A 144179-nucleotide genomic window follows, 5' to 3' on the forward strand; every position below is an offset into this window, starting at 1 on the left:
TATGTAAACCAATCCCCTTGAATGTGTAATACATTTAACATAAGGAGAGATTCAGCAAAACTGTGTCATTGGCAGGATAAGGGATCTCCATGTAGTAACCTGTTCTGCATAGCCATCTATGACTCCTGCTCTAATTGAATTTTTCCAGAATGCCTAAAGCAAGATGAAAGTAGAAAATGAGCTGGTAATGGACAAGCATTTTTAAAATAAGTCCATTAATGTAGCTTATTTGGGTACTTAATAATTGTTATAAATCACATTTTCCTGAGAACAGAAATACTTGTACAATGTCAAAGATATAGCTACACAGGTTTTTGTTGCAGCATGGCTTGCAATAGTGAAAAATTGGAAACAACTTAAATCTTCATTAATAAGGGAAAGGCTAAATAAACTATAACATACTGTTTCTATTACCAGAAAATATTGTCTTGAAATGTCCAAAACCATTTAATGAATGAAGTTGAAAATTACATGTAGTAAAATTCCATTTTAAAAAATTGTATATGTATGTGTACATGTGCATGATTCCATGCATAAACACAAGGTTTCTGGAAGTACACATACCAACTCTTAAAAAATAGTTACATCTGCAAAATGGAATAATATGTGTATGAGGAGGGACTTTTTACTTTCTGCATCTCTATTTTCTGTATATTTGGGTTTTTATAAGAAGTATTTCTTTTTTTTTCTAGCACCCATAACTTTTACGTTTTCTTAAATATAAAAGTTATGTCTTATGTTTCAAACTTCTAATGCCATCCACACAAGAACAACCATTTTTGGGGGGGGCGCCCCCAATCTCCCTTCTATAAAAACTTCCTCCAGTTTCCATACCCATAACTCATTTCCTTGCCCCTTTCTGTTATTTTCTTTATGGATCGAGCCTAATAAGTACTGACAGCCTTGTTAAGTATTATTTCCAAATTTTGTAAAAGGCTATTTTGTCAAGAAAATGTAGAATATACTAACAGCATCAAGCATAGACTACTCATTTAATAACTTGTTTTTTTTTCTCTAATCATTTATTCCGTCACTACTTCCAGAGAGGACTTGAATTGGTTTATAACAAAAACAAATTTAGATAGGTAGGTAAGTAGAGACAGACAGACAGATAGATAGATAGATAGATAGATAGATAGATAGATAGATAGATAATCTCATAGGAGAAATAAAACTGAGTACTTTGAAACTGATCACAGGAAGTTCTCTGTTGGTCTGATGAACAGAAACACATGTGATGAAATCACAATGAGGTAAAATAGAAAATGAAAATCAGGACCAAAGAAAGAGGAATAAAAATATGCTGGACATCATTCAATAACTATTTGCTGATGGTAATTATAGGGATGGAAAACCCATCAGGCCTATGGAGCTAAAATTAATCAGCAAGTATTCACAGACTGCCTCCTGCTTCTATTACTGGTTCTGGCTTCCTGCCTGCCCAGTGCCAAGGCTGGAGACATTTGCATGACATGCAGTTTGTCAAGACAGAAAGAGCAAAATAGGCATAGGCTCAGAGTGACCATCTACAGCCCATCATGTTGCTGGAATCATAGTCAAGCAAGACAAATTTCTTTTTAGTAAGACTATAAAACTAGATTAAAAGTTGTAGACATCATTACATCACCTTAAAAGAACCCAATTAAGTGGAAGTACTATTTCTGCAAAGCAATAGTCAATTCATTTGTGTAACATTTGAAATTTCAAAGTACAAACCCATATTCAATTACTATTAAAGTCAGGAAGTGAAACCAATAGGATTTATAACAACTATACTTAATTTTCAGAGTTCTTTCCATTGCTGAAAAACATTTTGGGTTATAACTAATTCCCTTAAAATGTAAAATATAAGGTTTATGTCATTTTTAACATTTTAATAAATAGCAATTCTCTCTCTCTCTCTGACATACTCTTTGGTGTCAGTAGTAGGCACCTGACCCAGGCTTTGCCAAACAAGAATACAGTTCTTATATTCTTTGCTTTTGCTTGTAGTTATTGGGTCAGGGATGAGCATGTGACCCAACTATGTTAATGAAGTCTATTCAAGGAACAGCTACTAATTGTTATTAGTAAAAGAGATTATTTATATTTAAAAAAAAAGATTATTAGAAAAGAGCCAGGAGGACTGCAAGTTTAAAGCCAGCCTCAGCAATTTACTGAGCTCTTAAGCAACTGAGTGAGACCCTGTCTCAAAATAAATAAATAAACAAGGCTGGGGATGTGGCTCAGTGGTTAAGTACCCCTGGGTTCAATCCCTGGTACTATATATATTAGAAAAGAACTCTTTCCACTGAAGTTGCTAAACTGGTAAGATGTTTTAAATCCAGGTGCTATAGTCTATCAGGTAGAGATAGCCTTCCCAGTAATAAAGCTAAAATAGAAAATAAATCTAAGAGCCAAATTCAAACCCTTTTGCCATCATTTGAGCCCCTGGATCCAGCCATACCTGAAATTAAACTTCCCCTAAACTTTTAAGTGAACCAGTAAACACTATTTTTGTTTTAAGAGTTGGATATCTTTTAATTGCATCCCCACCAAAAAAAAAGTCCCAGTATAATACTAATGACAAATTCCATTATGAATGCTTCTCCATGAGAAAACAGCCAAATAACTTGAAGAAGATCCTTGATAATTCAAATCAGTCCTGCTCACCTCCATGTGCACAGGACCTCATACCCCTAAATACTCATGTGACTTCTTGGTGCATACATAGTGCCCTGTGCTCCTATGACCAGATTTCTACAAGTCTTAATTGTTAGATAATTGTTACTTTCTTTGTCTTCATTTCCTCCAGGATAGGGATTGCATCATAATAATTTTTAAATTTAATATGTGTTTACTTATAGTTTTTAGTTTTATTTTGTTCTTAATCGACACATAACAATTGAACTCAAAATCATTTTTGTATCCCTACTGCATTTCATTTGTGCCTAATATATAATAGTTGTTATTTTGTTGAAAGAATTATATTTCGTTAAAGGAATGAATGAATTTGAGAGAAAATTAGTTGGAAAAAATCCTTTTCTTCTATTTTTATTTGTTTGTTTATTTATTTTTGGTGGTGCAGGGACTTGAACCCAAGGCCTTGCACATGCTAGGTAAGTGCTGTACTACTGAGCTACATCTCCTTTTCCTTTATTAATAAAGATTCCATGATTCACTGAAACCACCCACAAAAATACCTAATTATCAGAAGACCAAAGTGGATGTAGCTCAGTGGCAGAGTGCTTTCCTGGAAGACTAATATAAACCTAAACGAGGTATCCAAATGTAATCCTCCAAGTGTCAGTCCTCAGTAGTTGTGTGACCAAGTATTTTTCCTTTCTCTGGTCATTAAGGTTAATAGGGTGATTCCCTCTTTTGCAAAACATTTACTAATTTTTAATTCCATAAAATTTAATAGATTCTCTTGCAAAATGTTAAAACCAAAACACAGTTTGTAAGTTATAATGGAAAAGCAGGGAGAGCCATGGTAGCCAGAAGTATGCTGATAACTATGAGGCAATACAATAGGGTGGCTATGGTAGGGTCCTTTGTATGGCATAGCAAAGACCAGAATAAGGTAGTGAGAAGAAATAAAAGACAGCACTCACTGTGTAACATAGGGTGATAAAGGGTTTCACAAGTTTGTCCTCCTTCCACCTTTAAAAATGCCTTACCTGTCCGACCATAGCTTCCCACCTCCATGGCCCTTGCCCAGTACAAATCTACATTTCTTTCCCTGGACTGATGTGCCTGCCTCTTACCACTGTCCTGGCTTCCTCCCTTATCCCCTGCAACCATACTCCACATCACAGGCAGAGGGATCTTTTCAAACAGTAAATCATGTTATGTCCAGTAGTGTGAGGTAAATGTTTACAACTTCCTAAGGGGAGGGAGTATGTATCTATGATAAATTTTACTGATATAATGCATGTATGGCACACAATTTACAAAACAAAATATAAACACTCTTTAATAATGACTTCTATATGGCCAACTGATTTTCACACACAGTTTCAGTGATTTTTGCCTAACACTTGTATTCATAGCCAACCTATAGTTGCAATTCAACTATGTTTGGCAAAGTTCATCTACAAATAAATATTTGACTAATGTTCAGCAAAGAAGCCGCTCATGCTACTGAAATTCCAACACTAATTTTGGTTGATATTTTTATAGTAATGAGAAGCACTGGGTTGAAACTAAACTTGTTCATCAATGACATGAGTAACTCACTGAATCAGATAATAGTGTTCGAGTAGTGAAAAAAAATTTCTTAATTTTTTTCGTGTTATTCACAAATGAACACACTTTTAACTTTAATCTTCACATAAAAATTTTTCCCAAACCCTTAAGTCTAAACAATCAACAAAACAAATTGAGCTCTGATTTATGGTGTTTTCCGATTTCTACAGTGTAAATACTTCATTTGATTTCAGACTAACAAAATAACATTTCAGAATACAGATTTGGGAAGAGATATGTTGTATTCCACCACTATAGATGATGTCAATTATATGTAATAGACATAACAGCAAAAATAACATTAAAATGTAGTAAGATAAAATTAGAAAGTAAACTTTTTTAATATTTATTTTTTAGTTGTAGTTGGACACAACACCTTTATTTCACTTGTTTGTTTTTGTATGCAGTGCTGAGGATCGAACCCAGGGTCTCGCATGTGCAAGGTGAGCACTCTACCACTGAGCCACAACCCCAGCCCTGGAAGTAAACTTTTTGAGTATTTGTTATTTTCATTGTTAAAATACTTAGCTGTAATTTTATAAATAATTTAGTTTTTAGTAATGACATGATTGACAACTGAGTTACAAAATCCCTGAAAATTTAACAATCAATTCTTGGGAGCTGGTCCAGCTGGCTTAGCACACAGTTGAATTGCCACTCCTTGGCCTAAAGTTCTAGATTACCATTGCACTAGGTTTCTGGGAAATGAGTGAAGAGAGGTAAAAATAATTTTCACTTTTGCTGTGGTGAACTGATGATGCAAAAATGTATTTTCCAAACAAAGCTTGGTGTTTAAAAACTCCTTTTCGGGTTACAGAAGACATCAAAGAGGAAATTAAAAAATTCTTAGAGGTAAACGAAAACTCAGAAACAACATATCGAAATCTTTGGGACACTATGAAAGCAGTACTAAGAGGAAAATTCATTTCATGGAGTTCATTCCTTAAAAGAAGTAAAAGCCAACAAATAAATGACCTCATACTACACCTCAAAGCCTTAGAAAAAGAAGAACAAATCAGCAGCAAATACAGTAGAAGGCAAGAAATAATTAAAATTAGAGCAGAAATCAATGAAATCGAAACAAAAGAAACAATCGAAAAAATTGACAAAACTAAAAGTTGGTTCTTTGAAAAATTAAATAAGATTGATAGACCACTAGCCACACTAACAAAGAGAAGAAGAGAGAGAACCCAAATTACTAGCTTACGGGATGAAAAAGGCAACATCACAACAGACAATTCAGAAATACAGACGATAATTAGAAATTATTTTGAAACCCTATACTCTAATAAAATAGAAGATAGTGAAGGCATAGATAAATTCCTTGAGACATATGAACTACCCAGATTGAATCAGGAAGATATAAACAACCTAAACAGATCAATATCAAGGGAGGAAATAGAAGAAGCCATCAAAAGACTACCAACCAAGAAAAGCCCAGGACCAGATGGATATACAGCAGAGTTTTACAAAACATTTAAAGAGGAACTAATACCAATACTCCATAATCTATTTCAGGAGATAGAAAAAGAGGGAGAACTCCCAAATTCATTCTATGAGGCCAATATCACCCTGATTCCCAAACCAGAGAAGGACACCTCAAAGAAAGAAAACTACAGACCAATATCCCTAATGAATTTAGATGCAAAAATCCTCAATAAAATTCTGGCAAATCGTATACAAAAACATATAAAAAAGATTGTGCACCATGATCAAGTAGGATTCATCCCTGGGATGCAAGGCTGGTTCAATATACGGAAATCAATAAACGTTATTCACCACATCAATAGACTTAAAGATAAGAACCATATGATCATCTCAGTGGACGCAGAAAAAGCATTCGACAAAGTACAGCATCCCTTTATGTTCAAAACATTAGAAAAACTAGGGATAACAGGAACTTACCTCAAAATTATAAAAGCTATATATGCTAAGCCTCAGGCTAGCATCATTCTAAATGGAAAAAAACTGAAGGCATTCCCTCTAAAATCTGGAACAAGACAGGGATGCCCTCTCTCACCACTTCTATTCAATATAGTTCTCGAAACACTGGCCAGAGCAATTAGACAGACGAAAGAAATTAAAGGCATAAAAATAGGAAAAGAAGAACTTAAATTATCACTGTTTGCGGATGATATGATCCTATACCTAGAAGACACAAAAGGGTCTACAAAGAAACTACTAGAGCTAATAAATGAATTCAGCAAAGTGGCTGGATATAAAATCAACACGCATAAATCAAAGGCATTCCTGTATATCAGCGACAAATCTTCCGAACTGGAAATGAGGAAATCTACCCCATTCACAATATCCTCAAAAAAAATAAAATACTTGGGAATCAACCTAACAAAAGAGGTGAAAGATTTATACAATGAAAACTACAGAACCCTAAAGAGAGAAATAGAAGAAGATCTCAGAAGATGGAAAAACATACCCTGTTCATGGATAGGCAGAACTAACATCATCAAAATGGCAATATTACCAAAAGTTCTCTATAGGTTCAATGCAATGCCAATCAAAATCCCAACGGCATTTCTTGTAGAAATAGATAAAGCAATCATGAAATTCATATGGAAAAATAAAAGACCCAGAATAGCAAAAGCAATTCTAAGCAGGAAGTGTGAATCAGGAGGTGTAGCGATACCAGATTTCAAACTGTACTACAAAGCAATAGTAACAAAAACAGCATGGTACTGGTACCAAAACAGGCGGGTGGACCAATGGTATAGAATAGAGGACACAGAAACCAATCCACAAAATTACAACTATCTTATATTCGATAAAGGGGCTAAAAGCATGCAATGGAGGAAGGATAGCATCTTCAACAAATGGTGCTGGGAAAACTGGAAATCCATATGCAATAAAATGAAACTGAATCCCCTCCTCTCGCCATGCACAAAAGTTAACTCAAAATGGATCAAGGACCTTGATATCAAATCAGAGACTATGCGTCTGATAGATGAAAAGGTTGGCTCCGATCTACATATTGTGGGGTCGGGCTCCAAATTCCTTAATAGGACACCCATAGCACAAGAGTTAAAAACAAGAATCAACAAATGGGACTTACTTAAACTAAAAAGTTTTTTCTCAGCAAGAGAAACAATAAGAGAGGTAAATAGGGAGCCTACATCATGGGAACAAATTTTTACTCCTCACACTTCAGATAGAGCCCTAATATCCAGAGTATACAAAGAACTCAAAAAATTAAACAATAAGAAAACAAATAACCCAATCAACAAATGGGCCAAAGACCTGAACAGACACTTCTCAGAGGAGGACATACAATCAATCAACAAGTACATGAAAAAATGCTCACCATCTCTAGCAGTCAGAGAAATGCAAATCAAAACCACCCTAAGATACCATCTCACTCCAGTAAGATTGGCAGCCATTATGAAGTCGAACAATAACAAGTGCTGGCGAGGATGTGGGGAAAAGGGTACTCTTGTACATTGCTGGTGGGACTGCAAAATGGTGAGGCCAATATGGAAAGCAGTATGGAGATTCCTGGGAAAGCTGGGAATGGAACCACCATTTGACCCAGCTATTGCCCTTCTCGGACTATTCCCTGAAGACCTCAAAAGAGCGTACTACAGGGATACTGCCACATCAATGTTCATAGCAGCACAATTCACAATAGCTAGACTGTGGAACCAACCCCGATGCCCCTCAATAGATGAATGGATAAAAAAAATGTGGCATTTATACACAATGGAGTACTGCGCAGCACTAAAAAAATGACAAAATCATGGAATTTGCAGGGAAATGGATGGCACTAGAGCAGATTATGCTAAGTGAAGCTAGCCAATCCCTAAAAAACAAATGCCAAATGTCTTCTTTGATATAATGAGAGCAACCAAGAACAGAGCAGGGAGGAAGAGCAGGAGGAAAAGATTAACATTAAGCAGAGTAAGTGGGAGGGAAAGGGAGAGAAAAGGGAAATTGCTTGGAAATGAAAGGAGACCCTCATTGTTATGCAAAATTACATATAAGAGTTTGTGAGGGGAATGGGAAAAAAATAAGAAGAGAAATGAATTACAGTAGATGGGGTAGAGAGAGAAGATGGGAGGGGAGGGGAGGGGGGATAGTAGAGGATAGGAAAGGTAGCAGAATACAACAGTTACTATTATGGTATTATGTAAAAATGTGGATGTGTAACCGATGTGATTCTGAAATCTTTGTAATGTTTTGAATAAAAAAAAAAATTAAAAAAAAAATTAAAAAAAAAAAACTCCTTTTCAATAGCTCTTCCCATTTGAAACTTATGTATTTTCCACTTGGCAGAAGAGGATTTCAAATCCAAGTCTTACACTGAAAATAAAACAAGAAACTAGAGAAAATTTAATGAGAGAATTTAATGACTAATATTAATACCAAAATTTTTTAAATTTGTTAACAAATGTCCTTTGTAGCATTTTAGGGTGTGTTATGAAGTACTTATAGAGTCTAATTCTAACTTATTTTAAAACAAACAAAAACCTGCATAACCTTAAAATTAAGGTGCAAGAACCAAAATGGAAACATAAGCTCTCAAAAATGAACTGAGAGATTCCACCTAGAAATGGGGCAGATTGAAATACTCTCTACCAAAGGAACATGGGACAAAAAAGATTAAATCAGAAAAGGAAGAAAGCTAATGACATAATAGCGAGCCACAAATGCCACAAATGAAAAACAATGTACGTAATACTTGTTACAATTATTCAGTGTGCTTATTCTATGATTAAAAACATTAAGTTACTGTTTATGGCAACATTTAGCTATCTGCCTATCCTCATTCCTGAATGAGTACACCTGCTGATATTTACCTCCTCCTTGAACTCAGGTCTGTGAGTTCTGCCAGCATGAAGAAGATACACTTGACCAAAGCAGCAGAGAGCACTGTGTGTATGTGAGCACACACACTGTGATATTTTAGAATTGCTCGTAAGGAAATCGTTGAAAACATCATGAGCAGCAGCAAAACACCAGAGACCCCGGTAATAATTTAGCATTTCACAGGTCATGTGGGAATGTGAATTCCAACTACAAAGCGAAATACCTAAATAAAATTTATTAGAATAAGAACTTTCCTGGTGTGAACTGTTTATAACAGGCATTTCTGTGGTGAAATGCAAATGCTGAAGCAGAGATTGGGCATTCAAACTCAGCCAGGTTTCCTTGAACCTCTTGCCTATGAAGTTAAATATGAACTATCTCCCAAAGATAAGATATTATTTTAAAGAGGCATCTAGTAGCTATGATGGCTACAAAAATAAATTTTAAAAAATATGTTCTGACAATCAGCAAAAGCTGTGTTAGCTCACTGTTAAATTAACATATTCAAAATAATACACAAAAATTTATTTGATTTCAATTTACATTTAACATCAGAGATTGAAGGAGGATAGAAAAAAATGTAAAAAAAAAAAAAAGGAAACAATAGCCATGACAAAGAATAACAGACTATATGAGGAAAAGTCAAAAAGATGTGTCTTATGTAAGAGAAATATAGATTATAAACAACAGACGAGAGGTAGTGTCTTATGCCATGCCTTCTTGAACAGGATCTTTCTTAGCTAACACTAGACATTTCATCTGAACAAATGCAAGCTCTCAGTCTCCCTGGAACACACACATCCGTATTGCTGTTTATACCATTTGTACTTGTTATTGTAATTAATTTCATTCAATATTAAGGATGAAACATGAGTATGAAAAAAATGAGTTTGTTCTACAAAATCTAAATGGAAAGATGCCATATAAACAATTGCAATCAAGCATATTGGATGTATGACAATTTTAAAATATCATAGTGAAGGCAAGAGAGGAATCATAAACATTTAGAAATCTGCACTTATTTTGTAAATACTTTTAATTTCTTGTTCCACTTTAAAAAACAATTGTACTGCAGATTAATAATAGCTAATAATGTCTAAATACTCATTATGTACCAAGGTATATCAAAATTGTTTAATTATTATAACTTAAGTTAGTACTATTTCATTCCTATTTTACAGATAATGCCAACTGAGGCACAGAGTTATGGAGCCTGCCTAAGTTTATATTTCTCATAGTGGTAGAGATTGGATTTTGCCCAGATGCTCTGGCTTTTAACTATTTGATGCTCTACCCGATGAGCTGCAGGTAAAGTTTTTATATGAAACAAGACATAGCACTCCAGTCAGTGAATGCATAAAAGCTTTAAACCTTAATTAAAAGATTAATAAACAGCTAGGTATGGTGGTGCATATCTGTAATTCGAGCAACTGGGGAAGCTGAGGTAGGAGGATCCTAAGTTCAAGGACAGTCTGAACAACTTGGTGAGACCCTATATCAAAATAAAAAATGACCAGGGATGTAGCTGCTCAGTCGTAAAGCAACCCTAAGTTCAATCCCCAAATATATATATATATATATATATATATATATATATATATATATACATACATACATACATATATATATATATACACACACACATATATACATATATACACACACACACACACACACTCACACATACATACATACAACTCCTGCCAGCAAAAGTGGGCAGCAGTGTGGGTGTGGGTATGGGGGGGTAATCAATATTTTATTTATAAAATATTGATATCAATATTATATATATATATATATATATATATATAATATTGATGAGAGAGAGAGAGAAAAAGAATATCAATGTTCGAGGATAGATTTTAGGTTTCAAATGTTGAAAGCTTGCAAGTTTTATTTCATTTTTTTATGATTCCCTTGCTTCATATAACTTTTAAATTTAAACAACAGTTCAATAACATCACCTAGAAGATTTTACATTCTACAAAAGGACAGATGAAAGATGATGGCCTTAAAGAGTGGGAGTTGGGACCTGTATATCACTGGAATGAGGAGCTATTGTATGTACTGGAGCAGGAGTACAACATAAGGACATACAACAATGAGTCTAATCTAGTTTATTTATTTATTTTTTAAGGGAGGAGTGCTCAGGTTTTTAAACTTACTACAGTAAAAATCAGGATTTTGAGTAATACCTGTACATTTCTCATTAACTCATTCAGCCACTGCAACAACCTGAAGTGATACTATGCCCAGTTGTCTAGTCAATTTGATGATATTATTATTTGCTGAGAGCCTATTATGTATGGGGGCTCTGATCCAGAAGGAGGACATAAAGCAATGAAGAAGCATCTCAGATCAGAACCTGGCCTTCATGAAGTTTGAATACAGCAGCTTCATTCTTATCTTTGCCTCTGAAACAATTAAATACATGTCCCCTCAGTTGGGGATTCATCCTTTTTACCTGGTAGTAATGATATGTTCCAGGATTACAGATTTGTAAATAAGGATACAAGATATTGTACATAAAAAAACATTTGATAAGTGCCTGGCAGACAGTAAATGCTCAACAGAAGCTAAGTATTGTTAAAATTGTGTTATTACAATACTAAATTTCATCTTCTTTCAGGTACATTGAACTTCATCACAAATTAAATTCCACAAACACATTTTAAATCTATCATGGGATTGATATACTGCCTCACAAAAACTATGAGATAGTGAGGAAAACCTCTTTAATATTTTCTAATTCAACTCTCAACACTCAGTGACACTGAGCAAGCATCAACTTCTTTAAATAAGCCACAGACTCAGCTTCCTCATATGAAATATCAAATAGGGCTGGGGGTATAGATCAGTGGTGAAGTGCTGATCTTGCATGCAGGAGGTCCTGGGTTTGATTCCCAGAACCACCAAAAATAATAATAATACCCATTTCATTCAACTCCTGCCAGCAAAAGTGGGCAGCAGTGTGGGTGTGGGTATGGGGGGTTATCAATAAATATTAGGTGTAGATATAACTATTATTACTCTGAAAAATATACAGGCTAAAATTTATGCATGCTTTCACTGGAACTGGTGGTGTACACTTGTCATCCCAGTGATTAGGGAAGCTGAGGCAGGAGTATCACAAATTTGAGGGAGGCCATCCTCAGCAACTTATAGAGACCCTATTTTGAAATACAAAGAACTATGGATATGGCTTAGTGGTTAAGTGCCTCTGGGTTGAATTCCTGGTATCAAAAAAATTTTTTTTAAATTATAAAGTTTATGCATACTTTCAAATGATGTGAAAGATTAAAAATGAGATTTTTACTGTCAAATTCAAAATTAGGCATATTTAGACCACTGAAGAGAAAAAGTAGAAAAAAAATCATATTTCTGCTCAAGTAAAAGTGTTTGCAATGGCAATTTTTTATTTCAACTATATTTTTCCACATTAATATCTGCTAGATTTGCAGAAAAAGTGAAATGAGAAAATGTTAACTGGGAAGTTTTGTAAAATTATGAATTATTTAAAAGCAGAAAGTAACTAGCATACAATTTAAATGTATGAGAAATGGAGTGAATTCTTTCATAGAGCAGAGATTTAGCTATGAAATAGGTTTATGATATAGGGGAAAGTGTTCTATCTGAAAACCTTGGTTCCCTGGATAAACATACACATATATGTACATATCTATGTACTTAAGTGTATGCATACAAGCATAATTCCTAATTATTTAAAGGAAACGTACAGGCTAATCATATTAGCACACGTTAACTTACTTTAGTAATGTTACAGGACTGGAACCTTCTGGGAAATCAAAGCACTGCAAAGACTACCCTTCAAACTACAATTCTTGTGATCAAGTTGAAAAGATTTCAGGTATCACTCAATCACTCAGATTAACAAGCAATGGGTTTATTAGAAGGGATGGTAAAGGGGAAAAGGGAACTCTCTCAAGAGAGAAAGTGGATCCTCTCCTAAAGAACATGCTTCTCTAGCACTCCAGTTTTATTGGGGATCCCAGAGGGTTCCAAAGAGTCTTGCTCTGGTTCACTTCTCTCGACTTTTGATTGACAGCAGGATAACAGATATCCAAGTCCCCACTGCCATGACAACTTTAGGGCACTTTGGCCCATGCTGATGTGTTCTAATTGGATGCTTAATCACAAATTCTTAAGGTTAGGATGAATTAGCCTTATCTTCCTGAGTTCTGATATCTGCTGAGAAAGGGTCATAAAAGTCTTCCCCTTCAGGGAAACTTGTGTTCCGCTTACCACATTATTTCCGGCCTGTGTTTCTCTTGTAGATAACAGGTGGTTTGCTGTGGAATGTGACATATCCTGTCCACTTAAGCCAGACAGGGTTTCAGGTAAATTGCTTCTTTGAAAAACAATCATGTGGGAGTCAGCACAGTGGGCCCAGCTTATAGAATTATTTCCTTAACCTAGTGTACCCACCACTCACATCTGTCTATCCCCTATTAGAAACATGTATAAATTATTGTAGGATTGGGTTGAGTTTTTCCTCATTAAAAAAACTATTGGTAGTTTGAGGACCAAAGCCATGAAAGAGAACTGATTCTTGTCCTCACAACTCAGGAGATGAAAAAACTGGCAAGTAGGCAAAGAAGAGTTATCTAAATAAATACTTATTTGTCCACTATATGCATCCAAGGCAAGGGCCTCCTTCCAGTTGACATGCACTTTATGAGGATAGCAATCTCTCTCCAAGATGTTAAAGTGGTGTTTGTCAACACTGAGTTGGATTATCATTCTTCATAAAAATTCTTCTGGATGAGGGTTTTGCGTGGGCACAGGTTTTGGTTCTCTTTTCTTTCCTGAGGCAGGCGCCTTTTCCTTTGCAAAGATGGCTGCCCCTGGATGTTTGCCCCATAGATCGCCTCCGGACAAGGGGCCTGCTTAAATCCGAGGTATTTCTTACATAGCACACAACACACAGGACAGCATTTACCCTTTAGAAACAAGGAAAGGCGACTTAGGATAGCCCTGAGGTAGAACCTTTGCCAAGATGGTGGCCGCGGGATGGGCTGGCGTCACCGCTCTTTACCAAGATGGCGGCGGGCGGCTTCCGGCATGCGCTTCCTTAATCGCCTCCAAGATGTCAGAGCAGAAGCGGACGCCGTCAGAGTCGGAACTCGGCCAGAAAGAGTGGCTCTGGCCGCGGCCAGGGAAGGGGATAGGTGGAGCTACGGCAGCCCCCGCTCTTGTCAGGAGCTGCCAAGCGCTGTCACCTGTGGGGGTGCAAAAGTTACCTCCCTATACCCTCAAGCAACACCGCACAACCTTACCCGAGTCAAAAAAAAAAAATCATAATGTGTGCCACATAAGGTAGGAGGGTGGGTCCCGGCATCGCCCAAGCCTTCCAGACACTGCGAGTTGGGCAGGGGGCTGGGGCGGGGGCTTTACGATCTAACACCTTCGCCCTACGCCCCTCTTTCCACGGGGATGGGACACGTGTTTCCCTCGGTCTGAGGGGGAGGGTGTAACGGGAACAACTGGAGGGAGTTTAATGCTGACATTTTAAATCTGCGTGTGTTTTGTTTTGTTTGGAGGGGCAGGGGTCCCACGAATGCGAAAGAGTGAGCGACGCGTTGAGGGCATCAAATGTCGAGATTGGGGGGGGGGGGGAGGGGCCTCCGCCGGGAACTTGGACCTGAGCCCTGGAGGGGGGTGGAAGGAGAGGTCAGGAGTTTGGGCTGGGTGGAGGACGTACTTCTCCAGCAACTTACTATTTCTTTTGCAACTTGCTTTTAAACCTGCCACCCCCTGCTTTCCTTAATCATAATTTTAAAAGTGCAAAGAAATTCAGCTCGCCGGAGGTTTTGCATTTGGCGTGCAACTTCCTTCGAGTGTGAGCGCACTGGAGGGAGGGAGGGGTGGGGGTTGAACTTGGCAGGCGGCGCCTTCTTCTGCCGCCGCCGCCGCCTTCTTACAGACTCGGGGAAGAGGGTGGGGGACGGACGGGGCGCGGGGGAGGGTGGGTTCTGCTTTGCAACTTCTCTCCGGGTGCGGGAGCGCGGCGGCTGCGGACCGGGCCGCCCAGACGATGCGGGGGTGGGGGACCTGCCGGCACGCGACTCCCGCCGGGTCCAGAGTACGTAAGCGCAGACCCCCTCCTCTGCTCTTCTCTACATTAAGCCTCCCCAGAGGGCGTGTCGGGCAATCCGGCCCGGAGCGCGGCCGAATCGCCTCTGCACGGTTTCCGTGCAACCCTGTACCCCCTTTGGAAGTGACATACTTCGCGCAACTCGGCCGAGGGGCGGCGGTGCGCACCAACCCCGCGGCTCTGCCGCGGGCCGCGCCCCGGCGCCCCTATCCCGCCCGCTGTCACCCGCAGGGGCGCTGGTGGCGCTTGCAGCGGAGGAACAGGGCGAGCTCCCCAGTGGGTCCCGAGCCATGGAGTTGGGCGGGGGCGGGAGGGTGGCAGCGAGAAGAGTAACTAGAGAAACTCGGCTTCTCTCCTAAGCTTGCCCTGGGAGACCAGGTCGGCCCCCGCCGCCTCACTTTCTTTTGCCTTGGGTGGGGGAGGAGAAACCGCGCTCTGGGGCGGTAGACCTTCAAGGGGCCAAAGCCGGGGGCCGCCAGCGTGCAGGCGCCGTCGGGCCGCGGTGGCAGGGGCCGCGCGGAGGGCGTGGGGGCCAGGACTGCGGGCGCCCCTGCAGTTGCCGAGCGTCGCCAACAGGTTGCACCGTTCCCCGCGGCCGCCGCGCGGCCCCTCGGGCGGGGAGCGGCCGGGGGTGGAGTGGGAGCGCGTGTGTGTGCGAGTGTGTGCGCGCCGTGGCGCCGCCTCCGCCCGCCCCCCGCTCGGTCCCGCTCGCTTGCAGCGGCCGAGCGCCCTTTCGCGTGTCCGCGCTCCCTCCCTCTCCTCCATTTTGCGAGCTTTGAATCTGTGACTGGAGCCCGAGTCACCGCCCGCCCGTCGGGGACGCATTCTAGTGGGTGGAAGGAGACTCCGCAGCTGGAGCGACGGGGTGCCGGACAGAGGACGCGCGCGCCAGAGCCGGGAGCGAGCTGGGGGCAGGCTTGTCAGCCGGGAAATGGGAGACTTTCTGAAATAGGGGCTCTCCCCTCCCCCTATGGAGAAGGGGGCGGCTGTTTACTTCCTTTTTTAAGAAAAAAAAATTCCCTTCTGCTCCTCCCGCTTTCACACGCGAAGTTGTTTATCTCGGCTGCGGTGGGAGCCGAGGACAGTGGCGGGTGAGCGGCGCCTCTGCCAGAGGTAAGAGGCGGGCGGGGTGGGGGCTGGGGCGGGTGCGGGCGCTTGCTCCCCCGAGGTGTAGCCCGGGGCCGGAGGCCGACCCGGGGGCCGCCGGGGCAACCTGCAAACTTTTATTAGCCTCGGGGAGTGGGGGTGGGGGCTGGCGAGGCCCGGTGTCGGTGACGAAAGGGCACCGCGCGGGTGACAGCGCTGGCCTCTTCCTCTCTCTCCACCGCCTGTCCCTGGCCCGGCAGAGAGGGAAGAACCTGAGCTCCGACTTGAGAGGAACCTCGTCCAGCAGCCCGGGTTTTAAATCCTATCCTCCGCAGGTCCCCCTTTCTTTTCCCTCCAAGGGGTCCGCCCGGACTCCCGTTTCCACGGGGAAGCCGCGTCTGGATTGTACTAGCCCAAATATTTCCTCTCCACCCTGGTGCTCCGGAGCACGCCCCGGGTATCTGTCGAGGCTCCGGCGCGCCTCGTTTCTGGCGGGCTTGCGGGGTGTGTGAGAGTGTACACACTGGGGGCTGACAGCCTGCAACTTGGAGACTTCGGCCAGGGCCGGCGTTATCTGGCAGAAGTGGGCGTGTCGGAGAGGGAACTCAACAGGTCTGGACACACGTCTCTTAACCTCGCACCACCCCATCCCCCAAAGGACTTGTTTTTTAGCTTTTGGCATCATTTTCGAGCCCACTTTTCCAGGTGGCCCCTAACTGTAAGCGTTTTCTTGGAGATTTCTGACAAGTGCTAGTTTGACGTTTAGGGTTGCGGACTGGAAAACTGTATCCCTGTAAGACCACTTAAGACCCCTTGGTATGGTTCATTAGGGACGATTAATGTGACAGGGTCATTTGCAGTTTAAACTGGGGGGTAATGTCGCTTGAGGGAAGCATTTCGTTTTATGAAGTATTGCTATGGTTTTGGGTTTGAAGGCAGCTGTCAAAAAAAGCAGCATGGAAATTCATTAGGTTCCATTTGATACCTTGTGTTTAGTGATCCTTATCAGATAAAACAAGAAGGGGAGGCAAGCTACGCAATTTACCTTGAAGATTTTTGTGATGGCAGGTCCCCACCCCTCTCTTCGTCATGCTCCCCTTTTCAGAGAGAGCCAGTGACGTTTAGGCTTCTTAGCGCCTTCATAAAAGAAAAGTTTCCTTTGATTGGACAGGATTTTACAATAATGTCCAAAATGTGCTTATCAAAGTCTTTGCCCCCTTTTAGAACATTTGAATTATATTTACTTGTAATAACAATCTAACCCGTCGAGAATAAGCTCAGACTTGGAATAGGTGAAAGTTTAGAATGCAGAGAAAATTATTTTGAGCATTTTATTGAATGCTATTTTACTTGGATTTATGTGAATGTAATTTTAGTTATGGGTTTTTCTGTTTTTCAGTACTTTGATAATTCGAAAGGAAAAATCTTAAAGATATAATAATATTTCATACTGAGGGTTTTAAGCAGTTTTTAAAAACGTACCTTAACTATTAGTCTAAATTAATGTAGATATTACTAGGAAGTATGATAAGGGTCAGACAGCTCTATTTGTCACATTTAAATAAGGTAAAATTGTAGTGAGAAGCTGAAATGTAAATTTTAGTTGCCCATATACATTTAAGTCATATATCTAAAATCTGGAAAAACTAAAATATGATTTGGAGATACGCAATATTAGACCAGGCACATCTGGTCAGAAATTTGGGTTAAAAATAGGAGCCTTTTCCCAACCTGTTAGAAGAGAGCAATTCAGTCTTGTTTATTTCTCAAATAAAACATGATGAACCAGTAGGTTATAATAAAAGTTTTGGATTGTGAGTAGTTGGTAGGAGATGAACTTGGGAATAATATAGGAATAGAGAATTCTAGTGTAGTATTTATCGGATGTTATATATATATATATTATATATATATATATATATATATATATAGAGAGAGAGAGAGAGAGAGAGAGAGACTCTCAGAAAAGCAAACAGCCTTGATTGAAAAGAGGTAGGAATTTTAATGATCATACTTTTTTTGAAATTAAATACTTTGACATCAACTTGAACCTTTAGAATAATCAGATGTAATGAATTATAATATCTGTGATTAACAAAGCTACACGTTCTTCAGTGAGTGGTAGGATGAATAGCCAAGCTTAATTTGATACAATTTTGTCCTCAGCTGTGCAAATGAATGGCATTGTACTTTAAAAAGTGGCACACTGAATGGGAGCAGGGGATATGGCTTTTTATTCTGAAACACATGAAACTACTCTGATAACAAAGAATTTGATCAGTTAACTAAAAGCTTCATTTATCAGGCGGTCTCTTACTAATCGAATCACAGAAAGAATGTAACTTTACAGCTTGTTATGTTTTCCATCTTTTTTTTTTTTTTTTTTTTTTGTAGCTGATATTCGCCGATGGACTCCAAAGAATCATTAACACCCCCTAACAGAGAAGAAGTCCCCAGCAGTGTACTTGGTTCTGAGAGGGGAAATGTGATGGACTTCTATAAAACGGTAAGGGGAGGAGCTACTGTGAAGGTTTCTGCATCTTTGACTTCACTGGCTGCAGCTTCTCAGTCAGACTCCAAGCAGCAAAGACTTTTGGTTGATTTTTCAAAAGGCTCTGTAAGCCATGCCCAACAGCCAGATCTGTCCAAAGCAGTTTCACTCTCAATGGGACTGTACATGGGAGAGACAGAAACAAAAGTGATGGGAAATGACCTGGGATTCCCACAGCAGGGCCAAATCAGCCTTTCCTCAGGGGAAACAGATTTTCGGCTTCTGGAAGAAAGTATCGCAAACCTCAATAGGTCGACTAGTGTTCCAGAGAACACCAAGAGTTCAGCATCTGCTGCTGTGTCTGCTGCCCCCACAGAGAAGGAGTTTCCTAAAACTCACTCTGATGTGTCTTCAGAACAGCAAAATCTAAAGGGCCAGACTGGTACCAACGGAGGCAATGTGAAGCTGTATACCACAGACCAAAGCACTTTTGACATTTTACAGGATTTGGAGTTTTCTTCTGGGTCCCCAAGTAAAGAGATGAATGAGAGTCCTTGGAGATCAGACCTGTTGATAGATGAAAATTGTTTGCTTTCTCCTTTGGCAGAAGAGGATGATCCATTCCCTTTAGAAGGAAACTCAAATGAAGACTGCAAGCCTCTCATTTTACCGGACACTAAACCTAAAATTAAGGATAATGGAGATCTGATCTTATCAGGCCCCAACAGTGCACCACTGCCCCAAGTGAAAACAGAAAAAGAAGATTTCATTGAACTCTGTACCCCTGGGGTAATTAAGCAAGAGAAACTGGGCCCAGTTTACTGTCAGGCAAGCTTTTCTGGGGCAAATATAATTGGTAATAAAATGTCTGCCATTTCTGTTCATGGTGTGAGTACCTCTGGAGGACAGATGTACCACTATGACATGAATACAGCGTCCCTTTCTCAACAACAGGATCAGAAGCCTATTTTTAATGTCATTCCACCAATTCCTGTTGGTTCAGAAAATTGGAATAGATGCCAAGGATCTGGAGATGATAACCTGACTTCCTTGGGGAGTATGAACTTCCCTAGTCGTTCAGTTTTTTCTAATGGATATTCAAGGTAAGATTACTGTTTTGTTGGTTTTTTTTTGTTTGTGTGTTTTGTTTTTGTTGTTTTGTTTTACTGGATTTTTGTGGGGATTGAACTCAGCGCCTTTGCATGGTAGGAAAGTGCTCTATCACTGAGCTACATTCCCAGCCAGATTAACACTTTTCTATTTTCTAAGAATGGTATGTTTAAGAGAAGTTGTTAGACTTAAAAAAATCACTTGTTGGTTATATGTTCTCCAGAAATTCATGTTTTTGCCTATGAATAAGTGATCTTTTGAAAATAGGCATGGTATACAGCCTAAGTAATTCAGACATAAACATTTTAGGTTTTTTATTAAATAGTGATACTCAGTGTCACATGGGCGAGTATTGAAAATTTTAAAATAATATTGCTCAGTAACAAGTATCTTCAGTAAAAATTCAAGGGGGTGTGACGTCTGGTAATATAATTATTGTGCATGTTGATTCAGCTGTTTTAGAATATGCTCTTAAAATACCGTTAATACTTACATAATCAAAAGTTGTGCTGCTATATTTGTACTTTTGTGAAGTATTTTGAGATTAAAGGGTTAAAATTAGTACTAAAAATGAGTCTTGTTCTTCAAACTGAACCTTTCTGTTGAAGAATGAGAATTTGAAATTGTTAAAGCAATGCATTTATACAGTGTGCCAGACCATAGTATTTTTTAGATATGGGTCTTGTTCATAGGGTTCCTGACCTAAAGTAGACAAGTTGTTTCTGCTGATAAATTTAAGAAAGGAATTGGTTGCAGCATGCAAAACAAATTTTTATTTTTAAATATCCCTTCAAGTTCTCAAGCAGATAACTGATAGCTAGGAACTGAAACTTAACAATTTTGGCTATCATTTGATTTCTCTTTTTTTCTTAGTCACTTTTAAGTACACAGATTTACCTTAAAAAGGTCCATCAAAATGGAATTACTGAAAAAAGTTCTAAATTTAAATGTATGTGTAGGTAAAGTTCTCTATCCTGTACCCCATCCTCAAGTCACATAAATACTAGATTGTATTTCCATTCTAGGTGTGAAGGAAAATGTAGATTGTAGTGACAAGATTGATCACATTTTTTTAAGACAGTAGACTTTAAAAATTTATAATCATTTCAAGTATTTTCTTAAATGTGATGTTTATTGTTCTGATTAACTAGTCATTGAGGATTTTAAAAGTCTTAAAAATTCTTTTGCTGAGAAAGTTATCCTTGCATTGAGAAACAAAGAGTACTTCTTTTTCTCTTTATGTAGGAAGCTTTTCTTATTAGGGAAAAAATTTAGATTTCAGCTGTTCTATTTTCCTTAAAGGCTTAGGAGTTTCTTTCTTTCTTTCTTCTTTTGAATCAAGAGGAGAAAAACCACTTTGCTTCTGTATCTTAACTCAAACTACTACCTAGTAATCCATTATTCAATAGTTATCTTTTGTTAAGATGAACACTACTTCACCTTTTTAATTGTTGTCTTTATAACTTGAAAGTTTTCAATGTTTCTAGTAAGATTTGATTCTTGCATATACTTTTGCTTCAAATATTAAGACATGCTGTTTAAAACTTCAATCTCAAATTTTTGAAAGTGAATTTTATGTGCCTGATTTTCTTAGAAGAGTAAGCACAGCTAATTTGACTAAGCTATCTGTAGGAAGCTATTAAATAGATTTATAAAACATGTAATTATACAAAGAAAAATAATACATTTAGGAAATTCTTAGTCCTGATAATCATCATAGAATTGTTTTCATTTTCTTCCTATAAGGGCAGGGGGAACCACATGGAACAAAACTTAAATTTCCATTCACTGAAATTTCATTATGCCTTATACAATCTGGGATATGCGGAATAATTGTTAGCTGAACATAGGTTACCCTTAAATCATTAAAAATAATTTTGATACTTTAACGTTTATAGTACTTAGTGACATATAAAGTGTCTCCACATTTTTTTAATTTGAGCCTCAATAATAACACTAGAGAGGTAGGCAGGGCTACGACGATGTGGCAGTTTATAAGTTCTTTAATACCTGGTGAAATTATCATTTTTATGCTGATGTGTTATTTGGAATTATAATCACTAGTCTATGTCCTAACAAAAAGACAAAAACCTTTAATACCGGATTAACTGGTAATGCTAGAAAATTAATACTTTATAACATTAATTTAGCACTGGGAATTTAGGATTACTCAGAACAAAGCTTCACCCAAGTAAATTGAAACAGTGTTTCTTTTTCTAACCATCATTGAATTAGTCTATTGTTTCTGAACAACAGCCATGATATAACTCAAATTGCCTGTTTTCTCTATATATTACATGTCTCTAGCCAAACATTAGCTATGACCAGTAACCCTGAGTGGTCAGCAACTAAATCAACATGTTGAAGCCACAACTTGATGGAAAACTGACATTCTGACTTTAGATACAATAATATTAAATACTGTTGATAATTTCACTTGCATTCTTTCTAGTTTTTAAAAAAGAAAACATTATAATTTGACTTCTTTAACTGCTACCTAAATTGCTTTTCTTCAGAATGTTAACAAATGCCTTACATTCTGTTTGGGGGAGAAGGCAAATCCTTCAGGTATGTCAGTGCATGGTAACATGTAGTTAGCATATTAAATAAAATTACAAATATCGTGATTGAGCATAGAAAAACATTTTCTTTTTAAGGTTAAGATTCATTGGTAATAACATTAGAGAAATGTTAACTGATGATTAGATTCATTCTTAAGTAAAAGGAGTTAGCCCTTCTAATGTGATATGCTTTTTTTTTTTAAAAAAAAAAAGCATAAACATACAATGATGAAGGCACATTTCTGAATAGTATTTTTTTCAACATTTTTTTTTTTACCTCAGCATTAATGGTGAAATTGCTAGAATAAAAGCAGAGAAATAAGTTGCTTTAGGAATGATAGCTTTTATATTGGGGTGATGTTGAAATGTTAGACCATTTCTTGAAGAGTGGGATTTTTAGAGAGAGAGAGTGATGCAGGATGAACTTGTAGATTCAGTTTTAGTCTAGGGCTCTGAAGATTGGCACTTAATGAAGCTACTAAAATTTATATAAATTGGAATTCTCTCATTAATCATATCAGTCTAATTTTATAAAAGTAATTAAATTGAAGACCTATACAAACACAGGATGAGTGAGGCAAATCCTGTCCCATTCTCATTTTTCTTATTAACGTCAATCAAAGGTTTTATGAAAAAGGGAGGACTATAATTCAACTTTCCAAAGGTTGTGAAAAATGGATGTTTCAATGTCTTTTATTTGCTTAGTGTTTTTGATATTCATTCATATAAAGTACTTTCTAAAAGTAATCTGGTTTAGGGTGCTTACTTATTTTTATTGTTAGCTTTATGGTAGCTTTTTTTTCTTTGTAAAAAATCTGTACCTTGTCATGGCTGTATAATTGATTTTAAAACACATTATGTATTCAGGTATGTCAGTTAATTGTGGAATGGCCAATACAGAAACATGTAATGAGCAATTATTTAGATTTTATTGAAATCACTTCTTGTGATGTTTCTCTGGTTATTCTCTGTATATTTTTATAAGAACATTAATTTGTATTTCTAATGCTGTCTTGTTACAGAAATTTTAGTTTGGTTACTTTCAGTATATTATTAAATGTTTATAAGTTTTGTGATATTTTGACATACACCTTGCATAAATGTAGAGTAAATGCAAATTGTATTAAAGTAAAATTTACATGTGATTAAAGATCACTTTATGGGCTTTTGATATTTTAGTGAAGGACAGAAGGACAGATTAGAGAAAAATGGTTTATTTTAGCATGAGTACCTAATATATGAAAGAATATCTGCATTAATTTGTTATAGTTATATATGTCTTAGTCCACTCTGACCTGGAGGTGATTGAAATATCCTGGATGTGTTATGAAATCTTAATTTTTATTACATTTAGAATAGGTCTGGGTCATGGTTTTTTAAAAACTTATTTTCTTCAGTGATTACACCTAGTTTTTAATTGGTAGTGAGTTCTTATGTTGTACTGTGAGTGATTTAAGTAGACAAAATAGGCTTTTATTGAATACTATTACTTCTGAAGCTATCTTGGTAATATTTTCATCAAAAATAATTGTGTAACGCAGTTACTATTTACCAAATTAATGGGCACTTGGTTCCATATTTCTGTGTCATGCAAAATATATATTGGTGAATCCTGGTGCACAAAGAGTTTTCAAGAAATATTTTGTTGAATTAAGCTAAAACTGAAAATCAACTATTTATTGACCTCTACAAAAGGGTTTAAAAACCCATATGTTATTTCTTCAGCTTCAGAAAACCAACTGAGGAGAATTTTGATATTTTTAAAAGGATTCATTAAGTGTTCCCTTCCCTTTGAATGGTGTGTTATCACCTGTGCCTAACTAAATTAGGATGCAACTTGTAATGTTGATAGTTTTTTCATTTTACATATTTTAATTGATAACATCTCAAAATTAGTTGTAGACAGGTAGTTTCAACCTTTTCCCCCTCCCCCAGTAGGGAAGGGGCAAAGGAGGAGAAGCAACAGAGGCATGGAATAGTGGAAATAAGTTAAGAAATATCAAGAACAGTTCTGAAAACCACCAATTTGGATATACTGTTATGAATTTAGAGGTTTAAGAACAGTGATTTGGGGCAGGTGCAGTGGCGCATGCCTGTAATCCTAGTGGCTTGGGAAGCTGAGGCACAGGATCACAAGTTCAAAGCCAGCCTCAGCAATTTAGCAAGACCCTATCTCAAAATAAAAAAATAAAAGGCTGGGGATGTGGCTCAGGGGTTGAGAGCCCCTGGGTTCAATCTCTGGTTATCTCCTCTATCCCCCTGCCTGCAAAAAAAAAAAAAAAAAAGAGAGAGAGAAATAAGAATAATTTGGGGCTGTGCTTGTAACGGGAATGTAACAACTAGAATTACAATTATTTCTTTTATAAAGTGGAAATGTAAAGCTAATTGTGGCAATATAGCCCTTGTTGTTTATGAAGTTATTTTGTTCTTCTTCCTATGCTTTAGTACCAAAATAAGGACAGAATAAATACTTTACTTTCTATGAGGTTAGTTCTGCTAAGATCAGGTTCATATTTGTCCCATTGTTATTTGGGCTGCTAATTAATGAAAATATAAGGATTTGAACAGTGGAAATAATGATGTCTTAGGTTAATTTAACCATATCATATTTAATAGTGCACTTTTATGATACATTGTTAACTGACTGGAGTGTAACCCTTTTCTTTGGTAATATATTTCTGTGAGTTATGGATTTCTCTGCTGACATATTAAGGAAATCAAATTCTTAATGGCAAATATACAGAATAAATTGTGGGGTTCTGCAAGTGCTAGTCATTTAAAGTATTTATATTATGGTATAGTTCTTACAGTCAGTAATTTTGAATGAAAATGTGCCATCCCTTAATTTTATCTCTGGGCTAGTTTAAATATTAATAGCTTATCTGGTAGAGCTGCATGCTTAAGCATACTTGTTCAGAGTTACCAACTGTTAATTTTGAGTGCTTTAAAATACTTTTTAGCAAGCGTCAATAGGTGTTTATAATATAGCAAGTTTAGTGAAAATACCTCTTTAGAATTTTTTTATCTATTCACACTATAGGGCATGTATATTATATGCCCTATATATATTATATGCCCTATAGTGTGAAAATGTATATACACACACACACACACACACACACACACACATACATATATGTCCTATAGTGTGAATATACACACACACACACACACACACACACACACACATATGGAGAGAAAAATGTTTAATGATATGATTTGTTATAGATATTTACATATTATTTTATCTTGAATTTTAATTTTAGTAAAAAATAATTCAAGAGTTTAAGTATCCAGTGTTTAGGGCACATAGTTTGTTGTAATAATATTATTTCTTTTATCATAAAACTAACCTAATTCTAGTTGATTTCATAATTCTCCATAATAATATTTAGCCATAGCTATTATGAAAGTATATTTGATAGCCAATTTTGAAAGCTATTGTGAAATGATATCCAATTTAATACATGATTTATTATTTCATGGTGGTTGGGGCAATGCTATGACTTATGACCTTATGATTGTCACATGCTGAACTTTAAAGCTCTACCAGCCATTTGTTATGGACACTGTTTATGTTACTGTTTTAATGTTTCTTTTGTAATCATTAGGAATAAAGTTTCCTCATTTTAAGATGCAAAATTTGGTGCTTTATGTCCCTCCTCAGATTCCTTTGTGACAATTTGATTTTGGTATTCAATCATAGAAATAGTAGAAAAACAATAAACTAAAAATGAAAAGACCTAGGTTTTAAGGCTGAGCTGAACCAGTATATGACTTTGGGTACTACGATGATTTGGAGTTTAAAAACAAAAAGTTCTTTACAACTGTCTAGTTGTTTTCAAAACGTGTGTGTGTCTCTGAAATTCTACAATCTTCTTAAACCTCTCAATTTGGTGAAGGAACTGGGGTAGTTCATTCTTTGACATTTTCTTTATACATTATAAAGTATGAGACAAAAAAATAAACTCAAAGATTTGGTATTTCTGAAAGGATTCAAAAATAATATAGTTGGTGGTACATACAAAATAAAATGTAAATATTGCTATAGTTAGAGCTCAAAAGCTGGGGCTTCTGGGTTCTCAGAGCCTGTTTTATGTCTTAGTTGTCATGATTTTAGGTTACAGTTTAAAATGGTTTGAGTACTCATCTACTCCCACCCCCTCATTTTTTCAGATGAGAAACTGAGATCCATACAAGTGTTTAGGGAAAGACTACAAAAATTAATTAGTGGTATAGCCAGGGTGAATAACCAGTTTCTCAGTTATCTAAGTTTCCAGGAGGTTTCTTTTGAACATCTTGGTCTCTTCTAGAGATCTGAAACAAATTATATGACATAATAAGACTGGGCAAGTGTTTTATAAAAGTTATTTTGGTAGTTTAGATTTTTTAAAAATATTGTGCCCATGTTCCCTTTATATTGTATTAACCTTTTTTGTTAATAGTGATCAAGTATTAATTATGTAGAAGCACTATGCTAAGCATTTTTCAGGCAAAAGTTTGTATTCTAGTTTCTATATGAAGTCCCTGATTCTGTCAATATCCATGTAGGACACAAGGCAGCTGTTACTTGTCTTAATTTTACAGGTGGAGAAATGTTAAGACATTTGAAGAAAAAAGAATCTTATTACTGATCTGAAAGGAAATATTTCATATTTGGTATTAAATATTTGGTTAGAAATTCCCCAAGAATCCTTTATAATTTTTATCAATAGTGAATGTTTAAATACAATATACAAAAGAGAAATGTGATCAAGCCCCTGCATATATTTGTATAATCACTTATTTCCATTCATTTCAATTTCTATAAAACAGAGCACCCAGCATTCTTGCCTGATGGTGTGTTTACTTTGAAAATTAAAAAAGCATTATAAAAATGCAAGATGGAATTTTTAAAGCTCTGCCAAGTCTACTTAGCTCAAACCAGCAAGACCCTCACTGGCTCAATAGTTATGTTATCTATGTCTGTGGTGTAGGTATTTCCTATTATCAAGCACTAGGACATTTTTTAGTGTCTTATATGTGTAATTCCCTAAGGATCATGAATACTGTTTTTAAAGACTGAAAGTGCCAAAATAATTATATTTACACACACATTATTTATTTATTTTTAGTTTTGGTTTTTTGGTAGTTCTTTCAGAGATTTTCAGTGGATTTTTTTGTTACGTTTTAAGTATGTCTTTTAATTTAACCCAAAAAGTTATCTTTTTATTACTAAATGCTAGAATATCCTTTTTCTGGTATTTTTTTAATTATCTGGTGTTCTTACAAAAACCAAATATGCAAAGATTCTTTGTCATTAAGAAACTAGTGTGTCTGAAAGTGAAGTTATCCACTTTAAAATTTTTCAAATTTATTATATTTCACAAAGCTGTGTACAAAATATCTTCTGAATATATTGAATAGTAAAATTTGTCCTTAGTGCATAATTTTGGGAGGATTATAAAGCCTTTGGCTATATTTACTAACTTTTTAAAAAAATTAATCAAGTGGTTAAAGAAACTGTCAGTAAGATAAACTTGATGGATTAAGCCAGACATCAAATTCATATACATATTTAAAAATATAAAATGGATGCAAGCATAGAAACAAATGGCAGTTTAGGTGGTTAAACATACTAATGTAAGACAAATTATCGATAGAAACTTTTAAATTTTTAATTAAAACATTATGTGAAGTTTGTGATCTGGAATTCAGCTGGCTTTATTAAGGATGGTGTGATTATAATATTGATTTTTTTAAAGAAAATTCTAAATGAATATTGTTTTTTAAAGCCTCCACCTTGGGAGACTGAAAATTGCCTACAGAGACACCTTGTTGGCTATAAAAGAAAATTAAACTCATTACACTACAGTAACACTGCAGTAACACCTAAGTGTTCTTACTTAATAAGAAAATGTATTTATTCCTTAGCTTGATCATTGACCTTATTTATGTGAATCCAAATGAGCTGAATATTTCCAGAAATTTAATTCTCTCTTCAATTACAACATTTGTTTTTGTGGTGGGTAATTTAAAAGAACCCATGTAGACATTTCTACAGAAAATGTTTGATTCTGTTTTGAATATGCCTAGAATAAGTACATAGCATTGCTGGGTGACTACTCGAAATGGGTGATGTTAGCTGGTTAAGTTCTGGTTTTTGCTTTAAGTAGCAAGGAACTTTATGCAAACAGCTTATATATTCCCTTTTCTTACCATAGTGCAGGAAAAAATGAGAGATTACTCACTTCTAAGCCTGACTTTTTTTTTTCCCTGTAAGTTTATATTCAAGTAAGGTGGGTCAGACCTTGACTTGGGCTTAAAGGGAACTTTGTGATAACAGATACAGAGTAAATGTGTGAATTCCTAGAACAGTCTTCAAAGCAGTTTTAATTTCTCACTCAAGTTCTTCAATGTATAAGGGAATTGACTATTTGACAATCATTATGGCGAGAACAACTCAAATATGCTAAAACTATTTACCATCAAGAAATAATAGAATTATAGCTATATTATAAAATTCACATATATTCTACTCTATTTTTTTTCATTTGCAGTACTTGGTACTGAACCTAGGGCCTCATGCATGCTAGGCAAGTGCTCTACCACTAAGGTACATCCCCAGCCTGTTTTCTACTTTTAATCCTCATAAACTGAAAAGAAAATTTTGCTTTTACTGATAGTACTTTTAAAAAATCAAGAATTTTCATTGTTAATACTATTTTCTAATTCATTTCTTTGTTTAATATTCACAAAATGCTAGGATGAGTAGATCCTGGCCTTTGAAATTATTATTATTATTAATTTGTATTTTAGTTGTAGGTGGACACAATCCCTTTATTTTATTTATTTTTATGTGGTGCTGAAGTTCCAGTTCCTCACATGTGCTAGGCAAGCACTCTACACCTGAACTAAAACCCCAGCTCTTGGCCTTTGAAATTATAAAAATACATGTAGTGCTCTCAAAAGTAGGATATACCTTTTGTAACTATTTTGTTAGTGTTGAAATTGTTTGAGAGAACTTCTTGGTGAAAATAGCCTTTTGAATAATTTTAGTTTTTTCATGTTTTTACTAAGATATCCTGTTTTCTCAAATACCGCCCCCCGCCCCAAGACCATAACAGCTACACAATGCTTTAGGAGTATCACAGACATATTTAAAAGAGAAAACAGTAAATAAGGAAGCCAGAGGGAAATGTCATATACCCACGAAAAAAGCAAATGAAAATCCTAAATTTCTGTTCTGGTGATTGGCTGAAGTTGACTTCTGTACACCTAAGTGCTTCTTTGTAGACACTGGGAAATATGTAAGCAGCCTATCTTCATTATTGTGTTAGTAAGTGGAAAAGGTACAGAGACATTCTAGGAAAGGAATTCTTGAGGTGGGTGGAGTGGGAGACTAACTAGATGATCTCAAAGGTCCTTCCAGTTACACTTGCAGCAGCACTTACCAAACTAGACTCTGGGTATACAGAGAGAAAGAAGATAAGAATCCCCAGCCCCACAGAGAGCAGTCTGTTGCAACACTTAATACCCAGTCTGCCTTCCCCCTGCTCCCCCCCATTTGCTTTTTGAATGTGTACTTCTAGGTTCTCCTTTCCTGGGAAGGTATAACTGATGGGAGCAAAGTGTGTGGATGAGTGGGAAATGAGATCAGATTCACCTATTTGAAATAAGAAAAGGGGTAACAAGGAATCCTAGACAAAACAAGGAAAGGTGGAAAGAATGAGCTGATTCAATGAGTTAGGAATGAGCAACAGGAGACTGAAGTCAAAAGGAAGAAAGTAATATGGTATAGTGTTATCCGAAATACTATGCAATATAAGACAAGGAGAAAAAAGGATTGCCCCATCAAACAGGATATGCACCTGAGGTATAAGACATTTTTATTTTTCTTCATAGCCATTTACAGAATATCTCTTTCTTCTCTAAGAGAAACATTGTCTTTTTTCTAGAACATTCAATGCATAAGCCTAAGTGCTGGGAAATATTGCCTGGAATGTTTTTCTAAGATACCTACGTGATTCAATCTCACTTTCTTCAGGTGTCCAATTTAAATGGCAACTCCTTAAGAGAGACCTCTGACTGCTTTACCTAAAATAATAGCATCTTTTGCACATAATTCTTTTACCTGGGACATTATATATCATTGTGTCTTCTCTGCTCCCCTGCTACAATGTAAGCTCTATGACAGCAATGATATTGTCTGCCTTGGTACTCCTATGTGCCATCCTCTAGAAGAATGTCAAGCACATAGTGAGACTTCAGTAATACAAAACAAACAAAATGACATGGGAATAAAAAAGATGTATAGAAATGGATTATACTTCTAATCATTGCAGAGAAAGGAAAATAGCAGATAGTGAATATCGTGGCCTATGTATATGGCCAGAAAGTGTATGTAAATAAATGTATTTTCAATTGTTATCAGTCTCTAAATTTGCTCTAAGACTTTGAAATGGATTGCTTTTCAGTTTCTTAGAGCAACTCTGGTTCATTTATCACTGAACAAATTATGGTAGCTAAAGCTTGAAAATGACCTGTTGGGGGGATTTTTTTCTTCTTTTTTTTTTTTTCTTCTTCTTCTTCTTCTTCTTTTTTGGTGGGATGAGAGACATTGGTTTTTTAAATCTTGCTCAACATACTAACTTGTGGTAAATTTTCATTCTAGAACTTTTTGTAGCAGAAGCTTTCTTCTTTGTTTTCCACTCGTATGAAAATTGAGATTCTAGCAGATGAGTCTAGTGTGTACATTTGTATTGTCTTACCTAGAAAGTCAAGCAAAAAATCAATTTAGCTGATTTTCAGATAAGTGTGTATCTAATCACTGAAAACTACAGGAGAGGAACAGTTTTTTATTTTGCCTGAATTTAAAAATTATCCATCTTCAGCTTATGTTTTAGATGTGTCTTATTCTATATATAGATTTAAAGTTAGTTGGTTAGATTTATCCCTCTAAGAGTTGCAGGTAAATAGTTCAACTTAGTATGGCAAAGTCAGTCACAGAAAAGAAAAAATGCAAAATTAGTAAATATTAGTTAGAGTAAGAAAATCAGATGAAGTCATTTAAGAATAAACTGTTGTAGTATTCAGGAAAAAAGAAGGAAAGGACCACGGTCAGGGGTTTGGAAGGTATCCAGAGAGCAGCCACAAAATATAATGAATAGCTAGAGAATTAGGAGGCAAAAATCTTAAAATGGGGTAAGGAGAGAGTAGTTTATGCTGTCAACTCAACGTGGGTAGAAGAGAGAACAGAATATCATGAATACATGATTATTGTATGTAAACATTCTCAAAAGTCAAAACCAGAGAAATTAATGAAATCCTAATTGGAGCAACAGAACTAATGATTCGTTTGTGATTTTTAAAAAATCCTAAATTTGAATTTTAGGTTAAAATATCAACATAGATAATGAGAAACACACTTCTGCGACCACAAAGATGCTACTACTGGGTTGGGAGTAAGTAACAAAGACTAGAAGCCAGGAAAAAGTTAGACCAGTTCAATGTCAATGATTTTGTACATTTTCCTTTATGTTGCCCAGCCCATAGCACCTTTTTGTTATTTGTGGCAACTGCTAATCAGGCAGTTCTTTATACCTGATTAGCACACAGTAGGTGCCTGATAGATATCTACTGAATAATACCGTTTTCTTTGTGTATTGTTTTTTCAAATGTGTTCTTGCTCCATTGTCTGGCCTGGCCCTAAGTTCAGACAATCCTCCTGCCTCAGCCTCTTTTTTTAAATTTAAATTTAAATTTTTAAAAATTTTTTTAGTTATACCTGACAGTAGAATGTTATTTTGGCAAAATATGCATACATAAAGTATAACTTATTCCATTAGATTCCCATTCTTGTGTCGTGCTTAACATAGAGTTACCCTGGTAGTGTATACAAATATAAGGCAAGGAAAGTTATGACCAATTAATTCTACTGTCCTTCCTAATCCCCCCACCCCTCCCTCAATTACCTCCTGTCCAATTCAATCTATTATATACTTCCTCAACCTCCCCTGTTAGCATCCACAAATCAGAGAAAATATTCAGCAATTGTTTCTTGGGGATTGGCTTATTTCACTTAGCTTTATATTCTCCAGTTCCATCCATTTATTGGCAGATGCCATAATTTCATTCTTCTTTATGGCTGAGTAATATTTCATTGTGTATATATACTACATTTTCTATATCCATTCACCCGTTGAAGGACACCTAGGTTGTTTCCATAGCTTGGCTATTGTGAGTTGAGCTGCTATAAACATTGGATGTGGCTGCGTAACTGCAGTGTGTCGTTTTTAAGTACTTTGGGTATCATGCTGAGGAGTGGCATAGCTAGGCCAAATGGTGGTTCCATTCCAAGTTTTCTTAGGAATCTCTATACTGCTTTCCATAGTGTTGCAGCAATTTGAAGTCCCACGAACAATGTAGGAGAGTACCTTTCTTCCCATATCCTCCCCAATATTTATTGTTGTTTGTATTCTTGATAACTGCCATTCTGACTGGAATAAGATGGAATCTCAGTGTAGTTTTAATTTGTATTTCTCCAATTGCTAGAGATGTTGAACATTTTTTCATATGCTTTTTGATCATTTGTGTTTCTTTTGTGAAGTGTTTGTTCAGTTCCTTTGCCCAGTTATTGATTGGCCTCTTGAGTAGCTGGATCTACAGGCATGTGCCTGTACTTGGCTTTGTTTTCTTTATATATTTATAATTTGTCTTTTGAACTAGACAAGAAAGGACAATGAATGTTTTCACTGTAGCACTAGCACTTTTTAAGGTACTCATTTTAGGTTGGCTATTTGAATAAAGAACCAAAGAAAGAATTAAGCAAATAGCATGGCTTTGCTTTTAATACTTTAATTTTGTTCTTTTTAGGGAAAATTGGAACTGTAAGAATCCAGTAAGAACAGCGCTCGTATTGAGCAGTCACTATCTAAGAGGCACAATTTAAGCTGCAAAGGAAACAGCAGTGAACAAGGCCAGTGCTGTCTGCCCACGTGGAGCTTATGGTCTACTGATTCATTTAAAACATTTTTAGGGACTTTTTTAAAAAAATAGTATTTGGTTTCAGTCTCTTTCCAGCAGAGACTATGGAATTTTCCGATCCATTCAATATTTACTTAGTGCAAACTCTGCCCTAAGAAAATCCAAAGGCACTAGATTTTGCTGAGAGGGGAATGAACCAGGGGTGACTGCTTGTGGGCATGGACTGGTTTCTCAAATTAGCCTCACTACTTCATTATCTGCTGTAGAGGGCAAAGGAATAGATACAATGATTGATATTAGCATATGACCCAGGGGCATTCCTTTTTAGGGAAATGTGCCAGTCCTCATCAGTGTACCCAGTACACAAACCACTAAGGAGTATGCTTCTGTCATTGTTATCAAATCACAGAATTCCAGCTGGAGCTAGTCTTTTTTTCTTTTGTAGTTGTGTATGGACAGAATGCCTTTGTTTTATTTATTTTTATGTGGTGCTGAGGATCGAACCTAGTGCCTCACACATGCTAGACAAGTGCTTTGCCACTGAGCTACAGCCCTAGCCCGGGCTAGTCTTGATATCCAGTCCTCACTTTTCATGTGGGGAAACTAAGGCTCAGTACAATTAGTGTTATATTGTGGACAAGAATTAGGTCTCTGCAGTCAGGTTTCCTGACTGTTTTAACATCTGTGTGACCTTGTGTTATGGTTTGTATATAAGGTGTCCCCCTAGCACTCTTGTTTTGAGGTAAAATGATTAGATTCTGAGAGCTGTAACTTTATCAGTCCATTCTAGTTTGAATGGATGGAGTGGTAACTGTAGCAGGTGGGGCATAGCTGGAGGAGGTGGGTCACTGGAGGGGTGCCCTAGAAAGGCGCATCTTTCCTCTGACCTCTTCCACCTTCCTTCTTTCTGCTTCCTGAATACCATGAGGTGAGCTGCTTTCCTCTGCTCTGCCCTTCAGCCATCATGTGCCCATAGTAAGGGACTATGCCATCTATGGACTGAAACCTCTGAAGCTGTAAGCCTCAGATAAAGTTGCTTGCCAGGTATTTTGCTCACAGCAAAAAAAAAAAAAAAACTGACCAAAACACCTTGACCAAATTTATGATCCTATAAACCCTCAGTTTCTTTTAAAATGGGCACAAGGAGATAATGCCTGTAAACCAGGTAACACAGCGTCTGGCACTTATAAAGCATTCGTGGAATTCGCTTTTATTTTTAGTAATGTGGCTTCAGATTAGACTGCTTCTTAATGCCAAAAGTTCTTGCCTGAGAACTCTGTCCATGTGCCATACCATCCTTCCCATAAGCCATTTTCATTAATTGCTAGTTCTCAACTTGGCTTCATTTTGATTTTCACTTTCAAACTAAGTAATTATAGTTAGGTAATGGACATTTTTTTTTGGCTATAACTTCGAAGAACTGAGAAATGCATATATGGTAGATGTTTTGTTGTAATGAGTGTTTCTCACATCTTTTCTACCATCCCACCACTCCCTTATGCACCTCAAATTTCTCTACTCAGGGAGTCACTCTTTAACTGCTTGAACATCTTAGGAATTTGAAGTTAAAATAAATCAGAATAACTGAAGAAGAGCAAGCCTCTCATGTCTTGACAAATAAGAAATCGTTGCTTCTGTTACATGATCTCTTCAGTTTCTTCTTAAAAAGAATACTAATTCTTCCAAAGTTTTATAGTACTAAGGTTTTACCTTACAATGAAGGACTATTTTAAAAATGTTGGTTTTGCTACAGTTTAGTTTGAATTAAATCCACAATTTAAAAAGACTTTACTTTCTTGGTATAAATTTTCAAATACATAATTGCTTATGTTCTTATCTAAACTTATTATACACACTGAAGCATTTTGCAAATTCTGGAATGGATCAGCTCACACAATTCAGCTGTATTTTGCAAAATTTAGTCAAATAAGGATTCATTGAACTTTTAATATCAACAAGAGCTTCAATGTTGGGGTCTCACAGAAACAATCTTTTGTTTTGTACTCTCTGTATATTCAAAGAAGATTTGTTTAATACTAGGTACTAGGCAAGTACTCTACTGCTGAGCCACAATCTCAGCCCCTCACATGTTTTATATATTATACAGAAGGACTAGGTATCCAGCAAGTATTACTGCCCTAAGTATCATCAGAAACATTGTTATAAATTTCCTACATTTTTCTTTAATAATTAGGTATCATCTAGCTACATTTCACTTATTTATCCTGTACAAACAGTTCTGAAATCTTCGCTTTAAGAATAGGTCAAGTCTGGGCATAGTGGCTACATGTCTGTAATTGAGCAATTTGGGAGGCTGAGGCAGGAGAAGGACAGCCTCCAGAACAGCCTCAGCAATTTAGCAAGACACTGTTGGGGGGTTCGGGGAGGGCGGGAGGGAGATAACTAGGTTTCTTAGCTCAAAGAGTGAGACCCTGTGAAGGACTCTGGAAAAGCTTTGTTCAAATATAGCTGGTCACCCAATGTCAGCCTGGACTCTGGCAAAGCTATGCACTGAATCTAGCATACCAACATCCCAGTACTAAGATCTGTGATTTTCCTTACTTCATGGAAACCATCCTGAGTTATCAGATGGAATCTCCAGAAAATAGAAAATGAAGACCCAAGACACTTGGGGGAAAAACAGCATAATATAGATACTAAATAAAACAGAGTCTCTGGTCCTAAATTCAGCTCTCTTTCTACATCTATTTGACTATCTTTTGGTTTCATTTATTACTTTGTAAAATATTCTAAGGCCATCTGAAGTCCAGAACTTTCCTATATTCTAAACTGACTTCTCAATTTAGAATATGGGAAAGTTAAACAATAAAAACATTGAATAGTGAACATCCTGAAATAAAGTGGCAAAATAAGACAGTTGTAGAAGTTGATGGTCAAGATAGAATGATGAACTTGGGGAATTATCTTAATGTTTTTACATATTTTACCACACAGACACTATTTTGAATTTCATAATATACATATAAAAAAGTACACATAGCTTTTATGTGTGGTTTCTGAACATATCCTACTGAAGAATGGATCATATGGATCATTGTTATTACTTTTGATGTGTTGCATGCCCCTTCTCAGTCACATTCCTCCTCTCCCTCCTTCTCTGCTGTACTACATTTAATAGGTTTTTTTTGCATTCTTTTGTTTTGTTTTATGAATTTACTACCTAGCACTGATTCTTTTTTTTTTTTTTTTAATGGAATTTTGCTGTTTGCCTAGGCTCCAACTCCTGGGCTCAAGAGATTGTCCTACCTCAGCCTCCTAAGTAGCTGGAACCATAGGCCCTCTATCTATGTATCCCCTAAATAGTGCATGAGCCTCAGTTGTTTTGTTTTTAACTCCATGTAATGCAATAATGTAAATGTACTCTTTTATAACCTGTTTGTTTTGTAAGATGTATCCATGTAAACTGAAGCTTATTTATTATAGATAAATGGTATAATTTTTAATGAATATAGAACACACATCTGTCTGTTCTCCTGTCAGTGGATACTTGGATTGTTGCCAGTTTTTTTTTTTAATTTACATTTAGTTTTTCATGGTACCTTATAGTTGTAAAAAGATATCTATAAATCCAGGTAGGTATTTTAGTTTTTGTTTTTCTATTGCTTGCTCGCTCACTTTTTTTTATTGAAGAAATTAAGATTCAGAATTGGAGTCAACATTAGTTGCGAAGTGCCTAAAAGGAAAATACATTCTAAAAAAATATTCTGGAGCTACTCTGCCTCATTGATTAAAACTAGTATGTTAAGTTTATGCACATGTGGTTTAGAAGAGAAGTAATTATTCTTCTTTGTTATTAGAGTTTTTATTTAGAGCATTATAGTTATACATAAGAGCTGGGCTCATCTTGACAAAATTATGTGCATGGAATCTGATCCACTCCATTTCTGTCTCTGTTACCCACTCCCTCCCCCCTCCCCTCCGTGCCCACTCCAGTGATCTCCCCTTGTTCGTCCATTTGTCCATCTTTGGTGCTTTCCACACATGCATAAAGGTGAAATTTCCCAGTGTTATATTTATATATGTACATAATGTAATGTTGTTAAAATTCATTCCACATTTTCTTTCCTTTCCTGTTCTTCCTCTCTCCTTCTCTGTCTCCTCCTGCTCCACCGATCTTCCCCTTATTTTTATGACATCAGATTCCCTCTTACTTTCCTTATTTTACAACAATAATCATTCTTATTGAACAGAATGGTGTAATAGCCGTTTTTAAAATAATTATATAAGAGACACTTGTGGCTCAGTTCTGCTCTCAATATTGATTGCTAAAAGTTGCAACAAAGTTTAAGGATTCAAGTTGTTTAAGCATGATGCTGACCAGCTGTGATAAATCATAGGAAACTTGCAAGGAATTTAAAAATTTACTAATTAATGTTAAATGAAGGTTGAGGAAAAGAGGTGTTGGGGGGAAGAAGATAAGTTCAGGTTTGGGTGTACATAAATGATTATTTGGGAAATAAAGAAAAATGTGGTTTAATATTTTACCTGAGCAACAGTGGCATAGAGAATGAGTTATAGTCACACAGAACTCTTAGCATCTATAGAACACTTACATTTGCCATCCCTTTTAATAACTAAAAGAAAGGTATTATTTACCATTTTCTTGTTATAGATAACTATAAATGATATAAGTGATACCTTTACCAAATAATTTGACCACAGACATTCATTTGGTAAGTAACATAGATGGGGGATGTGACCTCAGGGTTGTTCTTGCCAAGCCCAGGGTTCTTCTTTTTTTTTTTTTGTTTTGCTGTCTCCTAAACACCACAGCTGCAGTTTCTGCTATGGGTAATGTCTATCTACAAATGTTGATCCCCTGCCTTCTAAGAGCTTCTAAATCCTAGTAAGGACTGAAAAGAAAAGCTGATTTCTGCCCAGGAGCTTTTTTAAACTACAGCAAGAAAAAAAAACTGGTATGAACCACAAAGAGACCAAAGTGGTTTCTAATGAAGTGTTAGACTATGTATTAAAATTTTGCTTTTAGGGCTGGGGATGTAGCACAGTGGTAGAGCATTTGCCTAGCAAATGCTTAAGGGCCCTGGGCTCTATGCCTAATACTGCAAAAATAAAAAATAAAAACTTCTTTAGTTGTAAACCAAAGTAAGAACACTTTTCAGAATGGAATTAAAAAGCAGGAATTGAGAATTGTGTTGCTATAAACATTGATTTGGCTGTGTCACTGCAGTATGCTGATTTTAAGGCCTTTGGGTATAGACCAAGGAGAGGGATAGCTGGGTCATATGGTGGTTCCATTCCCAGTTTTCCAAGGAATTTCCATACTGCTTTCCATATTGGCTGCACCAATTTGCAGTCCCACCAGCAATGTATGAGTATACTTTTTCCCCACATCCTCGCCAACACTTATTGTTGTTTGTCTTCATAATAGCTGCCATTCTGACTGGAGTGAGATGATATCTTAGAGTAGTTTTGATTTGCATTTCTCTAATTCCTAGAGATGATGAGCATTTTTTCATATATTTGTTGACTGACTGTATATCCTCTTCTGAGAAGTGTCTGTTCACATCTGTGGCCCGTTTATTGATTGGGTTATTTGTTTTTTTTGGTGCTTAGCTTTTTGAGTTCTTTATATACCCTAGAGATTATTAGTGCTCTTTCTGATGTGTGAGGGGGAAAAATTTGCTCCCAGGATGTAGGCTCTCATTCACCTCACAAATTGTTTCTTTTGCTTACCCTTCAGTAGATGAATGGATGAAAAAAAAAATGTGGCATATATACACAATGGAATTTTACTCAACAGTAAAAGAATAAAATCATGGCATTTGCAGGGAAATGGATGGTGTTGGAGACGATAATGCTAAGTGAAATTAGCCAATCCCAAAAAAACAAATGCCGAATGTTTTTTCTGATATAAGGAGGCTGATTCATAATGGGGTAGGGAAGGGGAACATGGGAGGAATAGACAAATTCTAGATAGGGCAGAGGAATGGGAGGGGAAGGAAGGGGGAAGGAGGTTAGCAAGGATGGTGGACTGTGATGGACATCATTATCCAAAGTAAACGTATGAAGACGCAAATTGGTGTCAACATACTTTATATACAACCAGAGATATGAAAAAATGTGCTCTGTGTATAATAAGAATTGTAATGCATTCTGCTGTCAAAAAATAAAATAAAGTAAAATAATATAAATTATATATAAATTTAATGCAATACCAAAAAAAGGGCAGGAATTGAAATTAAAGGAATTTTCAAAGTTCTGAGTTTTCTTTTAAGAAAAACACCAAGCTTACATTCCAATTATTATTACAATTTCATCTGATAATTTGGTTGCTACCTAATATAATAGAGTATAAACATACAATGAAAAAAATTAAACATTTCATTTTTGAAGATCACTACCTAACCTAATATTAAAATTTTCCCTTTTTGGATCTTTGGCTAATTAAGGACTTCCTACACTCTGCCACCTGGTTGTTCAGCCTCACCTTGAGTCCCAAGGAAGGGAGTTGGCTGTCTTTGAACTAAGATCTCTGAAACCATGAGCCCCAAAATAAACCTTTCCTCTTCTCATATCTTTTGGTCACAGCAACAAAAAAGTCAACTAAAACACAATCCATTTTTATTTTTTTTAAGACAGGATCTGGCCAAGTTGCCCATGCTGGCCTCAATTGCTCCTCCAGCCTCAGCCTCCTCAGTAGGTGGGGCTACAAGTAGGCACCCTGTACCAACCTAGATTTTTGTTTTAACAGTGCTGAGGCAAGTGCTTTATAAACTGAGATGTACCTCTATCCCTCATGTACTGATTGTAACATTGTAAACCAAGAGCCAGAATGTGCCAGATTCCAAGTGAATCTGGTCTTCCATGATTATTAAACTTGGTTCATTAAAAAAAAAATCTCCAGTGAAATCAATTCTTTATTAGGAAAGTAATTGTTTATTATAACAACTTTCACAAATTGTATTATTGTTTGGTCTTCATAATCTGTTGAAGTATTTGGAGCAAATAAAAAATTACCCCTATTTTGGGTAAGGAAACAGGTTCAGAGAGATTAAGTACACCAGAACCAGGATTTGAAACTAGGTCATGACTTTAATTCTATGCCTTTCCTACTATATTTTTGTGTTTTCTACTTTATAGAATTATACAAGTGAACGTTTATTTCTCATATATTTCTAAATTATAAACTGCTGATTTGGTCAGATGCCAGTTCCAGAGAAAACATTAGAAAAGAAGCACAGGCATCACTGTACTCACAACTTTATCTTAGAGTTGTACACGTTACTGTATAGAGCCCCTGCAGCAAGCTGTACATATGACCATATGCTACCAAGCTAGTCTGAAGGTACTAGATCTTAAACCTCAAGAGCCAAACCTTATCTCCTCCAGTGACTGGAAGTGAAATACACAATAGGAAAGCAATGTTACAAAAGAAACATTTTTTTTGAGTATTTACCTCATAGTGATTTTTTTATTGGTTGTTCAAAACATTATAAAGCTCTTGACATATCATATTTCATACATTAGATTCAAATGGGTTATGAACTCCCATTTTTACCCCAAACACAGATTGCAGAATCACATCGGTTACACATCCACATTTTTACATAATACCATATTAGTAACTGTTGTGTTCTGCTACCTTTCCTATCCTCTACTATCCCTCCTCCCCTCCCCTCCCATCTTCTCTCTCTACCCCATCTACTGTAATTCATTTCCCTCCTTGTTTTTTTTCCCATTCCTCTCACAACCTCTTATATGTAATTTTGTATAACAATGAGGGTCTCCTTCCATTTCCATGCAATTTCCCTTTTCTCTCCCTTTCCCTCCCACCTCATGTCTCTGTTTAATGTTAATCTTTTCCTCCTGCTCTTCCTCCCTGCTCTGTTCTTAGTTGCTCTCATTATATCAAAGAAGACATTTGGCATTTATTTTTTAGGGATTGGCTAGCTTCACTTAGCATAATCTGCTCTAGTGCCATCCATTTCCCTGCAAATTCCATGATTTTGTCATTTTTTTAGTGCTGCGCAGTACTCCATTGTGTATAAATGCCACATTTTTTTTTATCCATTCATCTATTGAAGGGCATCTGGGATGGTTCCACAGTCTAGCTATTGTGAATTGTGCTGCTATGAACATTGATGTGGCAGTATCCCTGTAGTACGCTCTTTTAAGGTCTTCAGGGAATGGTCCGAGAATGGAAATAGCTGGGTTATAACAATTTCTTTAAATATTGTGATAGTAAATTCCCCAGAAATTCCCATATTCATATTATCAAATTCCTATTAGAAAAAGTTCATTTGAATTGCAAGATCTTGAAGACATCTTAAAATAGGTAACTGTTGAGGCACACCTGACCTGAGACTGATAATTGAATTCCTCCTTCACCTTCTGATTTAATATTGTCAAATGAATAAGGAATTAGCATTGTAATAACTTTGGAGTACTGTGTTATAGGATGTTAATGTAATTTCTTACGATTGAAACCTTTTTCCTATTTAAAGAAAAATTTTTTGTGGAACACTTTACCATTGAGCTACATTCCCATTCCTTTTTTATTTTGAGACATGGTCTTGCTAAGCTGTCAAGCCTGGCCTCAAATTTGCAGTCCTCTTCCCTCAGCCTCCCAAGTAGCTGGGATTATAGATGTACGCCACCAGGCCTGGCTGAACTGGATAATTTCTTTGTTGTGAAGGCTATTCTGTGAATTGTAGGATACTTGGCAACATCTCTGGCAATCAGAAATATTTGTTTCTGGATTTGCCTATTCCAGACATTTCATATAAACAGAAATACATATATGTGGCCTTTGGGTTAGGCTGTTTTAGTGTTTTCAGGGTTCTTTCATGTGGAAGTATGTAATACTGCTTCATTTCTTTTTATCATTGAATAATCTATTATGTAGATATATCATATTTTGTTTATTCAGCTGATAGATATTTTAGGTTGTTGTCTCTTCTTTCTTACTATTATGAATAATGCTGTTACGAACATTCAGGTACATTTTTTTTCTGTGTTTAGACATTTTATTTTCTTGAAGTAATTCTACCCAAGAGTAGAATTACTGAGTCATGTGGTAACTGTGTTTAACCTTTTGAGAAAGTGTTTTCTACAATAGCTGTACTGTTTTTAAGTTGCACTAGCAACTGTATAGGAGTTTCGATTTCTCCATCCTTGCCTACACTTGTTTAGTGACTTTTCTCAGCTAATTCTTTAAAAGTTTGTTATTTTTCCATTGTGAACACCCAGTAGTTTCTGTTCTGTTAGCTTAGTAGTCATTCTATGATTGAACAGAGATTTCAATAAATGCCTAGAAACAAAATATCTTCTAGTTTTTGCCCAGGGGCTCCGCATGGTATTAGGCAGCCCTTCAACTTTTAGCCAGGGAGTTTATAACCTTGAAGCCTTTACTTGCACAGTTTCTGTAGAGGTCAATATGAAGTGAGAGGTTAGGGCCTACTCAGGTCTTTTCCGATCATGTGCATAGCACCACTCATGTGTGTTTCCTTCTGGATTTCAAGGAATATGTCAAACCTCTTCAAAGACTTTATGGGACTCCCCCAGATTTTCCTACTTAGGTTTTGACTACTCTGTTATTGGTTTTTTTCCAACTGCAAATTATTACCTTAGTCAACAGCAAACTAAGACATTAGCATAGATTTTTTTTTTAAATTCACTGAACACAATTGCACAACTTTTTATTTCTCTGGTTGTACACGATGTAGCACTGTACCATATGTGCAGTCATACATGTACCTAGGTAATGATAGCCATCTCATTCCACAATCTTTCCTGCCCCCTTACTCCATCCCCTTTCCTCAAAGTTCCTCCATTTTCCCCCTGCTCCCCCCGCCCATTATGGATCAGCATCCGCCTATCAGAGAGAACACCCACAGTTTCTTTATTCATTCATCTGTTGAAGGGCATCTAGGTTGCTTCCAGATTAGCTATTGTGAATTGAGCTGCTATAAATATTGATGTGGCTGCATTACTATAGTATGCTGATTTTAAGTCCTTTGGGTATATACTGAGGAGTGGGATAGCTGGGTCAAATGGTGGTTCTATTCCAAATTTTCTAAAGAATCTCCATACTGCTTTTCAGAGTGGTTGTAACAATTTGCAGTGCCACCAGCAATGTATGAGTGTGCCTTTTCCCCCACATTATCACCAATATTTATTGTTGTCTATATTCTTGATAATTGCCATTCTGATTAGTGTGAGATGAAATCTTAGAGTAGTTTTGATTTGCATTTCTCTAACTACTAGAGATGTTGAACATTTTTCAGATATTTGTTGATTATGTATCTTCTAAGAAGTGTCTGTTCAGCTCCTTAGCCTATTTATTGATTGGGTTGTTGTTTTTTGTTGTTGTTGTTGTTGTTGTGAAGTTTTTTGAGTTCTTTATAAATCCTGGAGATTAGTGCTCCATCTGATGTGCTTATGGCAAAAACTTGCTCCCAAGATATAGGCTCTCTTTTTATTTTATTTTCTTTTGCTGAGAAGAAGCTTTTTAGTTTGAGTCCCATTTAATTAATTCTTGATTTTATTTCTTGCACTTTAGGAGTCTTGTTAAGGAAGTCAGGGCCTAGTCCGATGTGAAGATTTGGGCCTACTTTTTCCTCTATTAGGCACAGAGTTTCTGGACTAATTCCTAGGTCCTTGGCTCACTTTGAGTTGAGTTTTGTGCATGGTGAGAGATAGGGGTTTATTTTCATTTTCCTGCATATGGATATCCAGTTCTCCCAGCATCCTTTGTTGAAGAGGCTATCTTTTCTCTACTGTATGTTTTGGCAACTTTGTCTAGTATGAGATAACTGTATTTATATGGATTTGTCTCCGTTTCTATTATTCTGTACCATTGGTCTACATATCTATTTTGGTGCCAATACCATGCCAGTTTGTTACTATAGCTTTGTAGTATAGTTTAAGGTCTGATATTGTGATGCCTCCTGCTTCACTCTTCTTGCTAAGGATTGCTTTGGCTATTCTGGATATCTTATTTTTCCAAATGAATTTCATGTTTTCTATTTCTACAAGGAATGACATTGGGATTTTAATTGGAATTGCATTGAATCTGTGTAGTGCTTTGGATAGTGTGGTCATTTTGACATTTTATTCAATGTAGTTGTTGAAACTCTAGCCAGAGCAATTAGACGAAAGAAATTAAAGGGATACAAATAGGAAAAGAAAAACTCAAACTATCATTATTTACTGACGACATGATCCTATACTTATAGGATCCAAAATCTCCACCAGAAAACTTCTAGAATTAATAAATGAATTTAACAAAATAGCAGGATATAAAAATCAATACCCATAAATCAAATGCATTTCTATACATCAGTGATAAATATTCTGAAAGGAAATTAGGAAAACTACCCCTCAAAAAAAATAAAGTATTTGGGAATCAACTTTAACAAAAGAGGTGAAAGACTTCTGCAATGAAAACTACAGAACACTAAAGAAAGAAATTGAAGAAGACTTTAGAAGATGGAAAGATCTCGTATGCTCTTGGATAGGCAAAATTAATATTTTCAAAATGGCACCGATGTTTTTAACACCTCTCCCCTCTGTATGTATAGTACAAAGCCTGACCTGAATTAAGAAAAATGAAGACAATCCTCTTGAGGTGGTTTCAAATGTAGCCACCAGATAGGTCAGAACAAGTAATTATAATGCTTGGTGAATGTGGCCTCCCATATCAAGAATGTAGGCTGTTACTTTCATAGCTACTGATGAGTTGGGGATGGGCCTAGGTAAATTAAAACATCACAAAGAGATATTACTTTGCTATTCTAACCAAGAAACGGCTGGGTTGTTTTGTTTTTGGATAATCATTTCCTGGGCTCCTTTTGCTAATTACTTTTCAAGAGTTCTAAAAAAGTTTGCAGTCTGACTGTTTGGCCTTTATTCTTTGCTTTTACGGAAGGGGTAGAATCTAAAGTTCCTTATTCCAATTTTTCTGGCATTGCTCTCTTATAATGGCTTTAAAAGCATTTTTTATAAAACCCAAATGTCTTCTCTCTCAAGAGTCTCAATTCTGAATAATTAAAAATAATATTACTCTCCTTCGGTTTGGGAAATTAATTTATATTGACCCAAATCCAATATTAGAGCTCTTTCAAGCTGTTTTACTGTTTGTCTTAACTTTAAACTCTGATTATTCCTATACATTGTCTTAACATAGGTAGTCCTCAACTTTCATTAACTTTGGAACAAATAACTTTTTGTACAGAAGTTGGGATTGTATAGAAATTACATCCTAATGCCCTCTCCATCAAACTTGTTCATGGGAAATATGGAAATTTCTTATAGCAGCTGACAAACATTTCAAGCCACTACATAGTGTTACTCTTCACCTAGGACAACAGTTTCAAATATAATGCCATCTTTTTCTTTGTAGTACTGTTTCAGCAATTGAGTATAGTGTTTTCCAGACTGCTGTGAAAAAAAATCAGGAACTGTAGTAATGGTTTGGAGAGTCTGGGGAGTGGTAAAGAGGTATCCACCAAGCATTTATTATATAACTTACTTCCAGAGAAGTTTTTTTTGAAGAAAGGAAATTTTAAAATTATTTCAAATGCCATTTATTGTAATTTTGTTATTTTAGAAAAATTAACAGAACATTTAAGATATTGATACTAGTGACAAGAAAGTTGAGTTTCTGACCAGGTATGCTTTGAGAGACAGAAGCAGAAAGATCTCTTAAACAGGGGTTTGAGGCCAGGATAGGCAACAATGCCAGACTGGGTCAAATGGCGGGGGGGAGGAGGGAATTACATATTGAGTTTCTGTATTTAGTAAAATTAGGACAAAGATGGAAATACTGAATGCTCACAAAATAGCTGATCTTTAGCTTTACGTATATGCTCCTTACTTATACTTAAGTGTACTCTTCTATAATAAAGGACAAAGCAAATCGGAAAATATGTGAAATATGGAAATATATAACTGAAGAATATGTCTAAAGAACAAAGTATAATAAAACAGTTACTAATAGGGCATTATGTAAAAATGTGGATGTGTAACCGATGTGATTCTGCAATCTGTATTTGGGGTAAAAATGGGAGTTCATAACCCACTTGAATCTAATGTATGAAATATGATAAGTCAAGAGCTTTGTAATGTTTTGAACAACCAATTAAGAAAAATAGGAAAAAAAAAAGACAAAACAAAGTATAGCTTTGAACTATATGTTTGCTTTCTATCCTTCCATGACATCAGAATACATGTCCACTTACTTTTGTCTTCAGTTTTGTTCATCAATATTTTATAGTTTTCAGTGTATAAATCTTATACCTACTTGGTTAAATTTATTGTAGGATTTTTTTGGTATGCAATTGTAAATGGGATTATTTTCTTGATTTCTTTTTCACCTGGGTTATTATTTGTGTGTAGCAGTGCTACTGATGTTTGTATGTTGATTTTGTGTTCTGTAACTTCACTAAATTGTTATTTATTCTGTTTTTGTATATGCGTGTAATTTTTGAGGTTCTCTACACACAGGATCATATCATCTTCAAATGGCAATAATTTTATTCCTTTCTGATTTGGATACTTTTTACTCTTTTTTGATTGTTCTTGTTAGTGTTTCTAGTAGTATGTTGAACAGAAAAGTGACAAGAACAGAAATCCCTGCTTTGTATCTGGATCTTAGTGGGAGTTGTTCCCTGTTGATAATGATGTTAGCTGTGGGCTTTTCTTATATGATCTTTATTATGTTAAAGAACTTACTTTCTAAAACTAAACTGTTAAGAATTTTTATCAAGGAAGAATGCCGAACTTCATCAGATACTTTTCTGCATCCACTGAGATTATCATGTTGTTTTTATTTTTCACTCTGTTAATGTAATGTATCCCATTGATTATTTGCATATGTTAAGCTAGCTTTGCATTCCAGGGAGAAATCCCACTTGGTCATGGTCAATACTATTTGATGTGTTGTTGAATTTTGGTTTGCTAATATATTTTTGAGAATTTTTTTTCACATACATCTCTCTGGCTTAGGTATCAAGGGGATCCTGGCCTCATAAAATGTGTTTGGAAGTCTTCCTTCTATCTCTATTTTTTAGAAGACTTTAAACAACATTGTTAATAATAATTCTTTGCATTATTCTCTCCCACCAACCCCTGCCCAACTTTGGTGCTTGGGATTGAATACAGGGCCTCTCACATACTGGGCAAGCATTCTTCTACTGAACTACATCACCAGCCCCACTAATTCTATTAATGTTTGGTAGAATTTAGCTGTGAAGCCATCTGGACCTGGGATTTTCTTTGGTGGGAGTTTTTAATTCTTCAATATCTTTGTTATTGGTCTGTTCAAGCTTTCTGTTTCTTAATCAATATTGGTAGGTTGTATTTTTCTAGGAATTTATCCATTTCCCCTATGTTATGCAATTTGTTGACATAAAATCATTCATAATAGTCCCTTATGATTTTTTTTATTTCTAAGGCATCTGTTAAAATGTCTCCAGCTTTCTTCATTTCTGATTTTATATATTTGAGATCCCCAGCACCACCTTTTCCTTTGTTAAGCTAGATGTTGTGCCAATTATGTTTATGTTTCAAAGAACCAACTCTTGATTTTATGAATTTTTCCTATAGATCTTCTGTTGTCTTTGACTTTATTTCTGTCCTGATATTTATTATTTATTTCCTTCTAACTTTGGGTTTTGTTCATCTTTGTGTATGCAAAGATGTGTGTGTGTGTGTGTGTGTGTGTGTGTGTGTGTGTGTTTAGCTAATTGAGGTATAAAGTTGGGCTATTTATTTCAGCCTTTTCTTAGTATTTTCTTCTTTCTTAATGTAGGTAATTTTTTTACTTAGAATGTTTTTGCTACTTCCCATAGCTTTGATATGTTGTGTTTCTATTGTCATTTATCTCAAGGTATTTTTAAAGTTCTCTTTTGATCTCTTCTTTGATCCATTGATTATTGAAAAGCATATCATTTAATTTCCACACATTTGTGAATTCTCTAAGATTCCTCCTGTCTTTAATTTCTATTTTCATACCACTTGGGCTGGAAAAGCTACTAGATATTATTTCAGTTTTCTTGAATTCATTACAACTTAGGGCTTAACATATCATCTGTCCTGAAAAATGTTTTATCCTGAATATTTTGTGTTTCTAAATAATTGAACAAGAATCTGATAGGGTAACTCATGGAGATGCAATGGATGAGCTTGTAAATTTCATTCTCTTTCAGGTTGCCATCTTGAATTTTACTTGTCTTTTAAGTCCTTTCTGAAACAAAGCAGGCATTTTTCAAGGTTTTTTTTTTTTAATGGCTTGATATAGTACACAAAGTTTCAGAGAAAAAAAATTAAACTGAATATATATACAACTCAAACTTACTAAGTTTGTAAATATTGGTAAAAATTTAGAGTTCATGTTGTATGTTTCAAACTTTTGATCAGATATCATACTATGCCATTTTATCTTTCTTTTTTAATAACTGGGATTGAACCAAGGGATGCTTTATCACTGAGCTATACATCACCAGTCCTTTTTATTTTTTGAGACAGGGTCTCACTAAATTGCTGAGGCTGGCCTTGAATTTGGGATTCTATTGCCTCAGCCTCCCAAGTCACTGAGATTACAGGCAGAAGTTATGGGAAGTGATATTGGCCAAATTTATTGTTGTATTGTGTGCATATACGAATATGTAGCAACAAATCCCATCAGTATATACAACTATATGACACCAATCAAAAAATGTGGTGAAAAAAAAAACATTTTAAGTAAAGATTTTCTTCTATAACCTAGTAGCTTACTGTGTGCCAAAACTGGCTTTAAATTTTTTTATTTTTCAAAAGGGTAAACTGCAACCACAAATGCCACTTAAATCAAATTGTATGCATTCATAATACTTTCCCTATAAAATATATGGGTCTGAAATGTTTATTATTGAAATGAATTTTATCTTTTTCAGTAAAAATAAAAACTTAATTTTTAAAACTCCAACCTGAAAAATACAATTCAGTACTACAGTACATTTCTCTTAGCATTCCTAAATATATACCATATGGCTCTCGCAAGCAGTTCATTAATAAAAACCAATATTAGGACTTAAAAACAGCATACTACAGGACACAGCCACATCAATGTTTATAGCAGCACAATTCACAGCAGTTAAACTGTGGAACCAACCTAAATGCGAACCCTTCAGTATATGAATGGATAAAAAAAAAATGTGGCATATGTACACAATGGAAAATTACTCAGCAGTAAAAGAGAATAAAATCATGGCATTTGCAGGTAAATGGATGGTGTTGGAGAAGATAATGCTAATGAAGTTAACCAATCCCAAAAACCCAAATGCCGAATGTTTTTTCTGATATAAGGTGACTGACTCATAGTGAGGTAGGGAGGGGGAGCAAGGGAGGAATAGATGAAATCTAAGTAAGGCAGAGGGGTGGGAGGGGAAGGAGGGGGCAGGGGTTAGTTTTGATGGTGGGATGTGATGGAAATCATTATCCAAAGTACATGTATGAAGACACAAATTGGTGTCAACATACTTTATATACAATCAGAGATATGAAAAATTGTGCTCTATATGAGTAATAAGAATTGTAATGCATTCTGCTGTCATTTATTTTAAAAAATCAATAAAAATAAAGTCTAAATAAAAAAAATAAAGACCAATGCTTCAGTATTCCCGAATGGCAGAAGTGATTGAATACTTTAGAAAATAAGAGGAGAAAGCTTTTATTGGAGATTGTCAAGACAGACTCCAAAGCAACAGTGGGTAGAATCAGCAAAAAGAAAAAACAACAACAAAAAAAAACCCTAGAAGCTCACTGTAGGCATTAGGTACAAATTTGTCAAATGAATGAATGACTTCACTTGACCTATTGACAATAAGAAAACCAGATTGATTAGAAGACAGTTCTACAGGAAACTAGTGAGAGATAATATTATAGTTCAGATTTTGATGGGACTTGTTAAAGTTTGAGTTTTGTTTTTTATAAGGGGTAAAAGAATTGAGAAAGACTTGGAAATGAGACTTCAAGCTATTAACAAGGTTTTAGGTCTGTGGTTTTCCAAAGGTGACTCCATGTAAAGTTTGATGACAAGCCTGGCATAACTATTGTCTGATACTTACATTTCGTTTTTATTGGTTTTATTAAAACAGCATCATTGATCTTATTGATTTCTTCCTATATAGATTAATATTTTAAATTTGAATGTGTAAAAGGTTTTTCAGAAAAATGTCATCTTTTTTACGTGTTTTATATATTGGAGGTTCTGCCTAAGATTTAATTTTAAAAGAAATGATTTTGCTGATAAGATTTTTTAAACTCTTGTTTCAGAAAGAATGGATTAGAGTGGGTTAAAGTGAAAGGCAAAGGGAAGAGTTAGGAGACTCATGTTTAAAATTCTTTGCTAATATTTACTCAACAGAATTCTTTCCATAAATATTTAATGGTACTAGATATTAGTTGCTTATAATGGCTAAAGTGTTCAAAAGATGCTATCATATTCATGACTCAGGGTCAAAATGATGTTAAGACTATGTGTCTTTAGAATTAAATCCTTTCCTTTTGTGGGCTACTTGTTTTTAATGTAGAAGATGTTCCAAAGCTTTTCTTTGTTTTTTTTGTGTCCTTTTCTGACCTGTCCACTACTGAGCTAATATGGATCTCATTTGAATATGATTAAGCGGACAAAAATCTTAAGTGGGGAGTTCTCCATATAGTAAATATTGAATATTAACGCCCGTTTAAAAATGTCAGCAAAATATGGGCTGGGGTTGTGGCTCAGCGACAGAGCGCTTGCCTCACACATGTGAGGGCACTGGGTTTGATCCTCAGCACCTCATAAAAATGAATAAACAAAATAAAGATATTGTGTCCATGTATAACTAAAAAATATTTTTAAAATGTCGGCTAAATGAGAAATAGAACAAAACTTAAAATATAAAAATTTCATCTCACTTATTGGGGTGGTAAGTGGAAAGAGCTGCTGGAAGAGAGGAATGACAGGAAGACACATATCCCCAATTCTAACATGCCTCACCTAAATTCCTTATGTGGTAGTACACAATGACCTAAAGGTCCAGATATCTTAATCTGGCTATCTTCAGATGAAGGCACAGTTCATTTGATTTGATCAGGTATTTGTTCGAGAAGTTATCTGCTAAAGTTTTTGTTTCAGGATTTCAGTTAGGTTTTTCAGAACTAATTTTAGTTGTGAAAGCCTCACAGCTGAATAAGGGAAGGCTCGAGGAGCAGGAGAGGATGAGGGGAGACTAGGAAGGGTTTATGAATTTCTGATTGCAATACCACTTAAAATAAGAGATAATGAAATTGTGAAGGTATGTATTTTTGAGTGAAGACAACTAAAATATTAGCACAGCACTTTCTTTTATCTTGAGTGTCAGAAATGCTATTTTGAAGGTACTACTCTGTGGAACTAAAAAAGGAAAGGGAGTGTGGGAAGTAAATAAAAAAAAAAAAAAAAAAAGGAGAACAGGAGCATGGCGTTCCCCTATTTGTAGTTCATAAGATGGACTTAAATTGTCTCTTGCCAATTCAGTTATAAGTGAAGATTTATAGAATTCTCGTAAAATTGTTTAGAATTTTTTTCATTTGTTAAATAAAACATGTATCTTTTTCTCTAATTTTAGCTTTTTCTTGCTGTGATAATTTGATTAGAATAAAAAAGACTTTATTTAAATGAGTGATTTTTATATTGGTTAAAATTGAAAGTGAAAGCCAGAACTGTACCTAAGAAATAGAATTATAATTACATTTCCCTGCCTAAATTTGAATTTTCTTTGTGCATGATCTCCTTTTAAGGTATTTACCAATGTTGACAAACTAACTTGCTTTCCTATATCAAATACAGTAGCAGTACTTTAAAAGTATAAAACTTTCAAGCAGTTTTATGAATAGTTGGTACTTCTTTAGCCCTTTGGATTTAGAACTGACTGAAGAAGTGAGTACCATTCTGCCTTAGTTATTTATTATAAGATACACAACTTCCAAATTCATGGTACCTTTTGGGGTACTAACTACTGGAAACAAAGACAGAATTTTGTTTGATTGATTTACTTACTGATTGAAGTCTAAGTTAAATCTTACACCACATTGAGATCTTAGAAATAACCTATATATTATGACCTTTAATGATTCCTAGGACTCTATATATGTTCTTTCTGGTCTAGGGCCTTAAAATTAATCTGAGTATTAAGATCACTAGCACTAAGCTTTTTCAGGAAACGAGTCAATGTCTAGAAAAATAGTATAGGATGATTTAGTTATTAAAATAAAATTGGATGTCATCTTTTTTGGAAGAAATAGAAATGAGAAGAAGCACAAAAGCAAAAGATGTAGTGTAAATGAACATAACACAGACTCTGTGGCAAGGGCAAAGCCAATAAACATGACCAGAAGATAAAGATTTATTACCCAGAGCAAGCAAGGAGATCACTAGAGTTACTGCAAAGCAATGTTCTCCCTAAGGAAAGAGCATGGGATTTTATTAGGAAAGCCTATACATATTTTTATGGGAAAATACATGTAGGGGTACTTAAACATGCTCAGTTTAAGGTCTTAGTTCAAAAAAGAAAGATGGCTGATGTGTTTCTGGACATGCTTAACCCAAAGCAATATATAGCACATGTTTAAAAAGTGAAGATGGTGGACCCAAATGCTTCTGGGCATGCTCAGCTCAATATTACAGTTAGCCAGGTTTACTCTAAGTACCCAAAAGAATGAGGCTCTGTGACCTTGGCAGGTTCTTCCTAAGTTTCACCAAAAAGTTTCAATTAAAATGAAGGCACACTTGGAAGGAAGGTCCATTGATGTAGGAGTTTGCCCCTAAAGAAACCTGCCTTGCTTAGCAGCTAACAGCAGCAGAAGAAACATTATTATAGGACAAAAGGATTATAGGAACTGACTGCCAAAATTATTGGGTATAAAGGGCTAAAAGTGGAGTAGGAGAGGACAGCAAACGAGACCCAGACTAGCTCTGAGGATCTAAAAAAAAAAAAAAAAAATTATTATAATCCACAATCTTATATTGTTAATGAAGTGATTTGCTTTGCCGTTTGGACTTGGGAATTAAGTGCAAATGCTGCTGAACTTGAAAACAGTTGTATGAAATGATATTTAGAATACCATAAAAGATGTAGGTTTCCAGAGCCTACTGAAAACTCCGCTCAAGAAACACATAAGGAAGAAACCAGAGAAGCCAAGTCCTACACAATAGTGCTTTTTGACTATTTTATAGTAGCTAGTTTGGGATGTTTTTGTGGGTTTTAGAAGTGTCTTCCTTTTTCCACATCCACAGAAGCTGTTCAAGGTATCTATCATAACTGTGGTTGGTCAACTTTTTGCTACAGACATACAGCTTAAAAACTACTTTAGATTCCTAAAGACCTTTTATGGTAGGATTTATTCAAAATGGTGATTTTATTCTAGGATTAAGTTGATACTGATGAGATAACCTAAGACATGTCACTCATTTTAACTTTCACTGTTTATTGAGTAGATCTATCTTGAACTTTTCAATGGCAGCTGCTACCAGCAATGGCATGTAGCCTTCTTGGGAAGACAATTTACTTATGGAATACAATAGAGGATAAGTTTACTCCAAGAGAAAAGGTTTGTTATTTCCTGATTGCTCCTGAACTGAACTAGCCATGGGGAGTGTGAAGAGGTTATCAGGGGGCCAAACGCTGATTTCTAGGGGCTGAGGAGGAATCACTAATTTGAATCACTGATTTTCTTGTTTCTTTCCCCTCCACACTTTGGGGATTGAACCCAGGGGTACTTTACCAAGTACATTTTACATCCCAAGTCCTTTTTATTTTTTTAATTTTGAGATAGGGTCTTGCTAAGTTGCTGAGGCTGAACTTGAACTTGTGATCCTCCTGCCTCAGGCTCCCAACTCACTAGGATTATAGGTGTACACCTCTATGCCCAGATCTATTTCTGTGCTGATCATCACTGTTCATTTCTTTATATTTTCTATATTCCTTGGATATCCTATTGCATACTCTTCTCAGTCTTTATGCTAAGTATTCTTTAGTGACACTTAAATCAATTTCAGTTGAATTAAGTTCAAATCCATTTTAAGATAGATATTATAGCCATTAAAATTATATTTAAAATGTACTTAAAATAACTAGGGAATACTCACCCATTCCATTGTTGAATATTCCAAAACATTATTTTATAATTGTCTAAAATAGAGATGACTTAAAAATATTTAGATTATGGACAGTGGACTAGAATGTTTTGGAATATTCAAAATAATACCTGCATAATTTTAATAAAACTTACAAACCTTTTTTTGTTGTTGTTATTGATCTCTTTAGAAAAGACACTATGACTGTGTCTGTAGGCATTCTTTCTCTGTGGTATGATTGGTAGGCAGGGAGTAAACAACTTACTGTAAATGGGCCTTATGCCAGCTGGCTTCAAGCAACATCAAGCTTGTGACTTGCAGTCCGGGTTAGGAAAATGCCTTTTAACTTGTTCATTTCCTCTTCTTTATAAAGTGTGAGAAAGGCACAACTGTATTAATTTATTAAATATCTTACAAGATATTTTAAGGCTTATGAGATATATTAGAAATCCCTTGGAAGTTATTAGAACTGATTCATTGGATCTCAATAACTCTAATATGATGAAAAGAAGTTTTAAAAAGAGTCTTAATAATTAAAAGGAATTTCACAAATTGGCTTGTCCCTCACCTTGTTTGATGTACGGGGATATTTGGGAGTTTCTCTGATCTATTTTTAATTTATTTAATTTATTGCCACTATTGGGGGACCAGGAGATGTTGAGTTACATGAAAAAAACTGAGGATTCTTTCATTAGACAAATTATCTTGGAAAGGAGAGGGAAAAATCTAACCTTTGTCTCCAGAAATGTATTATATCCAAAGCATTTATTTGAAGATGGTGGATGGTGAACCATTTACCTGCCTAAGCCAGTGGAGTATCAAACAGTGGCGACTACAGAATTCTGTACTATTATAATAGTGAAAAACTAGTCAAGACCTAGTGGTTTTCTTAAATCTTACGTTATATGGTTCTGCAACCCAGAAAATGCTGTGCTTAGAGCTATTTCATAGAATCATATTACTAACTGGAAGATTTCTAAAGATGCAGATTTTTATTTAAAGGAATAAGATCATACATAAAAGTACACCTGTAAATTATATGAAGCTTGGAATTTTATCCATATTAAAATTTACTTTAAAATTAACAAAAATTAAAATGTTTTAGTCAGCCTTTTCACTGCTGTGACTAAAACCTGACAAGAACAATTTTAGAGGAGGAAATGTTTATTTGAGGGCTCATGATTTCAGAGGTCTCAGTCCACAGACAGTTGGCTCCATTCTTCGGGGCTCATCATGGTGGAAGAGTATGGCAGAGGGAAGCAGTTCACAAGATGATTAAGAAACAGAGACACTCTACTTGTCAGATTAAAAATATAAACCCAAAGGTAGAACCCCAATGACCCACCTCCTCTAGCCATACCCTACTTGCCTTCAGTACCACTCAGTTAATCCTGTCAGGGGATTAATTTGCTGATTGGGGTAAGGTTCTCATAATTCAATCATTATACCTCAGAGCTTTTGGCTGACATGTTACATCCAAACCATAACAGCAGCCTGCCCCTGCCCACTTTTTTTAAACAAAAGAATGAAATTATTCTTTAGTGAATCTCATCTTGCATGCCCATAATTTAAATCTTGACTTTTGTGTTTAATTTTTTTTAATTGGCACTTTTTATAAAAGTCAGGTGTTTGAATTGTAGGCCTAGGCTTTGGCATGTAGATTGGGACCAAATAATGGAAGATTTTTATTATCTTGATAAGGGGTTTGAATTTTATTCTAAAGGCAGAAAAGAACCATTATATATTTGAGCCAAGAATTATTTGCTGTCTGCTATACCTTAGAAATATTACTTTGGCAGTTGTGCACAGGATATATCATATTATTGCTTTGGTTTATTTGGGAAAGAGGAATTTGAGAAGAGAGACTACATAGAATGGTAATGCCAGGCACTCACGGCCAAGGCCAGAGGGTCCAAAGCTGGAGGACAATCTGTAAAACTTAGCTAGACGCTGTTTCAAAATAGCCTGGTGGCAAAGCATTCCTGCGTTTAATCCCCAGTATTGGGGGAAAAAAAAAAAAGAAAAAGAAAAAGAAAGAAAAAAAAAAGAAATTTGTACAAAATTCCACTAGATTTAAAAGCAATTATTTGGATGTTTTTCTCTGTCAGTAATGCAAAAACATTTGTGGGAAAATATTTACAAAATAGTAAGACTTATTCTCTTTATTTATGTAAAATTCTTAAATTGAGCCATTCAAATTTTTTTTAAAAGAAAAGGCAGTCAAAATTTTCATTAAAAGTATATGTATATAAAAATCTTTGTTAATGGGAGGAATAATTAAATGGATGGATACATGAACGTATGTGTGAGTGGACAGATGGAAGGAAGAAGAGAACCATTATATATTTAAGGACAAGATCTGTACTTGAGTCAAATTCTTTTGGAGATCATTTTCTTTTAAACTTTTGAAGAAGATATAAATCTGAGATAAAATGTAAAAATCACCTAGAAGTATCTTCTATTAATAATTTAGTATTTTGATGTATATCTTCCTAGACATTTTTATTTTTCTAAGCTCATAAAATTTATAATGCATCTACAAAAGAATAGAATCATTCCACCTACAGGTTTTATGTAAGTATGTATGTATATATTATGTATATGTATTTATATTGTAGGGTATATCCAATTTTTTGTATTAGTTGCTCAAGACAATACAATGATCTTGACATATTATACATTTGATTCAAATGGGGTATGAATTCTTATTTTTCCATGTGTACAGATTGCAGGATCACATTGGTTATACAGCCATGTTTATACATACAGCAATACTAGTGTCTGTTGTATTCTGCTGCCCTTCCTATACCTCGTCCCCTTGCTTCCCCTCCCATCACCTCTCTCTACCCAGTCTACTGTGACACATTTCTTTCTCTTTTTTTTCTTTCCCCTCACACCATCATATATGTAATTTTGTGTAACAATGAGGGTCTCCTTTCATCTTCCGTGCAATCCCCCTTCTCCCTCCCATTCCCTCCCACCTCTTGTCCCTGTTTAGTGGTAATCTTCTCATGCTCTTCCTCCCTACTCTGTTTTTGAGTCACTCCCTTATATTAGAGAAGATATTCAGCATTTGTTTTTTAGGGATTGGCTAACTTCACTTAGCATAATCTGCTCTAATGCCATCCATTTCCTTGCAAATGCCATGATTTTGTTAATTTTTAGTGCTGAGTAATATGCCATTGTGTATAAATGCCACATTTTTAAAATCCATTCATCTATTGAAGGGCATCTAGGTTGGTTCCACAGTCTAGCTATTGTGAATTGTACTGCCATGAACATTGATGTAGCTGTGTCCCTGTAGTATGCTCTTTTTAGGCTTTGGGGTATAGTCAGAGAAGGGGAATAACTGGGTCAAATGGTGGTTCCATTCCCAGCTTTCCAAGGAATCTCCATACTGCTTTCCAAATTGGCTGAACTTTAGGTCCAATGTTGTTTTTGCAAGTGCTTTACCACTAAGCTATATCCCCTGCCCTCTTTATTTTGAGACAGGTTCTAAATTGCCTAGGCAGACCTAGTAACTTGTGATCCTGCTGATATACAGGGATTATAGATGTACACCACCAAGTTCAGCCTACATCATACTTTTTTAATGGGTGCATATATTTCATCATATGAATATATAATTGATTTTCATTTTTCATGGTAATTATGTCCTAAAAAGTTTCAGCAAATACTAAATCAACAAGTACTAAACCAATATGTATAGAGGAAATAAAGCGCCTGATTGTAACATTTTTGTCAGTACATTTACTACCAATATGTAACTGTTTTTGTGTGTGTTTCTATTTAAAGATATCTTATTAAATATCTGTCATTAATTCATTAACACTGAATTTAAAGGAAGCACCTCTATAAATCATACCTGATCAAAGCTTCTCTAAGACTTACACTTTCTCCTTAAGGTACCTCGTAGCCTTCTTGTCCTTAAGGACACTGGACAACATTTCAGCACTGTGTATGGAGACTATCTTAAATAGCAAATCCCCAACCAAGAGCACACATTGCAAAAAATGTGGCACTGATTATATCATTATAAGGATACTTGTTTACAGTATGAGAGCCCTGAAACAAGAAGGCAGTGGTGTTGCTTTGTTTGACCTCAGTTGGGAATGTGCATGTCAGTTCAGACTCCTCCCCCACAACGTGCGTATCTAGAGTAGCACTGCAAGTATCGAGGCTTAATAAATAAATTTAGCAAGTAGGCAAACTTACAAATATGAAATACACAAATAATTAAAATCAGTTCTATAAATTTGATAGTTATGTCTATTTCTAAAACCAATAATATAGCATCTTGTTATTTGCTGTTATATTTTACTGTTTCAGTGAGAATTTTTATAGTCTTATTTGAAGTCACACTTAAATCTTATAATTGAGACTCTGAAATATGCTACCAGAAAGGTGAATTGATGCTGTGATGCAAAATCAACTGATAATTTGCCATCAAAGTAATGGGCTGGAATGACCAAAAAACTTCATAGAGGCCCAGAGATTTGAGATGGCTAGTGAAGAATAACTACCTATATTTTGAGGTAGACCAGAAATATACCAATGAACTGAAATTCAGAAGCTTCAGTGGGGGAAAGATTGAAAGCTGACACAGGTCCTTAAAGGAGTAAGAGCATATTCTAGAAAGGCACCCTGTACATTGCTAGTGGAGCCATATTTTGCTAATGGAAGAAATTTTAATTTTATTCTCTACAAGATAAAGGTATTGGGTCAGGTTATATAAAAGCGTATTTTTGCAACATTTTTTTTAACTTTGGTCTTTTTAGTTAATACATGACAGTAGAATATATTTTCACTTACTTATATAGAGTATAACTTCCCATTTTTGTGGCTGTACATGAAGTGGAATTACACTGATTGTGTATTCATATATGAACATAAGAATGTTATATCCAGTTCATTCTACTGTCTTTTCCATTCCCATCCCTCCTCTCTTCCCCCCACTTACTCCTGTCCAATCTGCTGAACAACCCCCAGCCCCCACCACTGACTATTATGAGTCAGCATCTGAATATCAGAGAACATTTGGTCTTTGATTTTTTGGAATTGGCATATTTCACTTAGCACGATAGTCTCCAGTTCCATCCATTTACTAGCAAATGCCATAATTTCATTCTTCTTTATGTGAGAACAATATTCCATTGTGTATATATACCACATTTTCTTTATCATTCATCTGTTGAAGGGCACCTAGGTTGCCTATTTTGAAATAGCCACACATTTTTATTGGTTCTTTTTAGTTATACATAATTGTAGGATTCATTTTGACATAATTAGAAAATCGTGGAATATAATTTGTTCTCAGTCTCTAGTACTTCCCCTTTCCCTTCCCTCTTCCTTCCCCATTCCTTTTCCTCTACAGATCTCTATGCTATTTGATTAATTTTAATGGATGGTGAGATTCACTGTACTATATTCATATGTATACATAGGAAATTAGGTCAGATTCATTCCACTATCTTTCCTTATCCCATTCTTCCTCCCTTCCCCTTTGTCTACTGATCTTTCTTCTATTTTCTGCCCCCCTACCCCCAATTTGGATTAGCTTCATCATATCAGAGAAAATCTAAGACTTGATTTTTTTCAAACTGGCTTATTCAATAAAGTTCTTCTTCCTTATGGCTGAGTAATACTCCATTGTGTACATAGACCACATTTTCTTTATCCATTCATCTGATGAAGATTACCTAGGTTGGTTCCATAACTTAGCTATTGTGAATTGTACCAGCTGTAAACACTGATGTTGTTGAATCACTGTAGTATGTATGAGCAGCACATTTTTGATAGGATTATTATCTGCCTTCATCAGTGTCATTTCACACAAACATTTATCCCTTGACGTTTAGTTTGGTATAAATGCCTTCAATAGGAATATGATTGAACATTCTTGATTAGGGAGAGGAGATGGCCTTTTTAGGCTCAAATTCTTAGGAAGCAAAAGATAACACCTAAAATAACTCTTGGCTCTCGATGTCTATGTATAGGAAAATCCAAAAAGTACCTGTCTACACACTTGAATGTGCATTAGAAATGTCATGAAATTGAAATGGGATTTATAAATGAAAAAGACTTTTTACTCTTCCTTAGTGTGACACTCTCTTAAAATAATTAACATAAGTTTTGGGGTCTCAAAGTAATGGCACTGGCTTAGTTGTAAATTTGCAGGTGCAATTTTTTCCTCCTTTATTCACTCATCTCTTAAAAAGGGGGAATAGGTAATACTGGTTCAGGTTTTAGTTCTTACAAATTTTAGTAAGTGTAACTTGTAAAAATGTTACAGATTGTGTTTCTTTTGGAACATGAGAATATATTCAAATTTAGTTTCTACTTTTTAATTTGGCAAACAATCAAAAAAAACTGTAATAAGATAATTGTAAAAAAAAATTTTGGTATATTTTTGAGCATGTGGATATTTGACATTTTAAATACTGTTAACCTTTAAGCATTCATAAAAGAGAGGGGGCAAGGAGGAAACTGTTTGTTATAAAGAATCATGCTCTCTCTCTGAGGAGGGGTTTCCTTTTATAGTGCTAATTATTAGAGCCTGTACTGGAAATCATAAAACACAGTGCACATATAAAGGCACACTCTTATTGCTGCGTTAGTAATATCAAAAATCAGTTTTGAATAGCCTGGTTACATTCACTGTTTCTGGCAAGCAATCTTGAATTTTCAAGGAATCTTATTTGATTTTCTGCTTATGAAGAAAATGTGTCACTCCTTATCCTAAACCAAGAAACTATTTGCTATGTTTTGTTTCTGAATCAGCTAATGTGTCATAAGAAATTTAAAAGTATAGCTGTGTTAAGTTTTTGAAGTCCTAATCATTCCAGTTTTGCTGTTATACTGTATTGACCTCTTTTAAAGAATATTTTAGCCACAGCTGGGACTTGAAATTTGTTTCAGTGGTGGTCTTTTCCTTGCAAACCAGAGATCATTCAAAATTGGGAAATTTTCATTTGCTATTTTACAGTAACAGAAAAATTCAGTTTCTTACATATTCAGGCCTCTAGTGCTGTTGTTTAATTAATTTAATAATCATAGATAAAAACATCATAAACTAAACTGGGGATAAAGTGCTATTTTATTAAATAGCTGGGATAGAAACCCATTTTTCTCTTCTGTCCTGTCTCATCTTTTTTCTGGAGTCTACTCTATGTTTTGCCCTAGGAGAAGAGATATTACTAGAAGAGGGTCCCCAGGAATTCCCAGAGAAAAGGCAAACTAGACCTAGGACAAGTGATGCCCCAATATGTACAGGACAGAAATATAAATTGACACATATCAGTAGAAGCACAAATTTATTTAGGAAAGCATGGAATATACATTGAAGGGAGAATGTGGGCCAGCTCAAGACTGAGAGACCTGTTTGGGGCGTGGGGGTTCTTAGCTCCTCTTTTAAAAAGAAAACTTTGTAATCAGTGGGTAGGAGAAGGCAAGTAGAGATGAATGACATCAGTTTGGTCATCAAAAGACAGTTTATGGTGATCTGGTTGTTCTCAGGATTCTTAAGCTGATTATCTGAACAACAGGTAATGCTAGAAAGTCCCATAAATTATAGGTTACTTAAAATATTATGTCTCTTTATTAATCTATTTATTGGTGGGCTAATTAATAGTGTACAATATAATTTTCATAAATGGGTTAATTTATGGTAACGTAAAGATTTATAGATTTCCCAGAAATTTGGGAGTGACAGGGTATTGGTGGGAGTATTGGATATTTTGATCATAGCAACCCAAAAACTAACTAAAATAGTTACTACTATAATTCTCTATGTTGTTCATCCCGGGTTGTTTGCCTTCATGTATCTGAGTCAGAGCATCATGAATGCTAGAACTGAAAGAATCCTGACAAAACGTTTGATCAGGTCCAGCATCCTGCCTGCTGTCCACTGCAAGCTAAGTGGCTTTATGTGTAAGTCAGAGAAGTCATCCAAGAAAGCTCGATTGAGTTGATTATGGTCATCCAGTGAATTAATGGTAGGAGGACATCTGGAATCCTGCTAATTGTGCATTGCTGGGAAGGGGGAATGCTTTTAATTTAAATACTGTGCTATTCTAAATGTGAAAATGCAGTATTAACATCATGTTACTAAGATTGTTACCTTCCCTAGATGCCATCTTACATTTATACCTATGACTTACCAGATCATTTGGAACCTGCATTGGACTGCATTTTCTACTGTTCTTTAGGATATTATCAGTCCTCTTTTGTTGTCTTTAAGTTTTCCCAAAATAATTGTACTCTTTGTACCAGGAGACTTTTGTACATGCTATCTTCTCTTCCTCAACCCCCTCCCCCATTTGCTCTTCCATTTCTTAGCACTGATGCCATCTTCTCCAGGAAGACTTCCTTAACACCTCTACTTAAAGGTCCTTCCACATTCTCTCCCAAGACAGCAGAAATCACAATGTATCTATTTAAAAACAAAATTTATCTTCCTAGTTACAAGTCTGCCTTCCTAGTTGTAATTACATTCCTAAATACAGAGCACATTGCCTGACTCCTGGTTAAGAACTCAAAATCAGTTTTCCTTGCATTCTGACTCAGCACTCGCTCAAGATTTTCTAATTTTATCATAAAATATCTCCTTCTGTTGGGTTCTGGGAACCTTTTCCCATACTGACATGAAAATTTTTCATGACCTTCCCAACTTGTCTTTGAAACTTGACTTGTCAAATATATCTCCATGGTAAATGTTACCAATGTATCATCAACATGGAGAACAACAATATAGTGAACAACAACAACAAAAAAAAGAAGAATAGGAAGAAGAAGAAAACTCCTTAACTAAAAGTCTGAGAGTCTAATTTTTCGTTCTTACAGAGTTACCACCTTGGTAGCCTTAGTCTGCCTTCCTCCTAAACCTGTTTCCTTATCGTTAAAATGGGGATATTAATAGAACCCATTTTCAGAGATGTTGCTAAGTGTTACTTTGCCTACCAAATAGCAAGTGAAAGAGTCAATTCACTATAGCGCTATCAAAAAATGAACAGATAAGTTTCCAAAGTCCCCCTCACTTCACCCCCGTCTGAAACACTCTCATGTCACTTTTTTGTTATTTATACTGCTTTAACTATGGCTGTCCTGGATTTCTGTTAAAGGTCTGAGAAACCAATTTATCATTTTGAACATGGCGTCAGTAAATTAGCTGATGACCTAACAATTGCATCATCCTGGACAAACATCAAATGGATTTGAGCCAGGACATGATGTGATGAAATATATTCATTCTCCGTTCTTCTCTATTTCTTCCTATAAAAACTCTATTGATGTCAAGCTCATAGCACTAACATTTCAGTTCAATTCATAATAAAAATTGCGAGCATTTGCATATATTATCTGTTGCAAATGAAATAATTCTATATTCTGCCAAAAATCATTTGAAATGTCTTTTCTTTCCCAGGGATTCTACTTTAATAATCAAAACATAATACTTGTCTAAGAATATTTTAAGAACAACTTCAGCTTTCTGAATGCAAAAATAAATAAATAACTGAACATCTAGAAGACTTGTGTTTGAAAGGGATACTACAGTTGGATTAGTTGTGAGCCATGTATACAGATGTCTCTGAAAAGACCAGTTTGGTGAAAGAAAAAAAAAATTATACATACATATATATATATATATATATATATATATATATATATATATATATATATATTTATTTATTGTTGTTGTTGTTTTGTTTTGTCATTTTTTTATTGGCATTCTAGTTGCTGAGTGATGAATTTTGTTTTCAACTTTTCTTCCCCAAATCACTATTGTTTCAATGACTACATAAGTACAGCATCTCCTTTTGCTATAAGCCATCTACTATCAATATTAAAAAGCTCTTAGCTGGGCATGATGATACATATCCTTACTCCCAGCTGCTAGGGAGACTGAGGCAGGAGAACTGCAAATTTCAGGCCAGCCTGGGCAACTTAGCAAGATCCTGCCTCAAAATTACATTAAAAAGGGGCTGGTGATGTAGCTGTGTGGTAGAGTGATTATCTGGAATGTGCTAGGCCCTGAGTTCAAACCTTGATACCTTCTCCCCAGCATACACAAACTACTCAAATGAGGACCTCATAAATTAAAAAATGTCTCTGATTCTGATTTAACAGATTCAACCAAGTCTTTGGAAAAGGAAATTTCCTTTGTTTTTCTTGAACATTCCTTTATCCTATTATTCATTCTTAATTTGGCGGTGCGTCTTGAATATGTTAATACTTTAGGCTTCTGACTAAATCAAGTACTATAAGATACAGTCATTCTGAAACTACAGCCATTAATCAAATATCTGAAAGGAGAGTTTTGTGTTATGCCCACAGACTGAAGAACTGATTCAGATTTATTGGCTGAGCTGCCTTCATTATTTATACTTAATTCCTAGTACTCAAAAAACATTTAGTAAATGAATGAATACATTTTTTAAAATTAGTGTCATGTTTCAACAGATAAATAGCCCTCCCTTCAAAAGAAGGTAGGGCCAAGGTTTAAGCTCTTTGCATTTTCATATATACTTTATAAGTAATTCTAAACATACACAAAAAGCCTGCTGGGATTATGACTGATATTTTCTTGAATTTATAGGTTGATAGGGGGATAAGAGAAAACTATATTGAGCCTTCCAATCTAGGAACATTGTATATCTCTCCATTTAGTTAGATCTCTTTAAGTTTCCTTCGGCAATGTTTACACTATTTTTTTTCTTTAGAGTTCCTGCAAGTCTTTTTTTAAAAAAACTGTGTATGTGTTTTCCTACAATTATAAATGTTTACTTATTTTAAATTTCATTTTCTAATAGTTTGTTGCAACAGAAACAGAGTTGAATTATATATCTGTATCCTTACAGGCTAAAAAGAAAAATAGCTTCTAGTTTTGAAGCAGAGATCAAAATAGACAGAAGACTCCATCTTGGAAGAAAAAGAAAACATGTAGAGAGAAGGAAACTTCCTCCAAACCTATTTATGTTCTCAGAGATACGAAAATACCACTTTTATCCCATAAGAATGAAGTTGTTTTTTTTTTTAAACTAAAGAAATTAATTAAAACTGAAAATAAAAACTGGACTCTTGGAAAGTAAAGGGAACTATAGCATAAACAAAAAGCTTAAAAAGAGTGAGAGAAAAGTGAGAGACAATGTCTCAGAAATAAGAACAAAGAGATGGAAAATGGGACAGCGGGGGGAAAAAAGAAAGAGGGAAAAATCTAGGTAGTTCAAGAAAGAGAAAATGCACCCAACAAATGGAACAGATACCGTCAAAATTGGAATAAGGGAGATAATGTAGGGACTTATCTGCATTTCCTATTTTTAATTTTTTATAATTTTGCTATAAAACAATGCATACATACATTATACTAAACAAAACACATGTATGTACAATTTAATGAATAATTATAAAGCTAGCTAGCTATCAACCAGTGCAAGAAAGAGAACACTGCCAGTACCTTGAAGGCCTCTAGCTTGATTTTTACAGGGTTAAAATCACATTTTACCTCCTCCTCCCCAGAAATAATTATTTTCTTACTACATATATATAAAATGTTTAATCAAAATAGCTTATTATGTTTGAGTTTCATGAATATATTTGTATGAACTTATATTCACAGAATATGTACTATTCATCCATGTTATATGTAGCCTGTTCATTTCTTTATAGAATTATATCCTCAGAGATAAGAAGATACATGGATTCTTACCTATTTCACCATTACAATCATTTGACTAGCTTCCAGTTTGGTTTACTATGAACAATGCTACTACCAACTTTCTTATACATTTTACTATGTATGGAAATTAATTTCTTTATAAGTATAATGGTTTAGTAGTGGAACTGCTGAATCCTAGAATATTCCCTGTCTTTGACTTGACTGGATAATGCCAAACTGTCTTCCCAAATAATGGTGCCCTTAAACTCAGACACTTCTTATTGTCAAATATTTAATTTTTGCCAGTCTGGTGTCTAAAGAAATTTCATTGTGCATTTATTGCATTTCCTTGATGACTAATGAGTTTGAATAATTTTTCATGTTTATTAGCTAATTGGAGTTCCTATTTTGCAAAGTCTTTGTATACAGGTTCTTTCCCATGTATTTTTATAGTGGGTTTTATATCCTTTCAATTGAAACTCAAGTTTGCCTAAATATGTAAATATTTTCAATCACAAGTAGCTGGGTGCTTTCTTTAAACTCAGCTTAATTTTTTTTATCATTTCATTGACTCACTGGTGCTTTTAAAAAGGAGATCTTTAAAACATACATTTTATATAACATTTTAGTTTATAGCAAATGGATTGTCACCCATTGTCTTCCATTTCTTAAAAAAAAAAATTGTACATTTTCTTCCATACTAACTTTGCTTTTCCTCTTAGAAACTCAAAAGACCCCAGAAACCCCACAGTCCTTGACCATCTGTTTTTTTTTACCCTATAAACCATTGTTGGTATTTTCTCTCATTGTTAAAGTCATAAACTTCTAAGATTAAAAACAAATGCTATTCTTTGATTTTACAGGGTTCTGGAAAGAGCTAAATTAAATGCATGTATTAAATATAACATATTTAGCCAAAACCATATTCAGTTAGTCGTTTGATTATCAGTTTCCATAAACTTCAAACAGTAATGTGGCTAAAAGTAGTAGCATGTATGCACTACTAAGAGGTATACACATCATACATTATACTATTGGTCTGAAATATTTTAAAAATCTGATTTAAAATTAGGGTTTTATAGATATATCCTCAGAGAATTAAGTGTTAAGTGTTAACAGAAACTTTTTTATTATAAGAGAGATAAACATCCCAAAAGAGAAATGGGCATTTTTTTTAATCAATTTACAGTTCACCTGATTTGTTTTGTTAGAAGCAAATGTGGCATAATGCACTTACGTGGCCGACTTCCCTGGAACAGGTAGGATAGTACATATAAAAAACCTTTGAACTGTCCCATTGGCTTTCCTTGCCTTTCTAGAAATTTAACTTAAGGAAATAACCAAACATGTTCACAAATATGTCTTCAGTGGTACTTGAAATAGTGAAAAAAAAACGACTAGTAATGGGAGTAAGTTTATAGCCACATTCTTTGCAATCATTGAACAATCGTGTAATGAAAGATTATCTATTAACATAAGAAGTTTTCTCAAAACCTTTAAGTAAACAAATGAGCAATGCTTTACATGTAAAGAGTGAGGTACAAAGCAGTCATCTATTGTATTATCCCTAAAATAAATATATGCAAAATTTTTGAAAGATGAAGGCTATATATGGAAATGTTTGCTGGTTTTCTCAGAACTGTGACAGTTTTATTTTCTGATTCAACTTTTTGGTGTTTTCTAAATTTCCTATTAATAATTTGTATAATTTAAAAATGTATTTGGCTTGATTTGGCAAGTTATTTTTATTATATCTACTTGTATTTCTAAATACTTTAAACTTATTTAGAAATACTAAATGAGTTAAAAGTAATAATCTTGTGGTAGGTTATGGATCAGATGTAAGTAAATGAGCCAGGACAAAGTAGTTTGAGTTTTAGGATATGGTAATGAGTTTTCCTCAGTGTGAAGATTATAGCTGAATGAAGTTTATTCAGTTTTTGAGTGAAAAATGGGGCAAGCATACAGTTGGAATTCCCTTGACATTACCACTCTATTGAATATGAAGCTATTTGTTGATGCTAGAAAGAGTGGCAAAATGTCTGTTATCTAAGGTAGGATCCTGTAGCTCAAAAATATAGTCAACCAATCATTTCAGTTGCCCACTATTACTGTGTAAGTTTACTTAAGTCACTGTTTCTCATCCTTTTCAGGTTGAGGGTTTATGGTGCATTTCAGAAATAATAACAACTTTTCCTTTATATTATTTTGTATTCTTTGGGGCACTGTGAGAAAATTTGAAAATTTTAAGCTCACATATTTCTCAGATACTATTCATGCTTTAATCTTCTTTTGGAGTGGGGCAAGCTGCCTAAGAGAAAATTTTCCTAACCACCTGCATTGTAATTTTAAGATTTCCTTCTTTCTATTGCTCTTTGTACTCTTTAATTCTTACAGCTCAGATGTTGGGATCCAGGGTTTATGGTTCTTACAGAAAGTGATGGATAAGTAAAAGACAAAGTAAACACTCAAGCTGTCATAATAATCAATATAGCTACACCCATGCACTAATGTCCATATATCAAGTAACATTCCATATTGTGATGTTTTAATGTTCTGAACACTTGTCAGCTTTCAGTATTAAAGATAATGTGGAGAATCACTTACCAATGATGAAACAGTCTAGAGTTGCCAGCTGTTTATACTACAAATTAATGACTTGTCTTTAAAATATCAAATTTTGTGATTCATGTTTTGGCAGGTGGTAGTAAAACTATGGATGTAAGTCTTAGTTGTATTTAATTATTTGAATTTTGAAGCATTTTGAGGTGATGATTTTGTTAAAAGTAACAAAATTTAAATTTTGCCAAAGTAATTTTTTAACTTAAGTTGGAGCTGTTGGGAGTGTCCAGTCAGCAGTGTGGTCATCGGCAGGTTGTTTCATGAATGCACAACTAACTGCTTACATAAGAAAGTTTGAAAACACTTTTGGAAAAAACTTTCTAATGGCTAGCATTCACAGTCTACTCTTTTTTTAGGAATAGATTTATTTGATTTACTTAAAGGTGATTTTTTTAATCCTTTATTGAAGATAAAAACTTGGACAGAGCTTTTAAAACAAATTTGTTTTAAGAGAAAATCTATACATTTTCATTATTTAAGAAAAAAATTTTTTAACCTTTTGATATGTGGTCTCATTATTTGGTTATAAAATGTTTATCAGTTTCAAAGCTTCCAGATTGTATGTTTCCAATCCTGTACTAGTCACTATTTATTCTTTCTTCAAAAAATGCTGCCTGTGCCCTTGTAATTTTTATACTCTGAAGAGTATGTTATAAAACAAAAATCACATAATTACTTGCTTTGAAGTTTCTTTTCCATTCACATATGATTTCTAAAATGTTAGCAAACAACCATTTTGGAAGAAACACAAGTTACTTTTCTGGTGAATGGTCCAAAATGAACCATAGCAATTTGGACTTATTTGGATTCAGAAACACAAAACTTACTTTCTTTTGCTAAATTTGCACAAGTGAAACTTCATGGTAGTTTATATTGCTTATTACTGTTTATAATTTAGTTATTAAAAATGTATGTGGACAAATATATGTAAATCAGAGTTCATGTGAAATATGTAATGCCTTATAGTACATTGTTTTTTCAGTCTGTTTTGATTACTGTGTGATATACCAAGTCTTTACCAGATTGCAGGAAAATTCTTTGAGAACACACACACTTTTTTTTTAAATGTAGGGTAACTGAATGGTAAGTATTGTTGAAATGTGTCAATTTGTTACCCATGATCCTATATTAGGTATCATTTGACCTTAGTTTCTGTGAGATAAAGGACTTCTAATATCTTATAATTGTTATAATTCTAATATTGTTGTATTTTAACCTACCATACAGTTAGAAAGCCACAAGTTTGTTAATTAAAACTTTGCAACTTTAATGATACATTCATATTGGGTCCTGGGACTAGTTTTCTAATTGCTGAATCTTAGTTTCTGCATCTGTCAAATGGGATTGATGGCATCTACTTTCAGAACAGTAATGGGGATTATAGAATATGTCTACCAAGCATCTAATACAGAAACATGTGAAATAAATGGTATAAATGATTATATAGTCAAGTTGAATATATAAATTATGGTACTTAGTGCCCTTTAAATTGAATAAATAGAAATGTTTTGCTTTATCAATCCATTCAACATTAGTTGGTATGTTAATTTATCTCATAATTTTTTTATTTGATAGTTATAAATCTTATATCTAAAAAACTGGTAATGTAGCTAGATACCTCCCTTCTATTTGAGGCCTTAACTGTTAAGCAATTTCCAAAATAGTGCAGAAATACTATCCATATCATATATGCCCAACTATAGGTACTTTAGAAACAAAGCATAAAAATTAAATGTATCCCCCAAAATTCTAGGGACTAATACATTTGGTCAAGCATATAGTGTACTTCAAAGCTCCTCTAAGAGCAGAGATGGTAATGTTATGAATGTACAAAATGTCCCTATTTTCACCTTAATACTTTTGATATGTGGTCTCTACTTAATTTAGTATTTTAATAACTTTTAAAGCAATTTTAAATGCCAGTATGTTAAGCTAGAATTTAAGTTGACATAATAAGGATTTAAAAATAGAAATAATCTTAGATAATTTTGTATCTATTAATTATTGATCATTTCTATTCCATTGTGATATCAAATATAGTCAGAAAAAGGAAAAGCAGAAATTAGTTTTGATAAGTTTAACTTTGCCTTAAGACTCCTGATGACCATCCTAATCTTTTAAAAACTTCATCAAGCTTTTAATGGCTAATATCCTGCAGGCTCCTTTTCAATCTAATAGTGACCATTGCTAATGTTTTCATTATTGATTAAATATTTTAAATTATTTCCTTAAATTGTTCCAGTGAACATTTAGGAGGCTTTTTTCTCCTTTTATACTAATGTAAATATGAATATAGACGGACTACTCTTCTGCATTTCCTTTTGTTCTTATAAACATCTTTATGAAACTCAGGAACTGGACTAATTGTGTAATATGAGATACACATTATTAGTTTGTGGCACATTTAAAAATTTAGTCAAATGCAGACTGTTTCACAATTTTAAGGCAACTGTTTTTACTTATTTGATCTGCTCTGACAACCTTTACTTAGGCAAAGCTTTTCCAAATCATGATTGGAAATAGGGACAGGAAACTTGTTACTACTTTGCTTTGTCAATGAGATATCAACCTTCAGCCCACCAAGTAGAAGACATTGTTTCTCAACTTGAAGACCTGGATATACCTCAGCTTCTCAGTTCTGACACTTTGTATCAAACAGAGGAAGCAGAAAAAGGTTAAGAATGTTGATTTTGTCATCAGAAAGTCTGAATCCTGATTTCACTAATTATACCACCTTAGGCATGTCAACTTTTTAAAATCTATTGAAATAGTGCCCACATCATTGGACTATGGAGAGGATTGAATGGGATGATCATATAAAGAATGAGCTCATATAGAAGTGCCTAGTAGTGGCAAGGTAACACTATATTCTGGATATAATCTTTTATTTGTTCCTTTTGGGAGGGATTTAACTTTATATAAACACTTAGCACATTAGCTGCTTTACATTGTTTTGATGAAGATATCGTGTATCGATACTCTAAATAAAATAATCATAACATATACTGAACCTTATAGAAGACGGTGGTGGTATGAAGAGGCCCAAGAAATGGGTCCTACCTAAAAGGAGTTAACTGGAAGAAACAGAATACTTCATACATCTAAAGGTCATATAAGATCACTGGTGTAAAGTGTGCTACATGGCAATATTTGAGAGAATCAAGAAGCTGATATAAATCAAATACCATGGTAGACAGTTCAGGTTAAGGAAACATATTTAGTAAAAGCTCCCAGGAAATACATTAAACATAGTATGCACTTTGTATATATTTGTAGAATATAGGATTCCTGAAATGATAAACAAATGGTTTGTAGAAAGACATACAAATGGAGAAAGCAAAATGAACCAGGTTGTGAACAGTATTGTACTATGTACAGTGAAGAAGCCTCTGAGGTTTTTAATCATGATGGGGAAAGCATTTAGCATATGGAGTGGAATGTGAAGAGAACAAATTGAGGCTAGGAAATCTTCCTAGAAAATAGTATGAACTATTTCAGTGGTTAGACGAAGGAACAAGGGAAGACATGCATTAAGAGGTGGCAATCAGAGTAGACAGGAAGGAAATGTATATGACAGTGTTATACGAGAAATGGGAGTGTTGGAATTGGTACAATCTCTGCGTTTTTAAGCCTGGGTTACTAAGCATAGGAAATAAACTTCAAATCTTTCTTCAAGATTGAAAACAAGTTACTGCCATACTTCAGATATAAATGAGTAGCATTTCAGGGATATGTGGTATATAGAGATGTAAGAAGACAATAAGCATTGTCTCCAACATGTTTTTGCCTTCTTTGAGGATGTCACATTTCTAGATCTGTATGTGTTAAACCATATATTGTATATTTTTAAGAGTGAAGAAGCACCAAATGGAAACAAAAGTAGGTCTTCCTTCATTCTAGAAATAACCATATAAAAAGCATGAAAAAGTTTTTCTACTCATTGCTCTTGCCACACTATTTGCAACTTCAGTGCTCTTCCTTAAACTTCATGCTTCCTAATGCAGGCTGAGTAAACAGAACTGAGAACACACAGCCTCAGGAGAGAGTGCTTGAGGTCTTGAGATTTATATTTTCCTCCATCTTTGGCACTCAAATAGAAGAGTGAAGGATTGACACAGCTGTTAAGAACTAAGTTACCTAGCATAATGACCAAAGTAAGGAGTTATTCTTCTTCTATTGACAAATGAAACACATTAGACCTTAGGAAGCATTGATAAGGTGACCATATTCCCTCATATAAATAGATAAAACAGATGAGCCCTTCACAGTGTATCCTTCCCCACTTTTTCACCCCTAAATCCAACTTTAAATATATGGCCAGCTAATTTGGAGTTTACTGAAACTAAGTCCAGACATAAGTGACAAACCACTGGTGTCTTAGAGGTCTGAAAAAATGCATCTCCCCCTTTACTCATCAGTTACTAAAAATTCTTTTGGTCTATTACTGAACAGGCTTTGTTGTTGTAACTCCCTGCTTAAGATAAGTGAGTATAAATAATGAATAGAGCCAGGTGCACACCTGTAATCCCAGTGGTTCAGGAGGCTGAGGCAGGAGGATTGCAAGTTCAAAGCCAGCCTCAGCAAAAGCAAGGCTGCTAAGCAACTCCGTGAGACTCTTGTCTCTAAATAAAATACAAAATAGGGCTGATGATGTGGTTCAGTGGTTGAGTGCAGGTAAGTTCAATCCCAGGTACCCAAATAAATAAATAAATATAGGATAATTTGGAGAAATTGACTTAATCTGTACATGAAATTGAAATCTCTTTCAGTAAAACACAAACCAAACAGAATAATAGGTTTTTCTTTGGTTTGTTGAATTAAGTTAAAATGTATTCTGCTCAAATCACATAACAGAAATATTGTGAAAGTCTTCCCATTTTTGTATTTTATTTTAAAACTATTCCACAGCTTATTTTCAAACAAATCGGTAAACCTTTGGCTAAAGCAAAGATAAATGGGCAGTCAGAAAATACAGTCACCCTGGTGTGTGCAACTAAGTATTTACATTTTTCCTAATGAACACAGATAAAAAAAAGTGCAGGTGACTTTAATATGTAAAAGCCACCTTTTAGTGCTAGCCCTGAAGGGAAAAATAAAATTAGTGATTCAAGCTAATCCTATCATTGATAACTAGGCCTGGATAGTTCCTAGCCTTGGCTGTGTTTTGAATCTCTCTTTGTCTTTTTAGACTTGTCTTCAATCAAAGACTATTTAGGGCTGCTTCAATAGAGCAGTTGTTCTATTTTTAAAGTGTTTAGAAGGTTCAGAAATGTTTTTGGTCCTTTTTATTTTCCACTGTATGTTGCATAAGGTTTATGCAAAGGTTTCTCAATCTCGACACTACTGACATTTGATACTGGATAATTCTTTGGGGGGTATCCTGTTCATGTAGGATATTCAGCAGCACCCCTGGTCTTTTATCACTAGAAGTCAGAAGCATTTCCCTAGTTGCGGCAACCAAAAGTGTCTCCAGATATTGCCAGGTATCCCCTGGGAAGCAAAACTGCTCCCTATTGAGCCTCTGGTATTTGGTTGAAAACTGACAAACCAGTAAGAATATACCTATTCCATTTGTAGTTGTTAAAAATTAATCTAGTTACAGCAGCTGTGTTTCTAAGATTTTTCCCATGTTAATGCTTGCTTTCTACACTTGATCTTAGCCAAAAGGCCGAGAAGCGATAATGCTTGCTTTCTAAGATAATATCCTTTTTGCTTTTTTTTTTTTTTCAATTGGACTGTTTGCATGCATTGAAAAGTTGATTAAACTTTCTTAAATTGAAGGCTAAGCCAGCCACATCGTTTAAGTTTACAAAAGTTTAGCATCTGTCCCTTTTTCTGTGAAGAAACACCTCAAAATTTAATAAGCAATGGTGTATCCTTTTTGCTAGGTACATTAACATCACCATTTAGAAATAGGGCAATTGAGAATTTAGAAACATTACAACATCACCAAGCTACTACACTGCAGTTAGGTTATGAATTCTAGTGTCTGTCTGATTTAGAATCCACAATCCAAATTCTCCATATCAGCAATTTGGTTTGCTGAATTAAGTTAAAATGTATTCTGCTCAAATCACATAACAGAAATATTGTCAAAGTCTGTGGACCCCAAGAGTCCCCAACACCTTTTCAGACTATTTTTGTGGTAATATATAGTTTATTTGCCCTTTCACAGATTTGATATTTGCACTGATGGTACAAAAACAAAGAGGAGTAAAGCTGCTGGTGGCGTAGTGTTATAGTACTTTTTGTATCTATTGCCATGAACTCACAGTTAAAACCAAAAATAAATCTCACTTAATTCTGTGAGGAAGTAAAATATTATTAATTCTATTCAATCTCACCACATACATGCATATGTCTTTTAATATCTATAAGACAAAATGGAAAGATGCATAAAACACTAATGCTGCATCTAGCATTTGATGGTTATCTCAAAGAAAACAATGTAGGATTATTTAAGTTGCACAGGCCATTTTCTGTCATAGAATATTATGAGAGATAAGTTATGGTTTTTAGCCTGGGGTATTTGGCAGATGTTTCTCAAAAATGCTTAAAGCAAACTTGATGGATACTGGTTGCCAGTTAATCAAATACAGGTTTCAAAGAAAAAAAAAAAAGAATTTGGGAAGACTTAAGACTTATCTGCCCTAAGAGCTTGATAAGTGTGACTTTTATATAATCAATGGTGTTGATATTTAGAAGCTCTGCAAAACTCAATAAATTACTGTTTTCCAAATTACTAATGCCTGATACATGTTGAACATCCCTAAATCCAAAAAAATCTTAAATCTGAATGCTCCAAAATCCAAAGCTTTTTTAAGCACTGACATGACATTAAAAAATCTTTCAGACTTTTGAATTAGGGATGCTCACCCAATAAAATGTATGCAAACACTCCAAAATCCAAAAGGTCCATTTTTGAAGCTCTGTTGATCACAAGTATTTCGGATAATGCAACAAGAGTTACCATTACTAAAAAATTCCTTAAGATGGCTTCAGATTCCACTTTTAAATATTAACTATTACAAATCTGCATTGCTGATTCTTGGTATAGTATCAAAAAAGAATATCTATAATTACCTGAACTTAAGCTTCTGGATGACCATCCACTCTTCCTGGGCTCACAGAGAAGGCCTATAGCACTTCTCTTTCCTTGGCATCTTCTAGCATGGAAGTGGGAAGGGACTGGGGGGAAAGAAAGAGAATCCCTAGGGTTATTAGTATAGAGACCTACTTGGTGTTTGACAGTCACCAAGTATACACCAGTGCTTTATATGACTAATATTTCATAGTCCTTACAACCCCTGCCCCCAAGTGGTACTAATAAGGGAACAGACTCAAAAAAGGCTCAATCAGCTAGCCCTTGTCACACAGCTAGTAGAGCACTGAAGTTGGGATTTGAACCCAGTTTTGTCTACAAGGCTGATTGCCTTCCTAGTAGTTTCATGGCACAGTTGAAAAATAACTCTGCTACTCCTTCCTAGATTAAAGTTTCAAAGTTCACTGTCATTTCAAGAATGCATTTTCATGTATCATATGGCTTCTGTACCTTCATAGTGCCTGACACTCAGGCATCAGGAACTGTCTGCTAAATGAATGGGTATAATTTATTTGTACATTTGACGTGCTTCTTATGGTATATGATTAACTTTCATAATCTATCTATGACTGTTTCACCCATGGTCCACTTTACATCAATTACTTTTCTTACATGTTTTTTTCCTGTTTTTTTTTTTTTTTTTTGTATTTTCTGTCTCTCTTAATTTTAACATAAATTCAATAACCTAACACATGATTTGCCTTTCTGACTGGGATTCAACAGATATTTTTTCCTAGAGCTTTTCACTTAAAAAGAAAGCGCCCAGGGTATAGTCAGTTCAAAATGGAACCTCTCAGTATCTTCAAAACGTGTGGAAGAGCTGTAAGCACACACCAAGCAATCAATAACTATTATAGATGATGATGCCCTTAAGACCAGGACATTTTAGCTTTCCCATTCAAAAGGTGTGAAATATTCACTGTTACTATGGTACCTATAATTTCTTTCTTCTGTGGCATCTTATTAAAAGACAACAATTCCATATGGTTTTCCCTAGAGTACTAGTCATTTTGTTGTACCCTAGGCCTTTTAGCAATATCATAGCAAATAACATTTGCAACTGAATATCATTTTGTACTCATCCATTTCTTCCAATGGTGTTCAGTATAGGCCATCATAGTCCTCATATTTGTGTGACAAAAACTAATTTTTCCATTGATGTTTGTGGTACAGTTGGCAGCTTTCCATGTATTCAATTCTTATCTGATTTAGCCTAGAATGACTGCCTGAAGAAGCTAAAAGCATGAGTGTGGTTCCAGATTATTAGCTACTATACGAAAGTCCACTTGTTCAATTAGTTTTAATTTTCCCTTCTGATATCTGTAGCTCAGTTGAGAGGTCTATCCCTGTTTTACATATCTTCTAATTTATGTGATAATTATTTGGGGAATACTGTCCTAGGTTTTAGACTTTGTAATACTTACCTTTCACTTACACAGTGCTTTTATTTGTAAAATTGTTGCACTGAAAGAGAAGAATGAACATATATTAATTGCCAGCTGGATGTAGAAACTATGTTCTAGACTTTCTATATGTTGTTTTACAACACACAGATGATGTCTTCACCAGTCTACTGATGAGGAAACTGAGGCTCAAAGTAGTAAAGTCACACAAGCTATGCTGTAGTATAACTAGGATCTGAAACATGTCAGTTTAATTACAAATGAGCAAACACCTGCCATTGCCTGCATTATCTCTTTTTTAAAAATTTGTTTTTGGTTACAGATAGACACATCACTTTCATTTATTTTTATGTAGTGCTGAGGATCGAACCTAGTGCCTCACATGGGCTAGGCAAGCACTCCACCACTGAGCCACAACCCCAGCCCTGTATGACTTCTTCTAGAGACTTTGATATTCTTTTTACAGGGTCACTCAAAGGATAAATGAGATTGTATTCATGGAAGTGTTCTAAAACTACAAAGTACTACCAAACACTATTTAAAATTGAAACATACACATATATGTGTGCACATGTGCTTAACTTGGTGCAGAAAACGTTACAGAACTAACCTTTCATATCTTTAAAACTTTAAACAATGCACTTATTTTCCATAAGCTAAATATACAAGCAAATGGTTGGTCCCTAAAAATAGATGTCAGGTGATAGAAATTGGCTGGGCAGTAATAAGAGCATCTTAAGAACAGAAGCCAGGGAAGTTTTTGCTTCCCCAACACATTGCTGCTCTAGTTCACTCGCTCCAGGACCTTCCTACTTCTCTGTAAAACTCTGGCCCAGAGCAACTCCATTAGTCACAAGTTTCCATTAATCTGGGTAGCTTGTGCCAGACCTACAGCAGAGTCACTTCAGGTTATTCTCTTCTAACACAAACTTACTTTTTTAAATTGGTTCTTTTTAGTCATATATGACAATAGAATCCATTTTAATATAATTAAAAAAGCATGGAATGGATCTAATTCAGTTCTAATTCAGTCCCCAGTACCACCCCTAGTCCTATCACTTGCTCCTTTCCCTTTATTCTTACTATGGGTAACTGGCAGAAAGATCAATATTTTTTAATTAATTTCTTATAGATGTACATGATGGTGAGATTCACTGTGATTTATTCATATATGTACATAGGAATGTTATGTCAAATTTATTCCACTGTCCTTCCTTATCCCTACCTTCTCCCTTCCCTTCATTCACCTTTGTCTCTTCCACTAATCTTTTTTTATTTTTATCTCTTCCACTTTTTGTGGGTTAGCTTTCACATATTAGAGAAAACATTTGACCTTTGGCTTTGGGGGACTGGCTTATTTCTCTTAGCATAATAGTCTCCTCTCCAGATCCATCCACTTAACCAGCAAATGTCATAAAGTCACTCTTATTTATGGCTGAGTAATACTCCATTGTGTTCAGATACCACATTTTCTTTACCCATTCATCTGCTGAAGGGAACCTAGATTGGCTCCTTAGCTTAGCTGTTGTGAATTGTATAGCTATAAATATTGATGTGGCTCCATTACTATAGTAATATACCAACTAGGGGGAAAACTGGATCAAATAATGGTTCTATTCCTAGTTTTTTGTTTGTTTGTTTGTTTTAAGGAATCTAAATACTGCTTTCCAGAGTGATTATACCAAATGTAGTCCCACCAACAATGTATGAATGTGCCCTTTTCCCTTCAATATGTAGTCAGGTTCACTCATTCAAATCTAGCAAGGAATCAATACCTTGTGATAAGGAAGCATGCAAGAATTCTTCTTGACAATGTTCAGAGAACAATGTGAAACCCTAGGGCCTATTCCCAGAATTGGGGTGGTAGGAATGCTGTCCAACTGAAAAAGCCTCTTAGATAAGCAGACAGTTGACAAAATACAGGAAGTTTGAGGACAGAATTTAGAGAAAGCTTGAGTTTAATGACTCAGTTACTCAATATTTTAACACAAATGATTGATCACTTTATAATTATTACCGTTTACCTGATAAATATAATTTTAACCAGGTTGATAGCTCAAAACAAGCCCTTAAATTAATATGCTCTCTGAATTACTTAAAGCATCCCTGTATTTGCAATTTAGTTCTGTTATTGGCTGAATTAAACAAACACATGAATTTTTAAAGAATAAAAAAGAGACAACTTCTTCCCCATCTAAGTTTATAACTAAATGGCATCTCTTTTTGAAACCAGACATATTAAGCAAAGTTCAAAAACAGGTAATGGTATGTTCATGACATTTCTTGTGATAACACACTTTAATAAGTCCAAAATCAAAATGGGTTGCTACCATTTATATTTTTGAAAATTTGCTTGAGAATGCATAACCAAATAAAGAATGGGCAGTCCCTAATTATAAGCAGAAGTCTAGAAATTCTTTTAGTTACATAAATCAGCATGTGAGATGAAAATTTCTTAGGAAGATAAAAAATTGGAAACCATTGTACATTTAATATGAAATGCAATAGTTAATTTTTCCTCCAGCATTAAAAGGATCAGTTTTGTTGCTTGGGGAGTAAGGGGAGGGGAGAGGGTATGGGGATGGGAAGAAGGGTGGAATGAGATGGACATTATTAACCTGTATACATGTCTAATTATACTACCAGTGTGACTCTGCACCATGTTCAGCCAGGGGAAGAAGTTGTGCTCCATTTGTGTACAATGTGTCTAAATGCATTCTATTGCCATGTATAACTAATTAGAACAAATTTTTTTAAAAAATTTTTTTTTCAGAAAAAGAAAATACATGTTTATAAACAATTATGGCAAAATGCTAAGATTTGGGGAATATAGGTAAAAAAAGTTCTTACCCATTGTACTGCTTTCAACTTTTTTGAGTTTCAAATTTTTAAAGAAAAATAATGTATCTTTTAAATGCTAGTAAACATTAGGCCTGTGTGATAAGAAGTTTGCAAAGTGAAAAGTAAAACCTGATTTTTTTTTTTTAAAGAGAGAGTGAGAGAGGAGAGAGAGAGAGAGAATTTTTTTAGTATTTTATTTTTTAGTTATCGGCGGACACAACATCTTTGTTTGTATGTGGTGCTGAGGATGGAACCCGGTCCACACGCATGCCAGGCGAGCACGCTACCACTTGAGCCACATCCCCAGCCCACAACCTGATTTTTTAAAAAAAACAGATTCACATTTTTCATCTTTTTCTTATGGGTATTTTTATTGAGAGCAGAGGGCAGAATGGTCCTCTGTGTTGAAAGTCTAGTGCTTTTTCTAGTAATACTGTAAACCCAATAGGAAAGTTATAAGATAAAGCTTCTGGATTAGTCTTTTCTAAGTCGTAAGAAACTGTGGTTTTAACTAGGATGACATTGGAAGTGACACATGTAGGACCAAACCCTAAGATGGTAAGAAATTTTTACTCTAGTAAAAGAGATGGGTAGTATTGTAAAGAGACTCTTAAATTTAGAAATATACTTGTACAAGACCTCAAAATTAAGAAATAAAAGATTAATGTCCTAAATACAAGGGTAGTAAGGATTGTTTTTAAAAGAGTGATGAAAAAGTACGCTTTGTCTTGATGGTTGTGGTAGTTACATGACTTACCCATTTAATAAAACTTGTAAATTATACACTTAGAAAATGGTAGATGTCATTGTTTATGACACCTTATTAAAGTGATTGTAAAAATTCTAAGTGAAATTTATATTGAAAACTAAAATTGCTGAATGAACTGCAACCTCGCTATTCTTCAAAAAATAATTATATTTCAATATAATGTTACTTCAGTATATTTAGATAGGATATTTTAATGCCTGCTAATACATGAAGCCAGAGTTCAGTGTGAACCTGCTGACACGGAGTGAGAAGCTACAAGAAATATATTCTGACATCGCTTTAACAGTCATCACAATTAAATCACAAATGTTTTTCCTCTTCCTTTAGCCCTGGAATGAGACCAGATGTAAGCTCCCCTCCATCTAGCTCCTCAACAGCAACGGGACCACCTCCCAAACTCTGCCTCGTGTGCTCTGATGAAGCTTCAGGATGTCATTATGGGGTCTTGACATGTGGAAGCTGTAAAGTATTCTTCAAAAGAGCAGTGGAAGGTAGTGTGTGTTTTGAAGAGTTTTATTTTTCCTCTATGTGATTCCTATTTCTCAAAGTGGAGTTTCAAATTTCCATTATATATAAAGCTCACTAAGGCTAGACATCAGTAATGAAGGAAAGAAAGGTGGCTCCTAAGTCTTCCAATGGGAAGGAGATACTTTTAAAAACCACACAAACAAAACTAAGATAGAAAAGTATACATTGAAGGGTGGGAGTTAGGTGAGAGGCTGAAAGTAACACTATAAGAAGGTGCTGTATGTGAAATGATGATATAAAGTTTGGGCAGTAAGATATATTAATGATATTAAAATTGTGTGCTTTCACTCCCCATAAGCTAGTTGGTTTCAAAGACAGAAACTATACTTGTGCAGCAAAAATGAGTAATAGGAAACGTTGGGGGGAGGGGGCATTTTTTGTTTTCTGTTAAGTTAGGGCACCATGTTAAGTGGTATAAACGCCAGTAAGAGAGGAGGTCAAGCCAGGCATGGTGGCATGGCTCAGGAGGCTGAGTCAGGAGGATTTGGAGTTCAAAGCCAGCCTCAGCAACTTCGAGGCACTAAGCAACTCAGTGAGCCCCTGTCTCTAAATGAGAGAGAGAGAGAGAGAGAGAGAGGAATTCAGTCTACTGAAGTGAAAGATGAACCTATCATTTGCAAACAAAGATTAAAGATTAGGGTTAGGGTGTGATAAACTGGTTGAAAAGATCAGGAAAAAAAAATGTATTTTTTAAGAGATGATTTCACTATATAAATGTTTTATTAATAGAAACTTATTCTTAAGATAGATTTAGATTGCTGATGGGGCTGTAGTATTTTCTCAGCCAGGTACCCAGTCAGCCAGGTACCCAGGTGTGGTGACGTATGCCTATAATCCCAGTGATTCAGGAGCTGAGGAAAGGGAATCACAAATTCAAGATTCAAGGCCAGCCTAAGCAACTTAGTGAGGCCCTGTCTCAAAATAAAAACTAAAAAAAAGCCTGGGGATGTAGTTTAGTGGTAAGGCACCCCGTGGGTTCAATCCCCAGCACTGGAGCAGTATGTAGGGAGAGGGACTTTTAACATTTTGCCAATGAATCCACTTCAAAAAAAAAACTAATAGTCCTATAATTTAGTTATTTGTAAAGCAACCTGGAGGTTGTGTGACCTGAATGGAATAACTAAAGCTCTGAGTATGCTAGTTCTTAAAGAAATTATTATTATTATTTGATTGGTGTTTGCATACCCTTCAGTTACATGAGTCATTTTGTTTGGATTACTTTTTAATACATTAGCAAACTATAAAATTGCTCATGTCCCCACCTAAACCAGAAGGATGCAAATGTTGGCCAGTACAGTAGCTGCCACCTATTAAGTAGAGTCATAAGTAAAACTTAGTGTGATGCCCTTAACAATGAATGTTATTTAACACATACCCCCAAAAGGGAAGTATTTCTTGACCTCAAATTGTTACTTTATACAGCACTCTCTTAAGTATAAAATATTTCTATGATATAAAGTCATCGATGTTATTAATAATGCTGTGTATAAAATTAACAAGATGATTTTCAGAAGTGAAATTCAGAATGAGGCAATGGGGCCTTAAAAACTGGGATTAAACAGAGATGTCTCCAAACAATGTCTTATCCTCAGTAGTACACTGAGCATTAAAATAGTAAATTAATAGCATTAAAAAATATTTTTCACTTACTATTCTTTAAAAAAGGGCTACAAATTTCAAATGCCTACAGGGACTGTGTGTCACTCTGGCCAAATATATTTGTGGGAAGGAGGGCAGGACTGATATATTAGAGAGGGCACAGGTGCCTCACCTATAACCATCAAAATGCAATAAACTCAGAAAACAAAGCTTGCCAACCTCCCAAATCAACACCATGGCAGGCCATATGCCCTCTGTGCTTAATCCTTACTTTAAAATTAAATTCTTAATACTTATTTTTGGTAAAAGTTGCTCTGTTTTCCTCCTTTATTTATATTAATCCTTTATTTGGATTTTAATAACATTCTTGAAAACCCTTTCCAGCACTAAAATTCTGTAATAATTTGATACCCTCTCTCATAGCATTCTTCTCTTTATCCTATCAAGACACAATGAAAATATGCTTTAAAGCTGAGATAGTTTCATGTGTGGGGCATGCCTGAAATCCCAGCAACGCAGGAGGATCACAAGTTTGAGGCTAGCCTCAGCAACTTAGTGAGGCCCTAAGCTACACAGGGAGACTCTGTCTCTAATAAAATATATAAAGGGCTGGGGATGTAGCTCAATGTTTAAGCACCCTTGGGTTCAATCCCTGGTACCAATAAATAAATAAAGCTGAGATACATAATTTGGTGGGATTTCTTAATTATAAACATATAGCTTTTTATGATTAGTATCATACATTTAGCACTCCATTTTTAATACCTGCTAGAAACTATAGGTTTTTTCCTAAAATTGGTGAGGTATAATTAATACCCATTTAACTATTAGGAAATCTGCAGAGAAGTTTTACATATTTATTTTCCATGCAACTCAGATCAAGGATAGATATTTTGTCTTTTTTGTTTGTTTGTTTTTTAGTATTAAGGGAGCTGCTTTTCTGTACATAAAAAGAAAAAGTAGCCCCATTTCTTTTTATGCATACTAGATCCAAGATCTTTTTCCTCCCAAGGCCCTTTTTCTTATACTTCCTTTGTCCAGAAGTGCATGTAATCTTTGTTAGTAGGTCATTAAGGTGGTATAGTAAGTTAAGAGTTAGTGATACCTGTGTGTCAAGTAAGTAATATGTTACAAATATATCATTTTATTAATGGCTCTGTGAGTTCTTAGATACTGCTATCATCTGAATTTGTGAGTTTAAGTGACAAAAGTGGGATTAAAGAGATGTCTCCAAACAATGTCTTATCCTCAATAGTACAATGACCCTCTAAATTGTACAGGATAAACTCTTCATCTGGCAGTTTACAATGTAGTTAGACATTAACTAGAAGAGTGCTCACAATGTGCTAGGCTCTAAGAATAATCTACATAGTTACCTCTAACCCTCATTGAAGCCAAGCAAGGGAGGTACTAATTTTCCAATTTTACATATGAGGGACGAAACTCTGAAAAGTTAGTAAATGTTACTGAGATCACACAGCTAGCAAACAGTACCAGGACTGAGATAAACAGCTCCTTGGCACCCTATCAGTATACTTTCAACAATATACCTCTAATCCTCAGATACTTCAAACAGGGCATATACAACCTGCATGTTCTATATGCCCTTTGCTGTGTTTCCCATTTCCTCTACCATTTTGATGATCTTGTTCATGTTCATCATCACTGTTCTTCTTGGTTACCTTTAAAAAAAAAACTTAAAAGTTTGTTGTTTATAAAATGAATAATTTATCATTCCTGCTGTATTAGTAATCTATTGCTCATAAAAAATAATCCTTAAAGTTAATAGCTTATAGCAACGTTTACTATGTCACACAAACTCTAGGAATCTGGAGTGGTCCCAGAACTCTCATGAGTTACATTCATTACGTACACCCAGAAAACTGGGTGGTCCCAGAACTCTCATGAGTTACATTCAGGCTATTGGTGGGGGCTACAATCATCTGAAAGCTTGTCTGAAGCTGAAGGACCCACTTCCAAACACGTTTACATGGGTTTTGATAGGAAGCTTCAGCTCCTTTACATATGAGGTGGCCTTCTCTAGGGCTGCTCTCTAACGTAGCAGCTGGCTTCCCCTAGAATGAATTATTAGACATTGGTTACAGAGGCCAATCCTCTACCATAAGAAGGGACTACACAGAGTATGAATACCAAGAAATAGAGATCACTGAGGGCCATCTTAGAGACTGGCTATAACACCTACCATAAATGGAAAATCAGAATCACTTGCCAAAAATAGATTTTAACCATAAAAATAAGAATCACATAAACAACAATGTTAAGAAATCTCAGATGACCTAAAGGCTTTTCACTTTACATCTTAAGGGATTTGCCAAGTGGTAGAAAACAAAGAACTCCAAAAGGAAATACCTCATTGTCTTAGAGGGATTGACAGAAAATTACTATTAGTGTTATATGGCTTGTGAAATAGTGAACACTATTTGAACTTTGTTTTATAGGTAAGGAACAGACTTGCCCAAATTCATCAGGGGAATTGTACTTTTCTAAGATTCTTAATTATGCCCAAAACAGATAGGATAAAGAAATCACTCAGTATTGGGCTGGAGCTGGGGCTCAGCAGTAGCACATTTGCCTGGCATGTGTGAGGCACTGGATTCAATTCTCAGTGCCACATATTAATAAATAAATAAAAAATATCAACAAATTTTAAAAAATATTTTTCAAAAAAATCAATATTAATAACCAGGCTCAGTGGTACACACCTTTCATCTCAGCTACTTGAGTGGCTGAGACAGAAAGACCATAAGTTTAAGACCAACCTGAGCAACTTAATGACAAACTGTCTCAAAAATAAAAAGGGATGGAGGTGTAGCTTGGTAGAGCTCTTGTCTAGCATGTATAATCAGTCTAATCCCCAATGCCACCAAAAAGAAAAAAGAACGCCACCAAAAGAAAAAAGAAAGAAAGAAAAGGAAAGGAAATCATTATTAGCATAAATTATATCTTCTGATAATTCAACTGGATATAAAGAAAACATTTAAATTTCTTGCATTTAGCAGTGAGTAATTTTTTTCTGTGGTTTTTTCCAGTTATTTCAGGATAATTTAGGGATATTTTTAATGGGGGTAAAACTTCATAAATGCTTCAGTTATGTATTTGTTGTTCTTTCTTTTGCTCTTTAGAAGATAGAATTATTGGATTAATGCTTCTCACTAACCCAATAAAGAAGCTAGGAAAGTTATAGAATACAGAAAGGAATTGAAAGAGCCAGCAAAAACATTTGGCATTGGAGAGCAGCTTTAGAATAAAAAAATTTGTAGTACTTACTGTCCATTACTCAACTTTGTAGCCTATTGTTTAAAAGGATTTTAAGGCAGATATCTAAAACTAGTTCTTAAAGAGCAGGAATTAAATATCTTATTAGGAAGAAATAAATGTTGAGGGGTTTTGTTGTTGTTGTTTTTAAATTCTAATCAAGTTTTAGGTTGTCCTAGGCATAAAAGATCTTTTCCTGGAAACCAGGATTTAGGTATATTCAACCTAGTGAATTGATCATTACTTAATTCCCTTTCCTTTGAGTATGATGAATTCTTGAGAACTATCCCTACAGAGTCTTATAAAGACCACTGCCCCCCCCCATAAGATACATGACATCTTAAGTTACATCTGTGTAACTATGCTGGTCTTGTGTAGAATAACTTTTACTGGGCCAGCAGAACTTCCCTTGGTTTGCTTCAACATTTAATAACCACATTAAAAAGAATATTACAAGAATATTTAATTAGGGGATGGGGAGAGACATAAAATATTTAAAATTTTCCTTGAACATTTTTGCCAAGAAAACTACTACAATTCTTTTTTATTTTGTTTTATTTTCATTTTGTACCAGGGATTGAATCCAGGAACATTTAACCACTGAGCCATATCCATAGCCCTTTTTATTTTTATTTTTTTAATTTTGAGATAGGGTCTTGTTAAGTCGCTTAGGACCTCACTAAGTTGCTGAGGCTGGCTTTGAACTTGTGATCCTCCTGCCTAAGTCTCTCAAGCCTGTGGGATTATAGGCAAGTATCACCGTGTCCAGCCACAATTCTTAACATATTACTCAACACTGAATACCAGATTTAGTTGATAACATTCTTAAAGTCAAAGGTGAATTCAAGCATCTTTATTTCTATAAGTATGAAACAATGATCTCTGTAAAGACTGTCTATGGTAGATAGTTTGAATCTGTGATTCATCTAATCAGTTGCTGGCAAGTTTAACATTCAAGAGTAAACTTGCTGTTAACCTTCACTTTGTTTTAAATTGGGAAGGGGAAAACATTTTATTTGCACATGGTGGTTTAATGTTGAATTCAAGTCATTTTCTCTTTGTGATTCCCATAGTATGTTTTAGACCAGTTTTCTCTTCAACATTAGGTCAGAAGTCATAATAAGATAGTGATTACAGACATCTTCTGTAACTGACTGTTAAAAATACTATATAAAGCACAATTTGTCAAGAAAAAAATGCTTGCCTCTGGTGAACAGTGATTAGACTTGGGTATGAAGACAATGTGTTGGGTACAGTTCTGCTTTTCAAACTCAGAGCTAATTACATGGAGGTATACCTCAGTTTAGTAGCACACTTCAGATTTGTGCATTTTTACATATGTGTGCATTCAGTAAGGTTTTAATAAACTACTTTCAATTTGTTGAATAAGATCTTTTCTTCTTTTTTTTTTAGTTGCCCTCTCAATTTAGCAAGTTATGTCAGTGTAGACAAGTACAGTTATCTTCTTAATCAATGACTTTGGATCTTGGCCATTTTCTACCCAAAACAAAAATGGAAAAAGGCTCTCGTAAAAATATCCTTTAAGATCTGTGGAATTTCAACAGTGTCTTTTATTCTATACAGGACAGCACAATTATCTTTGTGCTGGAAGAAATGATTGTATCATTGATAAAATTCGAAGAAAAAACTGCCCTGCATGCCGCTATCGAAAATGTCTTCAAGCTGGAATGAACCTGGAAGGTAATATAAATTGCTAATTTTACTTAAGATATTAAGTAAGGACATATAATAATTTAGTGAATCCAGTGTATATATGTGCTTGACTAGCATTTTATTGCCCAGAAAACAGGAATTATTTCATGAATATATTATATTATGATCAAATTTATTCACCAGCTCTTGTTACAGATGCTGATTTCAGTACAGCCAAGCTATACACTAAGAAAGGAAATTATGTAACAATGAAACTTACATAACTTGAAGCAACTTTACTTTTATATCTCTTAATTACTTTTTTAAGCCTCAGCTATTCCCTAGGGTTGGAAATGTTTCTACACTAGATACATTTACATGTGCATTTTTCTTTTACCTTTTAAAAACACACCATTACTTGGAAATATTTGTCTTATTGTAGCTCTGCAAGGAAAAAATAAAGAAAACTCGGGGCATTGGATGGGTTTGTTTTTGTTTTTCAAGTAAAGAAACTGAAACTATACGTTAGGTTTGCTAACCCTAAGTTGTATAATTAACGTTGATTTCATCATTAAAAAATGTTCCTCTGAAAAGTGTTTGGAATTTTGGTGAAGTTGAAATGGCAAGTTCTATGAATCTGTTGATCTAATAACTCATGTGTTGTTTGGTATTTGTTGTGACAGTAGTACTTTCATTCTATATGTATTCACCAACAAGGCAGTCACTAGACATAAAATGAATAAAAGTGCCTATATTCAACAAGTTTACCAATTATTTAAGTTTCAAAGTCAATCACAGAATAGCATGGCATACCACAAAATACCATAGGAGCAAGGAGAAGATGATCACCTAATTCTGTCCTTGAAAGTGTCCTGGAAGAAATAACATTGAATTTTAAGTCTAGAAGTTGAGTAGGAATTAAATGAAAAATAAGGGCAGAGACATGATCAGATTTGTTTTAGAAAGAATAATCTTGTATTGAGAGACCAATTAAATGACTATACCGTTAATCCAGATAAGAAGTGATTTTTGGATAAGACAGACTGATGGTGCTATCTAGCACACACTGTATGTTAACAAATATAAAGAGTCTAATTCCCTACACCACACACAAAGCTAAGTGTGACCAGGTTGTTTAAACTTGACTGCAGAGTGCTAATGTCAAATTAAACATTGCTTTAAATAAAATGATAGTTACCCATTTTTCTTGGTGTACAAAAGCTACAAAGATTAAACATTCATGTAAAAGTTTACTTTCAGTGTCACAAGTATAGTTTATTTTTATTATAAAAACAAGTTATTACTCACTTTTTTTGATACTAGATCTCTGGCCAGATTTTAGATACTAGAGCTCTTGCCAGATTTTACCCAGTTTCATTTCGCTACTCTCTAATCTACTAAGTAGATAGGATACTTGGAGCATTTAAATATACACTTACCTCTCTCTTTTTAAAAAAAAAAATATATTAAAATTCTCTCTAAATAAATAAATAAATAAACACAAGTTTGGTTTTTAGCAATGACCTAAACGTTTTCATCCAGCTATTTTATGTATAAAAATAAAAACTTAAAGGATAAACCCAAATAAAATTCTATCATTTCTATCATATCACTAACATGAGAACAATGGTTGCTTACTCAGTAACATTTTTAGGTACTCTCCTGAATGCATGTCAAGTTTAGATATCTCGAGTTTTAAGCATATAATGCTTCCCTCAGGAATTTCTCCCATATCCTGAGTATAAGGAAATTCTTTATTCAAAAGAAATAAGATATACTAACTATAATACTCTTATTATATATATATATATAAAATACTATATTATATATATATATAAAATACTATATTATATATATATATATATATATATATATATATATATAATACTCCTATTATACTCTTATCAGTAATGATACTGATAAGAGTATAATAGGAGGTGTCACATTTATCCTATTGCTCCTTCCTTTTACAAACAGCTAAATAATAATTTTATAGTGTCCTTTGCTCTTAACCTCACAAGAAGACAACCAAGACAGTGACTATCATAAAAATACCATTACAGCCATTTCCAGTCAGTCTGTTGTTGAAAAACTGGCAGAATTTTTTTTCTTGAATGAATAAAATTTAAGCATATAATTTAATCTGAGCAGCATTTTGTCAATACTATATTAGCAACCAACCAATAGTATGATTTTATAAATGGTTAATGTAAGATCTGAATGGAGAGAAATTTACCTTTGTCAACTTCTTTCATGGGCCTTCCTCTACTCAAAGGAGAACCTCATGTCTAGGATAAACCTTATATCCATTTTTATGTAATACACAGTAAAACAAAGTTCTAGTTGGTCATTTTATAACATACTAGATGTTAGCTAGCACATGTGGTTGGTATTCCGATTCTATTTGTACACAAAATGAAAGAAAAGTGGGAAAGCCTCATTTTTGTTTTCAAGTAACCCCAATATACACAAATCTTCTATTCAGGTAAGTACATGTGTATGTCAGTAATGTTTGGCAGACTATAATACTTAAGAACAAAATAGATCAAGTCAGGTATTTCACACGTTTTCAGTCTTTAGAAATAGTCTCTTGTTCACCAGAGTGCTTCCTTCAGCCAAGCAATTTTAATGATAGGCCCCAGAGTAACTTGACATAAGCACTTATCTCGCTGTCAGCCCAGTTCTGTCCATAAATGTAACATAGTACTATTTCAAGTGGCATATTTGATAGTGTTGCCCCATACCAAGTAAATCTCAAGATTTATTTTAAGGCAAACTTCTTCACTGCTTGAAGTTTCTGGCATTTAAATATACATAAGTTTTTAAAATGGCGATCCTAAATGTCTTATGCACATTTCATTTTAAGATTGTAATCGTTCCAAAGTATGGATTTATTTTTTATATAAACAGTCAAAAGGAACTTACAGAAAATAGGCTTATGGCATTATAAGATTTTTTTTACCTAATATTTAAGTATTAAGACCTTATCACAGACGCACAAACATTTTTATATAGAGATTATATATTGTTAACTGCTGCTCTACTATATGTTCCAAAGGGTCAGAAGCTTGGATAAACTTTCATTAATGAAATTCCTTAAAATTAGTGATTGCTTAACTAAATTATTCAATTAACTCTTTGCTGAAGATATCTTGAAAATGTATTAGTATTACTTCTTGCTTTAGTCAATTCAATGTAACTTAGGTCCCTAGAACTTTTTGAGCTTTATTAGAAAACATCAGTTCTCACTTAGGACTACAGATAAGTAGTCAGAAATTAAACCAATTATATTCTGAATCATAGAAAATGATTTTTAAAAATCCTTCAGTTTGTCATTATCCTTTCTTCTTTGTTCTGATGTAGAGGGCAGAAATATGCATCCTAGACTACTTGAAGTTATGGTTAATTGAGACATTTACCAGGATTATTTCAGCATATTGATTTGGGACATCCATATTCTCTCAAACATTGTCAACAAATTACATTCTATAGTTTTGGATCTCGGTTTCTGTGAAATGCTTTTGGTTATTTAAAGGGTTTTCTTATATACAGGAGCTCTTCTTTTTTAAAATTTGCATCATTCCTTTATAGAGTTATATTATCTGAATGTAAAGAATTAAAAAAGGGGCTGGGGATGTGGCTCAAGCAGTAACACGCTCGCCTGGCATGCATGGGGCGCTAGGTTCTATCCTCAGCACCACATAAAGATGTTGTGTCCACCAAAAACTAAAAAATAAATATTAAAAAATTATCTCTCTCTCAAAAAGAATTAAAAACATTCTCCTACAAATTGAGGTAATGAGGTGTCTCTTATGGAACCTAGGAACATATTTTACAAATTTTTACTGAATTAGTTCTCACTACAAATTTGTAAGGTTTGTGAGGTAGGGGCTAATAGTTTCCTCTCCTGCAAAATGAGGATAATAAAGACTAGGGAGTAACTTGTACAGAATACCCAGCTACAAAATGGCAGAACCAGGATTTAAGTCCAACATTCTGGTTTCATATTTGTACTCTTTATTACTATACCATTCAGCACCTCCAAGAGCCTGGCAAACTAAATTAGAATGGAATGATCCTGCTTCTCTGTTTTGATATGTTATCTAAAAATTCTTAACTCTCTCAGTGCCCACATAACATTGTTCATTGTACACAACAGACTTTTGTTTCTTCCTTTTCTAACATTGGACATTAAGATATAGTTCCTAGCACAGTATCTTGTCTTCCATAAACCATGTGTTTGGTCATTTTAAGGACAGAGGACCTAGTAATTATTTTAATTTGCATTTATTTTTTTCACTTTGCAAAATATTTTGCATCCTGACAACTGAGGCAAGTTACATTTCTTCTTTCCTATAAATTACATTCTTTGCCCTTCCTTGGAGCCCTCAGTACTATCTCATAATTTTATAAGAGAATGTAATTCTTATTTAGTTATCTTATTAAAGTAACTTCAGGAGTATGAATAAGTTTACTAAAAATATCTATAGAATCCATGCTTGTTATTTGATTAGACTTTTTCAAACAATATATGTGATATGGATGGTTTACATTTATAGTTATCAGTATAAATCTTCCTTATTTTAATTTCCCTATGTGTTTTAGTCTTAAGTAGTATCTATCATGTAAATGGAAAAAGTCAATTTTTCTATTGTTATATTAAATATCTGTCTTTCTACAAGTATACAACAATGTAGCTGGCTTTGTTAAATATACTGTCATAATTTTGGTTAATCCTAAAATACAGTGTCTTAGGTCCTTCCACAAATTTAGTTCATTCTTTCAATTGATTATAAAAGTAATTTTCCTTGTATAATTTATATGAACTTTGAAAATGAAATAACTTACGGAAAAATCTACAGAAGTGGTTTGTTTAGGTTGTTTTAACAATGTTATAAGATTTATTCATTACAGTTATACAAAATGTTACTAGCTTACTTATAGGGAAAATTGGTATGGGAGTGGGTGGGTAACTGGATCCTTTTCAGGAAAAAAAAATTTTTTCTCCTATGTCATTTTTTCATAAATGCTGAATAAGTTATTTCTCCTCTTTCAGTCTTAATAGTTTCAGAAATTGAAGATACCTCTAAATAACCTTTGCAGCCCATATCTCCCTATAATTCATTTTTTGTTCAATACCCACAGCTCGAAAAACAAAGAAAAAAATAAAAGGAATTCAGCAAGCCACTACTGGAGTCTCACAAGACACTTCTGAAAATCCTGCTAACAAAACAATAGTTCCTGCAACATTACCACAACTCACACCTACCCTGGTGTCATTGCTGGAAGTCATTGAACCTGAGGTATTATATGCAGGATATGATAGCTCTGTTCCAGATTCGACTTGGAGGATCATGACCACACTCAACATGTTAGGTGGGCGCCAAGTGATTGCAGCAGTGAAGTGGGCAAAGGCAATACCAGGTAAGGTGCAAAGAATGACAGAACTACAGTATAAATCTTTATTTTCTTGAACAAAACCACTCTGGCTCTTTCTTGTCCTTCCTCCTTGATCTCATGGCATATCTTGTTGCTCCTACTCAGTTCTAAGGACTGAAAAGCAGATGAGCAAGTAGGGTATCCACAATAAAACTTTCATACTGTTTCCAGCTTTTCAGATCTTAACCCAGAGCACAATTTTAGGTAGGATGGTATAATATCAGAACTAGAGCTACAGGACTTACTCAAAATTCTTTTTACACTTATGTCTAGTGGAAGAAAATGTATACTATTTCTAAGAATTCCATTTATTTCCCTTCAGGTTATTTGTAAGGTTTGTAATTATCAGATGTATTGACTTTGTCAAAATGTACCAAAACAAAATGATTTTAACTTCACTAAATTAAATTAACTAATTGAATATAAATCTAATGTTTAAGATAATTTTAAAAGTTTCCCTTTAAAAAAAAAATTTCCCTATTAGAATTTTTGCATGGAACAGGAGAAGTCAATGTTAGTGTCAACCCTGACTTTACAGATAGAGAGGAATTGACCATATGTTGGTCACACAATAGAAGAAAGATGACTAACCTAACCTCCTATCATCCCTGTTATATCAAGGGAGAAAGAAATGTGAAAATTGGAAAAAAAATTTAATTAAATCCATTGATTAATATTTGATGCCAGGACTCTTTAGCTTTCTGTTTCATAGTTTAATTCATGTTATTTAAAATATGCAAAACGTGACATAAATGAGCTACTTGGAAGTTTTCTTACATAGAATGCTATTAAAAAGTTCTAGGGCCAGGTGCAGTGGCACATGCCTGTAATCCTAACCATTTGGGAGGTTGAGGCAGGAGGATTACGAGTTCAAAGTCAGCCTCAGCAACTTAGCGAGGACCTAAGCAACTCCATGAGACCATTTCTCTAAATAAAATACAAAAAAGGGCTGGGGATGTGGCTCAGTGGTTAAGTGCCCCTGTACAAAAAAAAAAAAAAAAAGAAAAGAAAAGAAAGTAAGTTAGTTCTCAGGGCTTGGATTTTAATGATGATAAAAGCTAGCTGTATACACTTAGCTTTCATATCATTTATCTGTTAAGGGTCTGACCTAAACAAGGCTAATTGACTTAATTGCTCTTAGGCAGTTCCTAGAGACATGATCTTTTTTTTGGCAACTAGACTGTTGCCTAATATCTTTATTTCTCTTAATACAGGATTCAGGAACTTACACCTGGATGACCAAATGACCCTCCTGCAGTACTCATGGATGTTTCTCATGGCATTTGCCCTGGGGTGGAGATCATACAGACAATCAAGTGCAAGCTTGCTATGTTTTGCTCCTGATCTGATTATTAATGAGTAAGTTGTATATGAGTCATTTCCCCTGTATTCATTCATAGTCTATTTTTAACCAGATGATATTTTCCTATGAACTGCTATTGTAATAATTCAGGAGAGAATCAATCCTACCAGGTATCTAGGAACTGGGAAAACTTGAAGTAGAGTTGTTTATCAGTGCCTGCAGCACATCAAGCATAAAGTAGAAAAAAAGTGCATGTGGCATTATTTCTGTATTGCTTTTATTACATATCCCTACTCCAGAGAAGAAAAGAAACATGGGGAAACTCATGTGAATTCAGTAGGGGACAACTAAAAGGTGAGGACATCTGTGGCTGAAGGATGTGAGGTATGGACCCAGACACAAGAGGTCTCTTTGGACAGCAAGACTCACTCAATGACTATGGCTTAAAAAAAAAAAAACAGGAACGAGTTACTGGGTTTTTGTCTTAGGTGTTTACTAAGGGAGGACCAGTCAAGCCTTAAGATTTTTTAATCAACTATTTTCTTATCCTGTGGGTCTGTATTTATGAAATACTTCAGATATATATTCCCCTTTACTTAACTGCTGTTCTTTCCTCCTTAGTTTCCCTACTGCAATGTATCCTTCATTGTGTTGACAGTTCTGATCACATCATATAAATTCCAATATACAGACGTTTTCAATACCACCTTACTGATAATCCAGTGCATACTCTATATGGTTTCAAGTTTTTGAGAACTTGGCCTCACTTTCTTTCCCATTGTTTTTCACACATTCTGTTTCCAATCAGTTAATCCACATTTCAAACATACCATCAGCTCATGGTGTTTTATCACCAAATATGACCTCTCTCTTACACATCTCGTCTGTCTCACTTTCTACTTTGTATTGCTACTTTTTGTGCCCGTAGTTTATCTCCTTTATCAGAATGTAAATGAGGAGTTCCTACACACACACACACACACACACACACACACACACACACACAGTATGATAAGATTAAAATGGAGTTTATGTGAAAAAAGATGAGAGTCTTATTGTGAACTATGGATGCTGTTAAGACTTCCTCCCCCAAATTAATGAAACCTTAAACCACATTAGTATAGTAATTAGTCCCACTGTGCTCTATTTGAGAAAATCCATCATTAATTGTTTGAGAACTGACATATTAAGAATATGTCCAGAGTGGCAAGGAGTTTGATTGCATAACATGGAATAAATATGAGATGTTTACAGAGAAGAAGAAAGGAGACTTGAGAGCATGGAGGACAGCTTAAAGAGATAAGTATATGAAAATATAATAAGTATTCACTATTGGGTTTTCCAGGTACAAAAATAATAGATAGGAAGAAAAGAAAAGCATCCATGTTTTAGTAGAAACTAGGTGATCTGATCCCCAGGTCATTTTAATAAGAGATTCTTAGGCACAGTGCTAGAAGCCAGAGATAACAGGGTAACCCTAGATCTAGGACACCTCTTCCTTATACTACTACTAGGTAAATCTAAGGCCTTATGCCTCATAGGATAAATGAAAATTATATACAGTGAGATTTCAGGTTTCTCTGCTACTAGGATAGCTGCATAGAAACTAGGCCAAAAATTATAGCCAGACTCTTTAAGTTAATACTTTATTTTCCAGCACTGATTCATCCAATGGTATGTGAGTATTTACCAAGTTCCAGGTACTATTAGGGAAATGGTGAATATAATAGTGAATAAAATAGATGAGAATCCTGCTAATAACATTCTGATATGGGAATTCAAATAAATATCCAAATTTATTCCAGAGCCATGATTCCATAGTGTGAGAAGAAGGTAGGAGACAGGGAAGATATTAGAGCAGAGGGCATTCAAGCCCGCAAAGAACCTTGAAACAAGCTTGACAGGCATGAGAAACTGAGAGGACACTAAGTATAAGGTATGAGTTTAGAGAAGTGAACAGTGACGAAAATCTTGTAGGTCTTAAAATAGAGTTTAGGTTTTATTCTAGGACCAAGCAACAGCCAGAATGGATTTGAGGGGAACAAATATTCATATTCCTAATAAGGTACCTAGTTTGTGACTACAGCAAAGAACAAGAAAATAAGATTTATGTTAGTGCAAGAGACAAAGATAACCATCAAATACATAGAATAATTTCAGAATTTGACTGTGATAGAGATTTTACTATAGAGAAGTCCATTTTAGATAGATTAGGCTAAGACACAAAGGAGAAGAACCAGGCTTTATAATAAGAAGCAACATGATTAGGCATGTGAAATACATATGCTATATTCAACTAATTGATTTGTATTCTAAGAAGGGCCATATCTTAGTCCTCAGCTAGTAGCTCTACCACAGCTTCACAGACGTACTCTCAGTATGGGTATCAGAGAAAGAAGTCACCTTGACACTCTCTTGCCAAAAAGAGGATTATTCAAACCATCACATCACAGTGTAAGATTAGTTGTTTGATCCAATTTTAAATTAACTGGTAAATATATTTAGCTTTTATGAAAAGTCAGAACATTGTTACTTAGTTCAGAATCCAGCCATGTTTTTAAAAGTGTCATGCCGATAGTGTTTACAGGCACTTTCTAATAATCAGTTTGAAGGCATTTAATTGGAATTAAAACCATGAAGAGATTTATATAAAACACCAACATTTTCACTTTCATTTGTAAAACTAAAGTAATCTAGTTCAGAGTTTTTATTTTTAGGGCATTCCAATTTGGATTTAAGTAGTCATAGACCCATACAATTCCTTACATAAAGTGGAAATTACTTCCCAAGAAATTTACTTTAGTTTCATGTTCATGTTCATTGTAGAATATGGAAGAGAACTTTTCAAAGATTTTTAACGAGTTGTTAAAGGATTATTTTTACTCACTGTTCAGCTACTATTCTTGTGTTCTTATGCTGCATGTATTAGATAGACAGGCCTCGCTCTCTTTTCTTCACTGTATTTTCATACAACTCTAGTGTCTCCCAACAGGCAGATTTAGAGTGTAAGAAAGGATGCATTCAAGTTCTGACTCTATATATATAGCTATCAAAAAATCTTTCATGGTTGTTCTTAGGTTATAATGTTGTGAAAAATGTATGTATACATGTACATTTTTTTCACAGCCAACAGGAATGCCTTTTCTACTTCCTTTACTAAAATTTTATTGACATTCTCAGTTATATGAGGAATTTAACCATGAATAAGAAAGTAAAAGGGAATAAAGACAGCTCTTAGGAAAATAGCTTTATTAGGGGATTGGTAAGAAGCTTTAAGTTTGAAGAACCATGAAATATCACTTTGGCAGCATACAATTCATGTCTAATTTATTTCATTATACAAAGAAATAAAGTATATCTTCAGTAGAGAAAAATAATTACCTTATTTTTTTCTGTTAAGCCCAAGATCACTCTCTAAGAAATTTTGGTTTTTATATTTCTATTAAAGTATTTTAAATATCATGAACTAGGCACAGCTTCACGTTCTTAGTGTCATTTCAAAAGTCAGGAAATCTTAGATCTATTTGAAAATCATAGATGTGATAGTGACTGTTGAGAACCATAATCAAGAGTTGATTTGATACTGTGAGTTAAAAAGATTTGTGGTATCAGAAAGTCTAGTCTCTGCCTGACTATAAACAATGTCACATATCTGTCTTTAGAAAGTAATGCTGTGAAAAACACCCTATGATTTTCAAGATCTACAACTGTTTTCTAACTGGCTATATTCAAGTGTTAATCCTTGATTTTAACTGAGCAACTGCTAATAAATTCTAAAGTAAATAATGCAATACATGACAATGCATGATATAATAATGTCTCCAATGTAAAATTAATTTATTCAGTAGTCTCTTTACTCTAGAATCTGAAACAACTTTTAAGTTCTGGTTTCCTAAGGAATTAGCACTAATGGCAATAGTTATGTTGTCATTTATGTGTTTATAATTTTGTAAAACAAATGAAATAGTACTGTTTTGGAACTAGCACTATTTCTTTCTGACACTCAAACACTCGTATTTGTTTCTCACAGACAGAGAATGACTCTGCCCTGCATGTATGACCAATGTAAACATATGCTATATGTTTCCTCTGAGTTACAAAGGCTTCAGGTATCTTATGAAGAGTATCTCTGTATGAAAACCTTACTGCTTCTCTCTTCAGGTTGGTAGAATATATACACTTCTAAAATTTACTTCTAAATATGTCAAAAGCATGAAACATGAAAATCTAGAAACAAAGGTTTTTAATGAATTGCTAATAGCTATACTATGTTCTGCTACGTAGATGATTCTCATAAATGTAAAAATTCTTAAGGGATATTCAGTGATACCGAGACTGTTAAGACAAAATAGGTACAAAATAAATAGTTATATAAGCTGCACAGGGATCACTGTTGATCAGACTTTCTGCAGACTGCTTTCTTCCTTCCTTTGATCTTAGATAACATCAGTATATGGGACATGGAGAAAGAAAGCCAACAATGCTTTCATTTCTCTATTGCACTGTTACTTGTAAATACAAATAAATATTAGCAAGTATATTAATTTATAGAAGAAAAAGATACATCCTAGAAAAGATGTTACTGCAGACTGGAACAGGATTGCTGGACAGAACTACTCTATCTTTTGAAAATAGCATCTAGACTTTATTTTTTTAAAAAACTTAAAAGTTTGATAAGGATGCTGACATTTAAACTTATTACTTTGAACTAGCAAAGATATTTAATAAATCCAGAAAACTTTAAAAAATAAAAATCATTTTGTCTATTAGTATTTTATGTGGCAATTTTCAATAAGTAATAAAAGGAAGGTCTAGCCACATCTAAGATAAAGAACCAGTATCCAAAATATACAAAGAATTCAAAAAATGGGCCCAGGACCTTAACAGGCACCTCACTAAAGAAGATATGATAGATATTAAAAGGTCTTAATCTAGATATTAAAAGGTCTTAATCTAATTAAGATATAATAAAGAAAACAAATATGGCAAATAACATATGAAAATATCTGCTACCCATTATTTATCTACAAGAAAATTAAATTAAAATAACAATAAGATACAAATGGTAAAGAGAATATGGAACAACAAGAACTGTCATTCATTGCTAGTGGGAATGCAAAATAGTATAGCCATTTTGGAAGACAGTTTGGTGATGTCTTACAAAACTAAACTTTTACCACATGATCTAGCAATTACAACCCTCAGTATTTACCCAAAGGATTTGAAAACTTATGTTCACACAAAAACAACCACATGGATATTTAATATAGCTTTATTACTAATTGCAAAAACTTGCAAGTGATTAAGATGTCCTTCATTAGGTGAATGAAAAAACTGGTACATCCAGTCACTGGAAACATTATTCAGCACTTAAAAAGACAGAGGAACCTGAAATGTACATTACTAAGTTAAAAAAGCAAATGTAAAAAGGCTACATACTGTATGATTCCAACTATGTGACATTCTGTAAAAAGTAAAACTATGAAAAAATTAAAACCAGGAGTTAGGAGGGAGGTAGGGATGAACAGGAAGAACTCAAGATTTCCAAGGCAATGAAAATTCTCCGTGTGATACTATAGTGATGGATACGTGTCATTATACAAAATATAAAGCCACAAATCCACAAAACACCCAACACCCAGAGTGAACCCGAATGTAAACTGTGGGTGATGATATGCCAATGTAGGTTCATTAACTACATGACAAATATACCCCTCTCATAGGAGGATGGTGATAGTGGGGAGAACAGGGAATATATGGGAAATCTCTGTACCTAATTTTTCTATGAACTTAAAACAACTCTTAAGCCTTTTTTAAAAAGGAGGTCTTTGAACCAGTTAGAATTGTAAACTTTAGGCCATTTCATTAAAAATCACATATAAGGTTAATGTTTATAAAACATCAAGGTAATGGCTGAATACCTTTTTTAATATAGCAATGAGCAAATATGTAATTACTATTAAAAGTCTTCATTCCATTTTTGGCAACTCATAGTTGCCAAAAAAACTTTTAAGATATGGATATTGCACATGATATCTAACCATTTCCAAAGCACACAGTCTGAATTCTTTCATAGTATCTTTGCAAGGAACATTAATATTTCAACCAAGGAAGAAGATGTTCCATAACCTTGTGTTTTAAAAAAAAAAAAAAAACCTACAAGATCATTGCTAGAGAAGGTTACCTTTAACAGTATACTTGCTAAAGAAACAACTTGAGTGAACAGTTACATAAAGTTCTGAGCATGATTTTGATAGATACAAGGTATAGTTCAATGTCTGGATACTAGCAATTTTAAAAAGTAATGGTCTAAATTTTATACATATCAAACTCACTGAGCTTTTTGATTTTTTTTATGTATATTGTAGGTCCCTTTACCATATAATATAGACTTTTATTCTGATAGGTACCTAATTCTAGTATTCTAATTTTCCACTACAATGCTGGGCTTAAGAACTAAGTAAAGATAGAAATTCAAAAGGTAAGGTTTACTGTGAAACATTCTCTTTAAGGATATTTTTAGAACCTTGTAAATTAGTACATTTAATACATTTAAAGACAATGATTGGAAATATAAGTGAAACTGTCAAAGCAAAAGGTGGGTCGAAAGCAGATTAGACTCTTGAACAACATATATAGCTAAAGAAATCATCCAAAATACAACTTTTTAAAGTGTACATGTTTGTATTACATATACAAGAAAACTGCAACAAAGTTATAACATACATCCTAAGAGTCCATGTATAGATAGATAGATAAATAGATAGATGGATAGATGGATGTGGGTGGGTCCAGAGAATTGAGGTCACAGGGCAAACCACCACCACCTCATATCTGGAGAAACAGGCAAATTTAGAAACTCAGCTCTTAACCAAGGTCAATTTACTAGGAACAGAGCCACTAGAGCTAGCAAAATGATAGGAAGACTACAGTAATTTTGATGAACTGCTAGAGGCTGCATGAGGACTAAATTGAGAGTTCAAAGCTCCTGGGAATCTAGTCTTACGGGATTTCCCAACACTTGGGTTTTATTTTCAGAAACTCTACCAGTTCTTCATGGTTAAAATGAGAGAAAATTTCCCTTTTTTTTTTTTTTTTTTTGTTGTTGTTGTTGTTAGTAGGAAGAGGAAAAGTAAACATCTGGAAATATCTAGAGAGTGTTCTCCATAACCAAGGTCTACCCTTTGAGAAAACAACTTTATCAGGGCCTGAAGAAAAAGGCAAATGAAAGATTCCAGTCCCTTCTAGCCTTCCTTTCTCTTGTAGGAGGGGAGGGGATGGAAAAAGGTTAAGAAACATTTTTGAAAGGTACAGCCCAGGCATTCAAGCCTAGTTGCGGAAGAGAGTGAGATTTAATTTTAAGTATTTTTAAACCTTTCCCCTCCTCAACATCTTATAACCACCATATCAACAGGGCTTCAGTATAATAGTGGATTGAAACTGAGAGTTTCAGGACAAGCTATTTAAGAAGTTAAAAAGAAGCTTCAGGGAGCTGGGGGATGGGGCGGGATGTAAAACAAGGGAACTGAAACTCTAGCACCTACAACAAACAGTAAATACAGGTCAGCTCCTACTCAGATTAACACAAAATTAATTCCAAAATTAAGGACAGAAGCCAAAATATATCCAGGAAATGCAGAGAACACCAAGCAAAATAAAAAGCAACACATTTACGCCTTAATATATCCTACACTGAAACTGCAGAGAAATAACAGAAAAAAAAAAATCAGCTTATTTATGACTTAAATCAGACTTCTCATCAGAAAGCCTACAAGCAAAAAGAGAGTTAAATAAAATAATTAAAGTGCTTTATAACACAAAAAAAAACTCCCAATCTAGTATAAGGTATCCAGCAAAATTAACCATCAGAAGCAAATAAGAAATAAAGACTTTCTCAGACAAAAATCAAAGGAATTATTCACCTATTTTACATAAAGTGTCAAAAGCCGTTCCTAAGAAGAAAGGAAAAATGTCAGGAACATGGATTTACATAGGGAAGGAAGAGCATGAGACAAAGAATAAATGAAGGTAAAATAACATTTTTTTTCTTAGTTGGTAACTTCAAAGTAATAATAATGTACTGGATGACTGAAGCAGATGGATAAGTGAAATGAACAACAGCAGAGTTCTGTGGATTAGGAAAGAGAATTGGGAACCCTCTGTTAAGAGGTACCTGCATTGCACCGGGCTTGGTGGAACATACCTGTAATCCCAGCAGCTCAGGAGGCTGAGACAGGAGGATCACAAATTCAAAGCCAGCCTAAGCAACAGGGTGGTGCTAAGCAACTCAGCAAGATTCTATCTCTAAATAAAATACAAAATAGGGCTGAGGAATGTGGCTCTAGTGAGTGCTCCTAACTATAATCCTGGTACTCCCCACCCCAAAAAAGATGGACCTGCATTACAATCTATAAAGTAGTATAGATTGAAAAAAGGGACATAAGTTTATTGTAAATACATACTGCAAACTCTAGGGAAACCACTAAAAACAAAAGGAGTAATAGTTGATATGCTAAGAGAGAAGAGTAAATGAAAGCATGAAATGTTCAATGAAAACAAGGTAGAAAAAAAGACAAGATAAAAATGAAAACAAAAAAAAAAGTATTATGACTAGAACAGTTACCAACATCATAGATGTTAATCCAGCTATATTATCACTTTAAATTTAAATGGTCTAAATACATCAGTGTTCTTTTTTTAATTATTTTTTAGAACATTTATTTATTTTTAAATAAAATAACTAATGTAATATCTTTAGGGGTTAAAAATGGAACTAAAATACACAACAACTTCATATAAGCTAAAAGAGTAATTTGATAAGAAATGAGTGTTTAAATTTCAAGGAGGACAACTAGAATATGCAGATTACCAAACCATTATGGGCAAAAGAGGAATGGGGTAACAAAAAACAAAAGTATGAAAGATAGGAGAAAAAAGGCACATCATAAGGTAATGCAAATAAGTTTAAATGTATCAATAATTTCATTATTTGTAGAAATGGACTAAATGCTCCAAGCTTAACTGAAAGACTGAATTTTTAAAATAATCCAACTTTATGATATTTACAGCAATATGTAAATAAACATAAAAGCTGAAGTGAAAGAATATACTCTATGTATAGTGCAAGAGATGTCAAACTTTAAAGGGCAAGTTGGTAAACATTTTCAGCTTTGCAGTCTGTCACAGCTATTCAGCTCTGCCCTTATGGCATGACCACAATCACTGACAACACAGTACTTAAACAGAAGTATGAAGAGTACATAATATTTCCAAGAATTCCTAAAATTCAGAAATCTTCCTTTATATTAAACATTCAGCTTTTCTTAAATTTCTGCCACCGAATCCTATATTTCTCCCTAGCAATTGTAAACACAGAACCAGTGATCCTAGGAGGATATAAGTTGAAAAATAAAACAATTTATAAACATCTTTCTGTGAGTTGTGACCATGACTAGTCCTTTGTTTATTGTCCTTCTTACTAGCACTAATTTTTGAGGATTAATATACTACAAATTATTTTTATTCCAATTTTACAATCCAGATTCCATGTTTTAAGTACATAAAGAAAGGCAGATAACCTGCTCCCTACTAAGACTTATCTATAGGCTACAATAAAAATCATTTTCTTTTTTATCAACTCAGAATGCTTAGACACTGAAAAATATAATCTAATTTTTAAGTTCTAAGTAACTGGTAATATTGCAGATGTTCTAAGATGTAACTGGTGGAATAAATCAGTTAAAGAATAACCATTATTGAAGCCATCTATCGCAAAACCAGAATTTTGTGCAGGACAGCCAAAGTTAACTGGTCACTGTATTATTTTGTCATCAAAACAATATTTGATGACCCCCATTTTGTAAGTTAGAAACCCAAGGTTAAGACCTCCAATTCTCTAATCATTATTCTATCTTGGTTATAGTCTCATAATCCTTGGAAAATGCATCCATTTTAGAATGCATTTAGAAAATGCAAACCATGATGTTAAATGTCCAGTGTGGTATATGAAAAGTTATATCAAGGAAATTCTTGAATTAACTGCATCTTAACTTTTTAGTTCCTAAAGAAGGTTTGAAGAGCCAAGAACTGTTTGATGAAATCAGAATGACCTACATCAAAGAGCTAGGAAAAGCCATTGTCAAAAGGGAAGGAAACTCCAGTCAGAACTGGCAACGGTTTTATCAACTGACAAAACTTTTGGACTCCATGCATGAAGTAAGTATCAAACAATAAAGTCAACTATAACAATAATTCTGAGGAACATAAGTATGTTTGATTAGTGTATATAGTTTTACACATTAATCCACTTCAACCCCAGTTTGTAGATTTTGGTGATGTTTTGAGTTCAATTTGTGAACTTTGATTTTGCATACTTTTTACCTAAGTCCAATTATGAAATGTTATTTTAATCTTGTATTAAAAAAAAATCACCATGCTGTAACAGACTTTAACAGCACTGTTTTAAAAGGTGAAATTCGTTTTTATATGAATGAGCTATTAAATTAGGAAAATATGACTTCTATATATTTATGATACTGCAGTTCATCATAAAATACTTAATTCCATATAATTCTACATATAATTTAAGGAATTTAAAAAGCCTTAGTACTTAAATATTTATTTTACTTCACTAAACTTCTTTTCACCTATAGAATTCCAGTAGAGATTCATATACTTCAGGTCAGATATTAAAAAATAAAAAAAGACCAGTGAGTGTGAAATGTTCACTTTTAAAGCCTAATCATTATTTTCTTTCAGGTGGTTGAAAATCTTCTGAACTATTGCTTCCAAACATTTTTGGATAAAACCATGAGTATTGAATTCCCAGAGATGTTAGCTGAAATCATCACCAATCAGATACCAAAATATTCAAATGGAAATATCAAAAAACTTCTCTTTCATCAAAAGTGACTGCCTTACTAAGAAAGGTTGCCTTAAAGAAAGTTGAATTTATAGCTTTTCTTGTACAAATTACCAATCTGTCCTGTAGATGTTTTGTTGTTTTTCTCGTTTTTGTTTTTGTCGGTTTTCCTTTTTTTCCTTATAAATACGCACTACATGTGGTTTATAGAGGGCCAAGACTTGGCAACAGAAGCAGTTGAGTCATCACTTTTTAAGTGATGGGAAAGTAGACAGTCAAACTTACCAGGTGGTATATCCCAGAAATTAGAAACAATAATGTAAGGGCAATCTCTACTGTCAGAAAAGGATGGCACCTAAACCACCAGTGCCCAAAGTCCCTGTGATGAACTTCATGCTCATACTTTTCAGTTGGCTGGATAAATTTCTAGACTTTTTGTTGATGTATTTCCCCATGTATAGTTAGGATAGCATTTTTGATTTATGCATGGAAACCTGAAAAAAGTTTACAAGTGTATATCAGAAAAGGGAAGTTGTGCCTTTTATAGCTATTACTGTCTAGTTTTAACAATTTCCTTTATATTCAGTAAACTACGCTTGCTCATTTTTTTCTTACATAATTTTTGTATTCAAGTTATTGTACAGCTGTTTAAGATGGGCAGCTAGTTCATAGCTTTCTTAAATAAACTCTAAACATTAATCTTCTGTGTGAAAATGGGTTGGTGCTTCTAACCTGATGGCACTTAGCTATCAGAAGACCACAAAAATTGACTCAAATCTCCAGTATTCTTGTCAAAAAAAGCTCATATTTTGTATATATCTGCTTCAGTGGAGAACTATATAGGTTGTGAAAATTAACCGTCCTAACTGGTATAGAGCACCTAAGTCCAGTGACCTACTGGGTAAACTGTGGATGATGGCTGCAAAAGACTAATTTTAAAAAGTAATAACTACCAAGAGGCCCTCTTTGTACCTTATGCCCTATCTCTGCAATGGTTAGGTGGCAAGAAAATTGATAATCTAATTCTCTTTCGGGACCTTTTGTAGTAGTTTGAATAACTTCTTAAAAGTTATAATTCCAGATAACAGTTGTAACACAGCTAAGAGATTTTTAATCAGACCAAGTAATTTTCTCTCATAAAACTTTACCCAAAAACTTAATCTCCATCCAGTATGGCAAAAGTGGCTAGATACCCATTTTCACATTCCCATCTGTCACCAATTGGTCTATCTTTCCTGGTAATACAGGAAAGCTCAGCTACTGATTTTTGTGATTTAGAACTGAATGTCAGATTATCAATGTTTGTATAATTTCACATCCCTACGTGTGCCATAGAATTTAACACAAGTCTTGTGAATTTCTTCACTGTTGAGAATTGTCATTTTAAACAAAACAGAAGCTGTAGTAGCCCTTTCTGTGTGCACCTTACCAACTTCATGTAAACTCACAACATAACATATTTACTAAGCCACAAGAAATCTGATTTCTATTCAAAGTGGCCAAATTATTTGTGTAATAGAAAACTGAAAATCTAATATTAAAAATATGAAACTTCTAATATATTTTTATATTTAGTTATAGTTTCAGATATATATCATATTGGTATTCACTAATCTGGGAAGGGAAGGGCTACTGCAGCTTTACATGCAATTTATTAAAATGATTGTACAATAGCTTGTATAGTGTAAAATAAGAATGATTTTTAGATGAGATTGTTTTATCACGACATGTTATATATTTTTTGTAGGGGTCAAAGAAATGTTGATGGATAACCTATATGATATATAGTGTGTACAAGCATTCATACAGGCAGCAGTGGTCTCAGACACCAAACAGATTTGATCTAGCGGAAGGAGATGAAAACTGGCCCCATGTTCAAGTGAAGGTGGGTGAGGCTCTGACCCAATCAGATCACAGAGGGAAGTAATCCTTGGCCTCCCATTCTGACCACCCTTCTCATTCCAACAGTGAGTCTGTCAGCGCAGGTTTGGTTTACTAAATCTCTTTGCACTGAAGTATGTAAGCAGGGGACAGAAAGGTGGTGCTTACATACTTAACAGGCACCATCTAAATAACAGGGTTACTTTCACAAACAGCCTCTCCAACAGGTTAATAAAACCAGAGGCTTTAGAAGTTTGGCAATAATATGCACAGAGGTACCAGCAATATGTAAATAGGGCAAAATCTCTAGGATGCCAATAATACACTAATTCCTTTCTACCCTACAACAAGAGTTCATTTCTAAGTAGAATGAGGAACATGTTTATGTTTTCTTTGAATGCTTTTGAATGTTGTTTGTTATTTTCAGTATTTTAAAGAAATTATTTAATAAAAAAATGTAATCCTTTGCTTTTTGAATGCTCTCTAAAAGGGAATGTTCCTTTAGTAATGATTTAAATTGATCTCAAAGTTCTTAAGATATGGTTTGTAACCCAACTGGATGTGAAATTTATGGTGCCTAAGAAATACCACTTGAATATTATCAATGACAGTGTTAAGTTTCAAAAAGAGATTCTCAAAAGTAGATTATTATTCATTTATAGTATGTTATGGTTAAAACCAGAAAGCACATCACACATTAATCCTACTTCAGTCATAATCACTTTGGCTTTCAAAAAAACAGAGCTCAGAATTTAAAAAAACAGAATACGTGCACTTTATTGTCAACAAAAAGCCAACTGATATTCATAAAACAAGTATAAAAGGCTTTACATTAAATGAAAAAGAATTTATGCTCTTAGAATACATGAGAAAGAAGAATTATCTGAATTTTAAGCATAATAGACTTAAGTGAAAAGAAGAGTGCTGTTTGAAAGCAGCTTCATTTTCTACAGCGTGTCATTTTCGCCATTCGTAACTATTAAGGTTTATAGTGACTTTCAGTAAGAGTCCGTGGCATGCCTAGATGACTCATAACAAATCCTGAAAAATACTTTTAATTATTGGTAGAAAAAAGTGATCCTCTCAGTGTTTTTTAGGCATTACTGTGAGATACTATACAATAAGAACTGAGGAGAAGGACTTGAGCCTTGGGGATAGATACACACACACACACACACACACACACACACACACCCATCTGTGTAAAATTGGGGAAGGGTAGCCTGAAGGAGCTCACCTGCCTTCTCTTGGGGTGGGGGGGGAGGGTAACTTCACCACTCCAAAAGGAGAACTAGCATGATTGGTTAGTGTCTTCAAAGAGCATAATAATGAACACAGGATAAGACTCTGGGCAAGCACATAAAAGAAAGCCTCACTTCAGAATTTGGGAGGATGGGGACAATGAGGGAGAGAAAGGGGAGGGGAGGAACAATTCCAATTTTACTTAAGTCTTATTTTAGTTCCCTTTTAAATATATTTTAAAAACTACATCTCCGTGAAATGAACAATATTTTAATTGATTTGTCAAAATCCAATAATCATGGTAGCCATCAGTGAGATTTTTGATCTTGGTTGGTCACCCCAACAAATGTAGCTGTAGATGAATGTGTTTTTATGTGCCTGGTTTCAGTGAGAGAAGAGGAAATAAAAGTGTATGGAAACACTTTAAACCACTTTAGATAGAAGTTTTATTTTCCAGACTATTTTCAATTAACCTGGTCTAAGGATTAGTGACTAGGTTTTCAGGAAAGGATTAGTTTCTCTCTAGAAAATGTCTGAAAGAAGGATTTTATTTTCTGATGAAAGGCTGTATGAAAATACCCTCCTAAAATAACTTGCTTAACTACATATAGATTCAAGTGTGTCAATATTCTATTTTGTATATTAAACAAATGCTATATAATGGGGACAAATCTATATTATACTGTGTATGGCATTATTAAGAAGCTTTTTCATTATTTTTTATCACAGTAATTTTAAAATGTGTAAAAATTAAAACCAGTGACTCCTGTTTAAAAATAAAAGTTGTAGTTTTCTATTCATGCTGAATAATAATCTGTAGTTTAAAAAATGTCTTTTTACCTATGCAGTGAAATGTCAGACTGTAATATTTTGTGTGGAAATGTTTAACTTTTATTTTTCATTTAAATTCGCTGTTCTGGTATTATCAAACCACACATTTGTACTGAATTGGCAGTAAATGTTAGTTAGCCATTTACAGCAATGCCAAATATGGAGAAACATCATAATAAAGAAAATCTGCTTTTTATCATGTGACTCCCACCATGCTTTTGTAGAACTCCAATTTTCCTATTTTCTCCTCTCTTTGTTCTACTGAAGGTCGTTACCACTTCAGGAACAGTGAGATGATAAAGTGGATATGTAAATGTCAATGTGGCAATGTATGCATGTGAATACAACAAATTCAAAATGAGCTGTAGCCAAGGACCCAAAGATTATTGCATCCATTCCTCAAATGGTGTGGCCTATTACTGCAAAAAGTACTAAAGGAAGGAAAAACTGACTTCTGAGGTTACTCCAAATGTGTCTATAATGAAAGATAACTTTTTACACAAACAAATATCTAATCAAAATTCTTAGTTTAAAAATCCACTCTTTCTCTAAGAAGGAGGAATAAATGCCTAATAAATGTAGCAGTGTTGTGCAATACAGAACATAGAGGCTGGAGGGAGGGGACCCAGCGGTTCTATATAATCTATTCTGTATCTACTAAAACATACTATGTTCATGCCTTATCTACGAATTGGTGACCTGAAATTTTTTCCTATGAATACTTTTTTCCACAAGAGACTAATCATTAAGAAAAAAGTATTATGATTTTAAAAACCAATGTGCCTTATCCATCATTTGTGCAATGAGCATTTGCTACATGACTACAATATAAAAATATGAAGTAAAAGAACACAGAGTTATTCTTCCTGATTCCAAAAATTACTATAAAATCACAATACATCAGCTGTACTAGTGTAAAAACAGACAAATAGATCAATGGAACAGAATTCAAAGGGGCCATAAATCATACCTTAATGAATTTAAAAGAACGGAAATTATATTCTTTCTTCTCTCAAACCAAAACAAAATTAAACTAGAAATCAACAAAAAAAAGCTATGTAATCAAAAACCATGGTAATTGAACAATCTTTAAAAATACATGGATCAAAGAAAAAAATCTGGAGAAATTTTGAAATATTTTGAGCTACATGAAAATGGACACCCAAATATCAAAATTTGTGGGTCACAGAAGAAACAGTATTTAGGAAATTTATAGCATAAAATGCATGTATTGGTAAGATTTAAAGATCTTAAAATCAATATCTAGGCATCCATCTTAGGAAATAAGGAAAAAACAAAATAAGCAGAGGTCAAGAACTAACAAAAATTGGAGAATCTGAAAGGGAAATCAATCAATAAAATGGAAAATGAAATCATTAGGAAAAATTTCTAAAACCTAAAGTTGGTTCTACACACAAAAAAAAATCAGAATTAATAAGCCTATAGCCAGGCTAAGGAAAAAAGAAGTCACAAATTACTATTATCAGAAATGTCAGAGGAAACATTACTACAGATCTCGTGGACATTAAATAGATAATCAGGTATATGAACCACTCTATATCCACAAAGTTGATAATAAAGATGAATTGAACCAATTATTTGAAAGATAAAACATGCCAAAACTCACATTAAAAGACAACCTGAATAGGTTTTTATTTATTAAATAAATTGAATCAATATCTTCCAAAATGGAAAGCACTATGCTCAGATGGATTCACTGGTTAATTCTGCCAAAATTTAAGAGAGAAATTATTTCAAATCTCTGCAATCTCTACCATAGGATGTAATAAAAAGGAACACTTTTCCACTTATTCCAAGAAGCCAACATCACCCTAATAACAAAACCATATAAAGATATTATAAGAAAAAATGCATACCAATATCTCTCATGAATGCAGAGACAAAATTCTCAACAAAATATTGGTAAACCAAACCCCAAAAAATAATTACACAACATAGCCAAATGAAATTTATTCCAAGCATGCAAAGTGCAACATTTGAACATCAATTAAGTAATCCATCACATCTACAGGCCTAAGAAGAAAAATCATTTGATCCTATCAAGATGCAGAAAAATCACTTGAAAACTATCCAACATCCATTTATGATTAAACTTTTTAAACTGGAAACTAGAAATAGAAATGACTACATGCTACATGACTACAGTATAAAAATATGAAATAAAAGAGTTATAGAGTTATTTAATAAAGAATTGTTTCCAAAGAAACCTACAGTTACATCACACTTGAGGATGAGAAATTAGATACAAGACAAGCATATCCCCTCTTGCTCTTTTGTCAATCTGTACTGGAATTGCAGGCTAATCCAATTAGGAAATAAAGGGTATACTGACTTGGAAGAAAGAAATAAAACTGCTCATAGATGGCATGGCTATCTATGTGGAAAACGTAAAAGAACAAATTCATGGAACTTAAAAGAAATTTTAACAGGGTTGAGAGATACAAAGTGAAGATATAAATCACTTTCCTATATATCAACAATGAATAAGTTGAATTCTAAACTGAAAATACCCTCAAAATAAAATAATTATGTATAAATCCAATAAAAATGTATATCTATATAATGAAAACTACAAAATTCTGATGAAAGGAGTCAAAGAATAAAATAAACAGAGCAAAATTCCATATCCACAGAAAGGAAGATTCAATATTGTCAAGAAGTCAGTTCTCCTCATCTTGATCTATAGATTCAATGCAATCCCAATCAAAATCCCAGACAGTTATTTTCTGGATATCAACAAATCAATTCTCAAGTTTATATGAAAAGAAAAAGGCCTAGAATAGGCAGTGCAATATTGAAAGAGAAGACTTACCATAAGCAAGTACTAAAGGAGGTATAGTATTAGCAAAAAAAAAAAAAAAAATAGATCAATAACCAGTGGAACACAACACAAAGCCCAGAAATGGACCTATGTAAATTTGTCAACTGATCTTCAACAAAGGAGCAAAGACAATACAATGAAGCCAAGAGTTTTCAACAAATGATGCTGAAATAACTGAATGCTGCATGCAAAGATGAATCCAGAAATAAACCTTATACTCTTAACCAAAAATATTTCAAAATGGATCAGAGACCTATATTTAAAATCCAAACCATAAAACTACTTGAAGAGAAGGAAAAAAGATGGAGGAGTAGAGGGAGGGTGCTACTTCCACTTGCTCTGTGACTCTGAAGTCAACTAGCAGGAATACTTCTTAGTGAGGTGGGTAACAGGGAAAATTCACCAAATCTCAGTACTAGAATCACAGAGACAGAAATTTATGCAATTTGAACATAGGACAGGAAAGAATACCTAGGGAATCCAGGTAACAAGGCTGCAGCATCAGTCTACTGCTGAGAGGAGGAGAAACCCAAGTAGAAAGACAAGACTGGATTTGCAAAGAAAATTTGGCAAAGAGGAGCCTGTAGAAGAGAGGGGCAATCTGAAATTGAGTGTTCCTACTGACTTGTCCCTGTATGTGTCTGCCTGAGATCTAGAGTTCTCCTTAGAGGGGCTCAACTGAGGCAGAAACAGAGGGGGCTTGTGCCTGGGGAGACTCAGGCAAGGATACAGAAGGGAATGCTTCTTGCTTTCCCTTGGGGTTTGGAAGCTTGTGGGATTAACCAGAGAAATCCCTGGACAAGAGAGCAAATTTGCACTACAAGTCTGTCCTGGGAAGATCAAATTTGTAGGTGGGTGGCATGTATGATATGAGCTTCAAGAGTGGAGCTCTCACAGGACCCTCTCCCAGATTCAGATGCCCAACAAAAATCAGCATTTGCCTGGCAATAAGATAGGTGGAAGTGTTCGCTCTAGAGTAGATACTTCAAGGCAAAGCTTGAAAAATCAGCCAGAACTAAACAGCAGCTGCCTGAACCTCACATACAGAACCCTGAATCAGTACTGCTCTTAGGAGGGCATCTACCTGGTTTGAACAGACAACACTCCAATTGTCCTTACTTCCCATTTTGTCTCAGTTTAAATCTGTGAGCAGGGATCCAGAGAACCAATACAACCAGCTTCAGTTCCAGGCCACTCCAGCTGACAGAAGATGGATTTAACAACCCCCAGTCCTGCTCTAAGGGGTGCACAGCCCAAGAGGAAACTGAAAGACATTATTTTTGTCTGTTTTTTCCTTTTTCTTTTCTCCTTTTTTCAATAAGTATGAATATGGCTGCAGGTGTTATAGCTGTGTTGACTGGCTCATGAATTCATGTATATCTTCATTTATTTCTCTTCTTTTTAAGTCACATTTTCCTTATACATTTCTTTTTTATTTCCTCAATCAGCTGTTATTTCACATTGTTTTGATCTCAGAGGGATAAGGCTTATTTGTGTGTTTTGGTGTGACTTTTTGTTTGACTCTCAATTTTTTTCTTTAATTACTCCTCCTCTCTTCTCCCTTCTATAAACAAATTCATTTGCCCCTCCCCCTTTTACTCTTCCTTTATAGGCATTCCTTATTATCTCTCCCCTGTTTAGTACCTTTCTTCACCTTTTGCATTTTAAACTTTGTTTCACTTTTCCAGTCATTTTCTTCCTTCCTTCCTTCTTTTTTTTTTTTTTTTTTTTTGTGTGTGTGTGTGTGTGTGGTGCTGGGGATTGAACCCAGGGCCTTGTGCGTGCAAGGCAAACACTCTACCAACTGAGCTATATCCCCAGCCCTCTTTATTCTTAATGAACTGTAATTTCACTATCCTTCAGAATAATTTATATAACTGCTGACCTCCCTGCATTCATGCTGTAGCAATTATTAGCACAGTTGACACCTGTTGTTTAATGCTAGATCTAGGTCATGGCAGTTTATCGTTGCTGTTATTAAATGCAGACCCAACCATTCCTCTTTTGCAGTGATTAGGATGTGCATGCCATAGTATACAGTGGACATCTGTTCTAATGCTGTATACTGATCACTATGATTGTTGCTATTGTCTTGTTTCCTTTTCTAACAAGGGCTAGGAAGTGACTGATATAATACTGTAAGTTCACAAGGTACAGATTCCTTGGCTGAACAACACCCAGAACTCAGTAAAGTGACAGTCCTTCACACAAAAAAACAATCCTGCTCAAGCTTCAACAACACTTTACCACACAGAATAGAAGAGATCAAAACCCCAAAGCAATAAATAAGTCCAAAGTAGGAATTACTAGAAGGGTATATTAGGTCCCTCTCTTGGACATTTACTCCTACAGCAAAATCAGAAAAAGAAGGTACAGAAAAGCCTACAAGCAGCAGCTCTACAAGAGTGAATGAATTCTGTAGTTGTACAGCACCAAACTGGGAGGCACTAGTAGTTCCACTAAGAAATGGATTACACTGCACCTACATGCTGAAGCTGAGAGATATCAACAATACAGAACTTACTGCAGAAGACACAACTACACACCAAAAGACAGACTCACAAAAGAGAAAAAGGAACCTATTTCAACAGGTCCAAAAACTCTGAAGATATGAGGAAATAAGCAAACAAATATCCTCCCTAGGGCTGGGGTTAGTGGCTCAGTGGTAGAGCGCTTGCCTAGCATGTGTGAGGCACTGGGTTCGATTCTCAGCACCACGTTTAAATAAATTAATAAAGTAAAGGGCATCGATAATTAAAAAAAAATTCCTCCTTAAAGTTACAAATGTCCAACAAAGGAACACTTGGATATGGAATGGGAGGAAATACCAGAGAAAAACTTCTTTAAATTATTAAAATGTTTAATGAGCTAAAAGATGATGTAAGAAATGAATTAAGGGAGCAATTATAGGAGGTGAAAGACCATTTCAGAGAAGAAATGGATTCTGAAAGGAAATAAATCAGAACCATGGAAATAAAAGACAATAAATCAAATTTAAAAATTCACTTGGAAGTAGCACCACTAGAGAGTACAAAAAAGAGAATCTCAAAGATGGCGTATTTGAGCTGGAATACTCAGTAGGCAGGTAAAGGGGAAAAAATTTAAAGACCACAAGCAAAATATAAGACTAAACCTAAGAGTCAACAGAATGTATGAGGGCATAGAAATACAAGATAATAACAATAAGAACAGTAAACAGCAGAAAATTTTCCAAACTTTAGGAATGAGATGAATATTCACATTCACAGGGCATATAGAAACCCAAATAAGACCAAAAACGAACCCCCCAAGGTATATTATAATCAAAATGCCTAAGAATAAGGATAGAATATCAAAGGTTGCAAGAAAAATATGTCAAATCACATTTAGAAGTATAAACCAATAAGACTTATTTCAGACTTAAGATTATAAAATCCAAGAGGGCTTAGAAAGAGATAATCCAAGTTCTGAAAGAAAAATTTGCCAGTCAAGGTTGCTATATCCAGCAAAGCTATTATTCAAAATTATAGAGGAAAAGAAAACTTTCCATGATAAGGATAAACTAAAATAATTCATTGGGCTAGGGTTGTAGCTCAGTGGTAGAGTGCTTGCCTTGCACATGTAAGGCCCTGGGTTTGATCTTCAGTACCACATAAAGATAACTAAATAAAATAAAGATAATGTGTCCATCTACAACTAAAAAAAAATATTAAAAAAGATTCATGGTGGCTGGGGTATGGCTTAGAGGTAAAGTGCTTGCCTCCCATGTGTGAGGCACTGGATTCGATCCTCAGCACCACATAAAAACAAATAAACAAAATAAAAACCCTGCATCCATGTACAACTAAAAAATATTTTAAAAAATTCACGATCACCAAACCAATACTACAGGAACTACTTAAAGGAATACTATGCAAAGATGAACTCAAAAACAAACCCCAGAGCTCTCAAACAGATGCAGCTCTCTAGAAGAGCAATTAGGCAAATGAAAATTATGAATAAAATCTATGAAAAAAACTGAAATAATAGAAAAATCATGAACAATTCTCCATAATAACTGAATGTAAATGGTTTCAACTCTCTGATTAAAAGATATACTGGGGGACTGGGGCTGGGGCTGGGGCTGGGGCTCAGTGGTAGAGCACTCAACTGGCATGTGTGAGGCCCTGGGTTGGATACTCAGTACCACATAAAAATAAATAAATAAAATAAATGTACTGTGTCCATTTACAACAACAAAAAAATTTTAAAAATATTTTTAAAAAGACATACTGGGAGAATTGATTTAAAAACAAGAATCAACCATAGACCATTTGCAAGAGACACATATTATAGGCACAAATATCCACAGAATGGAAGTAAAAAGATGGAAAAAGATATTCTATGCAAATGGATTTTGAAAACAAGTACAAGTAGCTGTTCTCATATCTGATAAAGCAGATTTCAAGCAAAAAACTTATTAGAAGAGACAAGGAAGATCATTACACACTGATAAAGGAAACAATCCAAAAGAAGATATAACAATAGTAAATATTTATGCTCAAAATACCTGTACACTTCATTACATAAAAGAAACACTTTTTGACTATTTAAAGTTCCAAAGAGACTTAATACAATAATACCTGGTACTTTTAACACACCCTTTCAACAAAAGTCAGGTCACTCACACATAATAAAGACATCTCTGACCTAAACAATACTACAAATCAAATGTGACCTAACAGATATCTACAGAATATTTCACCCAACAACAGCTAAATATGCTTTCTTCTCAGCAGCTCATGGAACCTTTACAAAATAGGCCATATTTAAGGCATAAAACAAGCCTTACCATACAAAAATTGAGATATTCCATGCCTCTTCTCAGATCATAATGGATTGAAATTAGGAACCAACAGCAAGAAAACTTACACACATCACGTAAACACAAGAGATTTGTACTTTGGAAACACAAATGAAGACTGGATCTTTGGAGGAATATTTAAATTCCTACAAATAAGAACAGCGATACAACATACCAAATCTCTGGGATACTATGAAGGCAGAACTAAGAAAGTTTTTAGTATTAAACACCCACATTTAAAAAAAAAATTTCAAATAAAAAATATCTAATGTTAAACCTCAAAGTCCTAGAAAAGCAGGAACTAATTTCAAAACCAGGAGATACAGGAAATAATTAAGAACAGAGCTGAAATTAATGAAAGAATTTTTAAAAACACTAAGGACCAATGAAACAAAGAGCTGGTCCTTTAAAATGATTAACAAGATTGATAAACCATTAGCCAAAGTAACCAAAAGAATGACAGAGAAGACCCAAATTAACAACATTAGAGATGAAAAAGGAGATATTACCACAGACAAATCTGAAATCCAGAAGATTATTGGGAGACTATTTTGAAAACTCATATGCCAATAAATTAGAAAATCTACAAGATACTGACAAATTCCTAGACCCAAATGGAACCAAGAATATATAAAAGACATAAAAAACAGACCAATATCAAACATGAGACTGAAGTAGTAACAGTCTTGCAACAAAGAAAAACTCAGGACTATATGAATTCTTACCAGACCGTGGAAGAACACCAATCCGCCTCAAACTATCCATGAACAGAAAGAGAAGGAACATTCCCAAGCTCTTTCTATGACATCAGTATCATCCTGATGCCAAAACCAAAGACACATAAAGGAAAGAAAATCACAGACCAATATTCCTGATCATACATGCAAAAATCCTTAATACTAGGAAGCCACATTCAAAACCACATTAACAAGATTGTTGAACAAACTGGATTCATCTCAGGGATGCAAGATTGGTTCAACATACACAAATAAATAAATAAAATTCACCACATTAAATAGAATCTAGGACAAAAATCATACGATCATCTCAACAGATGCAAAAAAAACTATAAATTCAGGACCCATTCATATTAAAAAACCATAGAAATTAGGAACAGAAGGAAATTACCTCAACATTATAAAGGTATATATGACAAACTCAAAGCCAACATAATATTGAACAGAGAAAAACTGAAAGCATTTTCTCTAAAATCAGGAATAAGACAAGGATGTCCACCCTCACCATTCCTATTCAATATAGTTCTTGAGACTCTAGCAATTAGAGAAGGAAATTAAAGAGGAATAAATAGGAAAAGAAGAAGTCAAACTATCTCTGTTTGCTGATGATGTAATTCTACATCTAGTGGACCCAAAAAACTTAAACTCCAAAAGAAGTTTGACAAATGGATAAAAGGTCTGATAAAATCAGCAAAGTAGCAGGATATAAAGTCAACATACAAAAATAAATAATTTTTTCGTTTTTTAATTTTTATTTTTATTTACATATTTATTTTTATTTATATAAATAATATGATTTAGATTTATATAATTTTTATTTATACGTATATGACAGCAGAATGTATTACAATTCTTATTACACATATGAAGCACAATTTTTCATATTTCTGGTTGTATACAAAGTATATTCACACTAATTTGTGTCTTCCTACATACTTTGGATAGTAATGATCATCAAATTCCACCATCATTTAAAACCCCATTCCCCCTCCTTTCCCTCCAACCCCTCTGCACTATCTAGAGTTCATTTATTCCTCCCATGTTTCCTTTCCCTATCCCACTATGAATCAGCCTCCTTATATCAAAGAAAACATTTGATATTAGGGTTTTTGGGATTGGCTAACTTACACTTAGAATTATTTTCTCTAACTCCATCCATTTACAAGCAAATGCCATGATTTTATTCTCTTATTGCTGAGTAAAATTCCATTGTGTATATATGCCACATTTTTTTTAATCCATTCATCTATGGAAGGGCATCTAGGTTGGTTCTACAGTTAAGCTATTGTGAATTGTGCTGCTATAAACATTGATGTGGCTGTGTCCTGTAGTATGCTGTTTTTAAGTCCTTTGGGTATAGAATGAGGAGAGGGATAGCTGGGTCAAATGCTGTTTCCATTTCCAATTTTCTAAGAAATCTCCATACTGCTTTCCATATTGGCTGTACCAATTTGTAGTCCCACCAGCAGTGTATGAATATACCTTTTTCCCCACATCCTTGCCAACATTTATTGTTGTTTGTCTTCATAATAGCTGCCATTCTGACTGGAGTGAGATGATATCTTAGAGTAGTTTTGATTTGCCATTTCTCTAATTGCTAGTGATGATGAACATTTTTTCATATATTTGTTGATTTATTGTATATCATCTTCTAAGAAGGGTCTGTTCAGGTCCTTGTCCCATTTACTGATTGGGTTATTTGTTTTTTTGGTGCTTAGCTTTTTGATTTCTTTATATACCCTAGAGATTAGTGATCTATCTGATGTGTGAGGAGTAAAGATTTGCTCCTAAGCTGTAGGCTCTCTATTCACCTCACAGATTGCTGTGAGGTGAGAAGAAACTTTTTAGTTTTGAGTCCATCCCATTTATTGATTCTTGATTTTAATTCTTGTGCCACAGGAATCTTATTAAGGAAATTGTGGCCTAATACCACATGATGGAGATTAGGACCTACTTTTTCTTCTGTAAGAGGCAGGGTCTCTGGTTTTATTCCGAAGTCCTTGATCCATTTTGAGTTGAGTTTTGTGCATGGTGAGAGACAGGGGTTTAATTTCATTTTGTTGCATATGGATTTCCAGTTTTCCCAGCACCATTTGTTGAAGAGACTATCTTTTCTCCAGTGCATGTTTTGGGCCCTTTGTGAAATATAAGATAATTTTAATTTTGTGGGTTAGTCTCATGTGTCCTCTATTCTGTACTATTGGTTTACCAGTTTGTTTTTGTGCCAATACCATGCAATTTTTGTTACTATTGCTCTGTAGTATAGTTTAAGATCTAGTACAGTGATGCCACCTGATTCACTCTTCCTGCTAAGGATTGCTTTAGCTATTCTAAGTCTCTTATTTTTCCAGATGAATTTCATGATTGCTTTTTCTATACCCTGATAATGAATCTGCCAAGAAGGAAACTTAAAAAAAAAACTATTCCATTCACAATAAGCTCAAAAAAAGGGAAAACTTAATAATAAACCTAAAAGGTGAAAATCTCTTAAATGAAAACTATAGACACTGAAAAAAATAAATTGAAGATCATCTTATAAGATGTAAAGATCTGCCATGTTTCTGGATAGGTATAATTAATATCATCAAAATGGTCTTATTACCAAAAGCAATCTACAGAGTCAAATCCATACATCAAAATTCAAAAGACATTATATTATCATCAATAGGCAAAAAGTGTTTTTGTTTTCCAATGACATTCTTCACAGTCCAAATATTTACACAGAAGAATAAAAGACCCAGAATAACCAAAGCAATCCTGAGTAATAATAGTGGGGGCCTAGAGGCATAATAATTTCTGATCTCAAATTATACTAAAGAACTACTGTAACAAAAACAGGATGGTATGGGCATAAAACAGAAATGAAGACCAATGGAATACACTAGAAGACATGGAGACAAATACACATAAACACAGCCATCTAATCCTTGACAAAGCTACCAAAAAACATATGTTGGGAAAAAAAAGATAGCCTTTTAAACAAAGGATGCTGGGAAACTGGATATCCATATATAGAAGAATGAAACCCTTCACCATGCACAAAAATCAACTTAAAGTGTATAGAAGATCTAGGAATTAGAACAGCAACAATGAAACTACTAGGAAAAAAAAAAAAAAAAGAGGCAATCCTCTAACACATTGACATATATATCAACTTCCTCAATGAGACTCCTCAAGCTCAAGAAATAAAACCAAGAATTTAGCATTAAAAGGTTTCTTCACAGTAGAGGAAACAAGGGTATGAAGAGGAAGCCTACATAATAGGAGAAAATCTTTCCCAGTGACTCTTCTGATAGGAGAATAATAACCATAATATAAAGAACTCAAAAGACAACACCAAAAAAGAAAGAGAAAGAAAAAAGAAAACACTAATCACTCAATAAATGGAAAAAAAGGTCGTTAAGAAACAATTTTTGAAAATAGAAATACAAAAGGCCAACAAATATATAAAAATATCTTCAACATCTTTAGCACTAAGGGAGATACAGATCAAAACTACATTGAGATTTTATCTCACCCCAGTCAGAATGACAATCATCAAGAATACAAATAATGACAACTGCTGGCAAGGATGTGGGGGAAAGAGTACACTTACTTATATATTGTTGGTGATATGCATAAGACAACCACTTTGGAGAGCAGTAAGGAGATTCCTGAAAAAGGACTAGGAATGGAACCACCATATAACCCTGCTATCCCACTCCTTTGTATTTACTCAAAAGAATTAAAATCAGCATGCTATAGTGACACATACACATCAACGTTTATAACAGCACAATTTTTAAAAGCCAAACTATGGAACCAACCTACAAGCCCATCAATAGACAAATGGATTTTTAAAATGTGGCATACACACACCATGGAGATCTACTCAGATGAAATTATGTCATCTGATGGAACAAACTAGAGAACTTCATGCTAAGTGCAATAAGCTAGGCTTCAAAAGTCAAGAGTCAAATATTTTCTCTCACATGTGGAAGTTAAAGAGAAAAAAAGGAATAAAAAGGAGGATTTCATAAAAATAGAAGAAAAACCAGCAGAGCACCGGGGAGTCCAAGGAGAGGGAGGAAGAGAGAAAAAGGGGAAAATTGGGGAATTAAATTTACCAAATTATACTAAGATGCATGTATGAATATACCACAATATATTCCTAATTTACATAAAACTAAATGCATTAAGTAAAGATAAATAAATAGAAGTAAGATCAGTGGAGCAGAGGAGGGACGGAGGGAGGAGACACAAGGGAGTAGTACTGGGATTGAAACTGAGAAAACTTCCTCTTCTTGGACTATACCCAAAGAACTTAAAAACAGCATACTACAGGGACACAGTCACATCAATGTTTATAGCAGCACAGTTCACAATAGCTAAACCGTAGAACCAACCTAGATGCCCTTAAGTAGGTGAATGGATAAAAAAAGTGAGATACACACACACACACACATACACACACACAATGGAATATTACTCAACACTAAAAAAGAACAAAATCATGGCATTTGCAGATTAATGGATGGCATTGGAGAAGATAATGCTAAGTGAAGTTAGCCAATCCCCCAAAAAACAAATGCTGAATGTTTTCTCTGATATAAGGGGAGTGACTCAAAGTAGGGTAGGGAAGGAGAGCAGGGGAGGATTAGATTAATTCTAGATAGGGAAGAGGGGTGGGAGGGAAAGGGAAGGGGAAGGGGATTAGCAAGGATGATAGAATGTGATAGACATCATTATCCAAAGTACATGTATGAAGATTTGAATTTGGTGCCAACATATCTTATATACAAACAGAGATATCAAAAAATGTGGTATATATGTGTAACTAAGAATTGTAATGCAAAAAAAAGAGTACATGTATAATGGCATAAATTGGCATAAACATACTTTACATACAGAGATACAAAAAACTGTGCTCTATATGTGTAATAAGGATTGTAATGCATTCCACTTTGTCGTGTATTTAAAAAATAAAGAAGGGCTGGGGATGTGGCTCAAGCGGTAGCGCGCTCGCCTGGCATGCGTGCAGCCCGGGTTCGATCCTCAGCACCACATACAAACAAAGATGTTGTGTCCGCCAAAAACTAAAAAATAAATATTAAAATTCTCTCTCTTTCTCACTCTCTCTCACTCTTTCTTTAAAAAAAAAATAAAAAAATAAAAAATAAATAAAAAATAAAAAATAAAGAAAAAGAAAAAAAAAGAACAGTTACACAAAACACAAGGAACTACTAAAACTCAAAAGTAAGAAAACAGACCATCTGATTTTAAAATGGGCCAAAAACCTCAAAGTGTGGATATGAGGTGACTCCCCCAAAAGTGCCTTTGTTAATGTAGGAATGTTCCAAGGTAAAATGATTGAATTATGAGAGCTGCAACCTAACCAATCCTCCTAGTTTGAATGAACTGACTGGGTGGTAAATGTATGCAGGTGGCGCATGAATGGAAGGAGTGGGTCACAGGGGGTGTTCTGTGGAAGAGTTCATCCTCCCTGTAGCCTCTTGCTCTAAACCTCTCTCTGCTTCCCAGCTGTCATGAACTTAGTAGCTCCATCATGACCTTCCACCCATGGTGTTATGCCTCACCACAGCAATGAATGTGGCCAACAAGGTACTAAATCTCTGAAACAGAATCAAAATAAACTTTTCCTTCTCTAAGTTGTTCTTACTAGGAATTTTGGTCTCAGTGACAAAGCCCAACTAACACAGAAACTGGTACTTAGAAGTAGGGTTATTTCTACAACTAACCTGACCTGGTTTGCAGGAGGAGTTTGAAAATCCAGCCTAGAGAAGCCTGTGTGAAGAGTTGAAGGAGTGACTCTGGTGCAAGCTCAGAAGACCAGAAAAACAAACTGTGCTCATGAAGTTTCAGAGGGAAATGAGGATTTTCTTGGTAATTGGACTAGAGGTTGTTCAAGATAACATTCAGGCACAGAACTTTGTGTACATTTTGCCATGTCCTGAGGTTGTGTGAAGCTGAATTTAAAAGCAATGAAATAATTAATCTGGTGGAGGAAATTTCAAGAGAGCAGAGCATTTGGTTAGTGGCATGGATACTGCTGAAAGTTTCTAGCCATATTTACTGTGAGAAATGGGAGCAGAAAGCAGAGAAAAGCAGTTTTTAAAACTTGAGTTTGGCAAGAAAAGTGCTTACAAAACTGGGGCCAGTGAAGTTGTAGTTGTTAAAAGAGATTGCAATCACTGAAGAGATGTTAAGCACTTTGCATTACAGACAACCGGAAAGATACTTTGATAGCATATCAAGAATTTGCAATCCCATATCCACTGCAGATTCAAGAGTATAGAAGGGAAAATTCCTTGAAGAAGAGATCACGGGGGGCACCCTGCTCATATGGGGGTGGGGTAGGGCTAGGAAGCTGTTTCAGCATACCCAGCAACCTGTCACCAAAGTACTCAGAGGTTATCACAGCCACAATCCTAGGGAGTTCAACGACTGCACAAACTGGCCACAGATCATTCACATGGTGCTGGTTCAGCAGGAATGCAGGATGCTCACATTAAGGAGTCATGGAAGTTTTAACTGAGATTTCAAAGGAAGACCTAAGAGGCCACACAAATCGTAGCAAGGTCAGAATCCCTATAAGATGCTCCTGAGAAGGTGACCCAAGAAACTTCAGGTGAATCCAAAGCTGGAATGGAGACCCCAGGGATTAAGAGACACCAACAAGGTGAACCATCTTCTGAGAAAAGCTGCTGGCTGCAGCAAGAACCAAATTAAGAGAACACTGCAACCAGCAAGGCAAAATGGGCAGGAGTACACAAGTCCTTTGGAGAGAGCATGTTCCTGCCATGTGTCCTAAATTCTGTGCACAGAATTAGAGTTACAGGACCTATTTGCCCAGCTGGGTTTAGGTCTTCAGTTTAGGTCTCATCCTTTCCTTCCATGCCCTATTTCTTCCTTTTGAAATAATAATGTTTATTCTGTAACCCAGTGTGTTGGATATATGTAACATGCTTTGATGTTTACAAGGGCTCACAGCTAATTTACTTCGAGTCTCAAATGAAACTTTGGACTTGGACTTGTGGGCAATGCTGGGACTGTTAAGTCCATAGAACTCTTGGAAATGGACTAAATACATTTTGCATTGTGGGATAGACATGAGCTATTGGGGGCCATGGGTGAAATATTATGATTTGGATATGAGATATCCTCCAAAAGCTCCTATGTCATTGCAGAAATGTTCATATATAAATGATTGTATTATTACAGTATGACCTAATCAGTCAATCCTAGTCTAAACAGACTGGGTGATAACTCTAGACAGATGGGACATGGCTGAAGGTATGCCCTGGAAGGGTGTATCTTCACTACTGTGCCCCCTTCCCTACTCTTTCTGCTTCCTGACCACCATGAGATGAACTGCTTTACTCTATTCTATCCTTCAGTCATAATATCTTCCCTCACTTTGGCCCCAGAGCAATAGACATGGTTGTCTGTGGACTGAGACCTCCAAAACTGTAAGCCCCAAATAAACTTTCCCTCCTTGAAGTTATTTTTGTCAATTATTTTAGTCAAAGCAATACAGAAAGGACTAAAACAATATATCATAAGGGAAGTGAAAATTAAAATAATGATGGGATGCCACTACATACCTGTTTGAATGGCCAAAATCACAATTCTAATACCACCAAATATTGGCAAGAATGTGAAGCAATAGGAACTGTCATTCATTGCTAGTGGGAATGCAAAATGGCATAGCCACTTTTGACAATTTGGTGGTTTCTTACAAAGCTAAACATATGTTTACAGTATGATCTAGCAAATACATCCCTCAGTATTCAACCAAAGAGTTGAACCTATACCCATACAAAAATATCCACTATTTATAGTAACTTTATTCCTATTTGCCAAAATTTGGAAGTAAGAAAGATGTCCCTCAGTAAATAAAAGGATAGACAATCTTGTGGCACATTCAGACAATAAAATATTATTCAGCTCTAAAAAGAAATGGGTTATCAAGTCACAAAAAAAAAAAAAACAAAGAGCAACCTTAAATGTATATTATTAAGTCAAAGAAGCTAATTTGAAAAGGCTACATACTAAAGCCAGACATGGTGGCACACATCTGTAGTCCCAGATACTCAGGAGTCTGAGACTGCAGAATAGTGAGTTCAAAGCCAGCTTGGGTAACATAGCACAAAACTTATACCAGCTCCTGTCTAAAAAAAAAAAAAAAAAAGAAAGAAAGAAAGAAAGAAAAAGAAATAATTGAAAAGGCTACATACTTTATGATTCCCACTATTTAACAGTCTGTAAAAAGCAAAACCATGGAGAAATAAAAAGATCAGTGGTTTCCAGGAATTTGGAGACATAAGAAAAAACACAGAGAAGATTTTTAGGGCAGTGATACTACATGATACTATAATAAAAATGATAGATACATGTCATGTCATTATACATTTGCCAAGTCAACAGAATATACAACATCAAGAAGTAACCCTAGGGGCTGGAGATGTGGCTTAAGCGGTAGCGCGCTCGCCTGGCATGCGTGCGGCCCGGGTTCGATCCTCAGTACCACATACAAACAAAGATGTTGTGTCCACCGAATACTAAAAAATAAAAAATATTTTTTAAAAAAAAGTAACCCTAAAATAAATTAAAGGCTGTTTTTCAAAATAATGTGCCAATGTACTCTAATCAACTGTAATAAGTGTACTTTTCAGAGGTGGAGGAATCACCAATATTGGGGAAGCTATCTATGCATGAGTGGGGGCAAGAAGTATATGAGAAATCTCTGTCCCTTAAATTTTGTGTGATCCTTAAACAACCTTAAAAATATGAAGTATTTAAAAAAAACAAAAAACAATACAGTGGAGAAAGAATACCCTTTTCAACAAATGTTGAAATGTGTTGGAACAACTGCCTAAATATGTTTTAAAAAACAACCTTGAATCCAAACCTCACACCATATGTAAAAATTAACTAAAGGAAACACAGACATGAATATAAAATCTAAAACTACAAGACCCACTGTGTTAATTGGGTTTTCATAACTGTGATCAAACTACCTGACAAGAACTTAGAGAAGGAAAAGTTTATTTTGGCTCATGGTTTCAGAGTTTCAGTTCAGGATGGTATGATTTCATCACTCTAGGCAAGGTAGACCATCAAGGCAGAGTGTGGTGCAGCACTTCTCAGCTCATGGAGATGAGAAGCAGAAAAAAGAGGAAGAAGCCACAAGGAAAATGAACCCTTCCAGGACACATCCCCTGTGGTCAGCCTCCTCCAGTCATGCCCCACCTGCCAACAGTTACAAGTCAGTCCATTCAAACTAGGATAAACTGATTGGGTTATAGCTCTCATAATCTAGTCATTTCACCTCTGAATATTACTGCATTAACATAGGAGCTTTGTCAGGGGACACCCTGTATCCAAACCATGACATTCTATATCTGGCCGCAATAAGCTTATGTCCATTTCACAATGCAAAATGCAATCAGTCCATCTCCAAGAGTCCCCACATTCTTAATGGTTCTAGCATCATCCAAAAGTTCAAGTCCAAAGTCCCATCTGAAACTCAAGGCAAACTATTGACTGCAAGTCCCTGTAATGATCAAAATCAGGTTACATATATACAATGACAGAGTAAATATTCCCATTTGAAAAGGAAGAAACAGAGGCATAGGAAAAAAGAATGGGACAAAGCAAGACCAAAATCCAGCTAGGCAAACATTAGGTCTCCAACACCAGCACCACATGGATGATACCAAAGTCTGCTGTCAGCTCAAGCAATAACTGCACTCCCAGGATCATGGATGCAGAGAATTCTGAGTGCCTAAGAAGCTAAGTACAGTGAAACAACTTCCTAAGCCTCACTGTGTAAGCAGAGTGTTCTCATAGTCTATTCTCAAAGGAGTTTTTTTCTTTTCAGCCTGAGCCCACTATTGTCTCTATGTGAAGTACTTACCATCTCTTTAGTGGCTGTAATCTCTTAAACAATGACACCTTCCCCAGTCTCAGTTTGCAAGCACTGTTCTTGTCAAACTGAAAGCTTTTAAACCCATTTTGCTCTCCCATTTATCACAGTAAATCTGGCTAAAAGCTTTCAAGTACCCATGCCACTGACCAAATATTCTGCTGTCTTTTAAAATTTCCTGTACCATATTAATTAGTCCATCACTTTTAAAGCCTCACATATCAAACTCTCAGGACATGGGTAAAATGTAGACAAGTTCTTTGCCAGAATATAACATGAATGGCCTCTGGTTCAGTCCCTAAGAGTCCTCATTTCCCTCTGAAATCTCATATGTACGTTCTTTACTGTCCACATTCCTCTCAGCATTCTGTTTTCCTGAGTTTCCACCAGAATGGCCCATTATTCTCCACTTAAAACATTCCAAAGTTTTTGAAATTCTTCCCATAAAACCATTCCAAAGGTTTCTGAACCATGTGAGCAAGTCAATTACAGAAAAGACTCCACTTCTAAGTACCAGTTCCTATGTTCATTGGGTTTTCATTGCTTTGTTCAAAATTTCTGACAAGAACAACTTAGTCAAGGAAAGTCTGTTTCACCATTTCAGAGTTTCAGTATATGGTGTGATGGCTTCATCACTCTGGATCTGAGGTGAGGTGGATGACCATGGCAGAAGGATACAATGGAGGAGTGCTACTCAGTTCAAGGCAGCAAGAAGTAAAGAGGGAAAGGGACCCCAGGGAAAATGAACCCTTTCAGGGCAAATGACCAGTGACCCACCCCCTCCAAGTCTGTTTCACCTACTTACAGTTATTACCCAGTTAATCCATTCAAATTAGGATGGGCTGATCAGGTTACAGCTCTCATAATTCATCATTTCACCTCCTGAATTAATTAGTAATTTAGGGGGACACCTTCTACTCAAACCATGATACTTACAGAAGAAACTACAGTAGCAAGTCTTTGTGTCATTGGGTTAGGCAGTTTCCTTAGACATGATACCAAAAGGACTTTTTAAGGATATACTGGATTTCATTAAAATTTAAAATGTCCTTTCTTTAAACAATTTTTTTAACAGCTCTGGAAATCAAACCCAGGGCCTCACATATGCTACGCAAGCACCCTACCATTAAGCTACAACCCAGTACCTTAAAATATAATTTTAAGCAAATGAAGACAAATCAAAATTTGAGAGAACAAAATTTTTGCAATTCATAGACCTGTGAATTATAATGCACAGATCTGTGTCCAGCATATGTAAAGAATTCTCAAAGCTCAACAATAAGAAAAAAAATACTCCCAACAAATGGGAAAAATATTTGGGAAAAAAGTTTTATCAAAGGAGAAATACTGATGGAAAAAAATCTATTTTTTAAATCATTATTCAGTAGGAAAACACAAACCAAATCAAATAATATCACACACCTATCACAATGCAAAATTTAAAAGACTGACCATGCCAAATGTCAGTGAGTACAGGGAGAAACTGGAACACTGATGCACTGTTGATGGGAAATAGTTTAGAAGTTTTTTTAAAAAGCAAATACACATCTACCATATGATCTAGAAACTCAACTTCTAGGTACTAACCCCAAAGAAAAGGATTGTACATCATACAAAAACTGTTCATTTGTGGGCTGGGGTTGTAGCTCAGTGGTAGCATGCTTGCCTAGCACATGTGAGGCATTGGGCTTGATCCTCAGCACCACATAAAAATATAAATAAATAAAGTTATAAAAAATTGTTCATTTGTACATGAATGCTCACAGCAGCTTTTCTACTAATAGCCAAAACACATACACAACAAAAAATGTTCACCAACAATTGAAAGGATATATTATGGAATGCTCATACAATGGAATACTGCTATGCAATAAAAGTAAATGAACTAACATACAGATTAACACAGGTCAATCTCAAAAGCACTATGCTAAGTGAAAGAAGTCAAAAGAGTTCATAGCACATGACTCCACTTATATGGCATTTTGTAAAAGCAAATCCACAGTAACAGAAATCAAGTCAGTAACTGCTAGTGGCTAAGGGTAAGAGGAGGGATTGGACTACAAAGGAAGAGGAAATTTATAGGGGATACATTAATTGTGGTAGTGATTACATACATACATATAACTGGACATGTCTGTCAAAACTTCAAACTCTAATCCAAATAAGGTGAATTTTACTGTATGTAAACTATGTCTCAATGAACATAAAGTTTACAACAAAACCCTTCAACTTGCAGAATCAGTGCTCTACAGTCTCCTATAAGACAACAAATACTGCTCTTAGAAAAATTTCAGTAAGACTTAATATCCTTATTTTTTAATGTACATTAAGCACTAGAAAATAATTTAAACAAAGGTTCCCAGGTTGAAAATTGTGATGACCACTAATATGAAAATTCTACTTTATAATAAAAAACCCAGAATATATGTCTTTTTATAAAGATCCCACTGGCCCTGCTAGGTGCAACAAAGGCTAAGGCAGGAGGATTCCAAGTTTGAGGATAGCCTCAGAACTTAGTGAAACTCTGTCTCAAAAAAGATTAAAAGGACTGGGTATGTTGCTCAGTGATAAAGTTCCCCTGGGTTCAATTCCCAGGACTTTAAAAAAAAAGAAGTCCCACTGGCTCTTCAATGCAGGTCCTTATCATTCCTCACCTGCATAATTACAGCAAAAACTTTCTAATGGATCTCCCTGATTAATGTCTTACTATACTGCAAACCATCCTCCATCCTCCAAACTGCTTTCCAGTTTCATTGTAAACCAGATCTTCCCATGCAGGTTTCTATTCAAAACTCTTTGATGCTTCTCCATAGATTAGATAAAAAGCCTAAAGGCAGGTAAGGCCCTTCTCAAATTAATCTTACCAATCAATTTACCCTCCTTTCTGCCTTCCCTAACACAAACTTTTAACTAAATGTATAAAAGTGTGCACTGAGCCAGGCGATAGCACACACCTGTAATCCCAGTGGCTCTGGAAGCTGAGGCAGGAGGATCTCGAGTTTAAAGTCAATCTCAGCAAAAGTGAGGCACTAGGCAACTCAGTGAGACCCTGTCTCTGAATAAAATACAAAATAGGGGCTGGGGATGTGGCTCAGTGATTGAATGCCTCTGAGTTTGATCCCCGGTACCACCCCCTCCCCCCCCAAAAAAAGTGTGCTTTAAGACTGTATCATTCAAACCATCTGAAATTTTCACTTGCTATCTCCTCTGAGTCTCTATATCATCTTGCTCCTAATATTTTGCTATCTGAACTTTCTTTCCTTGTTCCATTCTGCACACATCTTAGGGAAAGTTTTTCCAGGAGGCTGCCTGGTTCTTCCCAGTGTTCCACAGGCCAGGCCTCCTTTATAGCATTCAGCACTCCCTAAAGTGAGATCTTTTCAAGGACAGGAACCATGTCTTGATTTAGCTGTTTCTCCAAGGCTTGGCACTATTTTAAGTAAGTGAATGTTTTTGTAGACCAAAGAGACATGTAAATACAGTTATTACTGAAACTTCTTATGCAGTAAAATTTGTTTTTTCATATTTCTAAAGCACAGTGGTAAGAACTATCAGGAATTTATAAATACATCATTTTTTATATTTGTTAAAAGAGCATTTCACATTTATAACAATGCTGTAAGGGGGTAAATTTGAGAAATGAAATCAGAAAGCCCCATGAACTATTTATTAGCTGTATACTTAGACAACTGTTAAGCTTTCTGAGTATATTTTATATATGTGTGTGTTGTGTACACACACACAACACACACACACATAGAGAGAGAGAGAATATTAACAATATCTGCCTCCAAAGGTATAAACACTACAATGAGCTAACACATTTTACACATACTTTTGTGAACTGTAAAGGGCTACATAAATTTTAACAGTAACAAAGAGTTCTTTTTCAGGCTTACAAACCCCATTCTGAGGCAAAAGTTGAATGCATAGTATCAATAAATAATTTGGAAATATTTTCAAAGGTAGTGACCAGAATCACCTATAAAGCAGAAAGTTTTGCTACTTGTTGTGTTCACTAATGCCTTTGAAAATATGTGATTTGCATTTGCTTAAATAATGTTTATTAACAGTCTAGGGCATTAAAAATAATCTAGAACAGGAGAATACAGTAAAAGAATCTTAAATAATTTTAAATTTTTCTTTAATGAGTTTTTTTCAAATATGGTTGGAACGTTTAATCAAATTCACCTGCAAGCTGGCAAATACTCAAGTCATAAGATTTCAAAGATTTACATATAAGTTAAGGTAAATAACATAATAAAGTTACCTAATTATATCCTTCAGGAAGTCAAAGATACAAATTTATTGAATATACTGAGTTTTCTGGCAGAGTGAGATATTTAACTATTAGAGATTGTGTTCTGTCTAAATAACATGGGAGTAAGGAACTGCATGAACATGATCCTAAAAGGATTTTATTCTACCAATAATGGATAGGAGGAAGAACTCTGTCTCAAGGAAAATCATTATCATTATGTTCAACTTTCTGGAAGACAGCTGAAAAATCTCAACCAATAGAATACTAAAATCCAATGAGAGTAGTTTTTTTTTTTAATTGTAGATGGACACAATACCATTATTTTGTTTATTTATTTTTTTATGTGGTGCTGAGGATTGAACACAGTGCCTTACACATGCTAAGCGTGAGCAGTCTACCATTAAGCCACAACCCCAGCCCCCAATGAGAATAGTTTTAAGCACTCCATTTTTAAAAGAAAAAGGAGTATGCCTTTACTATTTATCTTTCAAGTCCTAAATTCTAGGATGTTAGCAGAGGCTCTCATGGTCAAAACACACACACACACCAAGCTAGTATCACTAGAGTTTATTTGCACTTCAAAGCCAAGACCTACATTTGTGTTGCTCAGCTTAGCGTCAGAGTTTAGTACAGTGGGTAGTATGTTATCAGTAATATTTTTAAATTAATGTTTAAGGAGTAAATCCATTACAGGAAACACTATGAAGCTTTCTCAAAATATTCAAGACAGAACTACCATATGAGCCAGCAGTCCCACTACTGGGTATATGCTCAAAGGAAATAAAATTAGTATCTCAAAAGAGTCATCTGCACTCCACTGCGGCATTACTGACAATAGCAAAGAATGGAAACAACCTGTGAATGAATGAATGGATAAAGGAAATGTGGAATATAAATATACAATGGTATATTATTCAGCTCTAAAAAAGGAAGGAAACCTTCCCCATTGTGACATTATGATGAAACTTGAGGCTATATTACTAAACGAAATAAGAGGGGCACAGAAAGAGAAATCCCACATGGTCACACTTACATATGGAATCTACAAAAGTTAAAATCAGAGAGACAGTAGGAATGGTGGTTGCTGATGGTTGGGAAATGAAAGAAATAGGGAGGTGCTGGTCAAATGATACAAACTTTTAATTATAAGAAAAGTTCTGGGGATCTAATGTACAGCAAGATGGCTATAATACTAGTCTTCATTTATTATGAAAGTAAATCATAAATATTCTCACCACAAAAATAACTCTGGGCTGTGACTGTGATTCAGTGGTAGAGCACTTGCCTAGCACATGTGAGGCAGTGGGATTGATCCTCAGCACCACATAAAATAAATAAATAAATGCTTTGTGACAATCTACAAATAAAAAAAACATTTTTTTAAATATTTAGTTTTTTAGTTGTAGGTGGACACACAGTATCTTTATTTCATTTTTTAAAAATGTGGTGCTGAGGATAGAACCCAGTGCCTCATGCATGCTAGGTGAGCACTCTACCACTGAGCCACAACCCTTGCCCTAAAAATATATTTTTAAAAAACTTACTCTGTTACTAAGTTAACTAACTTAACTTTGGTAATCATTTCATAATATTCATTTCATTTCATTTTATATATATGTATATGTATACACTCACATTGTACAACTTATATACACACAATTTTATCTATTACCACTCAAAGTTGCATTTTCAGCCAAAAATTTTAACTAATTAATATTTGATGAAAACCACTGCCTGAAACAATGACCCTAGGCCACTGTATACCCAAAATTCAAGAAAAATTTTATTTACCTTATATACCTACTTATAAAAAAGCAGAGTGAGATGACTTTTAAAGCAATTTTCCAAGCTCCATTCTTACACATTTCCTGACACAGTAGTTTTATGATCTTAAATAAGCTCTCTTAAGCTTAGGCCCTTCATAAATAAATATGCACAGGATCATCACTATGGCTTTGGGGGCTGTCACAAAGAATAACTACATTTATGTATGTATAAAACACCTGGCACACACATCATGTACATCCTCTACCTGAACCTGTCTGTGGTTATCAGAAGAAACACACCAATAATCCAAAATGGTTCCCTTCCTCGACAGCCGTCTGGTTGGCCTCGGGGAATCTCAAAATGAGCTAGGTAGTATTCTTGTGCAGAGAGCCTACAGTGGAGCACCAGGGATGGGCTACGAGCCCATTACACAAGCTGTAAGAGGAAGACCCAGGAGCTGGGGCCCCTGCCTCGCCAAAGTGAGATGCCCCAAGGCACCTGGCCCTCTGCTTATCAGGAAGAAATCGCAAAAGTTGGGTTCCAAGTGCTGGCAATTTGTCACAAAATAGCTTAAAGAATAATAAAAACTAGAAAAGCTGTAATTCACATAACTGGACAGTTTTACCTGCGAAACTCCAAACCCGGTTCCAGCAGCCCTCCACCACACAGACAGGGGCCCCACCATAAGAGCCTCCCTCAGGGGGCCAGATAGCGCCGGGACACCAGCATGGAGGAGATGGAGAGGCAGGGCTGCTTCCCACAAGGCCTCGGGCCCTGTATTCACCTCTCATTGGCCCAAACTGGTTTGGGCCTGCCCACCCTTCAACCAATCAGTGACAAGGAAGAGCTACAATCCTAGTCTCGAGATGGAACGGTTGAGAGTTAGTCACAGTTCCTGCTCAAAACACTCAGTAAATGAATATTTCCTGAAGGGATGGATGACTGTATCTAAAATGTAATGGAATATCTGTGTTCTTAGAGGACTTGTTTGGTTTTGCCATGAGACAAAGGAAGGCCTGCTTTTGATATAATTAAGACGGGTAGTCTGAGTGTACCCACGAATGTTTCCTGAATCAGGAATTAAGCATGGGCCGCCGGTAATAATACTAAGCAAGTAATAAGCATCAAACACTACGTGGATTGCAACCTGCTGTTAGCAGGATTTAGAGTGAAATAGGCCTGGGTTCATATGTGTCCAAGTCCTATCTCTATTATTTACTAGGTATGTGATCTTGAGCGAGTTGCCGGACCTCTCCAGGCCTCTGCCAAAAGAGGAAACACCAGCACCCAAAGTATTTAATAAATGTTAACCATACTGTAATTCATAATAAATTCATAATAAATACTCAATCAGCTTAGTTTCATGTAAACTGTCCATCAAAGTAGAAATAGTAACTTCTCTGACTCAGCTAATGAAAGGACTGTTTTAGTGGTTGTCATCCCATTAGCTGTAGGATCAGAGTGATAAGGCCACTCTCACCTAAGATAGAGGCTGCCCATTTTAGCACCTGTTCCTATTCTGTGATAATACCATAGTGAACTCCCTGAATTTGTTTCTAATCTTCACTCCCAACAAGGCAGTTTCTGATACGATTCTTTATTTTAAATCTACATGTTTATTCAAGAGCAATGAAAACATACGCCCCTGCAAAAACTTGTACATAAACTGTTCATAGCGGCTTTATTCACAATAGTCAAAAACTGGAAACAAACAAATGTTCTTTAACATTAAATGGATAAGCAAACTGTAGTATATTCATAAAGTGAAATATTACTCAGTGAAGAATTAGGATAAACTCTAATACATATGAACCTCAAGAACACATTGAATGAAAGAAGCCAGACACAAAAAGGCAAACACTGTGATTCCATTTATTTATGATTTTAGAAGAGGCAAACTAATCTATAATCATAGAAATACCATCAGTGCTTGCCAGGGCCAGGGTTTGAGGGTAGGTGGATATTGCATGGGAGGAGGCAGGAGGGGCTTTGAGAAGAAATGGAAATGTTCTACAGACTGCTTATGCTTATAGACAAGAGTGCTATGCTTATAGACAAAAGTGCTTTATTTTTAAAAATTCATTTCCCTATTCATTTAAAATTGATGCATCATATCATATACAAATTATACTCCACAAAAGGTGATTAAAAAAAAATTAAAAAACTAACCTATATATGACCATGGTGTGTGTGTGTGTGTGTGTGTGTGTATAACTTAATTTTTAAAATGTAGGTCTCTCCATATATGTTATATATAATAGTTAAAATGTATTGAAATTTATTATGTTTCAGAGACAATTATAAGTGCTTTACATTTAATTTTCACAAAAAATCTTGATACATTTATTATCTGCATTTTATGGATGAGGAAAACTAAGCAAAACTGAACTTTCCCAAAAATCACAAAATGGGTAAGTGGCAAAGCTATGATTCAAACCCACACAGTCTGGATTCAAAGCCTATGATTTTAACCACTATGCAACACTGTCTTCATAGTCACCCACACACATCATATACACATATATGGAAATGTCTAGAAGGAGATATCCTAAAATATTAATAGCATTTATTTCTAAGTATTAGGAAAATTGAAGGCTTTAATTCCCTACAGTTTCCTAATGTTTTCACGATAATTGGGCATTACACAAGTTTAAATCAGAAACAAAATATTTTATACAGGATCTTATAAATTTCAGAAATACTATTTAATTAATTCAGCAATTGTATAATATTTTAGTTTCAATTTTTTTCAAGTCTTATATGAAACATATTTAAAAAAATACAAAATTAATATTGAGTTGCACTGAATTAATATATATTAAGTTCAAGTTTATGTCTCATGAGCATAAGCATCTTAAATTACAAGTTAGGGGTAATCATTTCTACTCTATATCAACTTTAGGATCCAGTTTATCAAAAATAATCCTGATTCACACAGATGGACAAGTGGTAATATTTATCCAAACTTTTACTTCACAACCTCCATCTGTTCTCTATTAAATTGGCTCAGAAACTTTAAGAGTGATAATAGAAAATGATTTAAATGTTGATCCTAATGAAATTAAAGATTAAAGACTGAGTAATAAAAATACAAAGTATTTAACAAATTAGAATAAATGAATATTTTACATTCCCTATCACAAGTATAAAAAGCATTTGAGTTGTAAACTAAGACCATAATAATAACAACATTCCTACCAATGTTAAACATTCATTAGCCTCAGTAACTTTACTGAATATCATTCCAAAATATCATGTTAAGAGAATATACTGAGCAGAGTATTTAACCTTGCCTAGACTTTAACTATCATTTAAATTGAGGTCCTTATATACATAGTATTCTTGCTTATATAATTTCATATACGCAAATATGCCCAGACCTCAATTTTTTTTAAGATCAAGAGAAAATTCCCAATTTTCACAACAATGATAATACAAATTTCAATCCAAAGATCTCATGAAAATGAGTAAGCCAAGTTAACATAGGGTACTTTCCCATGTGTCAAAATTCAGTATACAGCACAGGAAGATATGCACATTATTCTTCAAAATAGTTGATAAAGTATATTTGAAAATAATAAAATTACATGGAAGGACTTGCTCTTCAGATGCGTTATAACTACAAGAGATACAAATATTTAGTGATATGAACAGATCAATGGAAATCCCAGGGGAAAAATCAGACAATAATAAAATGTACTTGTTTAAGATTAAAGGAGGAAACTCCAGACTGATAGGGTAAAAAAATGGTCCTTTGAATAAGGTAAACAACTTATCAGAATAATTGTATATTCTTGTAATGGTCAGTTTCATGTGTTAACTAGGTTATATAGTGCCCAGTTATTCAATCAAACACTCCTCTAAGTGTTGCCATGAAGGTATTTTATAGATGTAACCAATGTCATTAATCAGCTTTCTGTAAAGAAAATTATCCTAAATAAGTTTATTGGGCCTGATTCAATAATTTGAAAAGTCTGAAGAATTTTAAGAAGAAATTACACTGTTAGCTGCAGCTGCAGCTAACACCTGTGAAGTCTTATCTGCCCCCATATATTACAGACTTGCCCAGCCAACAGGAAAAGCTTTGTGCACAAAATATTAACTTGCAGCAAGAGGGAAACTGTTAAGTAAACCTTCTATACATAGAATCATGCATGGATTAAATGTATGTTTACAAAGTGCTTAACAAAATAGAAAATATTTATGCTATAATTTGAAATAAAGCAAGGAACACACAATGATCACAACAATGTTTTTTAAAGTATGTATGTGGGAAAATAGGCAGAGCTTATCTATGATATTAGAAATCGAGGTGGTGGTTACACTTAGGAAAGGGAAGTGATTAGAAGGAGCAGCAAGGAGGGCTTCTGGAATCTTAATAATGTTCTATTTCTGTTTAATTTTGTCCTGTTTTTGAGACAGGGTCTCACTATGTTGCCCAAAGTGGTCTTGAACTCCTTGGTTACAGCAATCCCTCCTGCCTCAGCCTCCTCAGTGCTGAGACCACAAGTACATGTCACAACATACAAATTCTATTAATTCTAGGTTCTGGTGACACCAGCATAATCAGTTTATGAAAATTCATTGAGTTGATATGTGTATGTGTATACAAATATACATACACACACAAACTATTAAAGTGTGTTTTACTTGAATTTTAAAAATATGCATAGAAGGAAACAGAACTAGAATTATCATGACATGATGGGACTACAAGTAATATTTTTGTTTCTTTCTTCCCCTTCTCTGTTTTCCCCTTAAAATAGACATGTATTGCTTTTATGATGGGCAACAAATAAACAGTTAACTTATCATAATGACAGACATGCATAATTCTTTGGAGTTGAAAGAAAAAAACAACTTAAGATGGGCTGCAGTGATATGGAAGCCTTCATGGGAGTAGGAGGTGGATCTTTAGCTCTGAAGAAAGGGAAGGAGGTGAATAAGGAAGGGGATTCCAAGCCACAAGAATAGTATGAAATCATCTTTGGAGGCAGGGATATGATAGACTGCCATTACTTTGGGGATTGAGCATCCATTCTCTTTTTTTCTAATAACACCACATAGATATGCCTTTGAAGAAATGACCCCTCAATTATTTTCAGTACTTGTGCTGTCCTTGTCCCTGAGCATTATAAAAGCATTATAAAAGGGAGTGTCATCCTGATTAGTCAGCATATTTCATCCCATTTAATCAGGAATGGTCATGTGACTCATGTTGATGCAGGGTAAATCCTAGAATTTTTTCTAGAACTGTTTGGTTAGAAAGGCAACTTAGCTGACATGGCACAGGCCTGAAACTGCCAGTGACAATGTAGTACACTTAGGGAAAAATCTGCTTGAGAAGAAACAACAGTGAGAAATGGAGTGGGGGAAGATCTCTGTGACCTCCTTGAGCAACTTGATATAGCCATGTCTCAGTGTGAGGGCGTCTCCTGGTCTATTCACTTAAGTAGACCAATAAAATCTTTTAAATTCAAGCATTCTGAGTTGAGTTTCTATCAACAGCAACCAAAGAGTCTCCCTAGGCTACATACCTAGAGCTTGTTTAGAATTGCCAGCTCATATCCCTGATGAACTTAGATGCAAAAACACTAATATTAGCAAATCATGTTCAACAACATATTAAGAAAATGTACATCATGACCAGGTTGGTTTTATTTCAGAGATGTGAGCATGGTTTAATATACATGAATCAAAAAATGTAATTTATTGCATTAACAGAATTAAGGACAAAAATCACTTTGTAATTTCAGTAGATGCAAAGAAGACCTTCAGCCCCTATTCATGAAGAAACTAGAGACAGAAGGAGCCTACCTCAACATCATAAAGTATATATACACACACATACATATATATGTGTGTATATATATATATATATATGGAAACCCCAAAGCCAACCTCATAATAAATAGGGAAAAACTGAAAGAATTTCCTTTAAAATCTGGATCAGGGCTAGGTTGTAGCTTGGTGGTAGAGCATTTGCTTAGCATGTGTGAGCTACTGGGTTTGATTCTCAGCACCACATATGAATAAATAAATAAAATAAAAGTCCAACAAATATATATATATATATATTTTTTTTTAAGTAGTTATATAACTGCTTTTTTGAAAAATCTTGGACAAGACAAGGATGTCCATTCTCACCACTCTTATTTAATATAGTGATAGACATTCTAGCCAGAGCAATTAGGCAAGAGAAAGAAATAAAAGAGATAAAAATAGGAAAGAAAGAAGTCAGATCATCACTGTTTGAAGATGATATAATCCTATACCTAGAAGATCAAAAACAAAAACAAAAAAAACCTCTACCCAAAACTGCTAGAGTTAATATACAAACTGGCAAAGTAGCAGGTTACAAAATCAACATATGAAAATTAATAGGTTTCCTATATAGGAACAACAAATCTGCTGTGAAAGAAATCAGAAAAACAATTTCATTCACAACAGCCTAAAAAACAAAACAAAAACCCTAGGAATAAGTCTAACCAAGAAGGTGAAAGACCACTACAATGAAAACTATAGAACCTTGAAGAAAGAAATTGAAGATCTCAGAAGATGGAAAGCCTTCCCATGTTCATGGGTAGCCAGAATTAATATTGTTAAAATGGCCAAAAAGCAATATACAGATTAAATGCAATTCCCATCAAAATACCGATAACATTCTTCACAGAACTAGAAGAAACAGTTCTAAAATTCACTTGGAAGAATAAAAGACCCAGAATAACCAAAGCAATTTTAAGCCAAAAAAAAAAAAAAAAAAAAAAAGCAATGCTGAAGGCATCACTATACCTGACTTCAAATGACACTACAGAGCTATAGTAACAAAACCCGCATGGTACTGGCATAAAAACAGACACATGGACGGATGGTACAGAAGACATAGAGATAAACCCACACAGATATAGTCATGTGATCCTTCAGAAAGGTGCCGAAAACATGCATTGGAGAAAAGAGCCTTTTTCAACAAATGATGCTGGGACAACTGATTATCCATATAGAAGAAAGAAATTAGACCCTCTACCTCTCACACCTGCACAAAAATCAACTCAAAATGGATCAAAGACCTCAGAATTGGAAGAGAAATTATGCATCTCCTTGAAGAAAACATAAGGTCAACACTCCAGCTTTTAGGCACAGGAAACAATAGGATCCCTACAGCTCAGGAAATAATGCCAAGAGTTTATAAATGGGACAGCATCAAATTAAAAAGCTTCTGCACAGCAAAGGAAACAATTAGGAATGTGAAGGGAGAACCCACAGAATGGGAGAAAAATCTTTGCTAAATACTCTGACAGGATTAATATCTAGAATATATAAAGAGCTCCAAAAAGTTTACACCAAAAAAATCAAATAATCCAATTGATAAATAAGCAGACAAATTAAACAGACACTTCTCAAAATACAATGGCCAACAAAAAATATTCAACATCATTAGCAATTAGGGAAATGCAAATCAAAACTACACTGAGATTTCATCTCATACCAGTCAGAAGGGCAGTCATCAAGTATATAATAATAATACATTCTGGAAAGGATATGGAGAAAAAGGAATACTTTTACATAGTTGGTGGGATTGTAAATTAGTGCAAACATTATGGAAATAAGTATGGAGTTTCCTCAAAAGACTAAGCATGGAATCACACTATATGACCCAGCTATACCACTTCTCAGTATTTATCCTAAAGAATTGGTCATCTTACTAGTAATACATGTATACCCATGTTTATAGAAGTATAATTCACAATAGCCAAACTATGGAACCAGTCTAGGTGTCCACCAATGAATGAATGGATAAAGAAAATGTGATATATATATATATATATATATATATATATATATATATATATATATACACAATAGAATTTTATTTAGCCATAAAGAAAAATGAGATTATGGCCTTTGCAGGAAAATGGGTGGAACTAGAGACCATCATGTTAAGCAAAATAAGCCAAACACCGAAAGTCAAGAGTTGTATGTTTTCTCTCATATGTAAAAGCTAAGGAGGAAAAAGGAAAAGAAAGGTGGGGGTGGATCTCCTAAAAATCAAAGGGAGATCACTGGAGGAAAGGAACCACAGAATGGAAGGAACAGCGGGGAGAGGGGAAGTGCTGGCAAGTGATATTGGTCAAATTGTATCATTATGTTGTATGCATGTATGAATATGTAACAGTAAATCCCATCAGCATGTACAACTATAATGCAGCAATAAAAAATGTGCAAAAAAAGAATTGCCAATAAAAGCACCCCAGTTTTCAGTTGGTTTTATTCGTGTTTGCATGCTCTATAGATAATACCCCTCCTCATTGTCCCCACAGGGCCAACAGCTCCCCCCGCCTCCTCTCACCCCTACCCCCTTTTTCACCTCTGGCTTGGTTTGACCAACATGGTAGATTAAACAGGAATCTGAGATTTTGAACTTCATATGATCTCGGAGAGTTTCATCACTTTATCAGTAAGAAACTGAGACTTGAAAAGGGAATACATTTGGCCAAGTTCTGGCTTGGTCCACAGTGAGAATGAAGCAGAGTGCTGGAGTAAGCCGTGAAACAATGACCAAGACAAACTGGAAACCCTTGGTGGGCCTGGGGCATTTCTGTTTCCCAGTCCAATGTGATCTCCTGCGTGGGATTCAGGTAGGGAACTTTTTCAGTCTATTGCTTTCATGCTCAGGGATTTGGCCACACCAATCCTTCTCAAAGGACTGATCTATTTTGGTCCAGACAGTGATACAACTGGACCAGGTCCTTGTCTCCAACACCACTGAGCTCCAGGGAAGAAGTGGGAACTTCACCAACTGCCTGGCGGCTCCTCACACAGGCTCACACCATCTGCGGGTTGGCCACCCAGAAGGGCTTTTGTGATGGGAAAGCTACAGGGGGCTTTGCAAGACCATTCACGCAGGGGCCCCTGGCAATTACAGGTTCACATGTATCAATGAGGGAAGATTGTAGACCTGTCCCTCCTTGATCGCAAAGTTAGATGACTGAGAAAGAGTAAAATCCCCACTGTATCTCACTGTCCCCAACACTAACCTTTCCTCTTAGTCACTCCTACCCTTGGCTACTTGTAAAATAAACAGGATGATCTCCCCATTTCTGCCCACATCCTTATTTTGTCTTTGCTGAGCATTAAACTGCTGAAACATGTTACCCTGGACAACAAGGAAGAGGGGGAGAGGGAAGAAAGTACTGTGTTAAAAGATCTGTTTTCACCAGGTGCGGTGGTACACACCTATAATCCCAGCTGTTCGAGAGTCTGAGGCAGGAGGATGGTGAGTTCAAAGCCAGCCTCAGCAACTTAGTGAGGCCCTGTCTATAAATAAAATATATTTTTTTTAAAAAGGAGCAGGGCTGCTGGGGATGTGGCTCAATGGTTGAGAGCACCTGGGTTCAATCCCCGATACCCAAAAGGAAAAAAAAAAAAAAAAAGTTGTTTTCTGTTGGGCCATGTGTTTATAAGCAAGGTCCAGTGTCTGAAACATCCAGGTCCAAACCAGCTTTTGTCAGTTACAGGCCAAAAACTCTGTGCCTCTATTTTCTCATCAGTAATCGGAGATCGTCCTATCCACCACAGATGGTGTTAAATGAAATACAGGTCAAGCTCTCTCCTGTGTTCATTGACCACAGCTATCAGAGGATCAGATCACTTTTTACAAAGTCCCCTTCCCACATTTTCCCAGTCATCTGACCCAGCAGCATAGGCCCAGGTGCCATTCACTGCACCACTGACCTCATTGGTAGTAATGTTCAGACATCTTGGGTCCCAGGTCTGCACTAATATCTTTATTTGCTCAGAGTTACAATCAGATTTATCAGAAATATATCAACAGCTAGCACAAAGTAGTCTCAGGAAGGTCAGGCTCCAGAAAGTTCAGACTCGGAGCATAGTAGAAGGAATATAAAATTGCTGCTCTTGCCCTTGCTGGAGCAGAGACCAGTAGGCTCTCACTTGCCACGTGGTAAGCATTGACCTGGCCTAAGAGTTAGCAGTAGTTTTGCCTGGATTTTTTGTTTTGTTTTGTTTTGTTGTGGCTCTGGGTATTGAACCCAGGGGTGCTCTACAACTGAGCTACATCCCCAGCCCTTAATTTTATTTATTTATTTATTTTTGAGTTAGGGTCTCACTAACTTGCTAAGGCCAGCCTCAAACTTACAATCCTCCTGCCTCAACCTTGTGAGGCTTTGGGATTAACAGGCTTGTGTTACCACACCCGGCTCTTGGTTTTCTTCTTCAATGATGAAGTAGAGGAAAGGTATTGTAACTGCCCTCCCAAGGGGAGGCAAGAGAGCTGGGTCAGTCAGCAAACATTCCTTTAGTTGACC

The 144179-nt window shown here is 35.0% G+C and overlaps 1 protein-coding gene, 1 non-coding gene and 1 pseudogene across 7 annotated transcripts; 1 reads left to right on the plus strand and 2 right to left on the minus strand.

Moving 5' to 3' along the window:
• Positions 1–14254: 14254 nt before the first annotated feature.
• Nr3c1 (nuclear receptor subfamily 3 group C member 1) lies at positions 14255–109693 on the plus strand. 6 transcript variants are annotated; one of them, XM_076856769.2, is made up of 9 exons: positions 14255–14382; positions 18641–19840; positions 81212–81378; positions 87872–87988; positions 93086–93364; positions 94594–94738; positions 98713–98843; positions 104740–104897; positions 105441–109693. In XM_076856769.2, exons 2-9 carry the CDS (start codon positions 18654–18656, stop codon positions 105591–105593), a joined length of 2337 nt encoding a protein of 778 aa, XP_076712884.1. In that variant the 5' UTR covers positions 14255–14382; positions 18641–18653; the 3' UTR covers positions 105594–109693. The 6 variants fall into 6 exon arrangements, with proteins under 6 accessions (XP_076712884.1, XP_076712888.1, XP_076712883.1 ...); XM_076856773.2 differs by lacking the exon at positions 14255–14382 and adding an exon at positions 14775–14905; XM_076856768.2 differs by lacking the exon at positions 14255–14382 and adding an exon at positions 15056–15148.
• Positions 74296–74449, minus strand: LOC143400599 (U2 spliceosomal RNA; annotated as a pseudogene).
• Positions 109694–114084: 4391 nt separating the features above from the next.
• Trnaa-ugc (transfer RNA alanine (anticodon UGC)) lies at positions 114085–114158 on the minus strand. The gene has a single exon. It is a non-coding gene; the product is annotated as a tRNA-Ala (tRNA).
• Between the last annotated feature and the right edge of the window lie 30021 nt (positions 114159–144179).

This window comes from Callospermophilus lateralis, chromosome 5 (assembly GCF_048772815.1).
Source record: "Callospermophilus lateralis isolate mCalLat2 chromosome 5, mCalLat2.hap1, whole genome shotgun sequence".
In the NCBI taxonomy this organism is placed as follows: Eukaryota; Metazoa; Chordata; class Mammalia; order Rodentia; family Sciuridae; genus Callospermophilus; species Callospermophilus lateralis.

Coding starts and splice junctions, on each gene's coding strand:
- Nr3c1 (XM_076856769.2), top strand. CDS start 18,654: ATGGACTCCAAAGAATCATTAACACCCCCTAACAGAGAAGAAGTCCCC. Junction 81,379..87,871: donor CAAAAGAGCAGTGGAAGGTA/GTGTGTGTTTTG, acceptor TATTCTATACAG/GACAGCACAATTATCTTTGT. Junction 104,898..105,440: donor TTTTGGACTCCATGCATGAA/GTAAGTATCAAA, acceptor ATTTTCTTTCAG/GTGGTTGAAAATCTTCTGAA.